Raw genomic sequence first — 110239 nt, forward strand, 5'->3', positions numbered from 1 at the left:
CAGCTACCTTCCTTCCACTGTGTCTTTGGGAATCAGTGCATCTAACAAATACACTACATGAGTTAACTAGTAAGCCCCATCTACTTATTCATTTATACAGAAAGGACTTAATGCTTCTGGCTAGCAACTGATCACAACATGGAGCAGACACTATTGAAGGCCATGATCCCAGATCTAGCCCACAACCTTGCAGATGTGAACAAAGAAAAATGATTACCCAGGATGTCAGAGGCCAGAGGCTGCTGGAATGTAAAGCAGTTTACAACACTGACTGACAGAGCTTCACAGAGCACAGAGAAGGAATTCTCAGGGAAGGTGATATTTGAGCCTAGCCTTAAAATGATTGGCTTGGAAATTTCATTCCCCTACCTGACCTTCACAAAACCACATGTGTCTGCAGGGGAAAGTCTTGAATCAATGTAAGGGTCTTTTGTGGTGTTTTCTAATAGTATATAAAGGCTTATGTTCAACAACAAAACAAAATTAGCAACCCTACTTGAGATTTGGACAGTTAACAGACTGAGGGCATCTTTGTGTGTTTGGACATATGCTGTTCTATGGAAATTTCCAACGGCACTTTACAAGATGCTGCTAGGGGGCTGAAAGGTGATTTATGACCTCGCAACTATTTCATGCCTCAGTGTGCATCAACAGCTTCATCTCCCTCCATTCTTGAGATACTTAGCACATTCTGTAATCAAACCAAGTTCCCACAGCCAAGTAGTTCCAGCTTTCCAAGACAGTATCAGAGCATAGGATCAAACGACGTCTTTTGGGGCGGGGCACTATTACCAAGATGATTTTTAACCATACATCTGCCTGGACAGAAGAGATAACAGAGCTAGCATTTCTTCCCCAACACACAGCAGTTCTCCTCTGGCACAAACAGGCTTTTCTTTTTTTTTTTTCTTTCCATTTTTTATTAGGTATTTAGCTCATTTACATTTCCAATGCTATACCAAAAGTCCCCCATACCCACCCACCCCCACTCCCCTACCCGCCCACTCCCCCTTTTTGGCCCTGGTGTTCCCCTGTTCTGGGGCATATAAAGTTTGTGTGTCCAATGGGCCTCTCTTTCCAGTGATGGCCGACTAGGCCATCTTTTGATACATATGCAGCTAGAGTCAAGAGCTCTGGGGTACTGGTTAGTTCATAATGTTGATCCACCTATAGGGTTGCAGATCCCTTTAGCTCCTTGGGTACTTTCTCTAGCTCCTCCATTGGGAGCCCTGTGATCCATCCATTAGCTGACTGTGGGCATCCACTTCTGTGTTTGCTAGGCCCCGGCATAGTCTCACAAGAGACAGCTACATCTGGGTCCTTTCGATAAAATCTTGCTAGTGTATGCAATGGTGTCAGCGTTTGGATGCTGATTATGGGGTGGATCCCTGGATAAGGCAGTCTCTACATGGTCCATCCTTTCATCTCAGCTCCAAACTTTGTCTCTGTAACTCCTTCCAAGGACAAACAGGCTTTTCACGTGTATTTTACTCTGGCTTTCTCTTTGATATCAAGTTTCTTTGCTTAGTTAATTATAGCCTAGATTTTTTCATTATATTTTTAATTTTTCTCAATTTTCATAAAATATATGTTCATCATATTCTTTTCCCTCCCACAAGTCCTCACAGAGCTTCCTCAGTTCCCAACCCACCCAACTTCATGTGCTCCTTCTCAAAACAAAACAAAACAAAAACATAACCCCAAAATCTTTCAGCAGCTATCAATTACAAATAGGTTCTTAGTTAGGGGTATACCCCAAACTCAAAAAAGATTTACTTTTAAATCCATCTAGAGACTGCCATACCCGGGGATCCATCCCATAATCAGCCTCCAAATGCTGGCACCATTGCATACACTAGCAAGATTTTGCTGAAAGGACCCTGATATAGCTGTCTCTTGTGAGGTTTTGCCGGGGCCTAGCAAACACAGAAGTGGATGCTCACAGTTAGCTATTGGATGGATCACAGGGCCCCCAATGGAGGAGCTAGAGAAAGTACCCAAGGAGCTAAAGGGATCTGCAACCCTATAGGTGGAACAACAATATGAACTAACCAGTACTCCCAGAGCTCATGTCTCTAGCTGCATATGTATCAGAAGATGGCGTAGTTGGCCATCATTGGAAAGAGGGGCCCCTTGGTCTTGCAAACTTTATAGGCCTCAGTACAGGGGAACTCCAGGGCCAAGAAGTGGGAGTGGGTGGGTAGGGGAGTGGGAGGAAGGGTATGGGGGACTTTTGGGATAGCATTGGAAATGTAAATGAAGAAAATACCTAATAAATAAAAAAAAAATCCCTCCTGAGTAAATGTTTTCTCAAATAAATTTAACTAAAATAAGTATTTTTTAAAAATTTTATGTCTATGAAGCAACTTTTCATCTCAAACATTTTAAGATAGGTTGTCTTTAGCAGGTTTTTTTCCCTGATACTTCCCACCAAATAATCACAACCTCTGCCATCTAATTTCTTTCATCTCTTCCTTTCTGTGGTGAGTAAAGGTGTTTTCTGCCAATCCTGAGGGCCTGTGTTCAAATCCTGAAACTCACATGGTGGAAGTAGAGAACTGGACTGACAAAACTATTCTCTGACCTCCATAGTCACATGGATGTGAGTCCACACATGCACACATGCAAATGGTAAGCAAAGAAAAGATTTTATACATACACACATAATATAAACAGTCTAGACTGACAACAAGCTCCAGTGTTGCCTGGCAAATATGATTATAGAGATGGCCATGGGACAGATGGCTCAAAATGTTCAAGAGCTAAATGCAAACTCTAAGGCAAACCTTCATTTCTTTATCCATAGGACTTCAGACATGTTTAGAGCAAGATTATGCAGTTGATTATGACTCTAAGATTTCCTTGATCCCTTGCAGATAGCTTTTGCTGGTATTACAGTCCAAGGGCCAGTTCTCTACCAAGATGATTGTGTAATTCATGTTAATTCTTCTCTTTCCATATACCTTCTATTATCCAAAACTATAGTGTTCATGAGGAAAATAAGCATGCTATATGGTTGTCCCTGGCCTAGGAAGTTACCAGAGAAATGTGTGTACAGTTCTGTATCTGAATATGGCAACATCTTAGTAAAAAGCTCTAGAATTTTTAGCTTCCTACAAGCTAAAATGTTATAATGATAACAGTACAATAATGTCATTCTCTATTGTAAAAAATCAAATTCATAATATAAAATATTTTAAATACAATAAAAAGTGAATATCTTATATTGTAAGGACATGAAGTTTTCAATTTTTTTAACTGCAAAATGTATAAACCATACTTAAAAATTAAATTGACTACAACAGTAGTTGGGGAAACTTGAAAAAAATGAAGGAATCAAACAACAAAAATAGAAGTCAATCACTACAAAATACATGTCTGGTGAGACAGCTCAATTCATAAAGTGCTTGCTGTACAAGCAGGAGGACATAGGTTTGATTCTTGCATTAACTAAAATTTTAAAATGAAATAAAAGCCAGGCATGGGGGGCACACCCTGATACTCCCAGCAGGGAAGAGAGGTAGAAAGACAGATCCTTGGAGCTCCTTAACCAGCCAGCCAACCCTAATTTATGAGCCTTACCTCCAGTGAGAGATCATGACTATAAAACAAACAAACAAACAAGGTGGTTGGTGCCTGAGAATGGATGGTACCAGGGGCAGTCCCCTGACCTGAATATACTCATCTCACATTTATGAGACATCAGATTCTGCATATTCCAGGGGTGGCTAAATTAAAGTTGGTTTTATTTTCTAAATTTCCCATGTGTGAACCCCAGAGTAACTATTCAGCAAGTTTAAGATTTTATCTCCTAATGGCTCCTATTTCCAGTTATATTTCAGTCATGTATTTTATGAAAAGGTCATAGAGCCTCCTTAGTGAAGATGGCTTCACATTAGAGCCAAGCAGTTATCCATGGAGGTGTCATAGACCAATACAATCATCAAGGTAAGTATTTTAATAGAGTTAGACCATGCAGGGTGTGTCCCTGAACCTCATAGTGAGGTCAACTCCACCAGAATCTACAGGTAGTAGTCAATTCTGGTTGTAGGAAATGCTAGTGAGGAAGCCACAGTGTTCCTGTGTACTGTTAACATGCTCTGATAAAGGATAATTGAAGATGTATTGAAATAAAAGGAAGTAGATCATCTGCAACACAATAGAAGTAGAATTAATGAAACACAGCCCTACAGAACAAAATCCCCTAACGCAAACCATCATTGTAGCAGGACATGTGTGACTCCCAGAATAAAATAAAATCTGAAACTTAAGTTTCAAATATAGTAAAGTGCAAATTAATCACAGTGATTTGTTTTAACTTGCTAGACTTGTAATTCTGACATCAGCCAACTCAAGAATTTTTTTTCTGTGCTGAAAAAACAAACAAACAAAAATCTGCTCATTTTCATTTCCAAGAGGTAGCTGAAATTTGGCTTCTTCTGTGAGTCCGGGCAATGGGGATTATTGCTGGGTGTGGTGGCTCACACCTGTAATCTCAGCAGTCAGGAAGCTGAGGGTTACGAGTATAAAATATCAAACTCTGAGTGTGCTTGCATGTGCCTATAATCCTGAAACTTCGGAGGTGAGGATAGGACGACTAGGAGTTCAAAGACTTCATGGGTTATTAAAAGCCAACCTACAAGCCATGAGACACTGTGTTTCAAAAGAAAGGGGAACAAGCGAAGATTATTATATGTTCTTTCATCCCTAAGCCTCACAAAGCAATGGAGTAAGGAAAAAGGAGATTCATCATGTGGAAAGAGCTTTGGAAGAATGACCATAGAAGTTATAAATCCAAGATCACCTAAGGAAATATATTTATTCATCCAGATCCAGACCGTGCTCGTGGATTTACAGGAGAGAGAATTGGGACAGATGCCAGCTTTCTTGTGAATATTTCCATGACAGAAGGATTGCATTTCATCTGTTCATGTTCTGCTGAGTTTTCAAATGAGGTTCTCACTCTTCTGAAGCTTGGGGCTGAGTGTTCAGGTTCTCAGAATCACTTCCTTCAGGAAGTATTCCTGACTCCACAGAATTAGGAGGTGAAGTAATTGCCTAGAAAATGAGACATCAGTTCTCAAGAAGAGGATCATCATCTTCCCTGTTCACTCCATCCTTTCTCATTACCACCATGATCACTATCACGAATCCACAAAGATTTCTGCCCTGATGATTTCTCTGTTAAACACTGAAAAGTGATAACATGCATGTGGACCAGAGACCATCAGAACATTTTTATTTCCATTTCTGTGGGTTGCCACTACATATGTGGTTGCAGAACTGAATATGGAGATTGGGGTGGCGGTCAATCAAATCAAATGGATAACCTATCTAAGGTGTTTCTGCTTGCCCCTATTGAGCTGTATGCCTTCACTCTGGACGTGGTTCTGAACACACAGCATGCTGCTGCCACACCACAAAACACCAGTGAATGCTGCTCAGATTAGATAATATTTGTATGTTATGAATGGCAGCAATGTCTCTCATAGAAGCATAGTAATACAATTACAGAAGACAAATACCTGTAATATTTCCTACTACCCTTCCTGAATATATACACATCAAATTAGTATATTTTGGGGTTGATTTATGTGAGAGAGATTGGTTTTTAACATTGTTGTTTGGATTGTTGACTTGAGTTGGTAAAACATTGATGAATGAGTTTTGACTTGGGATTAGGACAAATTTTCCAGCAGTTTTCAAACTGGCCATAGACATACTAAACATATTTCTGTTGTTTTATACTATACATTAATGCAAAGCACTATTCTCAGCCTTGACAACAATAAAATCAGAATGTCTATCAACTTTCAGAAACATGAAAATTATCTCCATCCTGCAACATCTAATATTTAGCCAAGATTCCATTATTATGGAAAAATAAATATGGACAGTCATTTAATTAATATGCAAATTTGCTTTGGTCTTTTGTATATGGTAAAATTATATGCCAACTAATTGTTTTAAATAAATTTCTTTATGATTTACTATCCATAAATGTTTGATCCTTAAATCTGTTTTTGTTTTCAATTATCCTTCTCTCATACAATACATCCCGTCTGCAATGTCCCCTTCCTCCAGTCCTCCCAGTTCATGCTCCTACTTCCCTTCTCCCCCAGACCCACTGCTCCTCCATTTAACTTCAGAAAAGATTTCCTGGGGATATCAACCAATCTGGCCTAAAAAGATGCAATGAGACTAGGAGGAAGGGGTCCAAAGAGTAGATGAAGGAGTCAGAGACACCTCATTCCCACTCTTAGGAGTCCACTAGGGCCGTGTAAAGATTCTTTGGCCAAAAACGAATTACAAGTGGAAATTTTTAAGAAACTAAATTACAAGATCTAAATATCTAGCAAGAATATGTGGTCATCCTGAGACATACACCTCAAAAGTAAAAAGTCAGAAGAAAATAAGTCAAATTAATTTTAATTACATTAAAATGCATACTAATATATACCTTGCACTTTCAAATCTGAATCATTTCCAACCTTACTTCATCTCACACACTGATCTAAGAAATAATCCCTAGAACCCCACAAATCATAATCATACAAAGGTTTCTTTTTCTAAAAGTTGGAAATAGCTTCAACCATTGTGGAGTTTTCAGATGACCGAACTTGCCCAACATTGACACCAACTCACCTCTCTTAAACCACAAACATTTCCCAAGCACCACATGGCAGAGATAGAAATGGTCACGGACAGCTCCAGCAGGGTGAGAATCAGCATTAAAGACACCAGGCCCTAGGAAAAGGATGTCTCAGATCAAATCAGTGAAAACATCCAGAGGGAAAACTTGTCAGCAGGAAAGCAGGCTGAAGAACACCCACAATGTCCTAAAGTGGAACGCAGATCAGACTGAAGATTGACCTCTGTGAACTAGTCAAGGGGAGAAGAAATCACAGAAGAAAGATTCTGACACTATCACGAATGCTTATTCAACATACAGAAAAAATACACAGTTTATTAAAATGGATTAAAATTACGATTTCACTGACAGGCTTTCAGGGGAAGTGTAAGCATTTATAATAGGCCTATGGGACAAAATACACTGCTGGGAGAAACTCAGCACAGTACTGCAGAAAATTATCCTTCCATCATTTCTGAGAATGAAATACATCATTGCTAGAAGAAATACATGATCAAATTTCTATAGAGGAAAAATACCACTTAATCCATAAAAATAGACATAGATAAATACAAATTTAGGTGATTAAAAATTTAATAAAGGATGGACTAGAGAGATGACTGAGCAATTAAGAGCATCTGTTGGTCTTACACAGGACCCAGGTTCAATTCCAAGCACCAATGTGGTTTGCCACAACCATCTGTAACTTCAGGTCCAGGAGATCAAGTTATCTCTTCCAACTTCCTCCAGCACCAAGAAAACACATAGTGCACATACATGCATACATACATACATACATACATACATATATACATAATGCTGGGGATATAGGCAACACACTCACATGGTCACACAGAATTTAGACCAAATATATGTATGAGTATAGCTAAGTTGATAGTGTATACCTAGCATGCACAAACGTTCCATGTTGCAGATTAAGTGGTATGTCTCTGAAGTTTGTTACATCAAATGTATGTAAAATAAATTAATGTATTATTTCTGGAGAGTATAATAAATAGCAGTAATAATAATACAACGTGATGGCTAAACACTGTTTTCATTACTTATCAAGTATTAACGTACTGAATTTTATAGCAATCCATTAGGTAGGTGCTACTCATTATTATATTTATTTCAAAGATAAGAAAATTAGAATATAGACAGATTGTCTAATTTGTCCTTCATTACAAAACTAATAAATAACAAAGCCAATATTCAAGTTAACATAGTATACAACCTACTGTTTTCCTGTATCTTTTGAATGGTTTGAAATATGTTATCAACAGTTTTTTTATTAGATATTTTCTTCACTTACATTTCAAATGTTATTCCCCTTCCTATTTTCCTCTCCGAAAGTCTCCTATACCCTCCCCATGCCCTGCTCCCCACGCCACCCACTGCCGCTATTAACAGTTTTTAAACATACATCTGATGAGGAACCCAGGGAAATGCAGACATCAGGTGACGGTGAAGATTGGCAACCCTTGAAAGCCTGGGTATTGAATGCCAAATGCACAGAAAGGAAAACAGTCCCAACAAATGCAATTGTAGTACTGGCAATGTTTATCCCAAAACTGTTTTGCATCTAAAACAAAAACAAAATGTCCATTAATATAGGTAGAACATCCTTTAACCCCTTGGCAACAGAAGTATATATTTAAGCACCCCACAGTATTTTAGACACAGAGCAATTTCCCATGAACTGAGATTCTCCCATTGCACCAAGAGTGTACAGTCTAGCAGTAAAACAGAGAAGGGGTTAGGATACACAATTAGAACACTTGCCTAGCATGCACTAAGCCCCAGTATCAGTCATCAGTACTGCATAAACTGGGTGCCATTGATGCTGTAATTCCAGCACTCTGTGGGTGATGACAGAGATTACCACTCAAAGCTAGCCTATAATACATAAGACCACATCTCAATTTTAAAAAAAAGGAAAACTATAAACATACTAGTGTATAAATTATGCTATATTTTTAAGCAACTAAGTATTGAGGCTAGTAGAATAGTCTAACAAAGTGGAAAACCAGAGAAAGTAGTAGAAGTTTGTGACGTTGCACAGTAATAACATATGGGGATAGGAATAAATAACTGAGAATTTCCCTAGATGATCCAAAGAAGGTCTGGGTGAAGAAAACAGCCCAAAGTCCCTGAGGCCATATGTTCCCAGGAATCAAGAGAGCCAGGGTAGATAAAGATTAGGACACTGAGTCAGAATTAACAGCGATATCTATTATGTAAAGCCATGTAATTCATGCAAAGTCTATTTCTAATCCTGAGAAAAATACAAAATGGATGGAGGATTTTGAGCAAAGAAATGACAGAGCAATAATTCAAGCTGAGTCACTTTGTCTTTATTAAGATCAAAAAATGAGATTCACAAATAGAAGCGAAGAGCCCAATTGGGAGACTACATGGAATGCTATCAGAGGAAAGATGAGAAAAAGCTACACACGCAGGTAATTTGTAAGGTGGAGCCCATGGAATTTGCTGATACTGGCTTCAGTAATGTGAAAGAAGAGATTGGGATAGGGCTAGCTCATGGTATTGGTCTAAGAATCTAAAAGGAGGAAGTTTCCATCAGCTGACAGGCACTTCATGGAACAAGTTTGAGGGATAATAGAAGCTGAGTTTAGACCTTTCAGATGTGTAAGTAGAAGCAAAAATGATGGGACAACCAGATGCTCAGGAGAAAAATCTTGCCAGAACAATATTTTTGTCAGGAGTGTGATCAATAAACAATTATAAAAATTTTTTTAAAAATAAAAAAATTTTGTTTGGAGTGTGATCAAAAAACAATATTTTTGTCAGGAGCGGTGTCATCTGAAGCAATGAAAATGGCTGAAATCATCAAAGTAAATATAGACTGTGCAGTGTAGATGCCAACAACAGAAACACTGGGAACCTAGCCCTGAACAGCCTGAAAAAAAGAAGTTGAGACTGTTGTAGTAAATATTTAATCTGAATCAGGGGTTTCTATCCCGCCTTTGATCATGCAGTTCCCAGACAAAAGACACAAAGCTTTTATATTTATAATAAGCCTTTAAAGCACTAGAGCTGGGCAGATATCGACTCCAGCGCTATCCTGTCTACTTCCCTGTCAATAACCCCAAGATATGACTTGCCATGTTCTGCCTGAACCACTCTTACTCTGACTGGCCAGCCCTCACAGCCAGTTCTCACTATCTCTTACCCCATGACATCTTTTCCTCTCTCTACCTTCTCTCTCCCTACTGGTTCTCTTCTCAGACCCCAAGCCCCACCTACCTCTCTTCTGCCCAGCTATAGGCTGTAGGCATCTTTATTTAACCAATAGTTTTAAGTAAAGGATCAAGGTTACATAGCATCACTTGGTGTATGAGAGGACTACCTCTTCCCTGAGGGAACCAGATCTTGGGGGCCAGTATTTAGCATTATAATAAATAGCAACAGAGTAAACCTCAACAGGAGACTATTAAGGTGACTTCAAAGGACAAGAGGAACATAAGCCACTCAAGGTGTTCTGGAGCCCAAGAGAAAAATAATCAGGAGAGGAGTTGAGCTAAAACACTGTTTATAAGTGAAGTCAGGAGTGGGCCATGAACTGAGAAGTGTTTTAGCAACCTGGATACCTTCAATATTCTTAAAGAGAGAAGTTACAGAGGCCAGGAAGAAACAAAAGAATGAGGAAGGTAGGAAGGTTTAACTATAACTGAATAGATAAGAATTGTAGATAGACTATACATTACTCCTTTAAAATGGAGTTTTGTCACAAGCAGAAAAATGAACTATACCTAGCTATCAGGGAAAAATAATGCCAAGATTATATAGATACAGACAGACAGACAGACAGACAGACAGACAGTCAGCAATGTTCTTATATACTGATATAAATTTAAAGTACCTAGTAGAAACGTATTAAAATGATGAATTTATATAATGGAAAAAGGCATGGGCTAGAACACCCAAGTAGGAGAATTAGTTTTAAAGAAAGTCGGTGAGTTCCTCCCTGGTAAAAGCTGAGGAAAAGATACACTGGAGCAGGTCTAGAGCACACAGTGTGTTAGTGTGTGTGCCTGAAAGTCTCTCCATGGCTGCAGTTTCTCAGAACAGAGAGCAAACCCATCAGGGAGTGGGAATGAAAGAAAAAAGATAGGTATTTGAAAATGGAATGCTGTGATGAAAATGCACTGGGGGCAGGGAAGGAATTGAACAGAATGGGACTAAATAGCTAGATAACGCAGAGAACATAAGACAGAGAGTTACCTATTTTGTAATGAACAATCAAAAGGAGAGAAATTTTTGCTTTCAAATTCAAAGACAGTGGTGAAAGACCTTTCACTAAAAATAATTTGTTAAACCTAACAGCACACAAAAATCCTGTGCATTAAACGAGACTTGGTTCCTCAGCTAGACCCACCCTCTGTTTTCTACTGTTGGTGGGTAATTCATTTCTGTTCATCTGAACATAGAGAAAAAGAGGAAGAGTCAGCACTTACCAGCATTCGTGTGGGGTTTCTCCCTGCGGCAACAGTCAAGGATCCTGAGCTGATAAACTGTTTAAAATAGGAAGTAGGACGGATAAAGGGACATTTAGTCTTGACCACTTTCTCCATGGTATCCCCCCGGCAGCAGCTATCAGTAGAAGTTACACAAATTGGTTTTGTTCAGTTCACACAAAAGTATACTTTGCATTATGTATTACTTTCTTTATATGTCTAAATTTAAATAGTCTATTATAAGTAAATTCATCATAATTTCAGTTTGTTTATGTCTACCTTTTAATGGGTTTAATGTATTCAGCCAAATAATGAAATACTATAGTTGTGCCTATATTTATATTTCTATAAATGATACATTTTTAAATTCTCACATTGTTGCCCATATTTCAAATCTGTAATTTATTGGTCTAGATGCTTCAAAAGAGAATTTATAAATCTAAATATGTTCTCCAGTTTTCAAATCATTATATTCATGCACTACCTTCCCATGACTCTGATTCTGACAAATTAGATTTTCTTTGTATTTATGATTTTCCAAAATTTTCAGTTGGTAAGATTTTACAACACTTTAACCAAGTTACTAAATCTTGAAGAATAAAGGCTTGCTAAGCAAAACTTAACTACTGAATTCTAGATGAAAATGTAGGAAGAGGTTTTGAGTTCTGTCTCAGATACCAGAGATTTTTCACAGGTCTTCCCAACCCTACACTTTGTGAATGAGCGACTGTTTTCAATAGTAGCTCCAGCTCATAGGATCCAGCATGGGATTCTAGGTAGGTTACTAAGCCTTTTTTCACCTCAGCTTCTTTCCCCATCCAACAGCATATCCCCATGTTAACATCATCAACTAACAGTTGTGTGCTATTAAAATGGGGAGACTATGTAAAAAGTGCAGGAGAAAGAAACCATCCAAATTAATGATAATATACGTCTCTCATTTCATTTCAGAGACCTCAAAAGAAGATCGTTTTGCTATTTCTGACATCCTAATAAGGAAACTGAGGGCAAACGTTCACGTCTAATCCTTTAAACCACATCCTTGATAGGATTATAAAAGATGAAGCAATAGGAAGGACCCTATAGTGAGTACACAGCAGTTCATGGTTGATGGCTACAGGCAAAGGCAGACAGGGAGAACAGGTCATACACCTGGAACTTGCCCTGACCGTGTATTGGGGCCATAGAGCAACTTTGAGAATTGTAATCAGTGCTCAAATCTTTTGGTGTGCTTAAGCAAATCCTGGTCCCTAATTCCTTCCCCCTTTTAAATTTATGTGTGTGACCTGCATGTGTCTCTACGTCACAAGAGAGTATTGGATCTAGAACTGGAGGTAGAGACAGTTGTGAGCCTCCTTGTGGGTGCTGTAAATCGAAGCTGAGTTCTCTGGGAGAACAGCCAGTGCTCTATTGAGCCATCTTTCTGGCTCCCCTTCCATTTTTTAAATAAACTAATTTCACTTTCTGAGAAAATAAAACCCAATACTTATGCAACACCTGAAATTCTTCACTTCTGTCTTTTCTAAAATGCAGTGCAGAAATTCTTCACTTGGGCTGTCAAGATTTATTATGCAGAACAATTCAGGAATACTTCAGAGCTTAACTATTCCATCAAAACTTTATCTTAACTTTCTCAGAATTTCAGGAATGTCAAATTCAAAGTGCCATTGTGAACGAGCATGAACTGAAAACACATACAGTCTTTTCTCAGACTGAGAACCAATGCTGACCCTCCATCTTCTCTCACGTGACGCTTCTGCTGCTGCTGCTGTCTTCTGTCCCTCTTCCTTCCCTGCAGATCTCTTTTCTCCTCTTCTCGTCTCTATTCTAGTCTCACAACTTATGCCCACACCCACACATACTTATAGGTGAATATATAAAATTAAAATCTAGGAGTTGCAAGGGAGAAAAATCATACAATTTTTATTTTTCTGAGTCTAGAAAGCTTTGAAGCTATAGGATTCTCCATTTGTGTGCATGTGCCTCTCTCTCTCTCTCTCTCTCTCTGTATGTGTGTGTGTGTGTGTGTGTGTGTGTATCCAAGGACTTTTATGTTTCACCACTAAGATACTTATAAACCCATGTTTATTGCTGCACCATTCATAATACCCAGGAGATGGAACTGGTCATGTCCATCATGCCCATCAACAAATGAATGGATAAATAAAATGTAGTACGTATACACAACAGGATTTTATTTGGCCATAACAAAAAGTAAAATCATAAGTTGCACAGAAAGAAAGAGACTTTTGCCTACTTTTGTTGGAAATTATAAATCAAAACCACAGCTGGTAATCTTCAAAGAACACTTTCATACTAGCACACTAGCAGTGCTGGGTAGGAGATGGTCTATGGCCAAGGAAATGAATACTCACAAACACAGCACCCCACAGTGGGTAGCCTGTGTAGAAGGTGAAGAAGAAGAAATGCCTGAAGTGGTGGGACACGTGTTGTAAACAAACCAGAAAAATTCCGAGAGCTAGAATCAGTATTCCATTCAGGATCTGGATGGCCTGTAAGGAAGACGAAGAAAAAAAAAAGGTATAATGTTATTTTTATTTTCCTCCAAAAGGACTTATTGTGCCTTTAAATGGTTTAAATGCTAAGCCTAAATTAACTGAACAAAATCTTGTTCTGAGAAATACGACAAAGCCAGGTAGCTGTCAAATTTTTATTTTAAAATATTTTTATTTAAAATATAGATTATGGTGATGAGGTAGAAACATCTATATGAGCTACAGAATGAGTTCAAGGCCAACCTGTGTGATTTAGTAAGACTCCATATAAAAACTGTACAAAGGGTTGGAGTTTTAACTGAATAATAGCATTTTCCTGGCATCCAGGAGGACCTGGTTCTCATCCCCAGCACCACAGGAAAGACAGAAGAGAGGAGAGGAGGGAAAGGGAGGGCAGAGAAGGGGAGGAGTGGTAAGGGAGGGGGGATGAAAGAGAGAGGGAAGAAGGGAAGAAAGAAGGAAGAGGGGAGAGAAGGGGAAAAAAGGCAAGGGTGAGGGGAGGGAAAGGGAGGGGAGAGAAGGGGAAAGAAGGCAAGGGGGAGGGAAGGGAAGGGGAGTGGGGGAAGGAGAGGGGAAGAGAGGGGAACTTCACAGAACTCAACCTCCTGATATAAGTGGTCAGAAAGCACCAAGAAACAATAAAGAGCCTTAGAACAAATTCTCTGAGGTACGCTGGGGTGGATATTCTCCCTATGAGAGACTGACTGATTCTCCATTTCTACTCCTCAGATCTCCATGACCCTATCTTGTCCTCAGTGACTTGATAAATAACTCAGAAATTTACAGGAAGAAATTTACAGAATGTCCATATAATCTTTTGCTCCTTCTCTCATAAGCCAACTTTATAGCAAAGGCTGACTTACCCCGAGGGCTTGCAGTACACCTCGTTGAACATGGCGTGACTCATCCAAGGGCTGATAAACAGAACCACCAGTCTCCTCTGGCTTCATGTGTCTGCCTGATGAGGTACCACCTGCCGAGATCCCCAGTCCTGTATTATGAGATTCCTGGGAGGCCATTTGGGGCTGTTTGGGGCTATCATGGGGAAGAACTCACAGGCTTGGTGCCTCCTTGGACCACTTTCTAACAGTATTTTTTAGTGTCACAGAAGAGTTCATCTTGTCCACGCATCAGGATTGCTCTTCTGAGGAGGGTCTGAGTTCCAGAAGTCACACCCTGCGCCTTGCCTTTATACCCTAAAACTATTCTCTTCACAAAGCAAATCCTCTCTCCCCACTACAACTTGGCCTGGATACTGCCAAAATCAAGCTTTCAAAAAACCCTTTTAGTCCTGGCCTAGTCTGAATGGTGAACCCTTTCTTCATGTTCTGGGAATCCCTTCAGCACAAGTTCCACACACCTCAGGCTGAGCTTCAATTTTAAAGGTGCTTGCATCTCTCTGTGTGCTCATCTGCCTCACTGCCTCACAGTTCATATATATCTAATACAAACTTTATAAATAGCCATGTTTAAGAATAATAATAGAAAATCCATTAGCAGGCACTGGGTCTTCATGCTGAAAACACCACACAATGGCTTTGGAGGTCTGACACATTGTTGAGCTTTTTAGAAAAGAATTGAAGGTAAGCTCCAGCCTTCAGGTAAAGCAAGCCATGTTCTACAAAATATAGTCAATTTGGCTTTTAAAAGAAATCTAGAAATTGTAGGCTTCCTAGTGTCCCACTAAGGAGTTCATCTCCCCAGCTCTATCTGTGTAGAACACTTCTGGGTGTTTTACTCATGTCAACCAATTCAGTTTGCAAAACATCTATTGGAATGTGTATTGTCATTATGACACTTTCCATTTTACAGATGAGGAATCTAAGAAATAGAGCATTAAATAACATTCCCAAGTCCACCTGGCAGGGATCTGAGAAGTTAAGGGTCAAATCTGCCTCTAATTATCACCACACTCTTATGCACTCAGGCAGGATCTCCCTCACAAAACTTATCATTCAGGCCACCTCTCATAGCTAGACCTGGCCACCAAACTCAGAGGCAGCCTCTTAATATGTCAAAATGTGTGTGTGTGTGTGTGTGTGTGTGTGTGTGTGTGTGTGTGTGTGTGTATGTGTGTGTGTGCGCGTGCGTGCCTGACTGCCTGCCTAACATTGGTCTATCCATGTCTACATTTTCCAAATATATTATGCCAAAAATCATGGCACCGGGTTACCAGGCGCCAGGTAATATCTGCATTCCAAAGACATTTGTCCACACAGCTAAAAATTCCAAACCTCTACTGAGAAATGAAACAGAAGACTTTTATCCCAAGAAAGCCACCCTTAGCAGACAGAAAAATGAAGAGATGATTCCAATGGAGAAAGGTCTGGTAGGGTTTACCTTGAAGAATTCAGGATTTGACAAGTCCTTCCCCTGCAAGTCCAACTCATTACAGAAGAGGAGACAGTAATGACCACCAGAGTCTGTCCCCCAAAACCAGCAGTCTCTTCCTCCTCAGGCTTAACGAATCTCTTCTTTGTGCAATTCCTCAGCAAGTCCAGTGGAAGTGGTTTTGCTGGCTGCCTGAAAGGTGTGCTAATAACACTCCTATTTGAGGGCACTAATGGCCCACCCACTTCCCCAAGTATACCATTAAGAAGGAAGCTGGTATATGGAGCCATCAGCATCTGGCTCTAAGATGTTGCTTCACACATTATTGGAGCAAGAAATAAAAGCAGAACAAGGGGCTAAGTCAGTGGGAAGGTAGAGTGGGATGGGGGAGAATAAGTCTAGCTATGTAAAAAAAAAGTGAAGCCAGGCAGAATGAATAGTGTTGGGAAGGGGAACAACATATTGTGGCCATTAAGGGACTGAGTTTACATAACGTATCAGTGATGTTGCTAAAACTGTTTTTATAGAAATTATAATGTTTAATCCTCTCAGGCCAAGCAAGGTTAGTTCATTTGTCATAAATTAAGACAATGGTAATTTAAATATATTGCGTTTACATCAACTGTCACTTGCTGTTCAATTTGCTTCAGGGTGCATCCATTTCTTCCATCCTTGGGATAACCCATGACCTAAATACCACTACTGAATCAATGTAATGAAAGACAAAACTGACATAGAGGAGATAATCAGATTCTCTCATATTTATCCAGATGTATTGGTCTGTTGTCTGATAGTATAAGAGAATGCCACTGACAGGGTGGGTTATAAAGAAGAAGAGTTTATTTTTCTCGTGGCCATAGAATCTGAAAAGTCCTGTGCCAGAACACTAGCACTTCTGAGGGCTTTCATGTCACACCATAGAATAGAGGGAGTGAGGGAGAACACTTGAGAGAAAGCAGAGGGCAGACACTCATAATTAGACATTTAGGGTTGCCTGGGATATGAATTATGACTCTGGTTACCTCTGTGAGAGAGTTCCCATAAGCATTTAACTTAGAAGATGAATCCTGAATATGGAATTCAAAATCCCATGGCTTTGGACTGGATGAAAAAGGAACCGTGAGCTGAGTGAGCACTCATCTGTCTGCTTCCTGACTGCAGAGAGTGTGACCAGCCCATCACATACTCTGCTGGCAGGGCCAGAGCAGCCCTTGTCACCACCCCTCCCTTCAAATTGGAAATAGGCATAAAGCTTTCCTACGTTCATTTAGTCTGGGTTTTTTTTTTGTCATAGCAATTTAAAAACAAACAAACAAACAAACAAAGGCAAATTTCATCCTCTATTAGGAACGATTCTGACTAGACCTCACTCTAATGTTAACAGTGATAAAAGCAGCCCATGCCCCATGTTCTGGGAGTACAAAAATGAATGACAGTCCTCCAGTGTCTTACCTTGGCCCACTGTACCCCAGTGGCTTTCGGGGATCATCTGAGGCTTCAGCTTAGGTTGGGACCCTGTGTCTGAAGCCCTTCAAGGCTAGAAGTCAGATAGTTTTGTATGGTGGAAATGACTTGTTCTCATATATGGTCTCTATGAGGACTTTATTTCTTTTTTTAATATTTTTATTAGGTATTTTCCTCATTTACATTTCCAATGCTATCCTAAAAGTCCCCCATACCCTCCCCCCCACACACACCCCTACCTACCCACTCCCACTTTTTGGCCCTGGCGTTCCCCTGTACTGGGGCATATAAAGTTTGCAAGTCCAATGGGCCTCTCTTTCCAGTGATGGCTGACTAGGCCATCTTTTGATACATATGCAGCTAGAATCAAGAGCTCCAGGGGTACTGGTTAGTTCATAATGTTGTTCCACCTATAGGGTTGCAGATCCCTTTAGCTCCTTGAGTACTTTCTCTAGCTCCTCCATTGGGGGCCCTGTGATACATCCAATAGCTGACTGTGAGCATCCACCTCTGTGTTTGCTAGGCCCGGCATAATCTCACAAGAGACAACTATATTTGGGTCCTTTCAGCAAAATCTTGTTAGTGTATGCAATGGTGTCAGCGTTTGGAAGCTGATTATGGGATGGATCCCCGGATATGGCAGTCTCTAGATGGTCCATCCTTTTGTCACAGCTCCAAACTTTGTCTCTGTAACTCCTTCCATGGAGATTTTGTTCCCAATTCTAAGAAGGGGCAAAGTGTCCACACTTTGGTCTTTGTTCTTCTTGAGTTTCATGTGTTTAGCAAATTGTGTCTTATATCTTGGATATCCTAAGTTTCTGGGCTAATATCCACTTATCAGTGAGTATATATTGTGTGAGTTCCTTTGTGAATGTGTTACCTCACTCAGGATGATGCCCTCCATGTCCATCCATTTGGCTAGGAATTTCATAAATTTCATTCTTTTTAATAGCTGAGTAGTACTCCATTGTGTAGATGTACCACATTTTCTGTATCCATTCCTCTGTTGAGGGGCATCTGGGTTCTTTCCAGCTTCTGGCTATTATAAATAAGGCTGCTATGAACATAGTGGAGCATGTGTCCTTCTTACCGGTTGGGACATCTTCTGGATATATACCCAGGAGAGGTATTTCGGGATCCTCCGGTAGTACTATGTCCAATTTTCTGAGGAACCGCCAGGTGGGATTGCAAGCTTGTACAACCACTCTAGAAATCAGTCTGAGGGCTTTATTTCTACAACAGTTTTCTGCCTAGGCATCTAAAGGGTCTGCTCTTGCACCTTACACACCTAAGGAACTGGTGAGAGGTGGGTGATACCAAGGTTCGCGTCTTGTACCTTCTCTGGGGCAGGCGAACTGACAGGCTTACTTGAGCCATTGCTAAAGCATCTGGGTAGTGCTATTCTGGAATATCAGGAGCAGAGTATTAAGAGCTTTGTTAGGGGGCACTTGGAGTCAATCCTGCATCCAGCTTCACAAAGCATTCTGTTTTTCAGGAGTTCTGGGCTTTAAAAGGCAGCTATAAGAAGCTCCAAAATCCCATGTGGGCTTCTCTCCCATCGTCCATGATCCTTATGTCTATGCTAATCTCAAATTAGTTACACATATGACTTTACATTCTTCTCCTGGGAATTCTGTAAATATTTATACTCTATGCCTTTTAGTTTATTTTTTCAATTACAAATTCCACCTTAAGCTCTTCTCCTCTTAGACGGATGATGTTAAAATGATCATACAGCAGAGTCCTCCTGAATTCTACATTCTATAAAGCCCTAGGATGCAAACATAACCTCTTGTTATGACACAGGGTCTCATCGAGCTCAAGCTAGCCTCAGACTTACTGTGGAATTAAGAACCTTGAGTATTTTGTTACCCCTTCTAAGAACGACCAAAGCACCCACACATTGGTCTTCCTTCTTCTTGAGCTTCATGTGGTCTGTGAATTGTAACTTGGGTATTCTGAGCTTTTGGGCTAATATCCACTTATCAGTGAGTGCATACCATGTGTTTTCTTTTGTGATTGGGTTACTTTACTCAAGATGATATTTTCTAGTTCCATCCATTTGTCTAAGAATTTCATGAATTCATTGTTTTTAATAGCTGAGTAGTACTCCATTATGTAAATGTACCATATTTTCTGTATCCATTCCTCTGTTGAAGGGCATCTGGGTTTTTTGCAGCCTCTGAAAGAGGTAACAAAATACTCATAGGAGCAAATACAGAGACAAAGTGTGGAGGAAAGGACTGAAGGAAAGGCCATCCAGAGACTGCCCTACCTGGAGATTCATCCCATACACAGTCACCAATCCCAGACACTATTGTGGCTGCCAAGAAGTACATGCTGACAGGAGCCTGATATAGCTGTCTCCTGAGAGGCTCTGCCAGAGCCTGATATATACAGAGGCAGATGCTTGCATCCAACCATTAGACTGAGCAAGGGGTCCCCAATGGAGGAGTTATAGAAAGGAATGAAGGAGCTGAAGGGGTTTGCAACCCCATAGGAAGAACAACAAGCTGGGCAGTGGTGGTGCAAGCCTTTAATCCCAGCACTTGGGAGGCAGAAGCAGGCAGATTTCTGAGTTCGAGGCCAGCCTGGTTTACGAAAGTAAGTTCCAGGACAGCCAGGGCTACACAGAGAAACCCTGTCAAAAAAAAAAAAAAAAAAAAAAAAAGAACAACAATATCAACCAACCAGAGTTCCCAGGGTCTAAACAACCAACCAAGGAGTAAACATGAAGGGGCCCATGGCTCCAGACATGTATGTAGCTATGTAGCAGAGGATGGTCTTGTGTGGCATCAATGGGAGAAGAAGCCTTTGGTCCAGTGAAAGCTCAATGTCCCCGTGTGGGGAATGTGAGGGCTGGGAGGCAGGAGCAGGTGGATGGGTGGGGGCACACCTTCATAGAAGCAGGAGGAGGGGGATGGGATAGGGGTTTTCTTGGGGGGGGAGAATTGGGAAAGGGGATAACATTTGAAATGTAAATAAATAAGATATCAAAAAAAAAACACAAAAAAACAAAAACAAAAAACCTTGAGCTCTGTCAGCAGGTTCTCAGATTACAGGCATACATCTTCATATTCATTTTCAGGGTCCTGGGGATCCAAGTCTGAGTTCTGGGAATAGCAAACAAGCACTCTACCAAAAGAAGCACACAACCAGCCCATGCATGAACTCTTACCAACTTCTTTGCAGCCACGTAATAAGGATAAACTTGACTCTAGTTTCCAGCCCCTTGATCCTCATTGCTACAATCTCATGAGAAACACCTGTCATGCCCATGTACCTGCCGGTATCCTGAGTGATATCAAGAAAAAGGTAAGGTGGAGAGTCCGTGGAAGAGAAAAAAGATGGAAAGTAAGGTCAGAGGAGTCCTAAATACCAGGTCCTGGGTGGAAACAGCACGTGAAGGAGGAAGAGGGCACGGTACTACAAGGGAGTAACAGTGTGAGAGTAAGTAAGAGATTTTAGAGGTTAGACAATCAGAAGCTCAGCAGCGGCCCTATAGTCAAGGCTGACTTCAGAACCCAGAGCCAAGTACTGGAACCCATGAAAGATAGACCTGAACAGAAGTCACAAGGAATTGGTGGAAAGGGATTGTGGCAAAAGGCAGAACACATCGCCATCTCTGCTCCCACGGCACCGCCGCTGCCACCACCACTGCTGCCAGAGTACTGTTTCAACAAAAGCCATTGCAGGTGGAATATCACAAAAGAAAAAGGCGACAAGAACATGATTTAGAGGATAAGGGAGAAGCACAAGACTGTGGGGAAAAGCTAGTATTTTTTTTTCTAATTTAGAGCTGAAAAGTCATAAATGGTACTTGAGGTTTCAGCTGCACTGTTTGTAAAGTGAAAATGGGAGCACCTGTTTCAGCAAGCACTACACACAGGTTCAAAGGGCAGAAGGAAACCATATTACTTTAGTCACACGAAGTGACATTGTAAAGATGAAAAGTAGGCACCTCTGTATGCTTTAAACCAGCACTTATTTCTTTGCTAGAAACACTATGGCCATGAGAAAGAAGCTTACGTAATTGGTGAAATGAAGGAGGGAACTGGATTCGTTCCTGGCTCATCCCTAACCCACCATGTACCTTTAAGACGCATGCTTCCCCACCTGAGTCTAACCAACTGGCTGTGAGATCAGGCACTGGGATAAGATGTTTAGAATCATCTTCCTGAAGTCTGGCTGTCCCAGCACTGTTCACCTTATCCCCTAAGACTGTTGAAAGGAGAAAGTCCACACCACTTCCTCTATTAGTCAGCTCTTCCACTGCCATGAGAAACTCCTCAATAAATAGACTCCAAGGAAGATATATTTTGTCTCAAAGCTTCACAGGCATCGCCTCTGTGCTAATGGGCTTGTGCTCTGAGTGCAGGCTCTCTGTTGAGAGGGGAAAACATAGAAGTACTTAACAATAAAAAAAATTCTTGCAGAGGACTGACCCACAGGATGAGTCCAGGCCTGCCAACTTTGGTTAGTTGTTGCAAATGCAGATGAAACATTACTGAGGGAGAGGAGATATCTGACATCAAACTTCAGTGATGGGAACATTTGCATAAATTCAAATTGTGAATTAATTTTCTCATGTTTTGTCATCTGACTATGCTGTCACCATAAATTAGTTTTAGAACACAGCACTTTTTGAGTTAGAACACTAACCATTATTAAAGACTATTTATTTTTCCTAGGGGTTAGCTTGTTAGTTGTTAAAATGTAAACTAGGTCCAAAGTTTTTATTCTGATGCATTAATACACCTATCCCTGTTCATTATTCTTACCGAAAACATTTAAAACATCTTCCTGTTGGATCAAAATGTGTGGGCTGGTAGGATAGAGAAGCAGTTGAAGGTGCCTACCTCCTGTCCTAACAACCTGAGTTCTATCCCTGGGACTCACATAGTTGTAGAGAAGAATCAGCGCCCACAGGTTGTCCTCTGCCCTCTCGGCAAGCATCATGGTATGTGTATGCATGCATGCACACCACCAGCAGCAGCACAATTTAAAAAATAAACATTAAATGTTCAAATTCGCCATTAAGGACATATTCTTGAAAATAGGTACAAAAGAGAAACAAAATGTAAATGACTAATATAAATTGCGTAATAGGTAACACCTGATTTACAAGCCATCCACAGAAGTAAAATAATCAAAAAATGCATCTTCATAAGCTGAGCCTTTATTTCATTGATGTATAGGAATAAGATCTCTAAGGAGAAGCTTATGCCAGGATTTTTTTTCTTATTGAAAGAGAAAAGTTTGTCTTACAGTGAAATCTCTGGTGCCAGCACTGTCCCTATCTCTTATTCTGGGAGGAAGCAGCTTGGTGAGCATTTAATAACCCCAACTCTTCTGGTGTAGCTTCAAAGTCAGTCATAAAGGGACTCTTAACAGGTTTTGGATCCTCCTCAGTAGATAGTGGCATAAGCCACACAGACTTCCTAAAGAAAAGGGGAACAGAGAGAATCAAGATTGGAGTTCTTGGTGCCATAGCTTTTCAAGTCAAAACTTGGAATCAAATTATTCTTATCTCTATTAAACCCCATCACATCACCAACCCGATAACTTGGAAGGCAGAGACAACAGAATCACTGCAAGTGCAAGCCAGCTCTACCTAGTGAGTTTCCAGTCAGTAACTCCGTTGGATTTCTGAAGGTGAATGAATGGATGGATGGATGTTTACAATTTTAAAGTATATGCACCAAAGCTCTGCTCATATCTGTTTGTCTGACTAGTCATCATTTTGTTTCATTTTAGATTTATTTATTTTATAGGTAAGAATGATATGCCTGCAGGCATGTATGCATACCATGTTCACACCTTGGTGCCTGAGGAAGTCAGGAGAAGATTTAAGACCCCTGGAACAGGAGAGGTTGATGGCTGTGAACCATCATGTGTGTGCTAGGAATTGAACCTAGGACATCTACAAAAGCAGTAAGTACTCTTACTCTCTGAGTCTTCTCCCTAGTCCCTAGCCATCACATTTTCTAAGGTAGGTAGGCCAAAAACAAGAGAGCAATCATTGTTGACAGAGGAATGCCCATTCATCTCTGTTAAGATGGCAGTCTCTGAAGAAGCACTAGCTATGAGACAATGGTCAAAACTCTACATTACAGCCAGCGTTTGGTGGTATATACAAAAGATGATACATTTATGTATGCATGTGTGTGTATAGGACTTAATCAAGTTTAGCTCTAATTTAGGGTTCTGGTACACCCCAGAATGTCACTAAATCCCGCAATCTAGTTTACCTTAGAAAAATAGTTATATGAAAGGTCATAAATACTACCAAGGTAAATATATTTTCTGCCACTAAAATCCACACATAAGGGTGGTAATGATGGTAAATTTTATCTTATGTCTATTTTATCACAGTGAAACAAAAACAGACATATGTTTTGCCACATTAAAATATATTACACATTTGTTCTGAGCTCTAAATTCTTTTTAATATCAAGTATTTTTATATATTAGATTTCTATACTTGCCCCTAAGAATTTTTAATATTCGATATAAACATTTCTACGACATGGTAAGTAGTATATCAGGATGCTATTGCATTTCATCTCAAATTTCCTATGGGGCACTTTCTGGATCCAATATTAGTTCTATAAAATTGCAAACAAATGATTTAGTCAAACAGGTGAACGAATCCTTCTTCGTTCTCTGCTAGTTCCGATTAAAGTGGGCAGGTTTATTTTCACTCACATTTTAGACAGGCAGTCTCATAACTTAAAAAAGTTTATTACAAGAACTGTACTATGATTTAGATAACAGCAAAATACATTGATGCTATGGACCAGTGGCTCAGCAGGTAAAGGTTCATGTCAGATAGTCTTATGACCCAAGTTCAATTCCAAGACACCACAGGTTGGAAGCTGAGCAACAATTCCCACAACTTGGGCACACTGACCTCCATACAAACACTGTGGCTTATGCACCCACAAATATATACAAAATAATTAAATAAATAAGTAAATATAAAACAAACTAAATTTCAGATTCCCAAATTAATATGTGTGTGTGTGTGTGTGTGTGTTGTGTGTGTGTGTGTGTGTGTGTCAATGCCTAATTCTTCTATTTATTGAGGTTATGGAGTATTTTATCTTGATTTGTAGCTATAAACTACAAAACTGTAAAATAATCTCTGACTATTAGACTATATGTTAGACCCTTTCAACTCCGTAGTGTTTTGATTCTAAAATTAAGTAATATATTTAACCTTTAGAAATGTAAATTTTTTTCCAGAGCTGAGGACCGAACCCAGGTACTTGTACTTGCTAGGCAAGCAGTCTACCACTGAGCTAAATCCCCAACCCCTAGAAATGTACATTATTAAGGTATCTACTGAAGTATTTTATAAATAGTTACTTAGGGTTTGTTTGAATTATTCTTATGGGCAAGTCAGGACATAGTCTCTAAATTCTCTGTTTCTGTGAATGCAGCTCAAAGGAGAGAGATCCACAAGACTCACCGAGAGGCAGAACACTGCAAAGGGACTATCTGAAGTTCCAAACAATAATTCCTTGGACGAAAGTACATCTCGGTTTCAAAACAGACGATTTCATTTGAGATAACCTAGGAAATCACACTGGTTAGGAGGAAGGTATCCTAGCAACAGAAGAGCTACTCATAGAGGTGAACATGAAACAGAAATCATCAATATTTCAAAAGGTGGCTTCTGTCATTCTCAGGTGCATGTGAAGTTCCAGCCACTTAACAATGGGACAGAAAAGGAGCACTGTAAGAGTGAACTGAAAGTACTTTTAGACAGGAGCATCCTAAGACACAGAAGTAAACTGTCATTTAACAGCCTTTGTAATAGAATATTAATGAAAAGCATTCAGTAGTTATTTTTGAGTGCCTTTGTCTCTCTGACTCTCCATCTTTCTCTTTGCAACTCTGTCACATCTCCCTGCTTGTGTGTGTGTGTGTGTGTGTGTGTGTGTGTGTGTGTGTGTGTGTGTGTGTATACATATGCATGCATGCGCCTATACGCACACATGTCTGTATTGTTCCCTTGTGTTTGTACATGGCCTGCCTGTACTAAATGCACATAAGTGTGTGGATGTACCCACCGATTTGTGCACATGCAGAAGCCAGAGCATAATGTAGATATTTTCCTGAATTATGCTCCAACTTATTGCTTTGAGGCATGGTCTTTCACAAAACCAGAAGCTCACCATTTGGACCAGGCATGCTGGCCAGCAAGCCCTCAGCATCTACCCATCTCTGTTCCCCAGTGCTAGGATAACAGGCCTCTACAGACACACCTCCCTTTTCACATGGTTTGAGGGCTTTCAAATTCAGGTTCTGATGTTTGCAGAGAAAGCACTCTTACCCACAGAGTGATTTCTTCAGACCTCAGCAGTTTTTCAGTAACACAATTTAGAACCAAATATCAAAAAAAAAAAAAAAATGGTTTCAAGCACAGATTCTGGAGGGAAATCAGTCCTACTTATTAGTAAAATCTCACTAGCTCATTAACCACACCTGGGCAAATTGTGCAACACCCCATCTGAAGCTCCAGGTGACTAATTTTCCAAATGCAGTGTCCTATCACAAGTAATAAGACAGTCAGTGAATGGCTCCAAAATATTACTATAGTATAAATATAAACTTTAAAAATCTACCGGGAAACAATGTCCCAGAATAAAATTACAGTTTTAATATATCCTTAGCTGAATAGCTAACAGATATATAACTCCAATTAAAATCTACTCCCGTGTAGGCACACATCCTAGTGGAGCATGGGTAAATTTCAGATGACTTAACTGAATTGACTATTGAATTGAACATATAATATAGCATGCATTGCCAGGCTGGTGATCTGGAGCGTTAGAAGCATTAATACAATTTACAATTGTCTGTGAAGGGGCTAGGAAGATGCATAGGTGAATAGAAGTGCTCGAGGCTCTTGCAGAGAATTTAATTTGGGTTCCAAGCACCCACATCAGGTGGCCTACAATTGTCTGTAACTCCAGGGAATCCGATGTCCTCTTTTGGCCTTCAAGCACACCTGTATATATTCATGCACAAATATAGATGCACAAAAATAAAATTTTGCTTAAAAACTTCTTGCCAAGATTTTGTGAAATAGACTAGAATCTTTTTAAATTTTTTTTAAAATCATTGCCTGCATCATGAGTCTGCAAATCTGTACTACAAATTTCTAGGCCTAAAATTGACCCAATAATTGGGGAGGAATACATGTGGGAGTCTATTGTACTATAGTCATTGGTTATTACCAGCAGAATCATGCATATGGATCAGTTAAAGGACCATAATGTTAACAGTAAGCAAATAAGCATGAAAAACACGTGTTACTTTTACAGACAGCACTACAAAGTTCTCACCTTTGTCCTGATGCCACAGTGAGAAACAGGGTATATGAAATCATATTGATGTGCGTGTATTTGAGTTACACGGCAGTTCTGTCCCAGATATAATTCATCAGCAAAAATATATGGATTTCTTTTGTTCTGGGAAAACGCACTAACACTGACCGTCATCCAGTCCTGAGAACAACTTACATCCACTGCAGAAAGATACACATGAGAAAATGTCAAGTGTGCATTAACTTCAAGAAGGAGCTAATTTTCTGTCAAGAGTAAACAAAGGAGTTACAGAGACAAAATTTGGAGCTGTGACGAAAGGATGGACCATCTAGTGATTGCCATATGCAGGGATCCATCCCATAATCAGCTTCCAAATGCTGACACCATTGCATACACTAGCAAGTTTTTACTGAAAGGACCCAGATACAGCTCTCTCTTGTGAGACTATGCCAGGGCCTAGCAAACACAGAAGTGAATGCTCACAGTCAGCTATTGGATGGGTCACACGGCCCCCAATGGAGGAGCTAGAGAAATTACCCAAGGAGCTAAAGGGAACTGCAACCCTATAGGTGGAACAACAATATGAACTAACCAGTACCCGGGAGCTCTTGTCTTTAGCTGCACATGTATCAAAAGATGGCCTAGTCGGCCATCACTGCAAAGAGAGGCCCATTGGACTTGCAAACTTTATATGCCCCAGTACAGGGGAACGCCAGGGCCAAAAAGGGGGAGTGGGTGGGTAGGGGATTGGGGGGGTGGGTATGAGGGACCTTTGGGGTAGCATTGAAAATGTAAACGAGGAAAATAGCTAATAAAAAAAAGAAAAAGACAAAAAAAAAAAAAGAGCTGATGACTGGTCTCCCATCTGTGCCCCAAAGCTAAGGCTGTCCCACAGCCCTCCACAACCAAATCCCACCCAGAGAGAGCTGGTCTCTCAGGAATACTCTCACTTCTAAGCCTACAAGTGAGACCTCCACTTTTCCTCCAATAACTGTCCAAAAGGAACCCAACAGGAGTGAAAAGGGCACAGGAACAGCAGAACAGCTAAGAACAGAATACTTCTGGTCTCCATCTGCAACCTGATCTAAGGGTGACCCACAGCCCTCCTTACACAAAACCCGCCAGTTGAGAGCTGGACTCCCAAGGAGTGCTGACACACCTAACACCACAGGTTCACAGGCCCAAAGAAGGGGAAAGCCCCACTCAGAGACAGAAAGGACAGGTAGAACTTGAGATAACCAGACAGCAAGAGGTAAGCACAAGAACATATGTAACAGAAACCAAGGCTACTTGGCATCATCAGAACCCAGTTCTCCCACTGCAGCAAGTCCTGGATACCATATCAAACTGGAAAAACAAGATTCAGATTTAAAATTATATCTCATGATGATGATGATGATGATGATGATGATGATGATGATGATGATGATAGAGGACTTTAAGAACTACGTGAAAAAAAAATCCATTAATGAAATGCAGGAGAACACAGCTAAAAAGGTAGAAGCCCTTAAAGAGGAAACACAAAAATCCCTTAAAGAATGACAGGAAAACACAATCAAACAGGTGAAGTAATTTAACAAAACTATCTAGGATCAAAAATGGAAATAGAAGCAATAAAGAAATCACAGAGGAAGACAACCCTGGAGATAGAAAACCTAAAAAAAAAGAGATCAGGAGTCATAGATGCAAGCATCACCAACAGAATACAAGAGATAGAAGAGAGAATCTTAGGTGCAGAAGATACCATAGAAAACATTGACACAAGAGGCAAAAGAAATGCAAAATGCAAAAAGGTTCTCACCCAAACATTCAGAAAATCCAGGACACAATGAGAAGACTAAACCTAAGGATAATAGGTATAGAAGAGAGTAAAGATTTCCAACTTAAAGGGCCAATAAATATCTTCAACAAAATTATAGAAGAAAAATTCCCTAACCTAAAGAAAGAGATGCCTATGAACATACAAGAAGCCTACAGAACTCCAGATAGTTTGGACCAGAAAAGAAATTTCTCCCATCACATAATAATCAAAACACCCAATGCACAAAACAAAGAAAGAATACTAAAAGCAGTAAAAGAAAAAGGTCAAGTAAAATATAAAAGCAGACCTATCAGAATTACACCAGATTTCTCACCAGAGACTATGAAAGCCAGAAGGTCCTGGGCAGATGTCATACAGACCCTAAGAGAACACAAATTGCAGCCCAGACTACAATACCCAGAAAAACTCTCAATTACCAGATATGGAGAAACCAAGATATTCAATGACAAAACCAAATTTATACAATATCTTTCACAAATCCAGTCCTACAAAGGATAAAGGACAGAAATCTCCAACACAAGGAGGAAAACTACACCCTATAAAAAGCAAGAAAGTAATCTGCTTTCAACAAACCCAAAAGAAGATAGCCACACAAACATAAATCCATCTCTAACAACAAAAACACAGGAAGTAACAATCACTTTTCCTTAATATCTCTTAACACCAATGGACTCAATTCCCCAATAAAAAGACATATAGACTAAATGAATGGATATGTAAACAGGACCCAGCATTTTGCTGCATACAGGAAGTGCACCTCAGTGTCAAACACAAAAATTACCTCAGAATAAAAGGCTGGAAAATAATTTTCCAAGCAAATGGTCCCAAGAAACAAGCTGGAGTAGTCATTCAAAAATCAAATAAAATTGACTTTCAACCAAAAGTTATCAAAACAGATAAGAAAGGACACTTTGTACTCATCAATGGAAAAATCTACCAAAAAGAATTCTCAGTCCTGAACATCTATGCCCCCAAAGGCAAGGGCACCCACATTCATAAAAGAAATGTTACTAAAGCTCAAAGCACACATTACCTCACACAATAATTGTGGGAGACTTCAACACCCCACTCTCATCAATGAACAGATCATGGAAACAGAAACTAAACAGAGACACAGTGAAACTAACAGAAGTTATGGACCTAATGGACTTAACAGGTAGTTATAGAATATTTCATCCTAAATCAAAATAGTATACCTTCTTCTCAGCACCTCATGGTACCTTCGCCAAAATTGGCCATAAAATCTGTCACAAAACAGGCCTCAAGACATACAAGAAGATTGAAATAATCCCATGCATTTTATCAGATAACCAAGGATTACGGCTGATCTTCAATAACAACAAAAACAACAGAAAGCCCAGATAAACATGGAAGCTATACAACATTCTACTCATTGATAACCTGGTCAAGGAAGAAATAAAGAAAGAAATTAAAGACTTTTAGAATTAATGAAAATGAAGCCACAACATACCCAAACTTATGAGACACAATGAAAGCAGTCCTAAGAGAAAAACTCATAGCTCTAAGTGCCTCCAAAAAGAAACTGGAGAGAGCATACACTAGCAGCTTAATAGCACATCTGAAAGCTCTAGAACAAAAAGAAGCAAATACACCCAAGAGGAGCAGACGGTAGGAAATAATCAAACTCAGGACTGAAATCAACCAAGTAGAAACAAAATGAACTATAAAAAGAATTAACAAACCAGGGGCTAATTATTTGGGAAAATCAACAAGATAGATAAACCCTTAGCCAAACTAAACAGAGGACACAGAGAAAGTGTTCAAATTAACAAAACCAGATATAAAAAGGAAGACAGAAACCCAGGAAATCCAAAACATCATCAGATCCTACTACAAAAGCCTATACTCAACACAACTGGAAAATCTGTATGAAATGGACAATTTCATAGACAGATGCCAAATACTAAAGTTAAATTATATCCAGAAAAATGCATGTAAATAGTCCCATAACCTCATTAAATGTCTCCCAACCAAAAAAAAAAAAAAAAAATGCGTTTAGAGCAAAGTTCTATCAGACTTTCAAAGAAGACCTAATACCAACACTCTTCAAACTATTCCACAAAATAGAAACAGAAGGAACACTACCCAATTCATTCTATTAAGCCACAAGTATGAGCATACCTAAATCACACAAAGAGCCAAAAAAGAAAGAGAACTTCACACTTATGAATATCGATGCTAAAATATTCAATAAAATTCTTGAAAACCAAATCCAAGAACACATCAAAATCAAGTAGGCTTCATCCCAGGGATACAGGTATGGTTCAATATATGAAAATCCATCAACGTAATCCACTATGTAAAGAAACTCAAAGGGGGAAAAACACATGAGAATCTCACTAGATGCTGAAAAAGCATTTGACAACATTCTACACCACATCAAGGTAAAAGTCTTGGAGATATCAGGAATCCAAAGCCCATAACTAAACATAGTAAAAGCAATATACAGCAAACCAGTAGCCAACATCCAACTAAATGGAAAGAAACTTGAAGCAATCCCACTAAAATCAGGGACTAAACAAGGCTGCCCACTCTCCCCCAAACTATTCACTATAGTACCCAAAGTTCTATCCAGAGCAATAAGACAACAAAAGGAGGTCAAAAGGATACAAATTGGAAAGGAAGAAGTCAAAATATTATTATTTGCAGATGATATGGCAGTATACTTAAGTGACCCCAAAAATTCCACCAGAGAACTCCTAAACTTGATAAATAACCTCAGAAAAGAAGTGGCTGGATCAATCAAGTCCAACACATTGGTATCCTTCCTCTACTCAAAGGATAAATGAATTTCTGAGAAAGAAATTCGGGAAATGACACCCTTCAAAATAGTCACAAATAATATAAAATACCTTAGTGTTTAACCAAAAAAGTGAAAGATCTGTATGACAACAACTTCAAGTCTCAGAAGAAATAAATCAAAGACCTCATAAATGGAAAGATCACCATGCTCAAGGATTGGCAGGATTAATATAGTAAAAATGGCCATCTTGCTGAAAGCAATCTACAGATTCAATACAATCCCCATCAAAATTCCAACTCAATTCTTCATAGAGTTACAAAGAGCAATTTGCAAATTCAAGTGGAATAACAAAAAACTCAGGATAGCGAAAAATATTCTCAACAATGAAAGAACTTCTGGGGGAATCACCATCCCTGCCATCTCTGACCTCAAGCTGTACTACGGAGCAATAGTGATAAAAAATAAACAAACAAACAAAAACTGCATGCTGTTGGTACAGTGACAGGCTAGATGATCAATGGAATAGAATTGAAGACCCAGAATGAACCCACACAACTATGGTCTCTTGATCTTTGACAAAAAGCTAAAACCATCCAGTGGAAAAAGGACAGCATTGCCACTAATGGTGTTGGTTCAACTGGAGGTCAGCATTTAGAAGAATGCAAATTAATCCATTCTTATCTCCTTGTAAAAAGCTCAAGTATAAGGGGATCAAGGACCTCAAACCAGATACACTGAAACTAATAGAAAAGAAAGTGGAGAAGAGCCTCAAGCACATGGACACAGGGGAAATTTTCCTGAACAGAACACAAATAGCTTATGCTCTAAGATCAAGTATAAACAAATGGGACCTCATAAAACTACAAAGCTTCAATAAGGTAAAGGACACTGTCAATAAAACAAAACAGCAACCAACGTATTGGGAAAATATCTTTACCAACCCTACATCCAGTAGAGGGCTAATATCTGATATATACAAAGAACTCAAGAAGTTAGACTCCAGAGAACCAAATAACCCTATTAAAAATGGGGTACAGAGCTAAACAAAGAATTCTCAACTGAAAAATACAATGGCCAAGAAGCACCTAGAGAAATGTTCAACATCTTTAGCCATCAGGAAATGCAAATCAAAAGAACCCTGAGATTCCACCTCACAACAGTTAGAATGGCTAAGATCAAAGTCTCAGGTGACAGCAGATGCTGGCAAGGATGTGGAGAAAGAGGAACACCCCTCCATTGTTGGTGGAATTACAAGATGGTACAACCACTGTGGCAGTTCCTCAGAAAATAGTAGTGCCTGAGGACCCCGCTACACCACTTCTGGACATATACCCAAAAGATGCTCCAACATATAACAAGGACACATGCTCCACTATCAGCTTATTTATAATAGCTAGAAGCTGGAAACAACCCAGATGTCCTTCAACAGAGGAATGGATAAAGAAAATGTGGTACATTTACATAATTGAGTACAACTCAGCTATTAAAAACAATGAATTCATGAAATTCTTAGGCCAATGGTTGGAATTAGAAAATATCATCCTGCGTGAGGTAACCCAGTCGCTAAAGAACACACATTGTATGCACTCACTGATAAGTGGATATTAGGCCAAAAGCTTGGAATACCCAAGATACAATTCACAGACCACATGAAGCTCAAGAAGAAGGAAGACCAAAGTGTGGATGCTTCAGTCCTTATTAGAAGGGGGAACATAATACTCAAGGGAGGAGTTACAGAGACAAAGTGTGGAGCAGAGACTGAAGGAAAGACCATCCAGAGACTACCCCACTTGGGGATCCATACCATATACAGTCACCAAACCCAAACACTAATCCAGATGCCAAGAAGTGCTTGCTTACAGGAGCCTGATATAGCTGTCTCCCGAGAGGCTGACGAACCTGACAAAGACAGAGGTGGATGCTCTAAGCCAACCATTGGACTGAGCAAGGGGTCCACAATGGAGGAGTTAAAGGACTGAAGGATCTGAAGAGACAAAATCACCAACCCAAGAGTTCACATGGAGGGACCCATGGCTCCAGCTGCATATGTAGCAGAGGATGGTCTTGTTGGACATAATTGGAATAGAGGTCTTTTGTCCTGGGAAGAATCGATGCCCCAGTATAGGAGAATGCCAGGGCAGGGAGGTGGAAGTGGGTGGATGGGTGGGGTACCACTGTCATACAAGCAGGGGGAGGGAGGTGGGTGGTTGGGCTAACACCCTCATACAAGAAGGGGAAGGGACGATGGGATAGGGGCCTTCTGGAGGGAAAACTGGGAAAGGGGATAACATTTGAAATGTAAATAAATAAAATATCCACTCAAAAAAAGCAAAAAAAATGTAAAACACCAAAAATAGATAATTTATACAATAAATTATTTTTAAGTCATATTCTGCCACAAAAAAAAGAGCCTATGAAGGATTTGGAGATTATCATTATTTTCAAAATACATCTGCTTAGTTATTCCCACATACATAGATAGATATCTGATATTTCACAGGTGAAACCCAGCAACATCAAGGATGAAAAAATAAAATCACCTATGATTTCTTTCCTTCTGAAGAACTGAAATTGTACAAAAGGTGCTATATTCAGGAGTGTGTGAAAGGGAATACTTTATCCCCACAACCTTTGTGAGGAGATGAAGAGAAAATATGCTCCAGAGGAACTCAGCCATGAGAGAAAGGAGTCTGAAGAGAGAAAACGCAACCTCCTCACAGCTTTACAGTGCTGGGAAATTCACCCTCAGGTAAAACTTACTCTTAGCCTATACATGGAGATCTCCAGGAAGCCAACCACGAAAGTTACTTTTAATGGATGCATTGGGAGGAACTTCCCATAATGGAAAATATATGCGGTCAATGAGTATGAGGCTACTGCAACCTCCAAAAATCAGTGGGGCCTATGAGTTTTTGGTCTTTGGAGATAAGTCATCATTAAGAAGACAAGGTAAGTTTGGGGGAGGAAGGCAGGTGTTTTACATCTATGTCTTTGTGTGCTTAAAATGTTATTCTATGCCCTAAATAGGAGAATCGGGAAGAGCTTCCTTAAAAGAAAGAAATATATATATCAACACCTAAGATTAAAACTGGTTTTTAAAAAGTAACTGGACCTAGGCATACTGAAAGTCCATTCTTTTAAGCTCTACTCCCGCCTCCTATCACCACATTTCAGTCAGTTGGACACTTTATGGTGGTTCCTCCAACATCTGAAAAATTACTGAGAACCACACATAGCTGTTGAATCATCAACTTAAGCAATTCTTCCTGACCCCAAACAGTAATTAGGACCAGGGCACAGATACCTTGCTCAATCTGTTCCAGGAAGCTGGAATCTGCTAGTTACCACTTCCTCTGCATGTGCTGTCTATTTCAGCCATTAACTGCTGCACTAGCCTAAAGACCTCATTGTAAAGTGAAAGGATACCAGAACCCGAATATGGTCCTCACTCCTACAAGGTCTCCAAGCCAAACAGACAGATAAGAAACCTGTATTTCAGTTCTACAGGAAACTCCACTTCTAACAATAGCAATAGACAAGCCAACTTTGTAAATAATAATAACAACACAGGAATTCTGCCTTGGAAAAGCTAGCATTTAGTCAGATGTTAAAACTAGGAGGATCTTGATTCTAGGTGAGATGGGGGAAAGATGAACCTTTAAAAATGAACCTTTAAACACGACAGACTTGCTTTATGTTGGTCTTCATGGCTTCTTAGGACCATCACCATCTGATATGAGTGACTGGCAGAGCAGTACGTTTGTGTGTGTGTGTGTGTGTGTGTGTGTGTGTGTGTGTGTGTGTGTGTGTGTGTTTCTGCAGCCCAGGCTAGCCTCAAAATTGCTATACAGCCAAAGCTGACTTTGAACTCCTGATTCACTAGCTTCACCTTCACGAGTACTAGAATTATATAGGCGTGTATCATCACAACCAGCTAGGGCAATACTATTAAAAGAACAGAAAGCAATATCATGAAGAAGAAATATGGAGATTCTAGACATAGGAAGGTCAGTTTCAGAGATACAGTGGCACTAATTTCAAACTATCAAAGTACAGATAATTGGCAGTAGATTTGAAAAGGCAGACTTAGATGCAGAGCCATGGAATACTTCTGTAAATGAGATACATTATACAGAAAATACCAAAGCATAGGAAGAGAGGATGTCTGAGAACGTAGACATTAGGCAAAAAGAGGAAACATGTAAATTTGCAAGTCTGCTTTACCCGAAAGTATTTGTATTCCAGAAAATTTATAGCAACATCACAGCTCTGTAGGGAGTAAAAAGACCTGCATTGAAAGCAATCACTCCACACTGCTTTATCAAGGAAGTATCCTTCATAGGAACCTGCATGGCAAGCAATCAATCATTACCCTTTCTAGGAAGTATCTCCAAGTGCTCACTTACCGTCAATGTCCCAAGCACAAGTCCAAACCAAGACAGCAAGATAAACCAGGACCTCTAAAGCCATAGAGACCCCCATCCGGCAGACTTCCCGAACAGCACCACTTAGAAACAAAAAGGAACAGACATGGCTGATTTAAGTGATTTTGTATGGCAGCCCGTGCTCAGCTGCCTTCATTTTTCTTGTTGAAGTAGGCTGTAGAGGTGATGTGCTAACTACTTAAAACTCAGGTTTTCCAGATTATTTACTCCACAAATCTCAAAGAAGCATACATAAGTGGATCATGCTCTAGTGGATGGTCCCACCACTATGCCGCACAAATTAGATTCGATAAAGTATCACAAAAAGAAGACAGAAGTTTGGGGGTGGGGATGGAAAGAGGGCTAGAGCTAAGGAAATTAGAAAATTAGAGGGCTAGAGCCAGGAGTAAATATTATAAAAATACACTGTATAGTGTATGGATTTTTCAAAGAAGAAATTTAAAAATTTTTAAATGTTTCAATTGATAACTATTTGCAATGGATTGTTAAGGTCATCTAAATGCCTCCAATTACAATATTGACACTAACCATTATGTTGTTGGAAATAGGGTTTTTTTTTATTGGATATTTTCTTTGTTTACAGTTCAAATGTTATCCCCTTTCCTGGCTCGTCCCTGCCCCTGCTTCTATGAGGGTGCTCCCTCACCCACCAACCCACTCCTACCTCCCTGCCCTGCCTTTCCCCTACACTGGGGCATAGAGCCTTAACAAGACCAAGGGCCTCTTCGCCCATTGATGCCTGACAGGGTCATCCTATGCTACATATGCAGCTGGAGCCATGGGTTCCTTCTTGGTAGTTTAGTCCCTGGGAGCTCTGGTGGGGGGGAGGGGTCTGGTTGGTTGGTATTGTTGTTCTTTCTATGGGTCGCAAATCCCTTCAGATTATTCAGTCCTTTCTCCAACTCCTCCATTGGGGATACCATGCTCAGTCCAATGGTTAGCTGAGAGCATCCACCTCTGTATTTGCTAGGCTGTGGCAGAGCCTCTCAGGAGACAGCTCCTGTCAGCACTCACTTTTTGGCATTCGCAATACTGTCTGCGACTGGTGACTGGATATGGCCTCGATCCCCAGGTAGGGTACTCTCTGGATGGCCTTTCCTTCAGTCTCTGCTCCACACTTGATCTCCATATTTGCTCCCATGAGAATTCTGTTCCCTCTTCTAAGAAGGACTGAAACATCCACACTGTGGTCTTCTTTCTTCTTGAGCTTCATGTGGTCTGTGAACTGTACCTTGGGTATTCCAAGCTTTGGGGCTAATATCTGCTTATCAGTGAGTGCATACCATGTGTGTTCTCTTGTGATTTGGTACCTCACTCACTATCCATTTGCCTAAGAATTTTATGAATTCATTGTTTTTAATAGCTGAGTTGTACTCCAGTGTGTAAATGTACCAAATTTTCTTTATCCATTCTACTGTTGAGGGACATCTGGGTTATGTCCAGCTTCTGGCTGTTATAAATAAGCTGCTATGAACATAGTGGAGCATGTGGCTGTAATATATATTGGATCATTTTTTGGGTATATGTCCAGAAGTGGTACAGCTGGGTTCTCAAGTAATACTATGTCCAATTTTCTGAGGAACCACCAGACTGATTTCCAGAGTGGTTGTACCAGCTTGCAATCCCACCAGCAATGGAGGAGTGTTCCTCTTTCTCCACATCCTCACCAGCATGCTGTACTATCACCTGAGTTTTTGATCTTAGCCATTCTGAATGGGGTGAGGCGGAATCTCAGGGTTCTTTTGATTTGCACCCTAATGACTAAGGATGTTGAACATTTCTTTAGGTGCTTCTTGATCATTTGAGTTTCCTCAGTTGAGAATTCTTTGTTTAGTACTGTAACCCATTTTTAATAGAGTTATTTGATTCTTGGAGTCTAACTTCTTGAGTTTTTTGTATATATTGTATGTTAACCCTCTATCAGATATAGGATTGGTAAAGATCTTTACTCAATCTGTTGGTTACCTTTTTGTCTTATTGACAGTGTCCTTTGCCTTACAGAAACTTTGCAGTTTTATGAGGTCCCATTTGTTGATTCTTGATCTTACAGCACAAGCCAATGGTGTTCTGTTCAGAAGAATATCCCCTGTGTCCATGTGTTCAAGGCTGACCCCACTTTCTCTTCTATTAGTTTCAGTGGACCCAGAAATAAACCCACACACCTATGGTCACTTGATCTTTAACAAAGAAACTAAAAACATACCCATGGGGGGAAAAAGAGAGAGAAAAGTAAGAAAGAAAGCATATTCAACAAAGGCTGCTGGTCTAACTGGCAGTCTGCATGTAGAAGAATGCAAGTTGATCCCTTATCTCCTTGTACAAAGCTCAAGCCCAAGTGGATCAAAGACCTACATATAAAACCAGATTCACTGAATCTAACAGATGAGAAAGTGGGAAATAGCCTCAAACACATCTGCACAGGGGAAATTTTCCTGAACAGAAAACCAATGGCTCAAGCTCTAAGATCAACAATTGACAATGGGACCTCATAAAATTGAAAAGCTTCTGTAAGGCAAAGGACACTGTAAATTGGACAAAACAGCAACCTACAGATTGGGAAAAGATTTTTATCAATCCTATAGCCAATAAAGGGCTAATCTCTAAACTATAAAAATAACTCCAGAAAACCAAATAACCCAATGAAAAATAGGGCAACCTACAGATTGGGAAAAGATTTTTATCAATCTTACATCCAATAGAGGGCTAATATCTAAACAATAAAAAGAACTCCAGAAAACCAAATAACCCAATGAAAATAGGGTACAGAGCTAAACAACGAATTCTGAACTGAGGAATCTCAAGTGCCTAGAAGTACCTAAAGAAATGTTCAACATCCATAATCATCAGGGAAATGCAATCAAAATGACAGAGATTCCACCTCACACTATTCAGAATGGCTAAGATTCTCAAAACTTCTAAAAGTTCTAAAAACTCAGGTGACATCGAGTGCTGGAGAGGATGTGGAGAAAGAGGAATACTCCTCCATTGTTTCTGGGATTGAAAGCTGGTATAACCACTTTGGAAATCAATCTGGTGGTTCCTCAGAAAAAAAAAATGGAAATAGTTCTACCCGAAGACACAGCTATACCACTCCTGGGCATATACCCAAAAGATGCTCCAACATATAACAAGGATGCATGCTCCACTATGATCATAGCCACCTTAATATTAATAGCCAAAGGCTAGAAACAACCCAAATGTCCCTCAATGGAAGAATGGATACAGAAAATGTGGTACATTATACAATATAATACTGCTCAGCTATTAAAAACTATGACTTCCTTCCGGTCAGCACTGGTCTATCTTGGGTGCAAACTCAGCTGACAGTCTGACAGTCACCAGAGTAGTCTCCACTCTCAGGCACTTTTGCATGCCCAGGATCTTAGGATCACCTGTGAGTAGAACACAACATCTGTTTCAACACCACTGGGAGTGACTAGAACCAGAAGGATCCAGGGATGCAGGAACACCGCCCAACGAGTGGCTCCAAGTCCTTCTGGTCAGCACTCTTCTACCTTGGGGGCAAACTTGTCAGAAGCTGGAAATAACCCAGATGTCCCTTAACAGAAGAATGGATACAGAAAATGTGGTATATTTACACAATGGAGTACTATGCAGCTATTTAAAAACAATGAATTTATGAAAGTCTTAGGCAAATGGGTGGATCTGGAGGTTATCATCCGGAGTGAGGTAACCCAGTCACAAAAGAACACACATGATATGCACTCACTGATAAGTGGATATTAGCCCAGAAGCTCAGAATACCCAAGATACAATTCACAAACCACATGTAACTAAAGAAAAAGGAAGACCAAAGTGTGGATGCTTCAGTCCTTCTTAGAAGGGGCAACAAAATACCCATGGAAGGAGTTACAGAGACAAAGTGTGAAGCAGAGATTGAAGGAAGAGACTGCCCCACCTGGGGATCCATCCAATATACAATCACCAAACCCAGACACTACTGTGGATGCCAACAAGAGCTTGCTGACAGGAGCCTGATATAGCTGTCTCCTGAGAGGCTCTGCCAGTGCCTGACAAATACAGAAGTGGATATTCACAGCCAACCATTGGACTGAGCTCAGAGTCCCCAGTGAAGGAGCTAAAGAAAGGACCCAAGGAGTTGAAGGGGTTTTGCAGCCCCATAGAAGGAACAACAATATAAACTAACCAGTACCCCAGAGCTCCCAGGGACTAAACCACCAACCAAAGAGTACACATGGTGGAACTCATGGCTCCAGTTGCATATGTAGCAGAGGATGGCCTAGTCAGTCATCAATGGGAGGAGAGGTCCTTGGTCCTGTGAAGGCAATATGCCCCAGTATAGGGGAATGCCAGGGCCAGGAGGTGGGAATGGGTGGGTTGGTGAGCAGGGGGAGGGATAGTTGATAGGGGGAGAGGGGTTTTGGAGGGGAAACTAGGAAAGTGGATAACATATGAAATGTAAATAAAGAAAATATCTAATAAAAATAATGAAAAAACTATGACTTCATGAATTTTGTAGGCAAATGGATGGAACTAGAAAATATCATCCTGAGTGAGGTAACCTAGACACAAAAGAACATACATGGTATGGACTCCCTGATAAGTGGATATTAACCATGTTCCAGCTCCAGCAAGCAACAGAACTCAGAAGTATTGGCTATTTGGCTCTGGATTTAGAGTCATGAATAGAAGGAACTACTGGGACAACTGATGCTGGTTAGATGGAGCTAAAAAAAAAAAAAATTAGTGGTGATTAAGAAGAGACCAGCATCACCGAGGTGAAATCTTCTGGGAAGTGTTTTCTGAGAGCACAAAGAAACTTTGTTCCAGAGATAGCCAATATTGTACCTCATGCTGCAGCTGTACTTGGTAACCTGTAAGAGCCACTCAGGTGGTACTGGTTTTGAAGGCATGAATGGGGTTGTGAAGAACAGATGAGGCTTGGCACTGTGAGAGGCCATGGAAGGCCATTGGTGAAGGTGCAGTCTCATTTGCAGTTGATAGCCCAGGACTGAAGGGGCCATGCCCAAGAAGTTTGAGATTCCAGAGACATGGGCTACCTGCTGAGGAAAGCTGCTAACAGGGAGTGGAACCAGCCCATGAGAAAGAAGTTTGTTGCAGTCAACAAAAATGAAAAAGGAATTGGAGATCTGAAGACTGCTTTGATATCAGACATGGAGATTCAGAGTTTGGAGTTTGCCCAGCTAATTTCCTGTCTTGATTTGGGGTGATTACAGTTAAATGACTGGATAAATCTCAGAAAAGACTTTGAACTTTGGACTTTTAACATTGTTGAGATTGCTATAGACTATGGAGACATTCAAAGTTGGACTAAACGTATTTTGCATTATGCTATGTTTAGGTATGGCCCCCATAGGCTTGTTTAAAGTAAAATGTTATGGTTTATATATGCTTGGCCCAAGGAGTGGCACTATTAGAAGATGTGGCCCTGTTGGAGTAGGTGTGTCACTGTGGTGGTGGGCTTTAAGACCCTCATCCTAGCTGCCTGGAAACCAGTATTCTGCTAGCAGCCTTCAGATGAAGATGGAGAACTCTCATCTCTGCATGCACCAAGTCTGCCTGGATAGTCCCATGCTCCTGCCCTGTAAGCCAGCCCCAATTAAATATTGTCATTATAAGATTTGCCTTGGTCATGGTGTCTATTCACAGCAGTAAAACCCTAACTAAGACAGGTGGGGAATGATGGGAACCACTAGAAAGTCCCAGACACCAGGGATGTGAGAAGCTCCCAGGACCCAGTGGGGATGACATTAGCTGAAGTACCCAACACCGGGGAGATAGAACCTGAAGAGACCACCTCCAGTAGATAGACATGGCCCCCAGTGGAGGAATGAGGTCACCCACTTGTCTCAAAATTTTTAACCCAGAATTGTTCCTATCTAAATGAAACTCAGGGACAAAAAATGGAGCAGAGACTGAAGGAAAGGCCATCCAGAGACTGCCACACCTTGCCATCCATCCCATCCACAGATACCAAACCCTGACACAATTGCTGATGCCAAGAAGTGCTTGAAAACAGGAGCATGGTATGACTGTCCTCTGAGAGGTTCTCCCAGCACTTGACTAAGACAGATGCAATACTCACAGCCAACCATTGGACTGAGCCTGGGGACCCCAATAGAAGAGTTAGGGGAAAGACTGAAGGAGCTGAAGGGGATTGCAACCTCACAGGAAGAACAATATCAATTAACTGCACCCCATGGAGCTCCCAGGAACTAAATCACCAACCAAAGAGTATACGTGACTGGGTCCATGGCTCCTGCTACATATATAGCAGAGGACTGCCTTATCTGGCACCAATGAGAGGAGAGGGGCTTGGTCATGTGGAGGCTTGTTGCCCCATTGAAATTCTAGAAGGATTAGGTGGGAGTGGGTGGGTGGGAGAGCACACTCTTGAGGAAAAGGGAAAGGGGGGATGAAGAGGAGGGTTTTTGGAGAAGAACAACATTTGAAATGTAAATAAGTAAAATAATAATAATAAAAAGAGCACATGTTCTTTCAGAGAACCAGAGTCCAGCTTGATGAACTCATGAGTTTACTAGGCCACCTTAGAGATATATTAGTGAGTCTCAAAACAGTGACATCACAGAACAGTCCCACCCAGCCTAGGTGATGAGTTCTAAAAACTGTGTAGATGAAATCTTCCTTTTAATGTTTCACTCCTGAGGACAGTAGCATCCCCAAACCACATGCAGTTGGGCAGAACCAGGTGCACCTGGTGATGGGGTGTGGTTTTGAGCTCAGCTGAGAGCCAGCCACCTCCCACTCCTCCTTCCATGAGAGAAGCACAAATTACCCCTACTGGGTTTTTTTTTTAAAGGACAAAGCTGGAAAGAGGTAGGGCGGTTGAAGGATGGATCTTGGAGGAGTTAAGGGGAAGAATAGGAGGGTTGAATAAGATCAAAATACAGTGTATACATACCTGAGATTCTCCCAGAATAAAATATTATAGTAAAAATAATTTTTCAAGAAAAAATAACTATTTATGATCATTAGGCTTAAAAATATGCACATTAATCCTTCAGTAATTAGACACGGCACTAATGGGAAATTTTTATTCTTTAATCAGATTTTATACAATTAAAAGCAGGGACAGCTCCTTTTTAAAAATGAGAATATATGAAGGTCGCATTTTACTTTATTTAAAATTGAAAATTGTATCTTTTTAAAAAGGAGATAAGAAATCACCAGACCATCTACATTCTGGAGAAATGGAAAACCGAGAAGTTTTGATCCATGAAGCTAGGTACTTCAGCAGCCTCAGACCTGCTCGTTTCAGAGGCCCAAGGCTCCGTGGAGACATGGTGATCTTCGCTTGATGTTGAAAGGCTGAAGAAATAAAATATGATGTCATCAGAGGACACTGATGACAACTATAAATATGTGCTCAGGAAGAAGGCTATCCAGGTGACACTGCTTCTTTGGACCACCAATTGTAGGTCTCAATATAGGTACCACACACTTTGAGGTCGAGCCCTACCCCACTCAGTTAATCTTCTCTGGAAACACCCTTACAGACACACCCATAGTTATGTCTCCCAGAATCTAGTCTTCAAGTAAGACCAACTATCACAGTACCCAAGAGGGACATCACTAAGCCCTATGGGATCTCTACTGTCTACCAACAGACTAACAAGACCACTATCATCATTAGCAATTTAAACAAACACAGGAAGGCCTGATCTAGGAGCTATTTAAGACAAATGTGTCTTTAGTCCACCAGGACATGTCCTTGACTTTTTCCTTGGCATATTTTAAGCAATGCCTAACAAAGATGTAAAATATAGTTTGGCATCTTCTTACTTTGGTTGCACCATCGGAACAGTTTGCTCATCTCTTCTTGCCCTCATATCTTCTGTCCATCCAGGAGGATCACCAGTGAAATCTCCTCTACTTTCTGCTTCACAGAAATGAGGACTCTGACTAAAATAGAGGAAGAAAAGAAGAGAAATATCACAGGGGGCTGAAGATCTATTCCGACCTTAGAGTTGAGAAAGCTCCACTCAAGGCTAAATTTCAGTGACTAATAGGCAAAGTGATTTCCACTTATTTTTTCAAACCATTACAAAACAATGATCGTTGACCGTGGGTTCATCCTCTGATTCCATCATTGACCAATCAATGACCTTGGGCAACAAATTCAAGTCCACTGTGCCTGTTTCCTCACCTGAGAATTGATGTCATTGCATCTACTTCATGAAGTTGCCATAAGTAACAAACTATCTAAGTGAGGCACTTACTTTAAAATCCTAGCTGCAGTGGGTAGACAAATCACAACTGATTGGGTACAGAAATCAAGCATCAGTAATCAGCCACAAATAAGTCATTTATATTATCATCATATGCACATATGTATAACACACATACACACCCAAACACACACACACACACACACACACACACACTATAAAGGAAGAGGTTATGGAAAGATGGTAAGCGCTGAAGGTCAGGGAGGACCAGAAAGAGTGTCTCTGAAAATGGCAGGACCTCTGCACCCATGAGCTCATAGTACCTGTGGTTCCCTTCATAAGACCTACATAAGATCAATCCATGTCATACAATATCATGGAGTGGCAAGAAGTTTGTGAGCCCTCAGACCTAAATGAGGAGTTATGAATAAAGACATCTCAGGGAGGGGGAGTCAGTTGGTTTATTTTGTTTTTTGGTTTTTTTGTTTTGTTTTGTTTTTAATTTGGTGCCTGGTAGGTCAATCACACTTTCATGGGTGACCCCACACCCAACACAAATTAGAAGAGAACAATATTTTTTCAAGTAGAAATACTATTATATTTGATTCTTTTTTTATTGGATCCACATTTCAAATGTTATTGCCTTTCCTGGTTTCCCCTCCAGAAATCCTCCTACCCCTGCTTCTATGCGGGTGCTCCCCAACCCACCCACCTACATTCTCCTCCCCACCTTGGTATTCCCCTTCATTGAAGATGTGGAGAAAGAGGAACACTCCTCCATTTTTGGAGGGATTGCAAGCTGATACAACCACTCTGGAAATCAGTCTGGTGGTTCCTCAGAAAATTGGACATAGTACTACCTGAGGGTCCATCTATACCACTCCTGGGAATATATCCAAAAGAAGCTCCAACATATAACAAAATCACAATATTTTTTAAGTCCAAAAGAGAACACAGGCTCCCCTGAAGACAGCATCCTGAGCCTTCCCAGAAGAACAGTTGGTGGGAGCCCAGTGAACTCAGGATCCATCATCTCCCAAAAACCCTGCCCACTGAATACCACTTCCCTTTCGCCTAATGCTTTCTGCTGGGGCAGACTGCTAGCTAGTCTGCTCCCCTGAAGATACCATATCCTGAGCCATTCCAGAAGATCCACTGCACTCAGAGCAGTTGGTAAGGACCATCCCCACCCTGCCCCCAGAAAACATCTTCACACAGGACAACAGCTTGACTGCTTCTCTGAAGACTCAACAGGCTGAAGGCCTCCCAGGAGATCTACTGCAGCCAAAGTAACAGATCAGCAGCTTCTCTGTCCCTCTGAAGAGCACCCTGTGGGAAAGCCCCACAGGTGGCTACAGCCAGGACCACAGGCCTACCAGGAGAACTGAAGCAACCCAATGACAAAAGAGACAGATTCCAGATAGATTTACTCAGACCAGCAAACATGAGGAATAGCCAGATGTTGAGAGGCAAGTGCAAGACCACAAGCAACAGAAGCCAATATACATGGATATCATCAGAACCCAGTCCTCCCACCACAGCAAGCCCTGAATATACCAACACACCTGAAAATAGGAAAGCTGACCTAAAATCCAATCTCATGAAGATAATAGAGTCCTTTAAGGAATATATATATATATATATATCAATCACTGAAAGAAATAAAGGAAAACACAGGTAAGCAGGTAGAAGCCCTTAAAGAGAAAACAAATAAATCCCTTAAAGAAATATGGGAAAACACAAACAAACAGGTGAAGGAATTGAATAAAGTGGTCCAAAACTTAAAGGTAGAAGTAGAAACAATAAAGAAAAGACAAAGGGAGGCAGACCTGGAAATGGAAAACCTAGGAAAGAAGTCGGGAATTACAGATGTAAGTATCACCAACAGAATACAAGAGATAGAAGAGAGAATCTCAGGTATAGAAGATACCATGAAAGAGATTGACACGAGACAACCGGCCACCTTCGGGGCCAGAGGACAGGTGTCTGCCCGGCCCGGGAGGCTTCTGCCTCAGGTTCCTCGGGAGCCATCTCAGTTCCAGGACTCCGCTGCGGGCAGTCTGCAGGTGAGAGTGTTGACTACAGAGGCTAGCAGCTTCTGGGACAGGCGAGAGCCACAGAGCTCCTGAGGCAGCGCCATTGTCGGCTCCAGACAGCCTGCCACCTTCCTGGCCAAAGGACAGGTATCCACCCAGCCTGGGAGGCCTTTGCCTCAGAATCCGCGGGAGCCATCTTGGGTTTCAGGACTCCGTGGAAAGTAGTCTACACAGGTAAGAGTGTGGACTACTGAAACAAGGGCTTCTGTGACAGGCCAAAGCAACACAGCTTCTCGGAAAGATCCTGTTTTGGGCCTTCATTTTCGGCCAGGAGGAGGTCCAAATGCCAGATAACTGTGCACCTTCCCTGAAAGAGGAGAGCTTGCCTGCAGGGACTACTCTGACCACTGAAACGCAGAGGAGAGAGCTAATCTCCCAGGTCTGCTGATAGAGGGTAACAAAATCACCAGAGGAACAATCTCTAAACAGAGACAACTATAACAACTAATGCCAGAGATTACCAGATGGCGAAAGGTAAACGTAAGAATCGCACTAACAGAAACTAGGACTACTCACCATCATCAGAACCCAGCACTCCCACTTCGCCCAGTCCAGGGCACCTCAACACACCCGAAAAGCTAGACCTGGATTTAAAAGCATATCTCATGATGATGGTAGAGGACATCAAGAAGGACTTTAATAACTCACTTAAAGAAATACAGGAGAACACTGCTAAAGAGTTACAAGTCCTTAAAGGAAAACAGGAAAACACAACCAAACAGGTAGAAGTCCTTATAGAAAAACAGGAAAACACATCCAAACAGGTGATGGAAATGAACAAAACCATACTAGACCTAAAAAGGGAAGTAGACACAATAAAGAAAACCCAAAGTGAGGCAACGCTGGAGATAGAAACCCTAGGAAAGAAATCTGAAACCATAGATGCGTGCATAAGCAACAGAATACAAGAGATGGAAGAGAGAATCTCAGGTGCAGAAGATTCCATAGAGAAGATTGGCACAACAATCAAAGAAAATGAAAAAAGATCCTAACTCAAAACATGCAGGAAATCCAGGACACAATGAGAAGACCAAACCTATGGATAATAGGAGTGGATGAGAATGAAGATTTTCAACTCAAAGGACCAGCAAATATCTTCAACAAAATTATAGAAGAAAACTTCCCAAATCTAAAGAAAGAGATGCCCATGAACATACAAAAAGCCTACAGAACCCCAAATAGACTGGACCAGAAAAGAAATTCCTCCCGACACATAATAATAATCAGAACAACAACTGCACTAAATAAAGATAGAATACTAAAAGCAGTAAGGGAAAAAGGTCAAGTAACATAAAGGTAACCCTATCAGAATTACACCAGATTTTTCACCAGAGACTATGAAAGCCAGAAGAGCCTGGACAGATGTTATAAAGACACTAAGAGAACACAAATTCCAGCCCAGGCTACTATACCCAGGCAAACTCTCAATTACCATAGATGGAGAAACCAAAATATTCCACGACAAAACCAAATTCACACATTATCTTTCCACAAATCCAGCCCTTCAAAGGATAATAACAGAAAAAAAAAAAAAAAAACAGTACAAGGACAAAAACCACGCCCTAGAAAAGCAAGAAGATAATCCTTCAACAAACCTAAAAGAAGACAGCCACAAGAACAGAATGCCAACTCTAACAACAAAAATAACAGGAAGCAACAGTTACTTTTCCTTAATATCTCTGAATATCAATGGACTCAACTCCCCAATAAAAAGATATAGACTAACAAACTGGCTACACAAACAAGACCCAACATTTTGCTGCCTACAGGAAACTCATCTCAGGGAAAAGACAGACACTACCTCAGAGTAAAAGGCTGGAAAACAATTTTCCAAGCAAATGGTGTGAAGAAACAAGCTGGAGTAGCCATTCTAATATCTAACAAAATCGACTTCCAACACAAAGTAATCAAAAAAGACAAGGAGGGGCACTTCATACTCATCAAAGGTAAAATCCTCCAAGAGGAACTATCAATTCTGAATATCTATGCTCCAAATACAAGGGCAGCCACATTCATTAAAGAAACTTTAGTAAAGCTCAAACCACACATTGCACCTCACACAATAATAGTGGGAGACTTCACCACACCACTTTCACCAATGGACAGATCATGGAAACAGAAACTAAACAGGGACACAGTAAAACTAACAAAAGTGATGAAACAAATAGACTTAACAGATATCTACAAAATATTTTATCCAAAAACAAAAGGATATACCTTCTTCTCAGCACCTCATGGTACCTTCTCCAAAATTGACCACATAATTGGTCACAAAACAAGCCTCAACATATACAAAAATATTGAAATTGTCCCATGCATCCTATCAGATCACCATGGACTAAGGCTGATCTTCAATAACAAAATAAATAATAGAAAGCCAACATTCACGTGGAAACTGAACAACACTCTTCTCAATGATAACTTGGTCAAGGAAGGAATAAAGAAAGAAATTAAGGACATTTTGGAGTTTAATGAAAATGAAGCCACAACATACCCAAACTTAAGGGACACAATGAAAGCATTTCTAAGAGGAAAACTCATAGCTCTGAGTGCCTCCAAAAAGAAACTAGAGAGAGCACACATTAGCAGCCTGACAACACACCTAAAAGGTCTAGAAGAAAAGGAAGCAAATTCACCCAAGAGGAGTAGAAGGCAGGAAATAATCAAACTCAGGGGTAAAATCAACCAAGTGGAAACAAGAAGAACTATTCAAAGAATCAACCAATCGAGGAGCTAGTTCTTTGAGAAAAACAAGATAGATAAACCCTTAGCCAGACTCACTAGAGGACACAGGGATTATTAACATCCTAATTAACAAAATCAGAAATGAAAAGGGAAACATAACAACAGATCCTGAAGAAATCCATAACACCATCAGATCCTTCTACCAAAGGCTATACTCAAAAAAACTGGAAAACCTGGATGAAATGGACAAGTTTCTAGACAGATACCAGGTACCAAAGTTAAATCAAGATCAGGTTAATAATCTAAATAGTCCTATATCCCCTAAAGAAATAGAAACAGTCATTAATAGTCTCCCAGCCAAAAAAAGCCCAGGACCAGATGGGTTTAGCACAGAGTTCTACCAGACCTTCAAAAAAGATCTAATCCCAGTTCTTCACAAACTATTCCACAAAAAAGAAACAGAAGGTACTCTACCCAACTCATTCTATGAAGCCACAATTACTCTGATACCTAAACCACAAAAAGACCCAACAAAGATAGAGAACTTCAGACCAATTTCCCTTATGAATATCGATGCGAAAATCCTCAATAAAGTTCTTGCTAACCGAATCCAAGAACATATCAAAACAATCATCCATCTTGACCAAGTAGGTTTCATCCCAGGGATGCAGGGATGGTTCAATATATGGAAATCCATCAATGTAATCCAATATATAAACAAACTCAAAGACAAAAACCACATGATCATCTCATTAGATGCAGAGAATGCATTTGACAAAATCCAACACCCATTCATGATAAAAGTCTTGGAAAGATGAGGAATTCAAGGCCCATACCTAAACATGATAAAAGCAATCTACAGCAAACAAGTAGCCAACATCAAAGTAAATGGTGAGAAACTGGAAGCAATCCCACTAAAATCAGGGACTAGACAAGACTGTCCACTCTCTCCCTACCTATTCAACGTTGTACTTGAAGTCCTAGCTAGAGAAATTCAACAACAAAAGAAGATCAGGGGGATATAAATTGGAAAGGAAGAAGTCAAAATATCACTTTTTGCAGATGATATGATAGTATATATAAGTGACCCTAAAAATTCCACCAGAGAACTCCTAAGCCTGATAAACAGCTTCAATGAAGTAGCTGTATATAAAATTAACTCAAACAAGTCAATGGCCTTCCTGTACACAAAGGATAAACAGACTGAGAAAGAAATTAGGGAAACACCACCCTTCTCAATAGTCACAAATAAAATAAAATACCTTGGTGTGACTCTAACTAAGGAAGTGAAAGATCTGTATGATAAAAACTTCAAGTCTCTGAAGAAAGAAATTAAAGAAGATCTCAGAAGATGGAAAGATCTCCCATGCTCATGGATTGGCAGGATCAATATAGTAAAAATGGCTATCTTGCCAAAAGCAATCTACAGATTCAATGCAATCCCCATCAAATTTCCAACTCAATTCTTCAACGAATTAGAAAGAGCAATCTGCAAATTCATCTGGAATAACAAAAAACCTAGGATAGCAAAAACTCTTCTCAAGGATAAAAGAACCTCTGGTGGAATCACCATGCCGGACCTAAAACTGTACTACAGAGCAATTGTGATCAAAACTGCATGGTACTGGTATAGTGACAGACAAGTAGACCAATGGAACAGAATTGAAGACCCAGAGATTAACCCACACACCTATGGTCACTTGATCGTTGAGAAGGGAGCGAAAACCATCCAGTGGAAAAAAGACAGCATTTTCAACAAATGGTGCTGGCACAACTGGTGGTTATCATGTAGAAGAATGAGAATTGATCCATTCCTATCTCCTTGTACTAAGGTCAAATCTAAGTGGATTAAGGAACTCCACATAAAACCAGAGACACTGAAACTTATAGAGGAGAAAGTAGGGAAAAGCCTCGAAGATATGGGTACCGTGGAAAAATTCCTGAATAGAACAGCAATGGCTTGTGCTGTAAGATCGAGAATCTTTAAATGGGACCTCATAAAATTGCAAAGCTTTTGCAAGGCAAAAGACACCGTCAATAAGACAAAACGTCCACCAACAGATTGAAAAAGGATCTTTACCTCTTCCAAATCAGATAGGGGACTAATATCCAATATATATAAAGAACTCAAGAAGGTGGGCTCCATAAAATCGAATAACCCCATTAAAAAATGGGGCTCAGAGCTGAACAAAGAATTCTCACCTGAGGAATACCGAATGGCAGAGAAGCACCTGAAAAAATGTTCAATATCCTTAATCATCAGGGAAATGAAAATCAAAACAACCCTGAGATTCCATCTCACACCAGTCAGAATGGCTAAGATCAAAAATTCAGGTGACTGCAGATGCTGGCAAGGATGTGGAGAAAGAGGAACACTCCTCCATTGTTGGTGGGATTACAAGCTTGTACAACCACTCTGGAAATCAGTCTGGAAGGTCCTTAGAAAATTGGACATAGTACTACCGGAGGATCCAGCAATACCTCTCCTGGGCATATATCCAGAAGATGTCCCAACAGGTAAGAAGGACACATGCTCCACTATGTTCATAGCAGCCTTATTTATAATAGCCAGAAGCTGGAAAGAACCCAGATGCCCCTCAACAGAGGAATGGATACAGAAAATGTGGTACATTTACACAATGGAGTACTACTCAGCTATTAAAAAGAATGAATTTATGAAATTCCTAGGCAAATGGATGGACCTGGAGGGCATCATCCTGAGTGAGGTAACCCAATCAGAAAAGAACTCACACAATACGTACTCACCAAAAAGTGGATATTAGCCCAGAAACTTAGAATACCTAAGATATAAGATACAATTTGCTAAACGCACGAAACTCAAGAAGAACGAAGATCAAACTGTGGACACTTTGCCCCTTCTTAGAATTGGGAACAAAACACCCATGGAAGGAGTTACAGAGACAAAGTTTGGAGCTGAGACGAAAGGATGGACCATCTAGTGATTGTCATATCCAGGGATTTATCCCATAATCAGCTTCCAAACGCTGACACCATTGCATACACTAGCAAGATTTTGCTGTAAGGACCCAAATATAGCTGTCTCTTGTGAGACTATGCCGGGGCCTAGCAAACACAAAAGTCAGCTATTGGATGGGTCACACGGTCCCCAATGGAGGAGCTAGAGAAAGTACCCAAGGAGCTAAAGAGAACTGCAACCCTATATGTGGAACAACAATATGAACTAACCAGTACCCCAGAGCTCTTGTCTCTAGCTGCATATGTATCAAAAGATGGCCTAGACAGCCATCACTGGAAAGAGAGGCCCTTTGGACTTGCAAACTTTATATGCCCCAGTACAGGGGAATGCCAGGGCCAAAAAGGGGGAGTGGGTGGGTAGAGGAGTGGGGGTGGGTGGGTATGGGGGACTTTTGGGATAGCATTGGAAATGTAAACGAGAAAAATACCTAATTAAAAAAAAGAAAAAAAAGAAAATTAACAAAAAAAAAGAAGAGATTGACACAACGTTCAAGGAAAATTCAAAATGTAAAATAAACTTCTAACCCAAAGCATCCAGGAAAATTCAGGACAATGAAGAGACCAAATCTAGGAAGTATCAGAATAGAGTGACAGTGCCCAGCTCAAAGGACCTGAAAATGTCCTCAACAAAACCACAGAAGAAAACCTCCCCAACCTAAAGAAATAGATGGCCATAAATGTTCAAGAAGCCTATAGAACAGCAAATAAATGGGGCCAGAAAAGAAAATTTTCTTGTAACATAATAATCAAAATGCTAAACACACAAAGCAAGGAAAGAATATTAAAAGCTGCAAGGGAAAGGGGCCAAGTAACATACAAAGGCAGACCTATCAGAATTACACCATACTTCTCAACAGAGACTATGAAAGCCAGAAGAGCTTGGTCAGAGGTCATGCAGACTGTAAGAGAACACAAATGCCAGCCCAGACTACAATACCCAGCAAAACTCTCAATCAACATAGATGGAGAAAACAAAATATTCCAGGACAAAACCAAATTCAAACAAATCTATCTACCAATCTAGCTCTACAGAGGATCCTAGAAGGAAAACTCCAACACAAGGAAGGTACCTACACCAAAGACAAGACAAGATAGTAAGCATCTTACAACAAAGCCAAACAGAAAGAACCACAAGCACATAAATCCACCTACAAAAACAAACATATCAGAAACCAAGTCATCTGTTTTTAATATCTCTCAATATTAATAGACTCAACTCACCTATAAAAAGACATAAGCTAACCGACTGAATACACAAACAAGATCCAGCATTTTGCTGCATATAAGAAACACACCTCAGCACCCAGAGCCAATCCTCTGCCACAGAGCTCTATACCCAAATAGTGCTGGGAGATAGATAGCCTCCCAGGAGTACAGACAAGCTTGTGAGTGGAGGCAAGACCACAACTGCTGTTCAGAGGATTCCAGTCGGAACTCTCAGGACACAGGAACCATGGAGCTTCCTGGGACAGGAACCTTTCAGTTTCCCTATATGCCCGGAGCTGGTCCTGTGCCACAGAGCTACATATACAAACACCACCAGGAGAGAGCTGGTCTCCAAGGAATGCCAACACACCTTCAAGCATAGGTAAGACCACCACTTCTCTTCAAATTCCTGGCCAAAGAGGGACCCTCCCAGAGCCATCAGGACACAAGAACAAAGGATAACCTGTGGATAGGATCCTTCTGGTTTCTGTCTGTGCCCCAGAGCTCATCCTGTACCACAGCTCTCCATACCTAAATTCCTCCCAGAGAGAACAGGTCTCCCAGGAGTACTGACACACAGGCTTGCGGGAGGCATAAGACACAGTCTGAGACAGCAAGACCAGGTAACACCACAGATAAGCAGATGGTGAAAGGCTAGGACAAGAACATAAGCAACAGAAACCAAGGCTACATGGTATCATCAGAACCCAGTGCTCCCATCACAGCAAGCCCTGGTTACCCCAACACACTAAAAAAGCAAGACTCTGATTTAAAATCACATCTCATGACAATGATAGAGGACTTTTAAAAAAGACATAAATAATTTCCATAAAGAAATACAAGCAAACAAAAGTAAACAAGTAGGAGCCCTTAAAGAGGAAACACAAAAATCCCTTAAAGAATTTTAGGAAAACACAACCAAACACGTCAAGGAATTGAACAAAACCAGGATCTAAAAATGGAAATAGAAACAATTTAAAAAAAAAAACCCACAGAGGGAGACGACATGGGAGATAGAAAACCTAGGGGGGGAAAAAAAGAAAACCTAAAAAAGAGATCAGGAGATCAGGAGTCATAGATGCAAGCATCACTAACAGAATACAAAAAATAGAAGAGAGAATCTCAGGTGCAGAAGATACCATAGAAAACATTGACACAAGAGGCAAAGGAAATGCAAAATGCAAAAAGATCCTAACCCAAAACATCCAGGGAATCCAGGACACAGTGAGAAGAAGACAAAGACCAAACCTAAGGATAATAGGTATAGAAGAGAATGAAGATTCCCAAATTCAGGAGCCATTAAATATCTTCAACAAAATTGTAGAAGAAAACTACCCTAACCTAAAGAAAAAGATGCACATAAACATACAAGAAGCCTACAGAACTGGAAATAGATTGGATCAGAAAAGGAATTCCTCCTGTCACATAATAATCAAAACACCAAACACACAAAACAAAGAAAGAATATTAAAAGCAGTAAAGGAAAAAGGTCAAGTAACATACATATAAAGTAATATATCAGAATCACACCAGACTTCTTACCAGAGACTATGAAAGCTAGAAGATCCTGAGCAGATCTCATACAGACCACTAAGGGAACACATATTCCAGCCCATACTACTTTACCCAACAAAACTCAATTACCACAGATAGAGAAAACAAGACATTCCATTACAAAACCAAATTAGCACAATATCATTCACAAATCCAGCCCTACAAAGGATAATAGATAGAAAATGCCAACACTACACCCTAGAAAAAGCAAGAAAGTAATCTTCTTTCCAAAAACCCAAAAGAACATAACCACACAAACATAAAAATAACATCGAAAATAACAGTAAGCAACAATCACTATTCTTTAATATCTCTTAACATAAATGGACTCAATTCCCCAATAAGAAGAAATAGACTAACAAACTAGATAAGTAAACAGGACCCAGCAATTTGCTGCATACAGGAAGTGCACCTCAGTGTGAAAGACAAACACTACCTCAGAGTAAAGACTGGAAATACAATTTTCCAAGGAAATGGTCCTAAGAAACAAGCTGGAGTGGCCATTTTGATATCTGATAAAAATCGACACTCAACCAATAGTCACCAAAAAAGATAAGGAAGGACACTTCTTACTCATCAAAGGAAAAAACCTACCAATAAGAACTCTCAATTCTGAACACCTATGCCCCAAATGCAAGGGCACCCACATTTATAAAAGAAACTTTACTAAAGCTTAAAGCACACATTGCATAGCACACAATAATAGTGGGAGTCTTCAACACCCCACTCTCATCAATGGACAGATCAGGGAAACAAAAACTAAACAGAGACACAGTGAATCTAACAGAAGTTATGGACCTAATGGATTTAACAGATATCAATAGAACATTCCATCCTAAATCAAGAGAATATACCTTCTTTTCAGCACCTCATGGTACCTTCTCCAGAATTGAGCACATGATTGGTAACAAAACAGACCTCAACATATATAAGAAGACTGAAATAATCCCATGCATCCTATGAATCACTACAGATTAAGGCTGGTATTCAATAGCAACAAAACAACAAAAACCCCACATAAGCATGGAAACTGAACAATGTTCTACTCAATGATAACTTGGTCAAGAAAGAAAAGAAAGAAAAGAAAAGAAAAGAAAAGAAAAGAAAAGAAAAGAAAAGAAAAGAAAAGAAAAGAAAAGAAAAGAAAAGAAGGAAGGAAGGAAAGAAGGAAAGAAAGAAAGAGAGAGAGAGAGAGAAAGAGAGAGAGAAACTAAAGACTCTTTAGAATGTAATGAAAATGAAGGTACAACATACCCAAAATAATGGAACACACTAAAAGCAGTCCTAAGAGAAAAACTCATAGCTCTGAGTGCCTCCAGAAAAGAAACTGGAGAGAGCATACACTAGCAGCTTAATAGTACATCTGGAAGATCTAGAAAAAAAAGAAGCAAATACACCCAAGAGGAATAGAAGGCAGGAAATAAACACAGGGCTGAAATCAACCAAGTAGAAACAAAAAGAACTATACAAAGAGTCAACAAAAACCAGGAGCTGGTTCTTTGAGAAAAATCGACAAAAATAGATAAACCCTTAGCCAGACTAACCAGAGGGCACAGAGGCAGTATCCAAATTAACAAAATCAGAAATGAAAAAGGAGATATAACAACAAAAACTGAGTAAATGCAAAAAAAAAAAAATCATCAGACCCTACTACAAAAGCCTATATTCAACACAACTGGAAAATCTGGATGAAATGGACAACTTTCTAGACAGATACCAAATACCAAAATTAAATCAGGATAAGATAAACTATATAAACACTCCCATAACTTCTCAACATAGAAGCTGTCATCAAAAGTCTCCCAACCAAAAAAAAAAAAAAAAAAAGCCCAGGACCAGATGGGTTTAGTGCAGAATTCGATCAAACCTTCAAAGAAGATCTAAAAACAATACTCTTCAAATTATTCCACAAAATAGAAACAAAAGAAACACTACCCAACTTGTTCTATACAGTCACAAGTACATTATAATTAAACCATACACTCAACAAAGAAAGAGAATTTCAGATTAATTTCCCTTATGAATATTGATGCAAAAATACTCAATAAAATTCTTGAAAACCAAATCCAAGAGCACATCAAAATTATCATTCACCACAATCAAGTCTCATCCCAGGGATGCAGGGATGGTTCAAAATACAGAAATCCATCACTGTAATCCACTATATAAACAAACTCAAAGGAAAAAGACACACGATCCACATTAGATGTTGAAAAGCATTTGACAAAATGCAACATCCCTTCATGTTAAAAGTCTTGGAAAAATCAGGAATTCAGGGCCCATATCTAAACATAGTAAAAGCAATATACAGCAAACCAGTAGCCAACTAAATGGAAAGAAACTTGAAGCAATCCCACTAAAATCAGGGACTAGACAAGGCTGCTGTCTCTCTCACCATCTATTCAATATAGTACTTGAAGTTCTAGCTAGAGCAATTAGACAACAAAAGGAGGCCAAAGGGATACAAATTAGAAAGGAAGAAGTCAAAATATCATTATTTGCAGATGATATGATAGTATACTTAGGTGACCCCAAAAAACTCTACCAGAGAACTCCTACAACTGATAAACTTCAGCAAAGTGGCTGGATATAAAATTAACTCAAACAAATGAGTAACCTTCCTATACTCAAAGAATAAACAGGCTGAGAAAGAAATTCGGGAAATTACATTCTTTAAAATAGTCACAAATAATATAAAATACCTTGGTGTGACTCTAACCAAGCAATTGAAAGATCTGTATGACAACAACTTCAAGTCTTAGAAGAAATAAATCAAAGAAGACCTCAGAAGATGGAAAGATCTCCCATGTTCAAGGATTGACAGGACTAATATAGTACAAATGGCCATCTTGCTGAAAGCAATCTACAGATTCAATACAATCCCCATCAAAATTCCAACTCAATTCTTCATAGAGTTACAAAGTGCAATTTGCAAATTCATCTGGAATATTCTCAACAATAAAAGAACTTCTGGGTAAATCACCACCCCTGACCTCAAGCTGTACTACAGAGCAATCATGATTTAAAAAAAAAAAAAAATACTGCATTCTATTGGTACAGTGACAGGCATGTAGATCAACAGAATAGAACCGAAGACTCAGAATAAACCCACATACCTATGGTCACTTGATCTTTGACAAAGAAGCTAAAACCATCCACTGGAAAAAAGACAGCATTTTCAACAAATGGTGCTGGTTCAACTGGAGGTCAACATGTAGAATAATGCAAATTGATCTATTCTTATTGCCCTGTCCAAGGGGATCACGGACCTCTACATAAAAACAGTTACACTGAATCTAATAGAAGAGAAAGTGGGGAAAAGTCTTGAACACATGGGCACAGTTTCAGAACAGAACACCCATGACTTATGCTCTAAGATCAAGAATTCACAAATGGGACCTCATAAAATTGCAAAGCTTCTGAAAGGCAATAGGACAAAACAGCAGCCAAAAGATTGATAAAATATCTTTACTAATCCTACATCCAATATATACAAAGAACTCAAGAAGTTAGGCTCCAGAGAACCAAATAACCCTATCAAAACTGGGGGAAAGAGAGAGCTAAAGAGAATTCTCAACTGAGGAAACTCGAAGGGCTCAGAAGCACCTAGAGAAATGTTCAACATCCTCATCAGGGAAATGCAAATCAAAACAACCCTGAGATTCCAGCTCCCACCAGTCAGAACGGCAAAGATGAAAAACTCAGGTGACAGCAGGTGCTGACAAGGATGTGGAGAAAGAGGAACACTCCTCCATTGGTGGTGGGATTGCAAGCTGGTATAACCACTCTGGAAATCAGTTTGGCAGTTCCTCAGAAAATTGAACATAGTACTACCTTAGGTCCCAGGTATACTACTCCAGGGCATGTACCCAGAAGATGTGCCACCATGTAATAAGGTCACATGTTCCACTATGTTCATTACAGCCATATTTGTGATAGCCAGAAGCTGGAAACAACCCAGACATCTCTCAACAGAGGAATGGATACAGAAAATGTTGTACATTTACACAATGGAATACTACTCAGCTATTAAAAAATAATGACTTCATGAAATTCTCAGGCAAATGGATAGAACTTGAGAATATCATCCTGAGTACGCTGACTCAGTCACAAAGGAACAAACATGGTATGTACTCACTAATAAGTGGATACTAGCCCAAAAGTTCAGAATACCCAAGATTCAATTCACAGACCATATGAAGCCTAACAAGAAGGAAGAACAAAATGTGAATGCTTCAGTGCTTTTTAGAAGGGCAAACAAAATGCTCACAGGAGGAAATATGGATACAAACTGTCGAGCAGAGACTGAAGGAAAGGCCATCCAGAAACTGCCCCACCTGGGGATCCATCCCATTTACAGCCACCAAACCCGAACGTTACTGTGGATGCCAGGAAGTGCTTGCTGATAGAAGCCTGATATGGCTGTCTCCCAAGAGGCTCTGCCAGAGCCTGACAAATACAGAGGAAGCTCACAGCCAATCATTGGACTGAGTTTGGGGGTCCTTGATGAAGGAATTGGAGAAGGGACTAAAGGAGCTGAGGGGGCTTGCAGTCCAATGGAGGGAGCAACAGAGTCAACAGGGCAGACCCCTCAGAGCTCCTGGGGACTGGACCACCAAGCAAAGAATGCACATGGAGTGACCAATGGTGCTGGCCACATACCTGGCAGAGGATGGCCTTGTTGGACATCAATGGGAAGAGAGGCCCTTGGTCCTAAGGGTGTTTGATTCCCCAGTGGAGGGGAATACCAGGGCAGAAGGATTAGAGTGGGTAGGTTGGGGGAACACCCTCAGAGTCTGGGTAAGGATGGGATAGGGGCTTTCCAAAGGGGAGACCTGGAAGGGGGACAACATTTGAAATGTAAATAAAGAAAATATCAGAGAGAGAGAGAGAGAGAGAGAGAGAGAGAGAGAGAGAGAGAGAGAGAGAGACCTCAATAACAAAGACAGACACTATCTCAGAGTAAAAGGATGGAAAAAGGTCTTCCAAGTAAATGGTACCAGGAAACAGCTGGAATTGGCATTCTAATATCCAATAAAACAGACTTTCAACCAAAAGTTATCAAGTATGATGAGGACAGACACTTCATGTTCATCAAAGGGAAAATCCACCAAGAGAAAGTCTCATTCTGAATGCCTATGCCTCAAACGCAAGGGCACCCACATTCATAAAAGAAGCTTACTAAAGCTCAAAACACACATTGAACCCCATGCAATAATAATGGGAGACTTCCAATACAGCAGTCTTACCAATGGACAGGTCATTGAAACAGAAACTAAAGAGAAACACAATAAAATTAATAGAGGTTATGAACCAAATGGATTTAACAGATATCTATAGAACATTTCACCCTGAAACAAAAGAATACACCTTCTTCTCAGCACCCCATAGTACCTTCTTCAAAATCGACCATTTAATTGGTCACAAAACAACCATCTACTGATACAAGAAGGTTGAAATAATACCATGCATCCTATCAGATCACTATGGCCAAAGGCAGTCTTCAATAATAGCAAAAACAAGAGAAAGCCCACATATACATGGAAACTGAACAACTCTCTACTCAATGATAACTTGGTCAGGGAAAAAAGAAGGAAGGAAATTAAAAACTTCCTGGAATTCAAGGAAAATATTGACATTGAAAAAATGTTCAACATCCTTAATCATCATGGGAATGCAAATCAAAACAACCCTAAGATTCCCCCTCACACCAGTCAGAAAGGCTAAGATCAAAAATTCAGGTGACAGCAGATGCTGGCGAGGATGTGGAGAAAGAGGAACACTCCTCCATTGTTGGTGGGATTGCAAGCTTGTACAACCACTCTGGAAATCAGTCTGGTGGTTCCTCAGAAAATTGGACATAGTACTACCGGAGGATCCAGCAATACCTCTTCTGGGCATATATCCAGAAGATGTTCCAACCGGTAAGAAGGACATATGCTCCACTATGTTCATAGCAGCCTTATTTATAATAGCCAGAAGCTGGAAAGAACCCAGATGCCCCTCAACAGAGGAATGGATACAGAAAATATGGTACATTTACACAATGGATTACTACTCAGCTATTAAAAAGAATGAATTTATGAAATTCCTAGGCAAATGGATGGACCTGGAGGGCATCATCCTGAGTGAGGTAACCCAATCACAAAGGAACTCACATAATATGTACTCACTGATAAGTGGATATTAGCCCAGAAACTTAGGATACCCAAGATATAAGATACAATTTGCTAAACACATGAAACTCAAGAAGAACGAAGACCAAAGTGTGGACACTTTGCCCCTTCTTAGAATTGGGAACAAAACATCCATGGAAGGAGTTACAGAGACAAAGTTTGGAGCTGAGACGAAAGGATGGACCATCTAGAGACTGCCATATCCAGGGATCCATCCCATAGTCAGCTTCCAAATGCTGACACCAGTACATACACTAGCAAGATTTTGCTGAAAGGACCCAGATATAGCTGTCTCTTGTGAGACTATGCCGGGGCCCAGCAAACACAGAAGTGGATGCTCACAGTCAGCTATTGGATGTATCACAGGGCCCCCAATGGAGGAGCTAGAGAAAGTACCCAAGGAGCTAAAGGGATCTGCAACCCTATAGGTGGATCAACATTATGAACTAACCAGTACCCTGGAGCTCTTGACTCTAGCTGCATATGTATCAAAAGATGGCCTAGTCGGCCTTCACTGGAAAGAGAGGCCCATTGGACTTGCAAACTTTATATGCCTCAGTACAGGGGAATGCCAGGGCCAAGAAGTGGGAGTGGGTGGGTAGGGTAGTGTGGGGGGGGGGAGGGTATGGGGACTTTCGGGATAGCATTGGAAACGTAAATGAGGAAAATACCTAATAAAAAATTATTTTTTTAAAAAAAGGTTAAGTAATTTAAAAATTCAAAATTAAAAAAAAAGACTGGCTCACATTCAGTTACAGTGAGGTCTTTTAACTTCAAAAAAACTAAACAAAACAAAAGGAAGACAAATGAATGGAGCAAGTCAGCCTGCAGCCTGGAAGAGCTTTAAAACTTTTAAGCTAGGCTAATTCCTCAATCACTATGCACTATTCAAGGCCTGAGAACTTGTCTAGACTGATTCAGATATTTTTTCTGTTTAATGTTGTAGATTCCTGAAGAACAGAATGTCATATGTCATAAATGCTTACATAGTCTAAAATTATTTGAGATTGATCATACCTATTCTCTCTGTAGTTGTAACATTTGTCCAGGGACCAAAAGATAAAATGTATCACAAAGGTAAAAAATGTATTTCTTTTGAAATCATGAGTTTGCCTCCTTTGTGTGCTGTGTATAAACAAGCATCCTGGTTGCTACTCAGAGATGCAAGACTCCCCCATCCAAGTCTCTACTCATTCATTCATTCCTGCCCTCTCAGCTGACCCTTGGCTCCTCTGCTGGAACCTGTGTCAGATACTAAATGGGGCTGATCCCCATCAGAAATTAAATATCTTTAAATGTTTTTCTTCAGATGACTTTGAACAGAGAAATCTAATAGCTTGCTCCCTAAAACCCTGCCAAGTTTATCATAACTTTACCAAGACCTGATTAAAGTTGCTAATGATCTACACCTTAGACTTTCTCACAGGGATCAACTAATAAGATACAAAAAGAAGCTTAGTCTCACCCTATGGGTATGATTTGAATCTGCCCTCCCTCCCTGTGGCTTCAGCACCATGCACCTGTGCTGCATTCTGGCCTTGATTTTTCTAATATAATTCTGTATCTTTCAGGATTTTTTTTTCCTCTCCATCCTGAGTAAATTTGAGTGTGGACTTACTTCTAGAGCATTTGAGTGTTTAGCTGGGTGAAACTGGTGAGGTTTTCATTCACTCTGACTAGTATTGGAAAAGTGGATTATCCTTCTCTTTCCCAGCATGCTAACACCCTAGGAGATAACTGTAATTTTAAAAACCCAGGGCCAAGGATAGAGAGATTTCTATTCCCATTAGGTTTTGGTTCCTCCTACCACCATACCCCTACACCCATGCCCATGCCCACCCTGGGTTGTGTGACTTAACATGTAGGGCTGGTGGCTCTTATCTAAAGGGTTGAGGGGAAGCCAGAGCCTTGGACAGGTGCATGGCATATTGCACTCACTTGTGCATAACACAGGACAAACTCATCTCAGCTTGTAGAGAAGCATTTTTTGAGATGTATGTAAGTTGCGTCTTCAGCAGAGTGACATCACAAAGAACCTACAGGAGTAAAGAAAATGTACATCTGTGTTTATCTCACAGATCTCAGGAGACTTCAAAGGATTTGAGTAGGAGCTTATAAGTACTTCAAGTTCCCAAATAGAAAAAGTCATTTTCCAACAATTACTCATGGAATGCAGAACTAATTTCTAAATAAAGAGAAGAGTTCAATATGGTACACTTCCTGGATGTAAAAGCCACATAATACTTGTTAATTGAAAGATCAGATATTCATTTCATATTTTAAAAAAAACAAAGAAAATATCCAATAAAAAAAAATGTGCTTACACCTCCTTTCCAGGGGCAGAGTAGAAGGTAAAGTGTTGCTTATTGCAGAGACTACCAGCTTTCAGAGAAGCCAAAATGCATTTGGAATCAATACTTCTGAAAATTTTACTTAAATGATTAACTCTGGGCATTTGCTTTGATACTGGGACTCATATAATCAGCTGTCCTTAACACCACAGGTTACTGGTGTGCTCCACCATGCCCAGTTTCTGTGCTATTAGGGACTAAAGGCAGAGCCTTGTGCATGCTAGATGAGCACTCTAGCAACTGAGATGCATGGATACAGCTCCAGACCCTGTGTCATTTCTTAAAAAATAAAATCAAATAAAAAAAGAACAACTGCCCTGGTGAAGTTCCAGTTCTAATCAGTTCTCTGACCAGAATGCTACACTCCCTGCAGGGTTGGCCACCAGCTGTGTTCATCACAGACTAGCTTCTCCTTCCCCCAATAGCCAGTCATTCTCCAAGGGCTTCATGAGCACTCTGTATCCTGCATGCTCAGCTCCATCTAAAACTTTCTTCTGCTTCACCGAATCTGTCATTCATCTCAACCTGCCGAAGTTGTACGATTCTCTTAATAAGCACTGTTACAGCACAGCCTCTCTGACTTTTATTTTCTTAATCAACTCAAAAATCCCAGTTAATGTTACATAGCAATATGCACAACTAACCTATCCATCCCCCAATAATGAACCCTGAAGACTTTTGTGATGTTTATCGAATATTACTCCCTTCCACATAAGGCTAGCCAAAGGTCATGGTCTGTAACTAGTTTGGGGAACTACTTTATGATATATAGAAAACTGGTCTCTACCCTCAGCTAGCAACTTAATATCATTTGTCCTGAATGTTAAAGACATTAATACAGCTGTGTGACAAATAGAAACTATAATTTCCATTTTGTGGATCCAAGGAAGGGACCATAGACACGAGTGTTCCTTCTTACTTTATTGGCAATGCCGCAGGAGTAAGTCCGGTAGATAAATTCATAGGTATCATTTGGCCAGGTAGTGGTCACAGGGCAGCCAATTCCTAAAAACACTTCATCGGGTTCCATAAAAATGTTGTGAAATATCGTAGGCCTGATCCTTAGATGGAACCAGTGGTCGGCACATTGCAGACTAATGGCTAAGAACGAGAAAGGAGAACATTTCTGTTACTAGGCTGCATGGGAATCATCACAGAACATTTGAGCAAGGCTAGTTAATATAAGAGTTCATCCCCTAACTCAATAAAACGTGTTAGAGAAGCAAGGCTGGAAAAGATGATCACCTGTGATAACGTCATGCCTAAGAAACTCACATACACTCCTACCTACCAAATATATATTTTTAGTAAGCCTGTCAGGGGGAGACAGCTATACACATTTAAAGTGTTTTAATTCTGTTCTCTTTAGTTAGTATTTTTCTTAGGACAAGTCTTACTATGTAGCCCTGGCTGGCCTTGAATTCAGAGATCCACCTACCTCTGCCTTCCAAGTGCTGAGATTAAAGGTGTGAGCTACCATGCACCAGTCTCAAAGTCAGCATTTTATACAGCTGGGGCATAAGGACACCTTTCCATTGTAGCATATGGGACGGACAGAACATGCTCTGCACTCCTGATCAATGCCTCCTCCTCTACTAGCCCTTGTTCTCACCTCTCTCCCCACAGCCCCATGATCCATAAATGCACCAAGGGTTGAAGCAGTGATAAGCACTCATCAAGAACACTGTAACCAACTTATTATTATTAAGCCACGCTTGTTCGATATCCCTGGAAGGCCTACTCTTTTTGTTTTGTTTTACTTTTTTAAGGAAATGGAGGAATGGATCTGGGGAAGAAGGGAGATGGGGGAGAAGGACTGGGAGAAATAGAGGGAAGGGGAAACTTTTTGGGATGTAATATAGGAGAGAATTCTTAAAAGTAAAAAAAAAAAAACCTACATATAAAAAGAAAAAAAAAAGAACACTACAACCAAACAATTGTGTGTGCATGAAATTTGAGAGAAGATAATATCACATTTCTCTTTTTAGCTGAGAATATCTGGAGAAAATATTCTACACACACACACACACATCAATAAATAGCATGCTAGAAGTCCTAACGATAAGAAGAAAAAAAAAAACAACTTGCAATGTATTCATTTCATGTATCACAAAATAGTAATTAAAATAAACCAAGCCAATGCTACAAATATCTTTAAATAATACTGAGCCAAGTAAAGCTGTAGAATGAACTATAAATAAAACTTCAGATGCCTGCAAACCATACTTCTGTTTCTCTGAGGCTGAAGTGAAATTATGAAATATGCAATGGAATGGCTGGTTAGTAATCTTCCATGTGAATAGAGAGAAGATGCTGAAATCAGAGCGACCAACCACAGGGACTCGCACTGTGACTCCCACTGCATCCTAAATAAATGTAAGCAAAGGAAGCAAGCCAGTGGGAATTTAATAAGTCCAGACAATGAGCTAGTGGAGAATAATACAATTCCTAGAGCTGTTGCCTTTAAACAGCTTCTAATAAAAAGAAATCGAATACATTGATCAATCCATTAAGAGTCTTGCAGCTTCCCTAGCATCAAGACTGGATTATCTTGTTGAAAGTAATTTGACAAAAATACAAAACTTTTTATTGTAATTCTAAACTTTCAAACTAAGAGTCTACACTCATATTTAGGTAACCAAGCATTCTAGTTTGCTCAAAGTAGACTTGTTGGCATTTAAGCTGAGGGAACTGGATCAGTTAGCCACCTTACTACAAGGAGCTGACCTTTCCTCTCTAGATACTGTGGCTCTATAACAGATAAGTCTGTTATAGGCCAATAACTGTTCCTGTCTGAAAGAATTAGAGGTATGGAAATGGAGAGGAGCCTGAGGCCCTCCAGAGTACTGGATTAAAGGTGTATACCAGCAAGCCCAGTAATTCCTGAGTTCTTAACAGCCAATAGATACCTCTGTACTGTCTAAACCACTCCACTTTCCTTAAAACGTACTCACTTCAAGTATTGAACCCCCAGAATGTGACATGGTCTGAAAAGGGTCAAAAGAAAAAGTGAGCTGGAGAAAGAAAGAAAGAAAAAAAAAAAAAACTCAAGTTAGGACAGTGTCTAGTCTCAGTAGAATTGTGGCATTCTAATATCATGCATCTGAAAGAGAGCAATCTATATGAAAAAGTCTAAATGCCACATCCCTCAGCACATGTTAAGAAATTACAATCCTCTAAGTCACGAGTGATACCTGTCCAATCATCAGCACAAGTCTTCATAAAGGAAAGAAGCAGGAGGAGTCCCAGCAGGCCCACGAAAGGCTTCATTGCTCAGGCTGAAGATCAAACCCCAGAGAGGAAATGAGAAACAGGAAAGAGTACGAGGCCTTCTTATGTGCTGGAGCAGATGACCTGCAGGTGGGAGTAACTAAGTAGCACCTCTGCCGCACACATGCCAGCAGTTCCTTGTCTAAAGTGTAACACGTATTTAGGCACTGGAGAGCTAGAGAGACATGATGTAAAAGCTGCCCCTGGATTGTTCTCAAAGCACACTTGAAACTCAAATCCAGCTCTCGACCCTGGCTGCAGAGAGATGAGACTTCTGCAGGTGATTCCAAAGGAACAAAAGCCTGACTTGCATTAGAATCTGTACCATTGTGTATAGAGTGGTTTTATACACTTTCTTAAAACTCCCTAACGTCCCAAAATATCTCCGTCTCCACATCTGAACACTGAAGGAGTAACTGTCTGTGAATATAATTAATTGTCCTGTGTAGCTGAGAATGCAAAGGCTCAACCCTATGAGGCCTCACATAACCATCCCACCAATCCACCTCTGAGCATAGCTTTCAATCAGACTCATCTGAAGAGTGTTCTTTTAAATACATCATGGCTGAATTACGTGCATTCTTTTTGTCTGACTGAACAAGACTAGAGTGGGGCAGGGAATTTACATTTCTCAGTTCCCAAGTTACACTGATAGTAATACTTTCAGAACCTCTGGGGCATGGGGACTTGCCTTCATTGTGCTATGCTGTTACTTGTTAGCAGGTTTTGTTTGCAAACTTTAAAAAAATACACATATCACCTGAGTACCTTGTTACAAAGCAGGTTCTAACTCAGAACTGGGGATGAGACCCAGAGATGCTGCAGTTGTAACAAACTCTCAGGTGATATCAGTGACTCTCCAGGACTACATTTCAAGTAGCAAGGCCTGAATATAATTTACACCACATCAAAATTCCTTTCTTTCCAATGAAAGGTAACACTTCTTCAAAATGAGAAGTTAAACTCTCACTATGAAAAACATCTTAAACCCATATTTGAGTGTTGGGAATGTAACTTCATGGTGAGAAACTTACCTACCTTGTGCGGGTCCAAAATTTTGATTCCCAGTACCCCAAAATATCAGACCCAAGTTTATCCTCCTTCTTCCTCTCCAGATTACCAGTTATCTTAGTTTAGAACAACATCCCACAATATTACAGCATTAAAGACAAAGCTACTGAAAGGTAAAATGATAGAGGGCTGTACCATCTCTTTACTGTATTGCCTGAAATGTATTATTGCACTAACAGTCTTTTCTAATAGAAAGCTGGGGTTGTAACTGAAATAGTAGACATCTTGCCTAGCACACACAAAGCCCTTGGTTTGATCCTTAGCACTTCAAAAATTAGATGCATGGGTCTATACAAGATGCTCTCTCAAAACAAAGCACACACACACACACACACCAAAATTAATTAATTAATATTAATTAGTAACAGTCTTACATAGTCACTATCTCCAGGGCTTAGTAAATCTGCTGCAAAAATAAGAGACAAAGATGTAGCAATAGAAAGAAATGTAACTATTTACCACTTAACAATTTCTTAAGGTTGGGGAGTTAGTTCAGTGGTAGAACACTTGCCTAGACATCTCAAGGTCCTGGGTTCGGATCCCCGCACTGAAAGAAAAGGACTTTCTCAAGTATATTCAACCCACTTCTAGTACAGGAACATAGTCAATCTAAAGATGTTCTTAAACTTGCTGTCAAGTAAATGAACAAAAACTTCTCCTTCCATCTTTCAGTAATTATAGTGTTCTCTTTCTCTCTCTCTCTCTCTCTCTCTCTCTCTGTGTGTGTGTGTGTGTGTGTGTGCATTAGCAAAGATTCAATATAGAACACAATGCTATCACCTATAGTCTCTGTGTTGTATGCTACTTTATGCTACTTATCTAAATTTCATCATCTTAAATAACTGGGAATTTGCATCCTGGGACCTATTTCTCCCCTTTCTTATCCCCACTATTTTTTTCATTTCTTAATACAATAAAGATGTATGTATCCAATCTCTAATTTTCCTTCTGCTTAAATTTGTGTAACTTCTCATATGCCAGCAAGATTTTGCTGAAAGGACCCTGATATAGTTGTTTCTTGTGAGGCTATGCTAGTGCCTGGCAAATACAGAAGTGGATGCTCACAATTATATATTGGATGGAACACAGGGCCCCCCAATGGAGGAGCTAGAGAAAGCACCCAAGGAGCTGAAGGGGTCTGCAACCTTATAAGTGGAACAACAATATGGACTAACCAGTACCCCAGAGCTCATGTCTCTAGCTGCATATGTAGCAGAAGATGGCCTCATCAGCCATCATTGGGAAGAGAGGCCCTTTGGTCTTGCAAACTTTATATGCCCCAGTACAGGGGAATGCCAAGGCCAAGAAGTGGGAGTGGGTGGGTAGGGGAGCAGGGCAGGGGGAGGGTATAGGGGACTTTCGGGATAGCATTTGAAATGTAAATAAAGAAAATATCTAATAAAAAATGGGGAAAAACTCAGGGTATGGGAAGCTAGAGAGATGAATAAGTAGTTAAGACCACTATTTATTCTTCCAGGAGAATCTGTGTTCAACTCCCACCCACATGATGGCTCACAAGCATCTGTAACTCTAGGAGACCCAACAGTCACTTGTGACTTCCACAGGCACACATATAATGTGCAAACAAGCATGCAGATTATATATGTTAGCGTTTTTAAAAATCAGAGTACTTCTTTTTCACTAAATGGACACAGTGTCAAACTGCCATTAAATGTTTATGTTTGTGCCTGTAGTTTAGCGTTGCTCTCAGGTTTCATCAGAAAAGTTCTGTTTGCAGTGGGCCAACGTCAATGCAGAGACTCACAACTAGTCAGGGGGTTGAGAATAAGTACTGTTGAGAGTTCATCCCTAAAGTTGTATCTATATCACCTTCACCAAGGCTCAAGGAGCCTCTCTGTAGAAATGACACCTACATGCACAGTCTGTCAAGGATCATCACATAAGAAAGGCAGAAAGGATGTAAGAGCCAGGGACCAGGGAGGGGGTGTGTAAAATGTCCTCCAGACAGGACACAGCTGTCGCACACATGAACTCACAGTAGGAGTGGCTATTCTCAGGACAAACTGTACAAGATGAGGTCCTCCAACATACCATCATGGAGAAGAAAGGCTCAGAAAGTCCCATCCTTCCCTGAGGAACAATAGGCAATTAGTGGTTGCTGGAGGAGGAGAGGTCATATTCTTCTGTGATGGCATATATATATATTTCATACACACATACATACCTACATACCTTTGGAAAGCTTTAGAAGTAATCACAATATCTATCTATCACTAAGGAATGTACTAGGTAGACCTTTAGATTTATAGTTTTAACAAATTTTGTACTTGCATTTTGAATCATTTCATGGATTTTTCTTTCATTTTGGTTTTGTTTTAGATCAGTTTTGGTTTTGATTTTAGTTTGTTTTGGAGGTTTGAGTTCTTACTGCGTAGTCCTGGCTTTTGTGGAACTCCTTGTATAGACCAGACTGGCCTCAAACTCAGAATTCTGCCTGCTTCTAGTTCCTGAGTTCTGGGATAAAATGTGTGTGCCACCACACCTGGCTAATGGGATTTCTTAAAGTTGCTTGGTTAACAGGACTCTTCCCCCCTTCTGCCTCAACAGACTTAAATGTCAAGTTTGCTATATCTATTTTAACTTTTAAGATATTATGAAATATTAATAATATTTTCAGAACTATCTGATGCCTTTCAAACTATCTCTGAAGTGGAAAAAAAACTGAACAGCATAGTGTAGAAGGTTTGAGCTGGAAGCTGCATGTTTGAATTCCAGTTTTATTCTAGGTATACATGGAACTTCTCTTGCATGCTACATTATCTTTTTCATGTGTGTAAAATTGTTTTTCAGATAAGTCTTCAAGCACTTATCTTAATATACTTTCCAAGGCATTTCCCACATGCACATTTTATTGTTGGTTATATTTAAAAATGTAATGCTTGGTAGCTGGGGCGTCTAGAGAAGGGAAGGGGACCGTGATAGAGCAGGGAGCACCTGGGTCCCCGAGGCATCCCGGAGTGAGCCCGGTGTATTTTCCTTATATGATTAGGCCTCTCATACAGGCGCTGCTGGTTTGGAGCCTGAGAGGATTATGAAAACGTGGCAGGTGATGGAGTCAGGGGACCTGGAGCAGGGAAGCAGAGGGGAGAGGGACCGAGTGGGGAGGCCAGGCTTGGGGGAGGGGATAGATTTAGAGGTACCTACGCCCGCTGCAAGCCTGCCAATGATGACATGACCACTGCGCAATCTGAGTTCTGGGAACCAGGTGATGGAGTGTGCTGAGAACAAGAAAAAAAAAATGTAATGCTAGCATCCTGAACTTGTACAATAGATATTAGCATAGAAGTTAGCAAACGTTTATTGCCATACTTGAAGAAAACTTAAGACTCTTATGGTCTATTGATTTGAATAAGAATGGCCTCCATAGGCTCATATATTCGAGTACTTGGTCCCCAGTTTATGAACTGTTTTGGGAAGGGTTAAGAGTGTGGCTTTATTGGATTAGAAGAGGTGTGGTCACTGGGCCAGAGGGCTCTGAGATTTCAAAAGAATGCCCAGTGTGCTCTCTCTCTCTCTCTCTCTCTCTCTCTCTCTCTCTCTCTCTCTCTCTCTCTCTGTTGTATATTGAGACGTGAGCTCTCATCTACTGCTCCAGCACCATGTCTGCCTGCCTGCTGCCTAGCTCTCCACCACAATAGTCATGGCCTCTTTATCTCCAAACAGTAAGCCCCAAATAAATGCTTTCTTTTATCAGTTGCCTTGGTCATGGTGTTTTAGCACACCAATAGAAAAGTAATACATCTGCCTCTATACAGAGGCAGATGCTCGCAGCAAACTGTTGGACTGAGCACAGGTCCCCAATGGGATCCCCAATGGAGGAGTTAAAGAAAAGACTGAAGGAGCTGAAGGGGTTTGCAACCCCATAGGAAGAACAATGATATCAACCAACCAGACCCCCCCCCCAGAGCTCCCAGGGACTAAACTACCAAGGAGGAACCCATGGCTCCAGCTGCATATGTAGCTGAGGATGGCCTTGTTGGGTATCAATGGTAGGAGAGTCGCTTGGTCCTGTGAAGGCTCAATGCCCCAGTGTAGGGGAATTCAAGGGCGGGGAGGTGGGAGTGGGTGGATGGGAGAACATCCTCATAGAAGCAGGGTGGGGGGGAATGGGAAAGGAGGTAACATTTGAAATGTAAATAAAGAAAATATCCAACAAAAAAGGAAAAAATAATAATAACAAGAAAGGAAGAAAAATAATACATGTGGATCATAGGAATTGTTTAATCCTTCAGATGAGCCATCTCTCCAGGAAGTACACATTTCTCTCTGAGGACATCCCATAGTGCCTGGGACTCAAACTCTGTCTGCTCATCTAGAAAGGCTCATTTACAAAGGTATAAGACATTAAAGTCTTAGACATGTCACTCTAGCAAGGACATTTTGAAAACACTGAAGAATACTGGACTCTCCTAAGGTTGTTTTAGAAATGGTCAATATTGGGGTCTCTATTTGCCTCTCCTTCCTGGGTTGCTAAGAGTGAAAACTTCTGCTAAGTTAGCTCCTAATACAACCAATTAATCAGCTAATTAATGAGTTAATCAAGTTAGCTAAATATTACAAACTTGGGGCACATGGATCAAACCATAGATGACAAAGTACAGCATTGTGTCAGCATCCCTAAATCTACCCATACAATGCCAAAAACTGGCCAGGAAATTAGCCACCTAGACAAGCATATTCAGGCCTTACACAGTTAGTTCAAAAGCACCTCATAATGTATGGCTGTACTCACTTAGCCAATACTATATATTTCTAGTCTATATGATAAAGACTTGGGAGCTAGAGTTAATGGTATGTTAAAGGGTTTTTTTGTTGTTGTTGTTTGGTTGGTTTTTTGGGTTTTTTTGTTTTTTTTGTTTTTTGTTTTTTTCCTGAATTGGGTTCATTGAATACATCTGAGTATAGCCTCAAGTATAAAAACACTTCTGGCTTGCTAATTCTTCTCAACTATCTGATACCTGAGAAGATTCTAGGCCGAGGTCTGGCATAATGAAGGCCTTCGTTGCTTCAGGATTGCTGCTGCTCATATTTGGGATGTGGAGATGTTCTGGGATAGAGCCAGGTATCAGAGTGGACCTTGACTGGTGATATTTTCAAGGGGTAGTTCTTCAATGTCTATGAGCTATGAGGGTTTGGGTTTCAAGAGTTTTATCATTCCATCTGAAAAGTTAGAGATTTAATAATTCCTAGCCCTCTATGTTGTCTCCCCCTGAATTACTAGAACATTATTGGCCTGAAATACAAGTTTTACAAACTTAATTCTCATTATCCATGTCTTGTCTTCTTCCCCAATCGCCATAAGTAAAGGTGTCCTGGACTCAAGTCATTCTGTTTGCTGAGGTTCTCATAGTTCCTACCACCCTCCCACTTCTTTCTACATAGGCACTCTTCAGGTTCCTACCAGGTCACCCTTGAGCCATCCGTTCTTCTGCATGATTCTCTCTTCCTACTGCTTATCTGTCTTTTAACAGTTTCCTACCTGTATTATTCAACCACACATCCTTAACTAGCTGTCCTTATGTAATCATCTCTTGTGCCCTCCCTATGTCATTGTACAATACTTTTTAAGATATTCTCAATAAAAGGTTCTTAAACATTCCAGTGTTTTCCTACAGTCAACTCAGTAACACATAGACTACATTCAACATCCCACACAGACTGACCCCAGGCTGCTCTCAGATCCTAGGAAGTCTAAGTTCCCCAAACAACTGAGCAACCTTGTTTCACCACTGGTATGATGGGACAGAAGTCATTTAAAACACCTTCCAGTTCTGCAGATCACCACAGACTCAGCTCAAAGGAGACAAAAGTTAACTTAAGAGTTTTCCAAAGAAACTATTTAGAATGTCTCAAAAGGAAGTTGACTATGAGTCTGGGTACTGAGAATAATGTGTGTAGTATTGGGAGGAAAAAAAGGGAATTCCTGGAGGTAGCGCAGTTACTGTGGAACCTTGGGAATAATATTGTCACTGCTTACAGGAAGGGTGGGGTGTTAGAGGGCAAGAAACATTCCCTACTCTTTGCCTTTTTATAAATGAAAGGGGAATTGTGCAAAATACCTGTTGCAAATGTGATAGCCCAAGCTGGTGAAATATGACCAAAATGAACTAAACATTTTTAAAGAATTGGAAAAAATATTGCTTAAAAGTTAAAGGGCTTTTAAAGACAGAGAAGTGGAGGTCTCTGAGATGGTGGGCAAGGGATGTAAGCAAGAGCAGCTGTGAAGAATGAAAGAAATGAGGCTGGAGGCTGTGAGCTGCTCTGCAAGGCTGCTGAGGTTGCCCACGTAAAGGACAGCGACGGAGCCGAAGGTACAGCCAAGCAGAAGTAGATGGGAGATCAATTTTGAAAGTAAAAGTGAATTGGCTAAGTGGGAGACTAGATGGGAAGAAAGAGATGTGGGAACTGGGACTAGACCCTAAGGCTTCAGGGTTGGTGAAAGTGGTGCTGTTGACTGAGAATGGGGAAGTTCAAATGGAAGTGATGTAAAACACATGGGTTTCATGTAAATCATGCGCACGCTGAGGAGGAATGTTTCAAATATCCTTTGTACATCTTCTAGCTACTTGGATGTTTGTCCTAAAGCTCAGAAGAGTCCAGCAGAGGCATAAATGAAACATTCTGATCTTCAGGGCAGTGCTCTGTAATGGGTCCATAAAGCATAATGTTCAGACTCTGCTCTTTAGTCATTCTTGGATCTTGAAAGGCTCGCATCTTCTCTCCACATGTCTGCTACTATTTGGCACACAGCCATGGCCTAAAAATTAAAACCTAGGGGTCATGGAGATGGTTCAACTAATAAAGTTACTTTTCATGAAGGCATGGCGATTTGAGCTCAGATCTCCAACACTCAGAAAAAGGCTGTAATCCCAGTGATTGGGAGGCAGAGACAGAGGGATTACCAGGGTTTGTTAGCCAGTTAATCTAGCAAAGCTGGTGGGCTCTTGGTGAACCCAGTATTAGCACCCTAAGAAAAGTACGTACCTCTGCTTTCATTCTAAATAGTCACTATGGTTAATCTCAGGCAGAACTTCTGAGTGTTTTGCAAGCTGATTCTATTTGAGGAATATCAATAGAAAGAAAAGAGGAGAGTCATATCATGAGAGTAATCATCTTTGCCCATATCCCTAAACTCTATTAATTTTGGCCAAATTGGGTTTTTCATTTCTCCTAATTTGGATCAAAGTTCTTTGCTATGTATTAAGGTGGGGCAGCTGATTGTTTTTTCGTCTCTTTCAACAGTATCCATGGAATGTGATTACTTTACATTCCGTGTTATAGCTAAAAGGGCACTGTTTTATCCAGATGATCTCATTGGCCCTGATGAATTATTATTAGGGGCAAGCTGCCCAGTAACTTCCATAAGGCCAGATGAACTTGAGTTCTATTATGATATCCATTCCTGTGGGACTTTCATACAGGTAAGAGAAGGAACTGTATTTCTTGGTATCATCTGTAAAGTCTTCTCAAGTGTTGTTTTCTGTCCTTGTCTTAATATATACAAAACACTGGTATTACCATCCTAGTGCCTTAGTCTAAGAGAAACACAAAGAATTTTTTGTTACTTCTATTCATTCACCAGAGACTTGCCATGTATAGGATAATAGGCATTAATAAGAAAACTATAGGCTTTCTATAAAAATAAGTTAGTGTTCTATTAATATGACACATATTATTTTCACATGGCTTTTTACACACCTAATCCTACTGGATCAATTCTGCTTCCACTTATATAAAATGAGGGATTGGGGCCATGTAACCATGTAAAAGTCAGCCATGTAACCCGACACCTGTAGTTAGAACATAGCAGAGCAAGGTTCAAGGAAGAGGCTTGCTGATGCCTAGTCTGGACTTGCTGCTTTAGTTCTATGATGACTCTGAGCTGAATGAAATGAACAACAATGATAAGAAAAAAATCCATAGAAGATATCCCTAAGGAAGTATCTTATTGTACTTGACTTACAGATCTGTCTCTGTCACTAACCTATACTGATCTCTCCTGGCCCCTTGCTCTGGGCAGACTTTTTCTACAAATGACTCAAATTAAACTCTGCCAGCCATCATGAGGCCACTTCAGAGCTTTAATAGTGTTTGTCTGCCTAACCTCTTGATTTGACAGCTGAATGAGATAAGTTTTTCAGACCTCCGCAATCATGTGAATCATCTATCTTACGGATGCTCTTCTGCTAATCTATTTATTCATTGAGTTACTGATTTTGGAACCTATTGATTAGGATTGTATGCCATATCTAATGTGATCCCAAAAGTATGGCGAAACCATAAGATTTGTAACTTATTATGAAATGTACATGCATTCCATGCTCAGGAAATGCGATTGGTCAGTACAAATACATCATTTTTTTACTTAGCAGTCTTCTTCCTGATGTGCTTTTAAAAACTGGGAAATCCAAAGTAAAAGCCGAATACTATGGTTGAAGTCAGTTGTGTCAGGAAGAGTCTTTCAGATCCTTCAACTAGTTTCTTCATCTTTTAAATACTCATAGAGCGAGTGTCCATCTAAGAAACACTTGCTAGAACTTTTATTTGAAAAGGCTAGTGCAAAAGCTCCAGGAATAACGTGGCCAGCCTCTTGCCAATCTCATTCACAAATCCTATGTTGATAGTGTTTCTTTATTTTCTGTGCATTAAATACTTCCACATTGTAGGGAGAACTTTAAGTACATTAATTTGGCTGCCATGTCTTTACTTCTTGGAGTGGTAGTTTTTCTATTTCATATTTAAATATATTAAAATGTGTTGTGATAATCCATTTGTATACTTCAAAAAATCTCTTATCTCAACAGCACGCATTTGATGGAACTATTGTTAATACCTGGCTCACCTATATGCCCAGGAATATATCTATTTATGCTGAGCTTCAGCTTCAGTGTGTCATTCCCAGGTCAGTGCAAAACACCCATTGACTCCTTGATTCAATTCTAATAGCTCTTGGCCAAAGTGTATCATTGCTTGTCCACAAGCCTTGAAATTCCTGACGTCTTATATAGCTGTGTATCTGCAGCATGTCAGTCCATCTTAACCTCGACTGCAGTCCCTACTCCAAGGCCAAATTTTAAGCCAATAAAGTGACACAGGTTGCAAACCATCTGTGGGTTTTTGATGTTCATCTATCTATTCCTTGAAAGGTTATCCGAACATGATGCCAAGCCAAATGCATCACACCAACTTGGTACCCAATATCTAAGGAAATTTCTTAAGTACACAGATTGGCTTTGGCCTTCTGAACAATCCAAAGGACTCTAGCTGGGCCTCATGGCAGTCTTGTAAAACCGGCCTCTCAGAAGGCTTAGGGCGACTGACTATAAATTCAAGACCTACCTGATATTACTCAGTGAGTTCAAGGCCAGCAATTAAAAAAAAAAAACTAGATGGAACTGTCATAATATGAAAAAAAAAAAAGGTTGGAGCTAGAGCCCAGTGGTAGAATACTTACCTAGTAAGCACGCACAGAGAGAGAAGGAGGCAGAGGCAGAGAGGCAGAGGCAGAGAGGCAAAGAGGCAGAGGCAGAGAGGCAGAGAGAGGCAGAGACAGAGAGAAGAGCGATGGGAAAGGATGGACAGGAAGGGAGGGGGAGAAAGAGGAGAAAGAAGGGAAGAGGGGGAAGACTGAGACTCTAGGTTGTTAGAAGAATTAGAGTTCAGAGAGTCTAATTAAAAAGTTAGTTCTACCTTCTAAGTTTCAAAGCCAGTAATAATGACATACAAGATGAAGCTTTAAAAAAAAAAACAGCCATCTGGCTTAAACACTAAGTTTAAAATTCCTGAAGGAAGTTGGAATTAAATAAAACAAAGACATTAGAAAGTTTGATAACTTATTTCGGGTTCCACATTAAGACTATGCATGGCATCAGCATTTAGGTAAGAGCATGACTCTCCCCAGCATTTGGGAGCCCAGGGGACTTGAATCCTCATCACCAACTCTTGTGTGTACAGCATGAATACCATGCCAACTTGGTTGAAGGGAAGATGTTCCTAGAATCTCTCAAAGTTGAATGGACAGGTTACTTGGAGCTAATGAAGTCTGCTTTTATTTAAAGACTGTTATTTGATTATATATAATATATATATATGTATATATATATGATTTTATACATATATTACTCTCCTACAGAATATATATATGAATATATATTCATAGAATATATATATGAATATATATTCATAGAATATATATATTCTGTAGGAGAGTAACAGAAAATTGGATACAAACATATTAAATGATTTCCATATTCATATAGCCAGAAATTTCCAGATTTAAGTTTGGCAAAATTACCTGAAAATGCTGTGTTTGTAACTTTAGTTTATGCTTTGGTGCACTGAGATGGCTAATGAGTTTGCAGAACTCATGTTCCAAGATGGCTCACTGACATAGACTCAACAGTGAGGGGCTGGAGCAATGGCTCAGTGGTTAAGAGCACTTATTGCTCTTCCAGAGGACCTGAGTTTGGTATATACACACACACACACACACACACACACATACATACCAAGGACATACAGAATAGTCACTTCAAAAAAGCCTTTTGGGGAAGACTCATGTGTATCAAGTGGAGTGGGCTTCAGACTAAAAAATATTTATAAATTTTCCAAAAATTTAAGTGTTAAAATAGTTCTCTCCCTTTTTCAACTTCATGTTTAAGGAAATATTTGACAGACAAGTAAGCAAAAGACAACAAAAGTTTACCTGGATTTTAAAACAATAAATTCTAGAGCTATAAGAAGTTCCTGGTTTGTACCGAAAGGCCAATGACTGGCCTTTATTCATCCATTTCTATATAGTTATAAAAATACAGTATCAAATCTTTTTCTATTGCCCCTAAAATTAGGGGAAAGATTTTCAGCTGTGAGTGTGTAGATGTAGGTGTGCAGATTCCCAAGTGTACGACCACACATTACTTTACTAGGGAAAGTATTTTCTTCACACTGTAAACATCTCTCTTCTACATCTGGACATTTCAGAATCGTCTTTGGTATTCTAGTTGCTGTACTATCAGACCGAAAGCCCCAGGGTTTCTACAGTGGTACTACACAGACATTTAAGATATAAATAAGGAAAATGCACTTAAGTTACAATTAGATGCTTTTGCATAATTTTCAGTAACTACAGTGGACGCCGAGTCACAATTTTATGAGGAAGAGTATGTTCTTTTCAAGTCCTTAATTTTAATGAACCCTTATTCATTTTGGCTAAAAAATCCATTTTTGGAGTAGATCTGTTGAGTCACATGGCACTAAGTTTAGATCCTCTCCATTTGATCAAAGGCACATTTTAAATAATGGATTATATAGAAGTTGGTCCTTCTGAATCTCCCATATCTGTTCTCCAGCGGCGATTGTCCTGTGACCTTTATAGACACATGCCTTCAGCTGGATACCCTGAGTAGCATGAAGACATAGCTCCTTCTGAGTGTTGTGCGGAATTTTATGCTGAGCAGAATACTCAAAGTACTGATTTCCCCCGAGTCCATGGCACATATACAGAATCAATGGTTTGCCTCCCTCATTATTTTTACCAACATCCAGACATAAAGGTTGATCAACACTCTTAATATATCCAGATATAACAAGATTAAGGTCTGGTACATACACTTTTAGGTAAATAGGGTTCAGGTACCATGTAAAATTTTTGAAGGCATTTCTTTATTTCAGATCTTTTTGAAAGATCACCAAATGATTTTTGCTTAATGATTTTTTGCTGCATCTGTGTTTCTCCTGTAAAATATTTCCTTGTATTTGTCCATCCAGAATTTCGCAAGATGAACTTGATAACAAGCAATCATCTGATGAGTGCGTTGGGGAAAGGTATGGACTTTTGTCAGAATGGCATTTCTATATTTTCACCTCCCCAGATTTCCATTTCTTCATCATAACTTTCAGTGTGCTCAAAATATTCTTTAGGTATAGAACAAAGGTGGGGGTCCTAATTGGGTAGGTTTGATCATTTGCTTCTCATGATCAGGAAATGATTCCCAGTGCCTCCTGTAGCCACTCAGCTCAACTCTTCCTCCACCTCCACTTCCTGCCTCTTCCTCTGCCCTGAGTTTGGGTTTTTTGTTTGTTTGTTTTTTAAGTAATTTTATTTTTAATTTTTTTTACATTTTTTATTAGATATTTTCTTTATTTACATTTCAAACGTTATCCCCTTTCCTAGTTTCCCCTCCAAAAACCCCCTATCCCCTCCACCTCTCCTGCTTCCCAACCCATCTACTCCTGCTTCCTGGTCCTGGCAGTCCCCTATACTGGGGCATAGAACCTTCACAGGACCAAGGGCCTCTCCTCCCATTGATGACTGTCTAGGCCATCCTCTGCTACATATGCAGCTAGAGCCATGAGTCCCACCATGTGTTTTCTTTGGTTGGTGTTTTAGTCCCTGGGAGCTCTGAGGTTACTGGTTAGTTCATATTGTTGTTCCTCCTATGGGGCTGCAAACCCCTTCAGCCCCTTGGGTACTTACTCTAGCTCCTTCATTGGTGACCCTGTGGTCTGTCCAATAGATGGCCATGAGCATCCACTTCTGTATTAGTCAGGTACTGACAGAGCCTCTCAGGAGACAGCTATATCAGGCTCCTGTCAGCAAAATCTTGTTGGCATCTGCAATAGTGTCTGGGTTTGGTGGTTGTTTATGGGATGGATCCCCAGATGGGACCGTCTCTGGATGGTCATTCCTTCAGTCTCTGCTCTGAACTTTGAGTTTGGTTCTTAACGCCCATATCTGACAGTTCTAAACAAACCGTTAGCTCCAGCTCCAGGGGGATCTGTCACCCTCTTACGAATCTGTGGGCACTGCACTTGTGTATATATGTGTATATGTGTGTATGTGTGTGTAATATATATATATATATATATATATATATATATATATATATAATTTTTAAATAGAAGCAATCAGGCTTCATTAGCTTCAAGTAACCTGTTCATCTGATATGAAATGTATTACATTTTTACACCAAGGCTGTTGAATCACTAAACTGTTGGGTCGAGGCTAGCATTAAAGCCCAGGGATGGTGGCCTTTAGGCCTCTGCACCGATTTCTTTCTTTCTTTTTTTTTTTTTTTCCATCTTTGAAGTATCAAGAAGGATTTTAGAAATGTATTTCATCATCAACCTTTATATGCAGAATTCAAAACAAAGAGTCGGGCTTCAATTTCTCTGTGCCTAATCCCATTATTAACCCAGTGTAGGGATATTGCACTTCAGTCTGCACCAATTTCTAATCCCTGCTTTTATTGTTTTGTTTTCCCTGTAGTGAATCTATTGATGTGGGTAACCTAGACTTCCACCCTCCTCCTCAATGCTGGTTCCTGGTACTGAAGAGATACTGCATTATTTGTGGCCATTTCCATTTCCCAAATAACTGGGTAAGAATTCCTACAAGGGCCAATTTTAATATCGAAATGGTCATAATTATCCATTACATTTAGTGTTTGTTTGAGGAGGAACCTACACCCATCTCCACCATGTACTGAGTGGAAGGGAGTCATACATAGCCACTATACAACTTGATAAGGTCTAGGCTCATCATCTTCTCTTCATTCTTGCCTGTCTTTCCTTGGCAGTATTATTTTACCTTACAGCATTTGAAACTGAACATCTGAATACAATATGCCAAGATTTGGAATGGAGGGAAGGGTAAAAAGTTATTACTAATTTGGACCAGCCTCTTTGTGTCTTTTTATTAAAAAGACCAAATGTCTTAAGATAAAGGTGGCCCTGGAAAGAAATACTATGAGCAAAACGTCATGGTTTACTACTGGGTTTTTGTCAAGTATATTCAAGATTTCTTTGAGAGTTGTTTTCATTTTTCTGTAAGTCTTTAGAAAATGATCTATGTGGCTCCCATCCTATAAAGGGTGGGTTATGGACCATTTTGCTCCTATTTTAAAGCTCTAAATTTAGCTATCTCCAGCTCAGAAAGTACTCGACTCTCAAAATTATTCTTGAGCAGTGAGAGAGTTCATAAGGCTCCGTCCCTCCCAGGGAAGCTGTTTGCAGTTAAAGGTGGAGGCGCGTCATTCTCTTCTGTGGTGAAGCTACGGCTGGGTTATCATGCTTCCGTAAATATCCTCTACTGTGTTCAAAAGAGGGGGTGGCTCCATAGGAATGAAAGGGGATGAGAGAAACCCACGGGTAGAAAAGAATAAAATACATTATGTAAATGTACAAATTTGTCAAAGAATAATATATTTAATTTTTTCTTTTATTGAAAGTAGACTTTTTCTCATATAGTGTATTCTGATATGCTCTCCCTCCCAAACTCCTCCCCACTACCCCTCACATCTGGATCTACCACTTTTCTGTCTCCTATTAGAGAACAAAACAGCTTCTCTAGAATAATTAAAATAAAACAAAAAAGGTCAGAATAAGACAAAACAAATGGAAGGAAAGGAACCCGTGAAAAGGCACAAGAAACAGAGACACTCATTGACACACTCCGGAATCCCATGAAAATGTGAAAGTGAAAGCCACTATATATACTCAACAGGCTTACAGGTTACAGAGAAAGACAGGGTAGGGAAATAAAACTTAAAAATGTTTAAAAAGATAAACTTTTTAAAAGAGAGAAAGACTTGACAAGACATTATGTAAAAAGGAACCTCCAAGGATTCAACTGAGTTTCTTTTCTGTTGGTCATCTACTGCCGGGCATGCAGACCACCCATAAGAAGAGTTTGTTTCTCCAGTGAGACTCCCTTGGAGAAAACTAAATTTTCATTTCCAAGTGATTACTGATTGGAGTTAGGTTCTATGTTAAGGATAGGAGTATGTGTCTACTTCTCCTTTCAGATCTAGGACCCCATCAAGTGCAGACTAATGTCCCTGTGCATGCTGCAACCCCCTAGGAATTAATATCATGTTGATCTTGTTGTGTTTAGAGGGGTTTGTTTCCTTGGTATCCTGAATCCCCTCTGGTTTTTACACTCTTTCCACCTCCTCTTCCTCTGGGTTCTCTGAGCCCTGGAGGGGAGGGATTTGATAGAGACAGGGTAGTGTTCCCTCTGCATTCTATCAAGCTTTGGTCTTTGTTACCATCTGATGGAGGAGGAAGCTTCCCTCATGATGGCTGTGCAAGGCACTGATCTATGAGAATAGCAGAACATCATTTGGAGTCATTTTATTGTTATTTTCCTTTAGTAGAACAGTAGTATTTGACTTACCTGCTAGGGCTATCTACTCTCAAGTTTTTGATCACCAGATCAGCAACAGGTATGGTTTCTATCTTTTACTTAAGAAGTGGGCCTTAAGTAAAACAGATATTGGTGGGTTCCTTCCACAAACTTTGTGCCAAGATTGCACTAGCATATCTTGCAGACAGGATACCATTGCAGATCAAAGTATTTGCAGATTAGTTGGTGTTGTGTTTCTTCTTTGGTAGCATTCACAGTACTTTCCAATACCAAGAACATTATCCATAATGGTGAAGGCTCTAGGTGGCCACAGCTCAACTTCTCTGTGTTCAGTGAATTGTGGAAGTATTGTCATCAGTAATAAGGTAGTTTATGTCTGTGGAAAACAACCAACAGCTTTGGCAATACCCTGGCTTGTTCAGAGTTCCCATGATACTCCTTTGTCCAACAACTGAATTAGATGTAACACATTCCTAGTACTGGAAGCTTCATTTGGTAACACATGTCCTTTTGGGACTCTGTCTTATCTGTTATTTGGTAGTTTCATTTCAATCTTCTTCATAGATGTACATGTTTTAGGAAGCTTATACTGTATTAGGTTTCCATACAACCCCTCAAAGGGCCCTTAATTTTAGATATATTCTGCTCCGCACTTGATCCTCTCATTCCAAATATCCACCCTTGTCCACTAGTATCTAATCTATTTCCCTTTCCTAAGGAGATCTATTTGCCTCCCTAGTCCCTTAGTCTATCCCCAATGTCTGTGGTTCTACAGGTTGGAATTTGCTTACCATTGAATTAACAGCTAATATCCATGTATCAGTGAATAAGTAATATTTGTTTTTCTGGGCCTGGGTTACCTCACTCAGACTAATATGATTTATTTTCTAGTTCCATCCATTTACCTGTGAATTTCATAATTTAATTTTTAATGGCTGAGTAATATTCCATTGTGCAAATGTACATTTTCTTTATCAATTCTTCTGTTGAGGAACATCTAGACTGTGTCCAATTTCTGGCTGTTGTGAACAGACCAGCAATGAACATGTTGAACAAGTATCTCTATGGTAGGATGAAGCATCCTTTGTGTATATATCCATGGGTATAGCTGGAACTTGTCATAGATCTATTCCCTTCTTCTTGAGGAACAACTACACTGATTTCCATAGTGGCTGTACAAGTTTGTACTCCCATCAGCATTCCAATGAATGAGTCTTGCCCTTACTTCACATCCTCAACAGCATGTGCTGTCACTTGCTGTTTTATTGAGGTTAGCCATTCTTATGTGCATAAGATGAAATTTTAGGTAGTTTTAATTTGTATTTCCATGATGACTCAGTCTTGCGGTTCCTCAGAAAATTGGGCATAGTACTACCAGAGGATCCCGCAATACCTCTCCTGGGCATATATCCAGAAGATGTTCCAACCCATAAGAAGGACACATGCTCCACTATGTTCATAGCAGCCTTATTTATAATAGCCAGAAGCTAGAAAGAACCCAGATGCCCCTCAACAGAGGAATGGATACAGAATATATGGTACATTTACACAATGGAGTACTACTCAGCTATTAAAAACAATGAATTTATGAAATTCCTAGGCAAATGGATGGACCTGGAGGGCATCATCCTGAGTGAGGTAACCCAATCACAAAGAAACTCACACAATAGGTACTCACTGATAAGTGGATATTAGCCGAGAAACTTAGAATACCCAAGATATAAGATACAATTTGCTAAACGCATGAAACTCAAGAAGAACGAAGACCAAAGTGTGGACACTTTGCCCCTTCTTAGAATTGGGAACAAAACACCCATGGAAGGAGTTACAGAGACAAAGTTTGGAGCTGAGACGAAAGGATGGACCATCTAGAGACTGCCATATCCAGGGATCCATCCCATAATCAGCTTCCAAACGCTGATACTATTGCATACACTAGCAAGATTTTGCTAAAAGGACCCTGATATAGTTGTCTCTTTTGAGATTATGCCGGGGCCTGGCAAACACAGAAGTGGATGCTCACAGTCAGCTATTGGATGGGTCACACGGCCCCCAATGGAGGAGCTAGAGAAAGTACCCAAGGAGCTGAAGGGATCTGCAATCCTATAGGTGGAACAACAATATGAACTAACCAATACCCCCCTGGAACTCATGTCTCTAGCTGCATATGAATCAGAAGATGGCCTAGTTGGCCATCAGTGGAAAGAGAGGCCCATTGGTCATGCAAACTTTATATGCCTCAGTACAGGGGAATGCCAGGGCCAAGAAGTGGGAGTGGGTGGGGGAGGGTGTGGGGGACTTTTGGGATAGCATTGGAAATGTAAATGAAATAAATACCCAATTAAAAAAATTTTGAACATTGCTTTAACTGTTTTTCAGCCACTTGAGTTTCCTCTTTTGAGAATTCACTGTTTATATCTTTACTCCAGTTTTTGACTGAGTTATTTGTTTCCTCAATATCTAGTTTTTTGAGTTCTTCATATATTTTGGATATTAGTCCTCTACCAGATGTGTAGTTTGTAAAAATCTTCTCCCACTCTGTAGGCTGTTGCAATGATGGTGCTCTTTGGTTTGCAAAAGCATCTCAGTTTCGTGAGCTCCCATCTTTTTTTTTTTTTTTAATCTTAGTGTCATGCTAACAGGGTTCTGTTTAAAAGTCTTTTTCTATGCCAATGAATTCAATGTTCTTGTCCACTTTCTCTTCTTTCATGGTCAATTTATCTGCTTTTATGTTGAGGTCTTCTATCTGAAGTTGAATTTTGTGCAGAGTGATAAATATGGATCTACTTGTATTCTTCTACATTCAGACATCCAGTAGCATAGCAGCATTTGTTTAAAATGTTGTATTTTTCCAGTGTGTATTTTTTACTTCTTTATCAAAAATCAGTTGCCCATAGGTTTATGGATTTATGTCTGGGTCATCAATTCAATTGAACTCATCAACATGACTGTTTTGTGCTAATACCATGCTGGTTTTATTACTATTGCTTTGTAGTACAACCTAAAACAGGGCACTGTGATACTTCCAGCAGTTCTTCTATTATTCAGAATTGTTTGACCTATCCTGAGTTTTCCAGTGTTTCAATATGAAGCTAAAATTTACCCTTTGAAGGTCTGTGAAAATTTGTGTTGGAATTTTGATAGGGATTGCATTGAATATGAAGATTGCTTCTGGAAGAATGGCCATTTTTTACTATTGAAAACTTCAACTTGGATTAACCACACACACACACACAAACCTACAAGAAATAAGAAAAAAACACAGCACAACAATTCTTTGCTTCCGTTTTTTTTTTTTGTTTGTTTTTGTTTTTTTTTTTTTTTTTTTTGAGACAGGGTTTTTCTGTGTAGCCCTGGCTATCCTGGAACTCACTCTGTAGACCAGGCTGGCCTCGAACTCAGAAATCCCCCTGCCTCTGCTGCCCAAGTGCTGGGATTAAAAGCATGCACCACCACTTCCCAGCTTCAGCACAATTCTTAACATCAACAGTTTTAATTCCCCATAAGTGGTGGCTATATCTTTCTTGGTAGGGAATTCTGGGATCCTGCCAGTTGTCGTCACTGAGTATTCCAGGAAAAATGTGTTTCTAGGTATTGTGAGCTGACCCTTAGGAATGGGAAAGAGGGTCGTGGGGCTGAGGTCATCCATAGGAGGAATGCAATCAGAGTGTTCCACCAGTAGCTGCTGGGAATGGTGGAGAGGCCACACCTGGAGGTCTGCTAGAGAGCTGAGGCTAAGACTGGGGCATTGGATTTGGAGGAAGGGAGGGAGTGAAGACTTGTAGTTCCTATAGCTCACCTACCTATTAAGATGACTTATTTGCTTCTCCGGCAGGCTTGGCTGGTAAGTTCCGAGGGAATGCCTGATGGAGTTGGGGGCTAGGATAATAGGATGAGAGAGGAGAACAAAGGTTGGAAGAGAATATCTGTATGAACCACTGGAGATGGGGGCCAAGGAGGGAGAGGAGGTTGCCGCAGGTAGTCTGCTAAGGAGTTAGGGGTGAGACTGAAAGGTTGGATTTGGAGGAAAGGAGGGAGAGGTGAAGGTCTTCAGTTAGCCTACCTCCATTGAAGTTTTTTCATACATTTTATTTTTATTATTTAAAACAATTTTTAAATTGGAATGTGTTTTGGATCCTGATCTTCCCTTCCCCCAAGCCTTTGGTCACAATCACCATATTGCTCCTAAAGAATTTTTAGAACAGTGATTGTTATATATTGAGGAGTCAATATTGTTATTACTGATACTCTATTTAAAAAATTAAAATTCAAAAAAAACAATAATGAAAGAAAAATATTCTTGAGCCTTGGTATTTCAAAATAGTAATATAAGTTACTGAACTTTTTTTCCCCCCCGCAGTTAATACCTTATCATGGGTGGAAGGATGAGTCCTTTCAAAGACTTTGGCCATCATTATTTCACCGTTGACTTGCCACAGCAGCATAACATTTAAGAATTTGACATGGACATTGATATTTATATGTTTGCATGTTTTAATTTTATTTTAATATACTCTAACCCTTTTGTAATACCTATGAAAATAACTATCAGTGTTTTTATCCTTTACTGTAACCACAACCTATAAATAAAACATTTTATTGTATCACTGTGCTTCTAAATCTAGCTAATTCAGTTTTTATATTTCTAAGCTAAATTAGCAGGGAAAATGGGACCTGGGGCAGAGTAATTACTAGTCTTGTTTTCAATACCTTGTATTTTAATATTTGCCAATTGAAAACTAGTTTTCATTGTATGCAGTAATAATATGGCCTATGAACCTGCTTGAAAAAGAGTCAGTGGAGAGTGAAGTCTACTAGAAGTATGGAGAGCTCAGATATGTAAACAAAACATCTATTAGGATCCTCCCCCACACCTGGATGGTGATGGCACATGCCTTTAATCCCAGGCTCAGGAGGCAGAGGCAGTAAGATCTCCTTCAAGGCCATCCTGGTCTACAAAGTTCCAAGACAGCCAGAGCTACACAGAAAAAAAACTGTCTCAAAAAAAAAAAAAAAATCTTCCCCGGGGGCTGGGTAAATGGATCAGTAAATAAGAAGCTTGCAGGGCCAAACTGGAACTTGGATCACTAACACGTTGAAATTAAGTGGAAGGAGGCATGATGGTCTGCATACCATCCTAGTGTTCTGGAAGCAGAGACAAAGGATCCTCTGGACAAACTAGCTAGATGGACTTGCCAGCAAAAGACCCTGCCTCAGTAAATAGTGTGAAGAGCAGTAAAGGACGACATGTGACATCGGCCCCTGACCTCCACAAACATGTGCAACACAGAGACAAATGCAAAAAAAAAAAAAATGAAAATAGAAGTTTCTCCTGAACCAAACCATTCTGTAACAGAAGTTCAGGGGCAGATAAGTTTTGAGCCATTGACATTCTGCCAGCCATTCCTAGGCAATGTGAGCAACCTTCCCATTCTTCATTCCAAGGACGCTGCATTAACTGGGCTGGTTGCTCCAGACACTGAAAGTAGTGGCCATAGATTTCTATTTTCCCAGTGCTACTTTCACCAATACTGCCATAAGTACAAAGTTGGAATCCAAGCTGGCATCTAAGAAATTTCGGGTGTTGCTCTGTGGTGAGGATTCGTGTATTGTCACCTCAAAATGTTTACCATGCAGCTTTCCAAAGTCAAGACCTCCATCTCTACCTAGCAGGAGTTCAAGTTTCCCTTGCCTGTATCACTACCACATTTTCTGCTTAGAAACTAGTAATGTTTCTATTTATATATTCAATTAACTGAATTCTAGTAAAGGAAACACCCTACAGTAGTCTCAGCCCTTCGTACAGATGGCAGTTCCATTGCCAGGGGAGGTTACAGGACACCTAAACCTCACTCCACCTATGCAAAGCTGGTTCAAAATCAGAAAAGACTAAGTTCAAGGCTTTGGCTTCAAGTCCTGGACCTCAATTCCATGACTTGAGTATATCTTCCTCTCTTTTCTTTTCCCATTCTAAAGCCACTCAGCTCCCATAAAATCCAAAGTGTATAATGCAAATAAACAAGGTGGTCCTTAAAAGATGAGAAATAGCACATTTACACACTAGGGAACAGTTAACAGGAAGCTTAAGATGAGGCTATTTCTAGTGTCAGCCATTGACCTTCAATACATCACACAAGATGTTTACTGGGAAACTATATGGACACCTAGGATTTCAGTTCAGGAAAGACTGGTCAATGGATCTTTCATTTATTAATCTCCATGAAAAACTCTGACACTACCTAGAAAAGAGCCATAAGACACTCTCATCCTTCAGGAACTTTGGAAAGAGGTGCTGAGTAAAATATTTTTCCAAAACTAGTATCAATAGAGTATTAAATAGAAATGTTTTTATTTTTTGTTTTTGTTTTATTGTTGTGTTGTTGCTTTGTTTTGTGACAAGCTCTCAAGACCAAAAAATCTCCTTGAACTCTTGGTCCCCCTGGGTGTTGGGATCAAAGCTATCTAAAAATAGATCCAGTAAAGGTTAGCATCAAAACCACAGGATGCAGACTTTTATACATACATAGCTGTTGACCATTGTGTGCTCAGATATCTTAAGCTTAGACCCTATCTCCTAAAGAATAGTGTCTGCTTGCTGGAGAACACCTTTCCTAAAGTGTGTTAGAGATTTCCTCTGATATACCAGTAAAGGAAAAAAGCAATATGTGATTCAAATTTTGGATGTAAGTGTCCCTGATAAGATGGATCTATGTTGAACTGTTTTCTACAATGTATGCATGTTTCAAAAGATCACATGGTGCATGGTAGATAGGTTTGGTTTTTTTTTGTTTTGTTTTGTTTTTTTATTAAAAATCAGTCAATCAGAATTAGTTTTCTAAAGTACAAAAAGAATGTCTCCTGGGCCAGGTGTGGTGGCTCACACCTTTAATCCCAGCACTCGGGAGGCAGAGGCAGGCGGATTTCTGAGTTCCAGGCCAGCCTGGTCTACAAAGTGAGTTCCAGGACAGCCAGGACTATACAGAGAAACCCTGTCTCGAAAATAAAAAAAAAAAAAAAAAAGTCTCCTGGACCTTAGTGCAGGGGTTGCTTTATATTTATACACCAGTTACTCATGAATTCTCTGCATTTCAATAGTGGTGAGTCTCTTTAGAAGCCTACACCTGCTTCAAAAAAGAAAGGAAAAAGAAAAGGGAAAAACTTTTTTGATGAGTGGTGGGAAGCACACTTTTCTATAGGTATGAAGATAAATATTGGTAATTCAGTGAGGAACTATATTGATTCTGCAAAGTGGATCTAGAAGGTTCTGTGGTCTCTGACCTCTTCCACCACATGTGCTTGGCTAGTTTTCTAATATCAGGCACCAGCAGAGGAGGAGTGTTCCCCTTGCTCCCTCATCCTCACCAGCATGAGCTGCTATCACTTGTGAAATCGACCTCAGCTGTTGTGTCAGGTGTAAGACAGAATCTCAGAGTCATTTTGATTTGCATTTCCCTGATGGTTAACGGTGTTAAACATTTCTTTGTTTCTCAGCCATTTGAGATTCTTCTGCTGAGAATTCTCTGTACCTCATTTTAATTGAATTATTTGGGTTTTGGTATCTAATTTCTTTTTTTTTAATTACTTTCTTTTTCCCATTTTTATTAGGTATTTTCTTCATTTACATTTCAAATGCTATCCCGAAAGTCCCCCCATACCCTCCCCCCTTTCTCCCTTTCCCTGCTCCCCTACCCATCCACTCCCACTTCTTGGCCCTGGTGTTTCCCTGTACTGGGGCATATGAAGTTTGCAAGACCAAGGGAGCTCTTTTCCCAGTGATGGCCAACTAGGCCATCTTCTGCTACATATGCAGACACAAGCTCTGGGGGTACTGGTTAAGTTCATATTGTTGTTCCACCTATAGGGTTGCAGACCCCTTTAGCTCCTTAGGTGCTTTCTCTAGCTCCTCCAATGGGGGCCCTGTGTTCCATTCAATAGCTGATTGTGAGCATTCACTTCTGTGTTTGCCAGGCACCAACACAGCCTCACAAGAAACAGCTATATCAGGGTCCTTTCAGCAAAATCTTGTTGGCATATGCAATGGTGTCTGAGATTGGAGGCTAATTATGGGATGGATTCCTGGTTGCAGCAATCTCTAGATGGTCCATCCTTTCATCTCAGCTCCAAACTTTGTCTCTGTAACTCCTTCCATGGGTGTTTTGTTCCCAATTCTTTTTTTTTAATTGGGTATTTATTTCATTTACATTTCCAATGCTATCCCAAAAGTCCCCCACATGCTCCCCCACGCAATCCCACTTCTTGGCCCTGGCATTGCCCTATACTGAGGCATATAAAGTTTGCACGACCAATGGGCCTCTCTTTCCACTGATGGCCAATTAGGCCATCTTCTGATTCATATGCAGCTAGAGACATGAGCTCTAGGGGGGTATTGGTTAGTTCATATTGTTGTTCCACCTATAGGATTGCAGATCCCTTCAGCTCCTTGGGTACTTTCTCTAGCTCCTCCATTGGGGGACCTGTGATACATCCAATAGCTGACTGTGAGCATCCACTTCTGTGTTTGCCAGGCCCTGGCATAGTCTCACAAGAAACAACCATATCTGGGTCCTTTCAGCACAATCTTGCTAATGTATGCAATGGTGTCAGCGTTTGGAAGCTGATTATGGGATGGATCCCTGGATATGGCAGGCTCTAGACGGTCCAGCCTTTTGTCTCAGCTCCAAACTTTGTCTCTGTAACTCCTTCCATGGGTGTTTTGTTCCCAATTCTAAGAAGGGGCAAAGTGTCCACACTTTGGTCTTTGTTCCTCTTGAGTTTCATGCGTTTAGCAAATTGTATCTTATATCTTGGTATTCTAAGTTTCTGGGCTAATATCCACTTATCAGTGAGTACCTATTGTGTGAGTTCTTTTGTGATTGGGTTACCTCACTCAGGATGATGCCCTCCAGGTCCATCCATTTGCCTAGGAATTTCATAAATTCATCCTTTTTAATAGCTGAGTAGTACTCCATCGTGTAAATGTACTACATTTTCTGTATCCATTCCTCTGTTGAGGGGCATCTGGGTTCTTTCCAGCTTCTGGCTATTATAAATAAGTCTGCTATGAACATAGTGGAGCATGTGTCCTTCTTATCAATTGGAACATCTTCTGGATATATGCCTAGGAGAGGTATTGCAGGATCCTCCGGTAGTACTATGTCCAATTTTCTGAGGAACCACCAGACTGATTTCCAGAGTGGTTGTACAAGCTTGCACTCCCACCAACAATGGAGGAGTGTTCCTTTCTCCACATCCTTGCCAGCATCTACTGTCACCTGAATTTTTGATCTTAGCCATTCTGACTGGTGTAAGATAGAATCTCAGGGTTGTTTTGATTTGCATTTCCCTGATGATTAAGGATGTTGAACATTTTTTCAGGTGCTTCTCAGCCATTCAGTATTCCTCAGGTGAGAATTCTTTATTTAGCTCTGAGCCCCATTTTTTAATGGGGATATTTGATTTTCTGGAGTCCACCTTCTTGAATTCTTTATATATATTGGATATTAGTCCCCTATCTTATTTAGGATAGGTAAAAATCCTTTCCCAATCTGTTGGTGGACGTTTTGTCTTATTGACGGTGTCTTTTGCCTTACAGAAGCTTTGCAATTTTATGAGGTCCCATTTGTTGATTCTCAATCTTACAGCACAAGCTATTGCTGTTCTATTCAGGAATTTTCCCCCTGTACCCATATTTTCGAGGCTTTTCCCTACTTTCTCCTCTATAAGTTTCAGTGTCTCTGGTTTTATGTGGAGCTCCTTGATCCACTTAGATTTGACCTTAGTACAAGGAGAGAGGAATGGATCGATTCGCATTCTTCTACATCATAACTGCCAGTTGTGCCAGCACCATTTGTTGAAAATGCTGTCTTTTTTCCACTGGATGGTTTTTGCTCCCTTGTCAAAGATCAAATGACCATAGGTGTTTGGGTTCAATTCTATTCCATTGGTCTACTTGTCTGTCGCTATACCAGTACCATGCAGTTTTTATCACAATTGCTCTGTAGTACAGCTTTAGATCAGGCATGGTGATGCCACCAGAGGTTCTTTTATCCTTGAGAAGAGTTTTTATATCCTAGGTTTTTTGTTATACCAGATGAATCTGCCGATTGCCCTTTCTAATTCGTTGAAGAACTGAGTTGGAATTTTGATGGGGATTGCATTGAATCTGTAGATTGCTTTTGGCAAGATAGCCATTTTTACTATATTGATCCTGCCAATCCATGAGCATGGGAGATCTTTCCATCTTCTGAGATCTTCTTTAATTTCTTTCTTCAGAGACTCAATGTTCTTATCATACAGATCTTTCACTTCCTTAGTTAGAGTCACACCAAGGTATTTTATATTATTTGTGACTATTGAGAAGGGTGTTGTTTCCCTAATTTCTTTCTCAGCCTGTTTATTCTTTGTGTACAGAAAGGCCATTGACTTGTTTGAGTTAATTTTATATACAGCTACTTCATTGAAGCTGTTTATCAGGCTTAGGAGTTCTCTGGTGGAATTTTTAGGGCTACTTACATATACTATCATATCATCTGCAAAAAGTGATATTTTGACTTCTTCCTTTCCAATTTGTATCCCCTTGATCTCCTTTTGTTGTCTAATTACTCTGGCTAGGACTTCAAGTACAATGTTGAATAGGTAGGGAGAAAGTGGGCAGCCTTGTCTAGTCCCTGATTTTAGTGGGATTGCTTCCAGCTTTTCACCATTTACTATGATGTTGGTTACGGGTTTGCTATAGATTGCTTTTATCATGTTTAGGTATGGGCCTTTAATTCCTAATCTTTCCAAGACTTTTATCATGAATGGGTGTTGGATTTTGTCAAATGCTTTCTCCGAATCTAAGGAGATGATCACGTGGTTTTTGTCTTTGAGTTTGTTTATATACTAGATTACGTTGATGGATTTCCGTATATTGAACCATCCCTGTATCCCTGGGATGAAACCTACTTGGTCAGGATGGATGATTGTTTTGATGTGTTCTTGGATTCAGTTAGCAAAAACTTTATTGAGGATTTCTGCATCGATATTCATAAGGGAAATTGGTCTGAAGTTCTCTATCTTTGTTGGGTCTTTTTGTGGTTTAGGTATCTGTTTTCTAGTCAGCGGGATGAAAGATGTGTGCACACCACAACTAGAAACAGATTTTTTTTAAGTAAATGAAAATCTTGGGGTTCACAGTGTGATCAAATATTCTGCAGCACTTTAATACATCTGGTTTTATGTTGAGGTCTTTTACCCACTTGGACTTGAGTTTTGTGCAGAGAGATAAGTATAGATAACTTTTTCTTCTTTGAAAGTCTTGTAGAATTCTATGATAAAACCATCTGGCCTTGGCCTTTTCTTTGTTGTTGAAAGACTTAATGAGTGCTTCTATTTCACTAGTGGTTATATTTAAATTATTTATCTTATCTTGATTTAACTTTGGGAAGTGGAATCAATAAAATTGTCCATTTCATTTAGACTTTGAAAGTACAGGTTCTAAAGTATGTCTTTGACATCTGTCTTTATGTCCCCTTTCATTTCTCATTTTGTTAATTTGGATGTTTTCTCTGTCTTTTAGTTAGTTTGCATTGTTGGGGTTTAGGGATCTCCACATAAACCATACAAACACCAATCTCAGTTAAGCAAGAGTAGTTTACTGAATGTACACCCCAAGACTGATCAGTCAGTACCACAAAAGAGGAGTGATGCTAGTTTGTTCTTGGGACAAGGTTTTTATATGAAAAACCAAGTTTAGAAATTCAGAAGACAAGTATGGCTAACTAAACAAAATATTATCAGCTGACTTTTAAGCTGATTGGTCCTAAGTGAGGTAAGAGAGGTAGTGGACAGGTGTTGAACAGGGGAGTTTCAGAGCATTGAGACAACAGAGCATAAGTAATACAACCATAGTGTTGTGAGATTTTAGGTTAATTTTTCAATGTCAATTATTGGTAATTACTTCTGGGAAGTAGAGTCTGAGAACCTGAGCTTAATGTAACCTTATGAGCAAAATAAAGACTGAATACAAATGGTTACAGATATGTTAAAAGTAGCAGGCCTCAACATGGATAAGGATTTGTCTATCTTATTGGTTTTCTTAAATAACCAATACTTTGTTTCTCTAGTCATTCTACTGTTTTCTTTCTGTTATTGATTTCAGCCCTCATTTTGATTAATTCTTGCCATCTACCTTTCTTGCATGTGCTTATTTCTTTTTGTTCTAGAGTTTTCAGATGTGCTGTTAAGTTCCTAGTAAGAGAGCTCTCTAATTTCTTCATGAACTCACTTTAGTGCTATGAACTTTCCTCTCAGCGCTGCTTCCATTGTGTCCCATAAGTTTTGGGTATGCTGTATATTCATTTTCATTGATAGCTAAAAAGCCTTTATTTTTTTCTTTATTTCTGACCCATCTTTCAATCAGTAAGAGTTGCTAAATTTGCATTACTTTGTTAGCTGTCAGTTGTTTCTATTATTGTTGATATCCAGATTTAATCTGCAGGTGGTGGTCTTATAGGATGCAGGAAGTTGTTTCAATTTTCTTGTATGTCTTGAGACTTGGTTTGTGTCTGAGTATGTGGATAATTTTACAGAAAGTGCCATAACATGCAGAGAAGAAGGTATATTCTTTTGTGTTTGGGTGAAATGGTTTGTAAATATGTTATGGATATTTGCTTTATAATATCTGTTAGCTCCAGTATTTCTGTTTAGGTTTTGTCTAGATGACCAGTCCATTTGTGATGCAAGGTATTGAAGTCTCACACTATCTGTGTGTGAGGATCAATATTATTATTTAAGCTGATCTTTTACAAAAGTGGGAGCCCTTGTGTTTGGGGCATATATGTTAATAGCTGAAATGTCATCTTGGTGGATTTTTCCTTTGATGAGTATGTCCTTTCCCATCTCTTCTGTGTGGGCCTGTGTACCAAAGGCTTTCCACAGAGATCACTGGCCCAGCCTGGTTTTGGCGAAGGAAAGCAAGTGCGGGCAGGAAGGGGAAGTCACTTCCACCCACTTCCACTGCTGCAGTTGGTTCTACCTCCATCTCTGCTGTGCCTCCCCGGTTACTCCACAACACCCTGCACTGAGTCAGGCTGGGCTGGGACAACAAGAGGCCAATTAAAGACTCAAAGGAAGTGACCTTAGAAGAAATGCCCAACAGTGGGAAGAGGGAACTTGTAGAATCCATCTCCAGTAGAAAGACAGGGCATCAAGTGGACAGATGAGGTGGCCATTCCACAGTCAAAACTCTGACCCATAATCCTTCCTGTCTAAAAGAACTGCAGGGACAAAATTGGAGAAGAGACTAAGGAAAAGGAGGTCCAGTGTCCGGCCCAAATTGGGACCCGTCCCAGGGAGAGGCTCCAAAGTCTGACACTATTACTGATGCTGTGATGTACTTACAAACAGAAGCCTAGCAGAGCTGCCCTCTGAGCAAGCAGTTGACTGAGACAGAAGCAGATACTTACATCCAACCAGTGGTCTGAAGTCAGGGACCCCTATGGTTGAATTAGGGAAAGGCTGGAAGAAGTTGAGGAAGAGGATGACCCCATAGGAAGACCAGCAGTCTCAATAACCCTGGACCCCTGAGGTCTCTCAGTCACTGAGCCACTAAGCAGGTAGCATACACTAGCTGGTCAGAGGCCCCAACACATATACAGCAGAGTACTCCCTGGTTTAGCCTCAATGAAAGAAGATACACCTAACCCTAGAGAGACTTGAGGCCCCAGGGAGGCCTGGTGGGGTGTGGGGAGATGTGGGGGTGTGGGCATATTCTCTTGGAGATGGGGGAGGAAAAATGGTATGAGGAACTGCTGGAGAGTAGAACAGGCGGGGGATAATAACTAGACTGTAAAAAATGATTAAAGATATGAAAAAAATAAAAATCATCCAGCTCATTTTTCTCACTTGATATTTGAGAAGCGTATGTAGTGTTTAGAAGCCGTGGCTGCAACAGTTTGACATGTTGCCGAAGAGTCCTGTTTGCTTTACATTTTTATTTTTATTTATTTTTTATTAATCACTTTATTCATTTACATTTCAAATGATATCCCCGCCCTCCTGGTTACCCCTCCACAAACCCTCCATCCTATTCCCCCTCTCCCTTCTTCCCATTGCTGCTATGAGGGTACTCCTCCACCCACTCCCGCTTCACTGCTCTAGCATCCCCCTATGCTGGGGCATCAAGCCTCCACAGGACCAAGGGCCTCCCTTCCCACTGATATCAGATAAGGCCATCTACTAATTTGGTCTTCAATAGAGTGGTCCTTTGTGCTTTTATGATTCTTTATGAGAAGGATCTTTCCTGTTTTTAATTTCATGGAGCATTATAATAAACTGTCTTTTCCATTAGTGGCCTTTCTGTTGTTTATGGTTATTGGTATAGTGGATGATACCGTTCCCTGGTAGAAAAGTAGTTAAGCATGAGTCTATGTGAATGAATGAATGAGCAATGCTCCTCCACAGTATCTGCTGTACTTCGTTGCTGAGACTGAGTTCCTTGGTCAGAGCTAATGCTGTGTAGAACAGAAAGCAAACCCACCTTCAGCTTCATGTCTGAGTTTCTGCAGCGGTGGGACTGTAATCTGTCATTGAAAACTGACTAGACATTTTTCTCTTATGAGCTTTTTCTTTTGGTCATGGAATTTGACACAACAACAGAATAAAACTAGAACGCCTACCTTTCCTACATATTGACCTTAGTCAGTTTTACAATATTGTCACGAAACACATGATAAAAACAACATGAATGAGGAAAGATTTATTGGGGCTCATGGTTTCAAAATTTTTAGTCCATGATTGGCTGGGTGCATTGTTTTGAGCCTATGTAGAAGAACATCACAGTGGTCGGACCATGTAATATAGGTGGCTGCTGACCTCCTGCAAACCAGGAAACATAGAGAAAACAGGAAGGCATGAAAAATAAGATATGTCCTTTAGAGAGCCCCCAATTGACACATCTCCCCTGGTAGCTGCACCTCCTTAAACTTCGTTCACCTCCCAATAACACCACTAAATTAGGATTCTACTAATGGCTCAATCTATTGATGACATCATAGCCCATGCTAACCAATTACTTGTGAAGAGGCCCCAATAAACAGCAACCAAGCCTTTAATACTCACGCTTTCATGAGACATTTCAGATTCACAGCACCAACCTATCCATGTTGTCTCCTCAGCATGAGAATAGACTAGTAAGGTCAGCATTCCTGGTGACCCATTTTGGAGAGGGTACAAGGTCCTTGTGCTCACAGATAACACTAGGAAAATCGAGAATAGGGAAGGGATTTACACCCATGTCTGCCCAGAAAGCTGAATTTGGATGTAGTTAATAACCTGATAATCTTTTCTTATCTGTAAAACAAGGTCACACTCAAATCCTCCAGCCTCTTTTTATCCCAGACTCTTTCTTTTTAATGAATGAAATGTTTATTTTTAAAACTTTGAAATATAAAGATATCAAGATATCTATAATCCAGGTAATATGATCTTATGACAAAGTTGTAGTAACACTGTAAAAAGAAACCCAACCCAGAATCCTGAGAGCCAGCTGAGGCCCTGAACCCTTAGAGTAAGATGGGCAATAAGACCTGCACTAACATTTGGGTTCCTTTTCCTTTTCCCAGGGTTATAAACATTACAGGGACTTTTCTTTTCCTTTTTTTATTAGATATTTTCTTCATTTACATTTCAAATGCTATCCCAAAAGTCCCCTATACCCTCCCCCTGCCCTGCTGCCCAACCCACCCACTCCTGCTTCCTGGCCCTGGCATTCTCCTGTACTGTATCCCAGAGTCTTAAGCATATTTTCTCAGTCAATAGAACCATTCTTATAGAAGAGGTCACTGGTACTTTGCAAAAGACATATACTTTGTAAAAGAGTTTCAGTGTAGTCATTTATAAAGTCTTTAGTTTGGTTGTGATAACTGTAATGAGGAAACCTTTTCTGAAGTTATACTGTGCTTAAATATGTCAAAAATAAACTGCCCAAGGTCAGTCTCTAAAAGTTTGAACCAACAATGGGTAAAACTAAATTATGTTGAATTGTTTTCCTTCTTGATTCATGCAAATTGTTCCTCTGCTGACCATACCATTTTCAGAGACCCTCACACCGTTTCACTCTTATTCCAATAAGGCTGAAAAGTACATGAAATACTTCTAGTGAAACACTAAAATATGAGCCAGCAATAGGGCTCCTTTATGTGATGTCTTCATTTTGGCCTTAAAATTCTCTACTCAAATGGCACTGAACTAAAAACCAAGGCTTTCCTGAATCCTGCCCATTAGCAGTTACCTACGTGTGTGGAACCCTGGTCTCAGTGATGGCCAATGGTGTGTGAATGTGCCATCTGTAATGTAATATTTGCACAGGAAGCCCCCTGAAATGCAATTCAAAGTGAGGGTGGCTAAAGAGGCAAGATGTGTCTGTTGAACATGTGCAGGGAAGAAGGGTGATGAGTTATCACCACATTGCACTGCCCTGGTGTGGAGTTCAAATTCTAAGCTAAAGTTTGTCTTTCTAGCTCATTATCAAAGCCACTTTGTCAAGATAGGGGAGTAGAATATGCCTTGTTTAATAGTGTCTTCAGTTAGTTTATGGCTTTATATGGATAAGTCTATAAAGGCCTTCACTATACCTTTGCTCCAGATCATAAGCCATTAGGGGACCGGGTTTTACCAGATATCTTGATGCTTGGATTACTCCTGAGTACTCAACTGCAGTACATCATGAAAATAGCCAGAATCTTACAGCACTTGCCCAGAAGCATAAAGAGAGATGAAACAAAAGAGTGTGGGCTTTCTTGATTATGAAGAAATACTAGGTGGATGACTACACCATCCTTATGCTTGGGCCACTTTAACTAGACTCCATCTTTAAATCAACTCTCTCCTAAGCCAAGTCACTTCAACTATTTATTTTTTCAAGCTTATTACTGTAAAACTTTTAACATTTCTCCAATCAATTATTTTTTGATACTAATTGTCACTTGGTTTACTGATCCGGGGTATCTTTCAGCAAATATTTGGCAAATGTTTAGATCACAGACTTTTTTGCTTTGTGCAATAGGAATACAATCGTGAACATGAAAGACTTACACCTGCCTTGAGTCTGGCATCGAGACAAATGTAAACACAGTTAAGAAGCAATCCTACAAATATTTAATTGAAGTTTCTGTAAGTGCTGTGAAGGAAAGTACTGTGTCAACAGAGCGCTCAAAAACCAGATCTAAGGGTTCCGAGAGAGTGGCCCTAAAGAAGCAGCATTTGCACAGCTGGGTAGGCTGGCCATTTGACAGAGAAGCCTGCGAGAGCAACTGAGAGCAAAAGCTTAAGAGTAGGAAAGCACATTTGCAAAAACCCTACAATAAGGCACTTAAGACAGTGGAGGTCTCGGAAAATTACAGCTTTGGCACAAGGTACAAGTCAGTGAAGTAACAATTGAGAGAAAAATGGGGGGAGGTAAATACATTTAGAGATTATATTTAAATTTGGGTGTTTTCCAAAGTGAAATGACCAAGAAGAGGATTTTTTTTTTTTAATTTTTCAAAGTGGAGCAGAGACTCAATGAAGGAAAGGCCATCCAGAGAACAGTCCTCCTTGGGATCCATCCCATCTGCAGACACCAAACCACAACACTATGACTGATGCCAAGAAGTGCTTGCTGACAGGAGCCTGGTATAGCTGTCCTCTGAGAGGTTCTGCCAGCACCTGACTAAGACAGATGCAGATATGCACAGCCAACTATCAGGGGAGCCTGAGGACCCCAATTAGAGCTAGAGAAAGGGCTGAAGGAGCTGAAGGGTATTGCAACCTCTTAGGAAAAACAACAATATCAACTAACTGGAGCCCCAAGAGCTCCCAGGGACTAAACCACCAACCAAAGCCATGGTTGGGTCCATGGCTCCAGCTAAATATGTAGCAGAGGATGGTCTTATCTGACATCAGTGGGAGGAAAGGCCCTTGATCCTGTGGAGGCCTGATGTCCCAGCCTAGGGGGATGCTAGAGTGGTAAGGTGAGAGTGCGTGGGTGGATGGGGGAGCACCCTCTTAGAGGCAAAGGGGAGAGGAGATGGGGTAGGGGGTTTGTGGAGGGGAGACCAGGAAGGGGGACAACATTTGAAATGTAAATAAATAAAATAACCAATAGAAAGAAAGAAAGAAAGAAAGAAAGAAAGAAAGAAAGAAAGAAAGAAAGAAAGAAAGAAAGAAAGAGAGAGAGAGAGAGAGAGAAAGAAAGAAAGAAAGAGTACCGACTGGTCTTCCGAAGGTTTTGAGTTCAAATCCCAGCAACCACATGGAGGCTCACAACCACCCATAATGAGATCTAACGCCCTCTTCTGGCATGTCTGAAGACAACTACAGTGTACTTATGCCAGGCGTGGTGGCACATGCCTTTAATCCCAGCACTTGGGAGGCAGAGGTAGGCAGATTTCTGAGTTCGAGGCCAGCCTGGTCTACAGAGTGAGTTCCAGGACAGCCAGGACTATACTAAGAAACCCTGTCTCAAAAAACCAAATAAATAAATAAATATATTAAATAGTACAGTTGCACAGAAAATTCAAAATTACTATTTTCATAAATTACAGGTTAAAAGACACAGTTACAAGCTGTGTTCCCTGAGGATTTATTTTCTTTAAATGTGGTCTCATTTGAGAACACTTCTGTAGGGCCAGGGTAAAGAATGACTTAGAGAGAGACAAAGGTAAATAAGTGCTCAGACACAGAGTTCAGTGTGATCAGTGTTGAAACAAACTGTGTTAATGTTAACCTGAGACGGACTAGATAAGGGCAGAAAGCAAGAATCTGTCCCAGATCAGACACTAGTAACTATTAGGCAACTAAAGGAGGAAAAGACTGGGTTAAATAACATAATCAGAGACTCCAGGCAAACACAACAGTTAGCAGCTTTTAGTGAGATAAGAATGGCTGTTAATTTCTTACTGCTTGCTATGTACCCGGTACTGTTCTGAGCATGCTCTGTGTAGTAACTCATCCTCAAAAACCCTTAAGAGTTAAGGACTCTTAACTTTTACATTTTACTGATAAGAAGACTGAGACTCAATGAAGTTAAGGGTCATATCTATGATCACATAAATATTAAATTGGCAAAGATGGAAGCATGAGTTTACAAGGTAAGTTTCCAATAATGTAAATGGATTTAATATGGAAGCTAAGAAATACCAAGATAAGATAAAGGCAGACTCTAGAGTCTGGGCTTCTTAAAAGTGGAACTTTTTCAAGAGCTGTGCAGTTAGGGTGGACTTCATGAGCCCTTCTCCTAACCATGCTGGGATTTGGATTGGCTTGGTCAGGTGCAGGCCTTAAGTATCCAGTCATAACTGCTATGATTACATTCTGGAAAAGTCCACTACCTCTAGCCCTTACAATCTTCCCATCTATCTTCCATAATTATCCCTGATTCTTAGGGGGTGGCTAGGGTACAGATGTCCCATTCAGAGCTGAGTACTTCATAGTCTCTTATTCTCTGCACATTGTCATTTAATAACACTTCTGCTGATTTTCTAGCTCATGCATTCTGACCCTCTTCCATGATGTTCTCTGAGTCACAGAGAAGATGATATTAATGTCTTGTTCAGGGATAGACATTAATTCTTAACACCTTATGAGTCCAATAGTCTCTCCTCATTGCTTATTTGCCATGGCAATATGATTGTTCTGTGATATTTTGTGTTGAATAAGTATTTCCTAAATCTATTTTACAGGTTAGACAAGACAAAATTCTGTTTTTAAAAAGTTGAGGTTGAAGACCTGAGAGCCAGAGAATCCAATAGTGTGAATTCCCATTCAATGAACTTCAATGATGATAAGGTACCCCAACTTAAGCAAAATTATGAAAAATGGAAAGTGTTCTTTTCCTGCTCACCCCCCATATAATATCATAACTGAAAAAAATTTATTTAATCCATTGATTCAAATTCTAGTCTCATGAGAAAACACCCTCACAGGCACATCAAGAAATGACATTTCTCTTAGGCTTCCTGTGGCCATTCAAGTCAACACAGAGAATTAACCACCAAGAGAATCAATGCTAATAGAGAGGCACAAATTATAATAAAGCTCTCAGTTTACACTAGGAAGCAAAGAAAAATTATTTTCTCATTCTCCACATGTAGACCTTTCCGTTCTTCCTGATTCAGCACATTATTTGGAGAGGTATTTTTGACCACACCTCTTGATATTGCTCAGTATATACTTCTATCACAGAGGCTGCACCTTGAAGAAGCTCTCATTACTTATCAATCACCAAGCCAACCCATCAACATTGCTGAGCCAGGCAAGCCATCAGTAGCCCTGCTGGAGAGTTGAGATCTTCGTATCAACTGCCTTTCGTGGGGCTCATACTGATTCGTCTTATTCTAAACCAACTACGTGATATGTGTCATAACTACATTTTAGGACAAATTAGCCAAGTGAGAAAATGTCCTAATAGCTAAGGACAGGGTGGTCCATGAAACATGAACTAAGAAGTTACTCTGTGTTGGTTCTTATGTATTTGGACTCCATGATAGATTTTTTTGATAGATTTTTTAAAAATAAAGAAAAAGACAAAGCCAGGCATGATGGCGCACACCTTTAATCCCAGCACTTGGGAGGCAGAGGCAGGCGAATTTATGAGTTCGAGGACAGCCTGGTCTACAAAGTGAGTTCCAGGACAGCCAAAGATATACAGAGAAACCCTGTCTCAAAAAAAAAAAAAAAAAAAAAAAAAAAAAAAAAAAAAAAAGAATGAAAGGAAGGAAGGAAGGGAAAGGAAAGGAAAGAAAAGAAAGAAAAGAAAAGAAAAGAAAAGAAAAGAAAAGAAAAGAAAAGAAAAGAAAAGGACAATAACATCAAAATTTTTAAGTAAAACTAAATAAGTAGCTTTTTTTAAGCAAATATTTCAGCAAACTTGACTAAATCCAGGGCTCACAGCCTCATTTCTATCACACTAAACCACACAATGATCTGGACATGGTGGGATTACATCTCAAAATTATAGACAAAGTCTATCTCTGAGAAATGGTTTAAAGAGGTAACTCTAGATCTCTTTTACTTCCTAGTGAAAATGGATCTTCTCTCTGTCCTTGACCCTGACTTTGGGGTAACATTTGGCCTAACACTGGAGGATTCTCAGTGCTGAGTGATAATGATCTTAAATCCTGTCTAAAACTGTGCAATCACCAACACAGTACAGAACTTTTGTCTTCATTTCCTCAGTACTGAGCCAATTAAGTTATGAAAAATGGATAAAAGAACCTAGTTGAAAAGGTGGAAAGAGCCTCTGTCTACCAGAAAGGCTAAGAGACATAACAATGCCTCTCATTCTGGATGATACATTTCATAAATTTGATTGGAATCAGTCTGGCAGTTCTAGAGGCTTCCCTTTGGATCCTTGACATGACCCAGTGGGAGCCTCTAGACAATCACCCCTGAACAACAAGCCTATTAAGAGCCATTTTTTTAACCAGTGTGTCAGACCGACCAGGTACAAATGCATTTTGTTTGATTTAATTACCCTTAGTCTTTTCAATTTCTCTGTCAGCATGGCTGAAAGGCTGCAGAAATGGGGGAAATGAGAACAACTGGAATCTAAAACTATTAGACAGGTCATTTGTACATATTTAGAAGCCCATGTAAGTTATGAGATTTTATGTTCATAATATAAATTATATAATAGGAAATACAGGAAATATAAACACTTGGAATGAATTTTTAGATATTTGAGGCTGCTAGTTCTAGAAATCCTCTCCCATCACCAATTCCCTTCAGCAACCATCCCAGTTATTCCATACCTGTCCCTCTGTTATCCCTGAAAGTTTCACATCTCAGAAAATCCCTCAGTGCAATGTTCTGTTCCCTGACAGCCACTGGTGTAATGGCTGACTTGGTTCACTTGTGTAAAAAAGGTCCTTTTATTGTAAAAAAGGTCCTTTTATTTTAAAAAAGGGCAGAAGAAAGCTGATGAAAACTATACATATACTGTTGATTTTTTTTTTCCTAATGTCACTGGTACATAGGGCTATGGTTAATATGAAAGGAAGTGGTCTCATTGGAAATGAATATAGCACAGAAGTTATGCAGATGAGCCAGGAAGCAGAGGAAAGGATCATGGAGAAAAGCATTGTCGGGGCCTTTTGATCTTACTGTGCATTATGTGTGTCCTATATTAATTGTCGTTTGCAATTATCCCCTCCCATGCCTGAAACATTCTCTTACTCTTAGATTTCACTGCTGCAATGCTTCTAGGATGCTTTCCCCAGCCACAGTCTCCTTGTAGAGCTTGAAAGACTGCTGAACCTACCTTGCTCCATTGCATGCAATTCCCCATTCTACCAATCACCATTGCTCTGTGCCTTCTTCTGCCCTCCCCTTAGATTATTGTCGCAGAGACAATAAGTGCTAGTGGGAGTGTCAGAAGCTAGAAGTTGCGTACTATTATACCATCAATGCACATGTAGAGGAAAGGACTGGGCTCTCCAGGAGCATGAGTCAAAATGCTACTGGTTAATTTATAAGTCAGAAAGTGGTAGCAATGAGAATGAATGAGCCTTGAACTTGTTCCCAAGACTCACACTCAACATCTACACTTCCCCACATGTGTTCCTTGAGGTCTGGCTCCTGAATTCTGCTTTCACTCAATGATTCCCTGAACTTGATAGGGACAGACAAAACAAGCAAGCAAGGAAAGATTATAGAAAAAGTACACTAAGTTCTTGACATGAATACGTTTGCCAGATTGGCATGGGATGAAAGAACTTGCATGGGAGAAAGGACAGCAATGACAGAGACTGAAAACATGAAATGGTGTTGGTCCTTTATGGCTGAGGTGAACAGTGTGGGCAGCATAGAACTCTGGGGAAAGTTACATGATGCAGCATGCAACATAAGCAGGGGTTCGATATTGTTTGCTACCTCTGGACTCAGAACAGTAGTTTCTGATTCTTGCTGCACATCTGAGTCACCTGAAGGACCTTGCAGCAAACACTAACATCCAAGCCTCATACAGACCACTCTGTACTCAGTTCCTACAGAAACTGAAGGGGAAATGGGTTGAGAGATTGTTTAAAGACCCTCGGGTGATATTAATATACAATAAGATTGAGAATTACTTCTCTTCATTCTAACAGATTCCACTATGACATTTAAATATATGTATACAATGTATTTTGATCATTGATTTCACATTGGCCTTTTGTGTCACCCCACTGCTCAGCTCTTATCTCCTTCCTCTTTACACCCAGTTCTTCTTTCATACCTTGTCTGTTTATGATGCAATGTGTTTCACTGCATAGCATGCAGGGGCATGGGTGCAGAGCTATCAATAGGAGCATGGACCCCTTTTCAATACACCTTTTTAAGAGGTGTAACATGATCAGTCTTGCTTTGTACTTAATATGTCAAAAATGCTCATGAACTGGAGTGGAAAAAACTGCAAGAAACTTTGAGGAGCTCTGCTTATCCCCCTGCAAAGCTAAAGAGTAACACATTCACCATGAATGACTCCAGCTCTTCTCTTTCCCAGGCTGATACGGTCCTAACTTTTGAAACCTCATTATTTTGGCCCTTCAGCTGAACGTCCCTTTGCTGAGTGGGGAGGTGCTGATTGGCATAACATTATGCTCTGCCCTGGTAGTCAAATGATGCCACCCCAATTTGAGCACTTGCAACATGGCCTGTCTAATCCATCCTGTTCTTCCACAGTTGTGCTGAGAGTTCTCTCTGTACCAGGCCTCCTAGACAAGGAAGCCCTCATACTTTATTAAAATGCAAATACTATTATTACTCTGTTGCGTCCGCTCTCAACCAGCAATAACGACACGACCACCAGTCCTTCTAACAGCAGTTTATTCAGTCCTGATTCTTCTTGTTTATATCTCCCCCGAACCCTGGGCCTCTCACTCCTTTTATACTCTCATCCACGCACAGCAGGCCACACCGCCTCACCAAGCACGCAGCTTCAGCTAATCAGGGCAGCAGGGGCATATCTCCATCAAACTGGATTCAGGGGTATCCTGGTGCACCTGCGCAGCTCTCAAGATGTTTGTGGCTTATATGAGGAAGTCAGGTGCAAGTCATACGACTTAGCTACAGTCCCTGGTGCCTTTGGGACTGCCGCCACACCCGCTCCTAACATCTCCCCCTTTTTTCTTTTCTGGCAGAGAGAATGTCTGTAGGTAGCTCCCCGCAGCCATGCCCCTTACCCGTCCTTGGGTGACAAACAGCATTGGTTTGATCCCTGTCTTAGGTTGGTGACATGCCCAGGGAGTCTTATCACTGACTACCTCTCTATTATGCCAAGCCACACCTGGGGAGATTGTGTTTTGCTTGCAGCAGGTGCATCAAAAGGCCAGGATGTTGATTAATCTATGGCCAGATCTTAATTGCTGCAAGCAAGCCTCATGGGTGAAGGTAGAGGTCTGATCCCCAGTGTGCAAGCATAGGGGCCCTACACAAAACCATCCCTTGGGCTCATCACCCAAGAGGTCTTGGCCAGCTCCCGTGTCGTTTTTCCTGAGGGAAGGGAACTAGGACACTGAACCTTCATGCAATCAGACGTGCCTTCCACAGGATGCCAACAGCAAGCTATCCTCTGTGCAGTGCTTAGCCTTGCACCCCACGGCATAACGCAGCATAATTTCTTTTAGAGCGGCAAACCGAATCTAAGGAGATTGTCCCGCCTCCACTGCAGCAAAAGCCTATGCTACCATGGCGAAAGTGCGGGCCCGCACACTCTGCACCTAACACATGTGTCAAACACACAACACACACTATAACAAGCCGCCATGGCCTCTGCATCGGCTCCTGCTTTCTGACCTGCTTGAGTTCCAGTCCTGACTTCCTTGGTGATGAACAGCAGTATGGAAGTGTAAGCCGAATAAACCCTTTCCTCCCCAACTTGCTTCTTGGTCATGATGTTTGTGCAGGAATAGAGACCCTGACTAAGACAAATTGGTACCAGCATAGTGGGGTATTCCTGTGACAACCTGACCATGTTTTGGGGAGGACTGTGGAAGGACTTTGGAACTTTGGGCTTGAAGATCCATTCGTTGTTAAGAGCTCTGTCAGATGTTTTGTAGGAGCTTGGAAGATAATGTTGAGAACAGTGCAGAAGATAGAGGCCTGGCTTGTGAAATTTCAGAGGGAAAATTAAAGACTCTTTTCAGGGACATTGCTGTTTTGATTGTGAAGATTCTGTGGTTCTGGTTAGCTGGGGCTGAAGAATCAGCTGTGATTAACAAGATACCAGAACTACCAAAGCAAAAACTTTGCATTACTGGGACTATTGATGCTGGTTAGCTGGAGCTAAGAAATTAGCGGTGATTAAGAAGAGACCAGCATCATTGAGGTGACATCTTCTGGGAAGTGTTTTCTGAGAGCACAGTGGCTGTGTTCCAGATATAGCCAAAGTTGTACCTTGTGCTGTGGCTGGACTTGGTAATGTGTAAGGGTCACCCAGGTGGTACTGGTTTTGAAGGCATGAAGGAGTTGAGCAGAGCAGGGCTCTCATCCCCATTCATCTTCCCTGAAGCAAGGGATAGATAGCCAGAGGGGCTATCTCTTTAAGAGGAATTCAGGAATCAAAAAACGTGGAAAATTTTGAATGTCATGTCGAGCTGGTATCGGCTTCTGGAATGCTGAAAGGATCTCTCATCTCGGCTCCATCCTTTGTGCTTGTGGGATCAACCACCACATCCACAGGGGCAACTGGATCAGGAGCCTCATTCTTGCAGTGTCTCACCAACCTCTCTGGCACCCAAAGAGGTTCCGTCTGGTCCTGTGGAAACACACAAACAGACCCTCTTGCCCACGTCAAGGTCGTCGATCGATCGTCTGGTCGATCCCCAGGGGGGATGGACACAATGCCTCATGGTGATGAGACCATAACCTCAATCACCTGTGTGTCCATCTGGGGAGTCAGTACGAGAGTCAAGTTTTCACTAGCTTCCCCTCTGTTGGGCAATGATTTCCACGCCCTTATGGCAATCTGATTCACCTGCTCAAACACCTGCAGTGGATATCCTGTTTGTTGTGCAAATCAACCTTGGCCAAGCAGCATATCCCTATCCCATGCTAGATTTCCTGCAACAGCGTTAGCAGCTGCTTGTTCATTTGCAAATTCGATAAGGAAGGCTTTCCAATCTAAATACTGCCCAGGTGAAAGGCATGCCTTCACCAAGCCTGCCCAATCAGACGGCGTCATGCAGTGTCTATTCAAGGCCTCCACCTGAGCCACAGTATAGGAAGCACTCAGGCCGTATGTCCGCACAGACTCAGCCAAATTCTTAATTACCTTGAAATCCAGAGGCTCATGATATCTCTGCCCTGTTTGGTCAGTGAAAACAGGACATCCTAGCAAGGAGAGCCTAACTTCTTTCCAGACCTCCGGACAGAAGGTCCGCCCATAACCGGCTGCCGAGGAGGCATAGGGAGGGGGCGAAGAAGCTAATTCACCTTCCTCCTCTGCCTCAACTCTGTTGTCCTGTCCTTTCTGACCACCTGATTTTACTGTGTCTCCTTTCTTTTTCCTTTTTCTTTTTAAGCCCTTCTCCTCTTCCGACATACTTTCTTGTTGCTCTGTAAGGATTTTCTGACCTGTCTTGACTGCCTCTACACACAGTTTCAATCAGTAACAGAGTCCATATATCAGAACAAACAAGACCAAAACTATCAGACCTACCCACAAAGGGTCAATGGAAGTAAAAAGCATAACTACACAGCGAGGATCTATTGATCACTACACTGAGGTTATCATAGTTCCTTAACTTGTCCCCAAACCGGGAACCTTAACTTGTCCCAAACCGGGAACCTTAACTTGTCCCAAAGCCAGGAACCTTTCGTTACCTTGTGCCTGCTTCCTGGCAACTTTATGCTTGCCTCTATTTTATCCGAGGTCCTTCCCAAACTCCTGGGTTACTTTGTGCCTACTTCCTAGCAACTTTATGCTCACCTCTATTTTATCCGAGGTCCTTCCCAAACTCCTGGGTTACTTTGTGCCTACTTCCTGGCAACTTTATGCTCACCTCTATTTTATCCGAGGTCCTTCCCAAACTCCTGGGTTACTTTGTGCCTACTTCCTGGCAACTTTATGCTCACCTCTATTTTATCCGAGGTCCTTCCCAAACTCCTGGGTTACTTTGTGCCTACTTCCTGGCAACTTTATGCTCACCTCTATTTTATCCGAGGTCCTTCCCAAACTCCTGGGGTCCGAAGTTTCACTCACCGTGAACTTACCCTGCCGGCAACCACTGACTGCTGAAAGTTCTGAACTCGGTGGGGGAGTCGGTTCCCGTACGGGCCACCAATTGTCGCGTCTGCTCTCGACCAGCAAGAACGACACGACCACCAGTCCTTCTAACAGCAGTTTATTCAGTCCTGATTCTTCTTGTTTATATCTCCCCTGAACCCTGGGCCTCTCACTCCTTTTATACTCTCATCCACGCACAGCAGGCCACACCGCCTCACCAAGCACGCAGCTTCAGCTAATCAGGGCAGCAGGGGCATATCTCCATCAAACTGGATTCAGGGGTATCCTGGTGCACCTGCACAGCTCTCAAGATGTTTGTGGCTTATATGAGGAAGTCAGGTGCAAGTCATACGACTTAGCTACAGTCCCTGGCGCCTTTGGGACTGCCACCACACCCGCTCCTAACATTACTCTATGTCCATCTCACTACATGTCATTCCTTCCTTGGGCCTTTTCTTGT

General features: G+C 40.4%; 4 protein-coding genes, 1 long non-coding RNA gene, 2 other non-coding genes and 1 pseudogene across 7 annotated transcripts; 3 read left to right on the top strand and 5 right to left on the bottom strand.

Moving 5' to 3' along the window:
- Positions 1–4800: 4800 nt before the first annotated feature.
- Ms4a3 (membrane-spanning 4-domains, subfamily A, member 3) lies at positions 4801–16153 on the bottom strand. The gene is made up of 7 exons (NM_133246.5): positions 15969–16153; positions 14492–14601; positions 13488–13625; positions 11113–11169; positions 8058–8216; positions 6646–6747; positions 4801–5058 (listed from the first exon to the last, which is right to left on the bottom strand). Exons 2-7 carry the CDS (start codon positions 14576–14578, stop codon positions 4960–4962), a joined length of 642 nt encoding a protein of 213 aa, NP_573509.1. The 5' UTR covers positions 14579–14601; positions 15969–16153; the 3' UTR covers positions 4801–4959.
- Positions 16154–22585: 6432 nt separating this feature from the next.
- Positions 22586–35861, bottom strand: Oosp2 (oocyte secreted protein 2). Its single transcript, NM_001037634.3, has 4 exons — positions 35754–35861; positions 26780–26961; positions 24898–25001; positions 22586–22864 (listed from the first exon to the last, which is right to left on the bottom strand). Exons 1-4 carry the CDS (start codon positions 35827–35829, stop codon positions 22720–22722), a joined length of 507 nt encoding a protein of 168 aa, NP_001032723.1. The 5' UTR covers positions 35830–35861; the 3' UTR covers positions 22586–22719.
- A 6900-nt stretch (positions 35862–42761) lies between these two features.
- On the bottom strand, positions 42762–66353 carry Oosp1 (oocyte secreted protein 1). The gene is made up of 5 exons (NM_133353.3): positions 66244–66353; positions 63969–64150; positions 62637–62734; positions 43599–43718; positions 42762–43124 (listed from the first exon to the last, which is right to left on the bottom strand). The coding sequence occupies exons 1-5, from the start codon at positions 66317–66319 to the stop codon at positions 42992–42994; spliced, it is 609 nt and encodes a 202-aa protein (NP_579931.1). The 5' UTR covers positions 66320–66353; the 3' UTR covers positions 42762–42991.
- Positions 66354–70342: 3989 nt separating this feature from the next.
- Positions 70343–70481, top strand: Gm26183. The gene has a single exon (XR_003952989.1).
- An 87-nt stretch (positions 70482–70568) lies between these two features.
- Gm25443 lies at positions 70569–70644 on the top strand. The gene has a single exon (XR_003952984.1).
- A 1712-nt stretch (positions 70645–72356) lies between these two features.
- Positions 72357–87160, top strand: Oosp3 (oocyte secreted protein 3). The gene is made up of 6 exons (NM_001033283.2): positions 72357–72473; positions 74654–74832; positions 76216–76313; positions 79178–79234; positions 80679–80790; positions 86917–87160. Exons 1-6 carry the CDS (start codon positions 72401–72403, stop codon positions 86983–86985), a joined length of 588 nt encoding a protein of 195 aa, NP_001028455.2. The 5' UTR covers positions 72357–72400; the 3' UTR covers positions 86986–87160.
- On the bottom strand, positions 77925–79405 carry Gm19224 (predicted gene, 19224; annotated as a pseudogene).
- Positions 87161–97278: 10118 nt separating the features above from the next.
- Positions 97279–97789, bottom strand: Gm52408. The gene is made up of 2 exons (XR_003952941.1): positions 97656–97789; positions 97279–97412 (listed from the first exon to the last, which is right to left on the bottom strand). It is a non-coding gene; the product is annotated as a predicted gene, 52408 (long non-coding RNA).
- Positions 97790–110239: the final 12450 nt, after the last annotated feature.

This window comes from Mus musculus, chromosome 19 (assembly GCF_000001635.26).
Source record: "Mus musculus strain C57BL/6J chromosome 19, GRCm38.p6 C57BL/6J".
NCBI lineage: Eukaryota > Metazoa > Chordata > Mammalia > Rodentia > Muridae > Mus > Mus musculus.

Coding starts and splice junctions, on each gene's coding strand:
- Oosp2 (NM_001037634.3), bottom strand. CDS start 35,829: ATGGGGGTCTCTATGGCTTTAGAGGTCCTGGTTTATCTTGCTGTCTTG. Junction 26,962..35,753: donor TTGTGCTTGGGACATTGACG/GTAAGTGAGCAC, acceptor ATCTTTCTGCAG/TGGATGTAAGTTGTTCTCAG. Junction 25,002..26,779: donor ACTGTGGCATCAGGACAAAG/GTGAGAACTTTG, acceptor GTGATTTCCTAG/GTTATCTCAAATGAAATCGT.
- Oosp1 (NM_133353.3), bottom strand. CDS start 66,319: ATGAAGCCTTTCGTGGGCCTGCTGGGACTCCTCCTGCTTCTTTCCTTT. Junction 64,151..66,243: donor TTGTGCTGATGATTGGACAG/GTATCACTCGTG, acceptor TCTCGTTCTTAG/CCATTAGTCTGCAATGTGCC. Junction 43,719..62,636: donor TTGTCCTGTGTTATGCACAA/GTGAGTGCAATA, acceptor CCTCTATTTTAG/TCAGAGTCCTCATTTCTGTG.
- Oosp3 (NM_001033283.2), top strand. CDS start 72,401: ATGAAGGCCTTCGTTGCTTCAGGATTGCTGCTGCTCATATTTGGGATG. Junction 72,474..74,653: donor ATGTTCTGGGATAGAGCCAG/GTATCAGAGTGG, acceptor CTCTTTCAACAG/TATCCATGGAATGTGATTAC. Junction 80,791..86,916: donor TCCATTTCCCAAATAACTGG/GTAAGAATTCCT, acceptor TCCCCCCCGCAG/TTAATACCTTATCATGGGTG.
- Ms4a3 (NM_133246.5), bottom strand. CDS start 14,578: ATGAAGCCAGAGGAGACTGGTGGTTCTGTTTATCAGCCCTTGGATGAG. Junction 8,217..11,112: donor GAAACCCCACACGAATGCTG/GTAAGTGCTGAC, acceptor TTTTTGTTTTAG/ATGCAAAACAGTTTTGGGAT. Junction 5,059..6,645: donor ATGTTTGTGGTTTAAGAGAG/GTGAGTTGGTGT, acceptor CTCATTTTCTAG/GCAATTACTTCACCTCCTAA.